General features: G+C 42.7%; 1 protein-coding gene across 1 annotated transcript; it reads right to left on the bottom strand.

Annotated features, from left to right (window-relative positions):
- Positions 1 to 41,067: 41,067 nt before the first annotated feature.
- On the bottom strand, positions 41,068 to 133,020 carry LOC132820608 (NXPE family member 3-like). The gene is made up of 8 exons (XM_060832812.1): positions 132,840 to 133,020; positions 123,354 to 123,775; positions 74,516 to 75,303; positions 65,902 to 65,975; positions 65,061 to 65,087; positions 49,212 to 49,421; positions 41,941 to 42,479; positions 41,068 to 41,220 (listed from the first exon to the last, which is right to left on the bottom strand). Exons 1-8 carry the CDS (start codon positions 133,018 to 133,020, stop codon positions 41,068 to 41,070), a joined length of 2,394 nt encoding a protein of 797 aa, XP_060688795.1.
- Between the last annotated feature and the right edge of the window lie 10,860 nt (positions 133,021 to 143,880).

The raw sequence follows: 143,880 nt of genomic DNA, 5'->3' as shown, positions 1-143,880 counted from the left end.
AACTGCCAGTCTGCTTTTGGGCAAATGGTGAGGGAATCTACACAATGGAAATATATACTTGACCTCACTGTCACCATTCTGCCCGCTGCCAATGCCCCTGCCCATGTGAGTACTTGGAGGAGAGACCAGGACACAGTCCTTGTGGAGATGAAATCCCATCTTCCCATTTAGGATACTCTCCATGGTGTTGTGTGGCACTACCACATGCTAAATGGATAGATGCTGATCAGACCTAGCAACTCAAGACTGACTATTCATGAGCAGCTGTGAATGCGAGGTAACAGCAAAATTGGACTCAATCACAGTTTGCACCCATACATCTGTCATATTCCTCCACTTCATCATTACCATCATGCTGGAGGATCAATCTTGGGTTCAATGAAGACCAAAAAGGACATGCCAGGAGCAGCAAAAGCATCTTGAAAAATGAGGTGTAATGAAGCAAGAACACAGGAGTACTTGCATGTCAGCCAGCACAAACAGAAAGTGATAGACAAAGACCAGTGCTTCCACAATCAACAGATCTGATCGTAGCTCAGCAATCTGCTGAAAGCCTGTTCTGAATGGTGGTGGACAAATAAACAACTCACCTGATGAGCAAGCTCCTAAATAATCACAATCCTCAATGATGGAGTAATCCAGTCCATCAGTGTAGCAGGTAAGGTTGAAATATTGACAAAGATTTTAACCCAGAAATGCTGAGTGGATCTACGTTGGCCTCCTCTGGAAGTGCCTAGCATCACAGATACCAGTTTTCAGCCAATGTGATTCACTTTATGTGATATCAAGAACCAGCTGAAGGCACTGGATACTACAAAGATGATGGGACTGGACAACATTCTGGCATTGTACTAAAGCCTTGTGCTCCAGTAATTGTCACAGCCCTAGTAAAGCTGTTCCAGTACAGTGGCAACGCTGGCTTCGAGTATATTCCTGTACATATAAAACAGGACAAATCTAAGCTGGAAAATTACTGCTACATCAGTCTACCCTTGATTATCAGTAATGTGAAGGAAAGTGTTATCAACTGTTCTAACAAGCAGCACTTGCTTTATACTAACCTATTGACTGACACTCTGGAGGGAAACCTCTCTGCAGGTTGGAGTCATACCAAGGATAAAAGATAACATTGAAGGGCAATTATCTCAGCTCTAGGACATCTCTTCAGGAGATCCTCTGGGCAGTTTCCTCGGCACAGCCATCTTCAGCTCTTTCAACAATGTCCTTCCCTCCAACATGAGGTCAAAAATGGGTAATGTTCACTGATAATTGCACAGTGTTCATTCACAACTCCTCAGATACTGAAGCTATCCATACCCATGCACAGTAAGACAATATCCAGGCTAAGTCTGACAAATAGCAAATAGCATTCACACTATGTAAGTGCCAGGCAATGGCCATCCCCAATGAGAGACAATCTGACAATTCAATCGCATTGCCATTGCTGAATGTTCTAGTCTCAGTAACTTGGGGTTACTACTTACCAGGAACTGAAGTGACCAGTACTTTGGCTATAGGTGCAAGCCAGAAGCTAGGAATTCTGCAGAAGGAACTTTCCTCCTGACTTCCTAAAGTTAGTCGACCATCTACAATGCATGAGTCAAGAGTGTGATTGAATAGTCTTCACATGCCCTGATAAACGTAGCTCCACCAACACTCAAAAAGCTTGACACCATCCAAGACAAAGCAACTGCTTGATTGGTACCACATCCAGAAATATACATTTCCCCCAGTACCATGCTCAGTTTTTTTTGTTTCTTTTGTCTTTCTTTCCCTAACCTATATGCTTCCTCCTGTGTCTCTACGAGCTTCATCATGAAGGATGGCTTTTTGAATGATGTTTTATCCCTGCTGTTGAACCCCTGACTATTGCTCACTTGCTGACACCCTGAGCTTTCTTAACACAGTCATGCTCTTAAATTGCTAAATCTCTTTCCTTCAAAACATTTTTTTCCATTTGAATCTATGCAGCTGCTCACCATGTTGTATTCTGATCTGGGTTGTTCATTGTCACCAATCCTCCTTTATCAAAGCTGAGTCTAAGGCCTGACTAGTTATTATTGATGGAGGATAAACAAATGGTGAGACTGAACAGAAGAAACATTTGACTTCTATAACAAGATACTTTATTGCATGATAGCAAAAAGATAATTTCCATTAAGTTCATACACATACTTACTAAGGACTACCCAGAACTGCTCAAATCACATTCATTTCCCGAGGGAACACATGCAGATTTCAATGGCCACAATCCAAAGACTGTGACATCATCAGATTGGTTGGAGGTCAATGCAATATCAACATTCCCCAACACTGACACTCCCGTACCACTGATGCTGTTGGACCCAACACTCACCCTCTTCATTGCCACCCCCTGGGGCTTGGCATCCCCTCTCTTTTCGTGGGACCTGACACAATCCACCACAATATTCAATCCCTGACATCAAGTTCTGTTTGTCCACAAGCTTGTACCGCTCCCTCAATCCAGGACCTGGGAAAACCCTGCAAACAGATCCAAATGCACCCTTTTATTACTGGATCCCCCTCCTCCCTGGAAGCTCATAATCAATCATACCCCACACCCACAGGACTGATAACCACTCGTCCAGACCCAATATCCATCAGCCACCCAACATTACACATTCCATGAATTACCAGAGAACCTATCTCCTTTCTATTCTGGTATCCCACCCATCTGGCACCCTATTTGCCATGCACCATTGAACTCTACCCACCTGTCACCTTGACATCCTATTCTCCTTGCACCTGCCCCTCACATGTGCCTGACATAGTTACAAGAGCTGCAGAAATCATGTAGACCTATTCCTTAATGCAAAAGAACATTAGGAGCTGAGCGACAAACTGGGTGTGATTGCTATTGCTCAGCAAATGGCAATCCTTCCTGATGCCCTGCCTGATGAAAGGCTTATGTATGAAACATTAATACTCCTGCACCTCGGATGCTGCCTGACCGGCTGTGCTTTTCGACTCTGATCTCCAGCATCTACAATCCACACTTTCTCCTAGTTGATTTTAATGTCACTGGGAAGCCTCTTCCAAGGATGCCTTACCTTGAAGAAGTTATCCTCCTCTTTCCCAAGGATCTTAATGAGTCCCTCTCTCACTGAATCCCCCCAGGTCATCTCCTCTGCCATTCCTGATGAAAGGCTTATGTCCAAAACGTCAATTCACCTGCTCCTTAGATGCTGCCTGACCTGCTGTGCTTTTCCAGTACTACACTCTCGCTTCCTCAGTAAATCCATATCATTGTGGGCAGCAACACCATATGGACAGCATGGGATCAAAGAGATGACTCAATAGCACAACCCTCTCAAGGGGATTTAGAGATGATCAAAAAATATTAGACTTGCCAGCAATGCTCAAATCCCATGAACATATCAAGTAAAGGTGTGGATCAGTCCTATGAACTCTGCCAAACTACACGAAGGTAAACTTGCACATTGAATCAGTATTTAGGAAAGCAAATGCAATGATGGCATTTATTTTGAGAGGACTTGAATCTAAAAACCGGGATGTACTTTTGTGATAATGCTGCTCCTTTAACAAGGTTATCTTGTCCTTGGTTTCATTTCAAGGGCTTGCAAAGATATAGGTTCCAAAAGGTCTTGGGTTGATCTCATTGAAAAAGCTTTAAAGTTAAAAAAAAACTTTTGCAATGAAAAGGAAGTGGCCAGTTCTCCCAGCTCAGCTTTTCTCTGGTTTGGTTTGGTCTGGTTTTCGCAGTCTGACTGTTCAGGGCTGCTAGTCAGTAGTGAAGCTGCTGGGCCCAAAAAAGCAGCTGGACCCAAAGAAGCAGGTCCATGCTGATCCTCCCTCTTTCTGACATCTCTCTTGCAAGAACCTGTGTTAGATGTTTCCTCTTTTTGCAAAGGGGTATTTATAGGGATTGTTACAAGTATTTGGAACAGCATCATTAAGTTGGGATAATCTGTTGGATTTCAGATAGGTTAAGTTATTCTCTATTCTGTTCTCTTTTGTTTGTGTTTTATTTGGTAATCTTGCAAATAAATTCTGTTTTGTTTAAAACTAAGTGGTTGGCCCAGCTACATCATTTCTGGAATATCCACATTCCACCTGCTTAAAGCAACGAGCAAAGTTAGGGTCCAGGCTACTTTCTTGAAATGTTTTGAGGGGGTCTGGCCTGGTCCATACAGATTGGGGACTCTTTGCGGAGTTGTTCTTTGTTCCAAATTGGGATTAAGGTTGTTGGATTCAAAAGCTGCAAGTGATAGGTGTTAATGTCTGTTGTTCTGGGTGTTGATTTTTTTTTGGTTTAAACAGTGCTTGGGATAGCAATGGCTCTTTCAGTCACCAGCAGTTTTCTGGGGATGAAAGAAGTGACTATGGAGGTGTTGCAAAAGGAGATGAAGGACAAGCTGCTGGAATTAGCAGACAACTGGAGTTGGAGCTGTCTCCTTCCGTGAGGAGAGGACAGATAATTACAGCAACAGCTCAGCATTTACGTTTGCTGAAAACACCATCAGAATCTTTAGAGATGGATAAAGTTCAACTGAAAATGAAGCAGCTTGGATTAGAAGCAACAGACAAAGACAGGGAAAGAGAAATGAAAGGGTTTGAATTACGTTTAAAAGCAGAGGAAAGAGAGAGAGAGAGAAAAGGAAAAAGAGAGGGAATTTGAACTTCAGAAATTGGCATTTAGACAGGAAAATCAGCTTAAAAGGATGGAGAGGAAGGCTGAAGGTAAGCTTAGTGAGGAAGAGAGTGAGGATGAACAAACCCATGGTATCCAAAGGCCTGGTGGGGATCTGTTTCAATAGATTCAAGCATTGCCTAAATTTGATGAGAAGAATGTGGAAGCCTGATACATCTCATTTGAAAACGTGGCTAAACAAATGCAGTGGCCAGTGACCATGTGGGTTTTGTTGATCCAAACATAACTTGTAGGTGGAGCTAGTGAGATATTCATATCACTATCAAAGGAGGTATCTAGGGCATATGGGGAGGTGAAGAAAGCCATCTTAGTGCATATGAGCTTGTGCCAGAAACCTTAGGCCTCTTTTATATCTTTCGCCTCTCACCCTAAACCTATGCCCTCGAGTTCTGGACTCCCCGACACCAGGAAAAAGACTTTGTCTATTTATCCTATCCATGCCCCTCATAATTTTGTAAACCTCTATAAGGTCACCCCTCAGCCTCCGACACTCCAGGGAAAACAGCCCCAGCCTGTTCAGCCTCTCCCTGGCAACATCCTTGTAATTCTTTTCTGAACCCTTTCAAGTTTCACAACATCTTTCCGATAGGAAGGAGACCAGAATTCCAACAGTGACCTAATCAATGCCCTGTACAGGCGCAACATGACCTCCCAACTCCTGTACTCAATACTCTGACCAATAAAGGAAAGCATACCAAACAGTTTCTTTACTATCCTATCTACCTGCGACTGCACTTTCAAGGAGCTATGAACTTGCATGCCAAGGTCTCTTTGTTCAGCAACACTCCCTAGAACCTTACCATTAAGTGGATAAGTCCTGCTAAGATTTGCTTCCCCAAAATGCAGCACCTTGCATTTATCTGAATTAAACTCCATCTGCCACTTCTCAGCCCATTGGCCCATCTGATCCAGATCGTGTTGTAATCTGAGGTAACCCTTTTCACTGTCCACTGCACCTCCAATTTTGGTGTCATCTGCAAACCTACTAACTGTACCTCTTATGCTCGCATCCAAATCATTTATGTAAATGACAAAAAGTAGAGGGCCCAGCACCGATCCTTGTGGCACTCCACTGGTCAAAGGCCTCCAGTCCGAAAAACAACCCTCCAACACCACCTTCTACCTTTGAGCCAGTTCTGTATCCAAATGGCTAGTTCTCCCTGTATTCCATGAGATCTAACCTTGCTAATCTGTCTCCCATGGGGAACCTTGATGACCGCCTTACTGAAATCCATATAGATCACATCTACCTCTCTGCCCTCATCAATCTTCTTTGTTACTTCTTTAAAAAACTCAATCAAGTTTATGAGACATGATTTCCCACGCACAGAGCCATGTTGACTATCCCTAATCAATCCTTGCCTTTCCCGATACATGTACATCCTGTTCCTCAGGATTCCCTCCAACAACTTGCCCACCACAATCTGCTAAGTCAATGGGAGGAATGAATCTGGTTGGTGGCAAGGAGCAGTGGAAGGGATGAGAGAGGGTCTGAGAAGAGAGTTGGAAGAAGGGAAGGGAGGTCATTTGAAATTGGAGAATTCAATGTTGAGTCCAGTCCAAACACCTTGCACTGCACGAGCAATAAAGATTAAGCAAGACATGGCATATTATATCTATTACTTTTATTATTGAATCTAAGCAATATGAACTATTTCTTGAGTGGCTTTCAGTTAATTATTTTTTTAATCCAGAACTACAGAATGGACATGTTGCATCATCTTGTGTAACCTCAGTACATGTGACAGATGAAGCTGGATTCAGCATTCTCATGACATAAATATTTAATTTGAGAATAGTAGGAACAGATTCTAAATGTTTAGTAAAATCCATAACTGAAATTGCAGTCTTTAGGTCAAATCTTAAAGGAGGCTAAAATGCATGGGCTCTGATGTAAACTGTGGCCGAATCATGAAAAGTCCAGCGAGGTCGACCTCAACATCAGCAGCAGCTGCTGCATTCTTTCAATCATCTGTCAGGTGTCAAAACAGGTTTCTCTCACAGTAATGAGAGGTTGTCTATTAAAGGGGAATATTGCTTTTTAATGACCTTATTAACTGCAGATTACACCCTGTTAATGTGCAGGTTTATATCTCATCACATGACACAAGCAAAATTGATGAGGCAAATCTTCAGCATGAAGTTCGGAGGAGGCAGCTGGTAACTTCAGCTTGATGTTTGCTCCATATTGGACACCAGGCACTACCAACTCAAGGCAATACTCCATGGGCAACAGCACCTGTGCCCCATGGCACAGACATTGGCATCCAACATGCACCAACCTCCAAGAACCCTCAAGGCACATCTTTGATCCATTTACCCTATGTTTCTTCGATCCAGTGCTGCACCTCAGAGGAATACAGTGACTATGATTGAAGTGTTGCAAAACAGGAAGCTGTTTGCTCAGAAATAAGCACCGAGCTCATGGAGCAAACCATGCTCCATCTCTGGTTTGTTTGCTTGCTCTTTTAGTGACCATTCAACCTACCTGGACGTACACATCATCTCTGAATTGCATTGTCTTGCCGTGTTTTATTTTCCGTGGGGGAGTCCATTGGGATTAGTCTCCATGCTGTCCCAGATCCATGGGACTTGGGGTACTTGTGCATGAAACACAGAAAGCTAACACACAGGTGCAGCAAATAATCAGGAAGGCTAATGAAATGTTGGTTCTTATTTCAAGGGGATTGGAGTAGAAGAGTAGGGAAGTCTTACCACAACTGTACAAGGTGCTTGTGAGACCACATCAGCTGCACTGTGGGCAGTTTTAATCCCCTTGTTTAAGCAAAGATATTATTTCATTGGAGGCAATTCAGAGAAAGTTCCCTAGGATGATCCCTGGTGTGGAGAGATTGTCTTAAGAGCAAAAGCTAAATAGGTCAGAACTCTACTCACTGGAGTTTAGAAGAATGAAAAGTGATCTCATTGAAGCATAAAGGATTTTTAAGAGGCTTGACAATGTAAACACAGACAGAATGTTTCCTGTCATGGGAGAGTCTAGGAACAGAGGGCATAGTTTCAGAATAAAGGGTGCTAAATTAAGGCTGAGATGGGGTGAAATTCTTTCTCTGGGAGAATTGTGAATCTTTGGAACCCTTTGCCACAGGGTTGTGGGGGCAGAGACCCTGTATATTTTAAGGCTGAGTTAGATAGATTCTTGATCATCAAGGGAATCAAGGTTTATAGGGAGAGGGCAAGAAAGTGGATGGGAGGAATGTTAGATCAGCCAAGATCCAAATGGCAGAATAGGCCTGAGGGCCCAAATGGCCTACTCATAGAGTCATAGAGATGTACAGCACGGAAATAGATCCTTCGATACAACCCATCCATGTCGACCAGATATCCCAACCCAACCTCGTCCCACCTGCCAGCACCCGGCCCATATCCCTCCAAACCTTTCTTATCATATAACCATCCAGATGCCTTTTAAATGTTGCACGTACCATCCTTTGCATGAAAAGGATGCCCCTTAGGTCTTTTTTATATCTTTCCCCTCTCGTCCTAAACCTATGCCCTGTAGTTCTGGACTCCCCGGCCCCACGGAAAAGACTTTGTCTATTTATCCTATTCATGCGCCTCATGATTTTATAAACCTTTTATAAGGTCACCCCTCAGCCTCCGACACTCCAGGGAAAACAGCCCCAGCATGTTCAGCCTCTCCCTATAGCTCAAATCCTCCAACTCTGGCAACATCCCTGTAAATCTTTTCTGAACCATTTCAAGTTTCACAACATCTTTCCGATAGGAAGGAGACTAGAATTGCGTGCAATATTCCAACAGTGGCCTAACCAATGTCCTGTACGGCCACAACATGATCTCCCAAATCCTGTACTCAATACTCTGACCAATAAAGGAAAGCATACCAAACTATCCTATCTCCCTGCGACTCTCCTTTCAAGGAGCTATGAATCTGCACTCCAAGATCTCCTTGTTCAGCAACACTTCCTAGGACCTTACCATTACGTGTATAAGTCCTGCTAAGATTTGCTTTCCCAAAATGCTTCACATTTATCTAAATTAAACTCTATGTGCCACTTTTCAGCCCATTGGCCCATCTGATCAAGACCCCGTTGTAATCTGAGGTAACCTTCTTCGCTGTCCACTACACCTCCAATTTTGGTGTCATCAGCAAACTTACTAACTATTCCTCTTACACTCACATCCAAATCATTTATATAAATGATGAAAAGTAGTGGACCCAGCATCAATCCTGTGGCACACCACTCGTCACAGGCCACAGGCCTCCAGTCTGAAAAACAACCCTCCACCACCACCCTCTGTCTTCTACCTTTGAGCCAGTTCTATATCCAAATGGCGAGTTCTCCTCGTATTCCATGAGATCTAACATTTCTCATCAGTCTCCCATGGATAACCTTGTCAAATGCCTTACTGAAGTCCATATAGATCACATCTACCGCTCTGCCCTTATCAATCCTCTTTGTTACTTCTTCCAAGGATTCACTTGATCTATCCTGTTTATATCTAACTTTTGCTTCCTTCTTTTTCTTAACTAAACCCTCAATTTCTTTAGTCATCCAACATTCCCTATACCTACCAGCCTTCCCTTTCACCCTGACAGGAATATACTTTCTCTGGATTCTCGTTATCTCATTTCTGAAAGCTTCCCATTTTCCAGCCGTCCCTTTACCTGAGAACATCTATGTCCAATCAGCGTAATACTGTCAAAATTGGCCTTCCTCCAATTTAGAACTTCAACTTTTAGATCTGGTCTATCCTTTTCCATCACTATTTTAAAACAAATAGAATTATGTTTGCTGGCCCCAAAGTGGTCCCCCACTGACACCTCAGTCACCTACCCTGCCTTATTTCCCAAGAGTAGGTCAAGTTTTGCACCTTCTCTGGTAGGTAGAGTCACATACTGCATCAGAAAATTGTCCAGTACACACTAAACAAATTCCTCTCCATCTAAACCTTTAACATTATGGCAGTCCCAGTCTATGTTTGGAAAGTTAAAATCCCCTACTATAACCATCCTATTATTCTTACAGTTAACTGAGATCTCCTTACAAATTTGTTTCTCAATTTCCCTCTGACAACTGGGGGGTCTATAATACAATCCCAATAAGGTGATCATCCATTTCTTAATTCCAACCAAATTACTTCCCTGGATGTAGGTTCGGGAATATCCTAATTTTATTCAAAGATTGGTGTCATGTTTATTAATCAGCAAACATCAACCCTCTATGCCTAGCAGTACAATTCCAGTATCAAATGCTGTGAAAATGCTCCACAACATGAGAAACATTGTGATATAGTGGTGAAACTTGTCAACATGAACACAAAAAGGGTGTAGATCTTAATGCAGTTGGATTACATCATCCCTGCCTGGATTATCGGAATGTTCATCTTCAGTGAGAGTGTTAAACTGAAGGTCGTGGATAGGCAGCCCACTTACTCTTCATCTCATTTTACTTCCTATTGAAGACAGCACTTGGATACAAGTGATGATGTTTCTATAGAAGTACTTCATTAGCTGTACAGCACTTTGAATCATGGAATCCCAACAGTGTAGAAACAGGACCTTCAGCCCAACAAGTCCACACTGACCGTCCAAAGAGTATCCCACCCAAACCCATTCCCTATTACTCTACATTTACCCCCTGACTAATGCACTTAACCTACACATCCTTGAACACTATGGGCAATTTATCATCACCAATTCACCTAACCTACACAGCTTTGGCATTTAGTGGTTATGAAAACGGCTATATTAGTATATGGAGTGTATGTTCCCAATGCAATAACGGCCAGTAATCTGTCTGTGACGTCTAATCTCATCCAGGCTGTAATGTCAGCATAACATTAAATTTTAACTGGTTTAAGATTTGGATCTAGAAAACACGGCAACTATTATAATAAGTTTGTAATTTTCTCAGCAGGAGAGTCCCTGGCTTCAGTTAAAAGAAAGCTAATGAATGGCTGGTCAGCTCCAGCTCTTATATTACAATCCCCCGAAGTTGGAATGAAAGTTTAGCTGTTCCAAGCCTGATGACATAGAATGAAATGTCGTAGTTCATGGTCCTTAATGAACCTTGCACATAAGGTAATCAATTGGAAAACATGGGTGATTTATTGGTGGTGGTTAAATAATGGAAAAACAAATACCATGAGTAATGTGGTGATGGAAAAATAGTTCACTTGTGTGAAAGAGTACTTCTGGATATTAAAATAAATTAAAACATTGGGATGTTTATGTGGTGCAAAGGTAGTGTCCCTGCCTCTGAGCCAGGCAGCGCATTTTCAAATTTCACTTCTTGCAGAGATGTGTAGCAACATACTTGAACAGGGAAATATATGAAATGCTGTAGTTCAGACTGTCTGAGTACTAATGGGATTCTTTTTTAAATCTCATTTTCATACCAGAAATTGAAATATATAAAACGTACCAAAATAATCAAGACTTCACCATCTGACATAATGTAAAATAGCATGGACATTAATAAATGCATCATGTTAAACATTTTGGATCGGGATTAGTCAGACCTGACTGTACTGAGATCATAGATTTATGCTGTTTAAATCCTACTTACTGTAAATAAGCAAAGACTTAAAAGCTATACTTAAGGATATACATGGGAAACTAATTACACTTTATTTCAAAAAAGTTACAAATTCTTACCTATTTACAGCAAGAGATTACGCCAACATTCTCCTAATTCATGTTTACTCAAATATATCAAACCTCCAACATAGTAGCCAGTTATAGGGTTAAGTAGAAACCCCGAAATAAAGGAGGAGGTCAGAGTGCAGAACGTGGGAGAGCTTATTAAAATCTCCAGCACAGACACTAATAGAACAGAATGTATGGAAAGGGTTAACAATCAAACTTCAAGCACACTGGATAAATGAATGACAATGAGAAGAGGAATGGTTAATACAAGACTGAAGGTGTTATATCTGAATGCACGCAGTGTAAGGAGTAAGGTGAATGAGCTTATGGCACAGGTCGAAATTGGCAGGTATGACGTGGTGGGCATCACAGAGAGGTTGCTGCACATGGATCAGGATTGGGAGCTGAATACTCACAGATATACATCTTATTGGAAAGACAGGCAGGTGGGCGGAGAGGGTGGGGTTGCCTTATTAGTAAGCAATGAAATTCAATCAATAGTAAGAAATGAAGCAAGGTCCGATGGTGTGGAATCTGTGCAAGTAGAATTGAGGAACTGCAAAGGTAAAAAAAACATAGTTGGGGTTATGTACAGGCCTCCAAACAGTAGTCAGGAGCTGGGGTGCAAGGTACACAAGGAAATAGAGAAGATGTGTAGAAGAGGCAAAGTTACAGTGATCATGGGGGATTTCAATATGCAAGTGGATTAGGAACATCAGGTTGGTAGTGGATTGCAAGAAAAGGAATTTGTGGAATGTCTACAAGATGGCTTTTTGGAGCGGCTTGTGATGGAGCCCAGTAGGAAACAGGCAATACTGAGTTAGTGTTGTGCAATGAGGCAGACTTGATAAGGGAGCTTAAGGTGAAGGAACCCTTAGGAGGCAATGATTGTAATATGATTGAATTTATGCTGTAATTTGAGAGGGAGATGATAGAATCAGAGGTAACGGTATTACAGCTGAATAAAGACAGCTTCAGAGGCATGAGGGAGGAGTTGGGTAGAAGTGATTAGGAGAGGAGCCCAACAGGAGAGACAGTGGAACAGCTATGGCAGGAGTTTATGGGAGCAATTCAGGAGACACAGCAGTGATTCATCCCGAGGGAAAAGAGGCACCGTACAGGGAGGATGAGACAACTATAGCAGATGAGGGAGTCAGGGACAGCATTAAAGCAAAAGGGAAAGCATATAATGTGGTGAAGGTCAGTGGGAAACTAGAGTATTGGGAAGCTTACAAAGACCAACAGAGGGCAACAAACAAAATAAGGTGGAAGGAGATTAAATATGAGGGTAAGCTAGCCAGTAATATAAAGAGTTTCTTTAGATATATAGAGGGCAAAAGAGAGGCAAAAGTGGACATTGAACCCCTGGAAAATGATGCTGGAGAGATAGTAGTGGGGCACAAGGAAATGGCTGAGGAATTGAATAATTACTTTGCGTCAGTCTTCACAATGGGCGACATGAGTAATATCCCAAAAATTCAAGACAGTGAGAGGGCCAAGCTGAGTATGGTGTCCATTGTTGAGGAGAAAGTGCTAGAAAAACTGAATGGCCTGAAGGTGGATAAATCACCTGGACCAGATGGACTACACCCCAGAGTTCAGAAGGAGATAGCTGAAGAGATAGTAGAGGCATTAGTGGTGATCTTTCAGGAATCACTAGAATCAGGAAGGGTCCCAGAGGACTGGAAAATCACTCACGTGACACCCCTGTTTAAAAGGGGAGTAAGGCAAAAGATGGAAAATTACAGACCGATTAGCCTAACCTCAGTCATGGGTAAGATCCTGGAATCCATTGTGAAGAATGAGTGTATGGTAAAACGGAGCAATGTCAGCATGGTTTCATCAAAGGGAAGTTATGCCTGACAAATCTGCTCAAATTCTTTGAGGGAATAGCAAGGTTAGACCAAGGACAGCCAATGGAAGTTATCGACCTAGATTTCAAGAAGGCCTTTGACAAGGTGCTACTGAGTAAAGTAAGGGCCTATGGTGTCAGAGGCAAGGTGCTAGCATGGATAGAAGCTTGGCTGTCTGACAGAAAGCGGAGAGTAGGGATAAATGGGTCCTTCTCAGGATGGCAGCTGGTAACAAGTGGTGTTCTGCAAGGCTCAGTTTTGGGACCACAACTTTTCACTTTATACATTGATGAAGGAACTGTGGGCATACTGGCTAAGTTTGCAGGTGATACAAAGATAGGCAGAAGGACAGATAGCATTGAGGAGAGGGAGAGGCTGCAGAAGGATTTGGACAGGTTAGGAAAGTGGGCAAAGAAATGGCAGATGGAGTACAATTTGGGGAAGTGTGAGATCATGCACTTTGGTAGGACAAATAGAGGCATGGACTATTTTCTAAATGGGGAGAAATTCAGAAGTCTGAAGTGTAAAGAGACTTGGAAGTTTTTGCCCTGGATTCCTTCAAGGTAAATTTGCAGGTTGAGTCATTCATTAAGAAGACAAATGCAATGATAGCATTTATTTTGAGAGGACTTGAATATAAAGGCAGAGATGTACTTCTGAGGCTCTATAAGGCTCTGGTCAGCCCACATTTAGAGTATTGTACACAGTTTTGGGCCCCATATCTCAGTAAGGAAGTACTGGCCCTGGAGCATATCCAGAGGGGATTCACAAGAACTGTCCCAGGAATGAAAAGCTTAACATAAGAGGAATGTTTGAGTTTTTGCACAATGGAGTTTAGAAGGATGAAGGGGGATCTAAGTGAAACATACCGAATGCTGAAAGGCCTGGACAGAGTAGATGTTGGGAAGATGTTTGTATTGATAGGAGAGATGAGGACCTGAGGGTATAGCCTTAGAATAACAGGAGGATCTTTGAGAATAGAGATAAGGAGAAACTTCTTCAGCCAGAGAGTGATGAATCTCTGAAATTCACTGCCACAGAAGGCTGTGGAGGCCAAGCCATTGAGTGTATTTAAGACTGGGATAGATAGTTTCTTTATTGTCAAGGAGATCAAAGTTTACAAGGAGAAAGCAGGAGAATGGGGATGAGAAACTTATCAGCCATAATTGAATGGTGAAGCAGACTCAATTAGCTGAATGGCCTAATTTCTGCTCTTATGTCTTATGTTCTTAAATCTAAATTATCTTGCTTGGTTGAGAGGAGGGCTCCACCATTATGTACCATGATGCTCTGGGTCGTATGGACTACTTATATTGACACCATTGTAAAAATAAATACATCATAGGTTAGTCATTGTAATAATGTCACAACAGGAGATCACCCAAAAGTACTTTCAGCTAGAGTCAATAGATGTGAAGTTGGAAAAGCACAGCAGATCAAACAACATCTGAGGAGTGGGAAAGTCAACGTTTCGGGTCGAAATCCTTCATCAGGATTGGCAAAGGGTTTCCACCTGAATCTTTGACTTTCTTGCTCCTCAGATACTGTCTCACCTGCTGTGCTCTTCCAGCTTCACATCTCTTGGCTCTGGCTTCCAGCATCTGCAGTCCTTAATGTCTCCAGTACTTTCAGGTATCCCATTCTTCAAACCTACAGAAACAATTTAAATTATATTGCCAACATTTTCAGTGAGCATCCAGGTAGATGCAATGTGAGTACATGCTTAGAGAGTGGGTGAACAGCCCTGAACTGCTCTTTGGTCCATTCAATAAAGTGATACTTGTCCCTGCACACAAAGTCTCCTTGTCACAGCATTGCCATTAAAGTACAAAGTGCAGCATTAAGGAGTAGAAATGTACTGTAAGTAGATGAGAAAAGTGCTTTATTGAAGTGATGAGCCCGGGACAAATCAGATATCAATGTCCATGGACATGAGCTGCCTGTGAGTGTTGTCCATACACCAGGCAATGAGATGTCAGTAATATAAAATATTGGAACAGTAACAGGTCATTCAGCCCTTCGAGTAAGTATATCATTCACATGACCATGGCTCATCATCTAATTTATGCCCTCTACCTGCTTTCTCCACATATAGTGTCATTAAGTCAAAGATATACAGCACAAAAACAGACCATTTGGTCCAACTTATCCATGCCAAACAGAGATGTTAACCCAATCTTGTCCCATTTGCCAGAACTTGGCCCATATCCCTCTAAACCCTTCCTATTCATATACACATCTGGATGTCTTTAAATGCTATAATTGTACCAGCCTCCGCCACTTTCTCTGGCAGCCCATTCCATATATGCACCACCCTCTGTGTGAAAAAGTGGCCCCTTAGGTCTCTTTTATGTCTTTCCCCTCTCACTCTAAACCAATGCCGTCTAGTTTTGGACTCCCAACCCCAGGGAAAAGACCTTGTCTATTTACCCTATCTATGTCCCTCATGATTTTATAAACCTCTATTAGGTCACTCCTCAACCTCTGATGCTCCGGGGAAAATAGCCCCAGCCTATTCATCCTCTCCCTATAGCTCAAATCCTCCAATCCCAGCAACATCCTTGCAAATCTCTTCTGAACCCTTTCAAGTTTCACAACATCCGTACGATGGGAACGAGACCAGAATTGCACGCAATATTTTATAAGTGGCCCAACCAACATCCTGTACAGCCATAACATGACCTCCTAACTCCAGTACTCAATGCTCTGACCAATAAAGGAAAGCATACCAAGCGCCTTCTTCACTGTCCTATCTACTTGCGACTCTACTTTCAAGGAGCTATGAACTTGCACTCCAAGGTCTCTTTGTTCAGCAACCCAGGACCTTACCATTAAGTGTATAAGTCCTGCTCTGACTTGCTTTTCCGAAATGCAGCACCTCACATGTATCTAAATTAAACTCCATCTGCCACTCCTCAACCCATTGGCCCATCTGATCAAGATCCTGATGTACTCTGATGTAACCTTCGCTGTCCACTACACCTCGAATTTAGGTGTCATCTGCAAACTTACGAACCATACCTCTTAAACTCACATCCAAATCATGTTTTGTGCATTCATTTATAATATTGTTAAGTTGTTACTCCCCTCATCCTTCCAATCAATCCCTATTTCACTTGACCATACTATGGAAGACCCAGTCACTATTGGGGAAGTTGAATCTACCCACAACAATAACTCTGTTGTTTTTTCATCCTTCCATGACCTGTGTATATATCTGTTTTTCTATCTCCTACTGACCTATATTATAATCCCATCATAGCATTTGCATCATTCTTATTGCTGAATTATACCCATGTTGCCTCACTAGATGAGCCCTCCAAGATGTCCTGTCAGTGTCACCTGTGACATCCTACTTAATCAGTAATTCAACTCCTCTACCTCTTTTACATCCCTCTTTATCACTCTTGAACATCTAAGGTCTCGAATATTAAGCTGTAAAAAATGAGGTCTGCAGATGCTGGAGATCACGGCTGAAAATGTGTTGCTGGTCAAAGCACAGCAGGCCAGGCAGCATCTCAGGAATAGGGAATTCGACGTTTGATGAAGGGCTTATGCTCGAAATGTCGAATTCCCTATTCCTGAGATGCTGCCTGGCCTGCTATGCTTTGACCAGCAACACATTTTCAGCTCGAATATTAAGCTGCCTACACTGCCCTTCTTCCAACCAAGTTTCTGTAATGGCTACAATGTCACTGTTTTGTGTTCTAAACCAGGCTGTAAGCTTATCTCCCTGACCTTTTTCTCCTTGTACAGTATTATAATAAATACACTTCAGACTTCCAGTCCATTTTTGTTCATTTAAGTGCCCTGTCTGTTCTTCTTATTGGACGTACCTGACTCAAGCTCTACCTTCCCCCCAGTCACTTCACATGCTGACCTACCATTCTGCCCCGACCACATGTAGATAAACTGTCCCAAGCGGCACTCCCAAACCTCCCCACAAGGACATTGCTGACCCTCCAATTTAGGTGCAGCCAACCTTCTTGTGCAGGTCCATCCTCCCTGGAAGGGATCCCATTGATCCAAATATCTGTAGTCTTCCTGCACCAGCTCCATAGCCACAGCTATATTATCTTAATTTTTCTGGCTTCACTAGCACATGGCACAGGAAATAATCCTGAGATTACACCCCTAGAGGTCCTGCTTTTCAACTTCCTGCCTAGCTCCCAAATTCCCTTTACAGGTCTTCATCACTCTTCCTGTTTGTGCCATTAATCCCAAAATGGACCATGTTCTCTGGCTGCTCACCCTTCCCTTTCAGAATGCTTTGTGCCTGCTCAGCCACTCCTACCGTCCTCGAGTCTTGTTCATGGCCACAGAAACACCTATCTGTGTCCCTGACTGTAGAGTCCCCTATTACTAACATTTGCCTATACTTCGACCCATCCTGCGGTACAACAGAGCCAATTGGGCTGTCATTGATCTGGCTGCTACTGCTCCTTTCCCCAGCCAGGCCATCCACCCCCTCAGCAGTATCCAAACTGAAGGTATAGGGGGTGCCAGGGCATTGTGCTGGGAAGTGATACCCTGGGGCCGAGATGATTACCAAAAGCCCCAATGATCTTCTGTTGTAGTAGATTTAATATCAATTCCTTTAGGATCTATTGGTATTATACTAAGTCAAGTGCTACTTTGGTGTCAAAGGCAATGATGACCCCTCACCTTTGGAATTCAGCATTCTTATCCACATTTGACACAATGTTGTGATGTTCCAGGCAGCATCCTTCTTGTTACTGGAGATGGTACTAAAACCTGTATTTAGAGACAAAAAAAACTGCAGATGCTGGAATCCAATAGACAATAGGTGCAGGAGTAGGCCATTCTGCCCTTCAAGCCTGCACCACCATTCATTATGATCATGGCTGATCATCCTCAATAAGTATCTTGTTCCTGCCTTATCTCCATAACACTTGATTCCACTATCCTTGAGAGCTCTATTCAACTCTTTCTTAAACGAATCCAGAGACAGGGCCTCCACTGCCCTCTGGGGCAGAGCTTTCCACACAGCCACCACTCTCTGGGTGAAGAGGTTTCTCCTCATCTCTGTCCTAAATGGCCTACACTTTATTTTTAAGCTATGTCCTCTGGTTCGGCACTCACCCATCAGCGGAAATATGTTTCCTACCTCCACAGTGTCTAATCCTTTAATAATCTTATATGTCTCAATCAGATCCCCTCTCAGTCTTCTAAACTCAAGGGTGTGCAAGCCCAGTCGCTCCAATCTTTCATAATAAGCTAGTCCCACCATTCCAGGAATTGACCTCGTGAACCTATGCTGCACTCCCTCAATAGCCAGAATGCCTTTCCTCAAATTTGGAGACCAGAACTGCACACAATATTCCAGGTGCGGTCTCACCAGGGCCCTGTACAGCTGCAGAAGAACCTCTTAGCTTCTATACTCAATCCCTCTTGTTATGAAGGCCAGCATGCTAATAGCTTTCTTCACTCCCTGCTGTACCTGCATGCTTGCCTTCATTGACTGGTGTACAAGAACACCCAGATCTCTTTGTATTGCCCCTTTACATAACTTGACTCCATTTAGGTAGTAATCTGCCTTCCTGTTCTTGACACCAAAGTGGATAACCATACACTTATCCACATTAAACTGCATCTGCCATGCATCTGTCCACTCACCTAACCTGTCCAGGTCATCCTGTAATCTCCTAACATCCTCCTCACATTTCACCCTGCCACCCAGCTTTGTATCATCAGCAAATTTGCTAATGTTACTATTAGTACCATCTTCTATATCATTAATGTATATTGTAAAAAGCTGCGATCCCAGCACTGATCGCTGCGGTACCCCACTGGTCACCGCCTGCCATTCCGAAAGGGAGCCGTTTATCACTACTCTTTGTTTCCTATCAGCCAACCAGTTTTCAATCCAAGTCAGTACTTTGCCCCCAATACCATGCGCCCTAATTTTGCTCCCTAACCTCCTATGTGGGACTTTATCAAAGGCTTTCTGAAAGTCCAGGTACACTACATCCACTGGATCTCCCTTTTCCATCTTTAGAGTTACATTCTCAAAAAAATTCCAGAAGATTAGTCAAGCATGATTTCCCCTTCATAAATCCATGCTGACTCTGATCTATCCTGTTACTGCTATCCAGATATGTTGTAATTTCATCCTTTATAATTGACTCCAGCATCTTTCCCACCACTGAGGTCAGACTAACTGGTGTATAATTTCCTGCTTTCTCTCTTGCTCCTTTCTTAAAAAGTGGTACAACATTAGCCACCCTCCAATCCGCAGGAACTGATCCTGAATCTATTGAACTCTAGAAAATAATCACAAACGCATCCACAATTTCTAGAGACACCTCCTTCAGTACCCTGGGATGTAGACCATCAGGCCCCGGGGACTTATCAACCTTCAGACCTAACAGTCTCTCCAACACCAATTCCTGGCAAATATAAAGTCCCTTCAGTTCAGGTCCTTCAGCCACTGTTACCTCTGGGAGATTGTGTCTTCCCCAGTGAACACAGATCTGAAGTACCAAATCAACTCTTCTGCCATTTCTTTGTTCCCTGTAATATATTCCCCTGTTTCTGTCTTAAAGGGCCCAGATTTAGTCTTAACCATTTTTTTTGCCTTTCACATACCTAAAAAAGCTTTTACTATCCTCCTTTATATTTTTGGCCAGTTTATCTTCGTACCTCATTTTTTCTCTGCGTATTTCCTTTTTAGTAATCCTCTGTTGTTCTTTAAAAGCTTCCCAGTCCTCTGTTTTCCCAATCTTCGTTGCTATGTTATACTTTTTCTCTTTTTGACTTTATATGTTTCTTAACTTCCCTCATCAGCCACGGCCACCCCTGCCTCCTCATAGGATCGTTCTTCCTGTCTTCTGCATTATACCCAGAAATATCTGCCATTGTTCCTCCACTGTCATCCCTGCTAAGGTATTGCACCATTGAACTTTGGTCAAACTTCACATCCAAACTATTTAAGGTGGTAATGGATAACTTGGGAATAAAGCAATTCAAAGCGACAATGCACCATCCGGAATCGCAGGGAGTTCGAGAAAGATGGCATCAAACATTAAAGACAATGTTGAAGGCTTATGGTCAGGATAATCCAGATGATTGGGATAAAGGGATTCCATTTGTACTTTTTGTGTTCAGAGATGCACTGAATGAATCAATCAAACTCAGTCCATTTGAATTAATTTTTGGGCATGAAGTAAGAGGACCGTTAAAATTGATTAAGGACTAATTAATAAGTCAGAATTCAGAGACCTCCCATTTGGACTATGTGTCAAATTTTAGACAATGATTAAATACAGCTGGAGAGTCGACTGGACAGCATTTAAAAGTAGCATGGCATACAATGAAACAGGAAACGGATAAGAAATCACAAATTCGCAATTTTGTAATTGGGGATAAGGTACTGGTGTTACTTCCAGTAACAGGTGAATCTTTAAAAGTAAGGTTTTAGTGGACCTTATCAAATTGAGAAGAAATTGATTGTAGTGAACTACTTGATAAGGACTCCAGACAGGAAGAAATCTCACAAAGTGTGCCATGTGAATACGCTCAAAGGGTATTTTGATAGGGAAGGAAAGCAAGAGGAGAAGGTATTAATGATTACAGTACAGAAGGAAGAACCAAGTCCAGAATATTCTGAATTGGACATTCCTCAACTCAAAATGGACAATGAGAAGTTGTCAAAAACTGGGATAAATATTTGAGTTACCTTCCACAAGAAAATCAAAATGACCTGAAAGACTTGCTACTATCACATGGGGGGAATATGTGGAGATAAACTGGGAAGTATGAACCTAATTGTGCATTATGTAGAGATAGGAGATGCTGTTCCAATTAACAAACACACTTACAGGCATAACCCTCTAAAGTTGGCACAGGTTCAGAAGGAAATAGAGTACATGCTCCAAGATGGCATAATCAAAGTGAGTTACAGTGACTGGAGCTCACGCATAGCCATAGTGTCAAAGCCAAATGGTACCCAAATGTTATGTGTGGACTATCACAAAGTCAACACCATTACAAAGACTGATGCATATCCAATTCCGTGGTTGGAGAACTGTGTTGAAAAAGTGGGACACGCAACTTACATTTCTCAGTTGGTCTTGCTCAAAGGTTACTGTTCAGTACCTTTGTCAGAGAAAGCAAAGGCAATTTCAGCTTTCATAACAACAAATGGACTGTATCAGTTCAAAGTCATGCCATTTGGTATGAAAAATGCTTCATCCACATTTCAGAGACTGACTAATTACGTCATTGCTGGATTACCTAATTGTGTGGTGTATATTGATGACCTGGTGATTTTTAGGCACTCATGGAAGGAATATTTACATCATTTATCAGACTTGCTCAATCAACTTTTGAAGACAGGCTTGGTGGTAAGCCTAACTAAAAGTGAATTTGCCAAAGCCGAAGTCACCTTCCTTGGCCATGTTATTGGACATGGACAAATGACCCGTGGGATGTGCAAATGAAAGTAATTGGGGAATTTCCCACACCATCGATAAAAGACGCAGAACTACAGTTCTTAGGATTGAATGGATTTTACCGAAGATTTGTGCCAAACTTTAGCAGTGTGGCTGCTCCACTCACCGAATTGTTAAAAAAGAGCAAGGAGTTTCAGTGGACAACAGACTGTCAAAAGGCATTTGACAGTCTAAAAACTGTGTTAACCACTGCCCCAGTATTAGCCACATCAGATTACACAAAGCCTTTTCAAGGTGGCTATCGATGCCAGGGATGTGGGTGTCGGTGCGGTGCTCCTGCAAGAAGATGATGGAGGGATAGAAAGACCCATTGGGTATTTTTCTAGGAAGTTGAACATTCATCAACAGAAATATTCAATGGTGGACAAACTTTAAGCTTGGCATTGGCATTACAGCATTTCAATGTTTATATTACCAGCAATGCATCTGAGACAATTGTATATACTGATCACAACCCATTGACATTGGTGGAAAAGTTTAAGGACAAAAATGCCAGACTGTATAGATGGAGCTTGTTGTTGCAGCCATTTAATTTGACAATTGTGAATGTGGCAGGTCGTGAAGCGTGATTATCGATGCGTTATCGAGACTCGAATGAGATTTGCCTTTGGTGATGGGTGTACCACGGCCTGAATTTGCATGCTGTTGTACATGTTTCCATATTTCTCATTAGTATAGTGTATATGTATATTTAGACAACTAACCAGGGTTTGAAGAATTAAAAATGAAGCCACCTTTTGGTATTGATCATTCATTTTTTGTCAAGGGGAAGGTGTCATAAAGCTAGTCCCTTTTCTCCTAAAAGCTATTGCTTGGCTCAAGGATACTCTGTCCCTGATATTTCTTAGAAGGGTAATAAACCAGGCCAGTCTCTGATCAGTCTGGTTTGGTACAGAGATGAAAAGGATTTTGAGAGGCCTTTTGTTTACATGTAAACAGCTGAGACTTCAGGTCAAAGTGATCATGTTTTAGAAGTGACTTGTATAGTGCAGTGGTCAGCTCTCTATCTGAGCAGAAAATGTGTTGCTGGTCAAAGCACAGCAGGCCAGGCAGCATCTCAGGAATAGAGAATTCGACGTTTCGAGCATAAGCCCTTCATCAGGAATGAGAGAGAGTAGCCAAGCAGGCTAAGATAAAAGGTAGAGACTCACTGAAATCCTTGTAGAGGGAGGAAGAGAGCTCTTTCAAGGAAGGCATCCTTGTAAGAGGATTCGCAGTAGGTTAAAATCTTCGAGTAAAAAATGAGGTCTGCAGATGCTGGAGATCACAGCTGCAAATGTGTTGCTGGTCAAAGCACAGCAGGCCAGGCAGCATCTCAGGAATAGAGAATTCGACGTTTCGAGCATAAGCCCTTCATCAGGAATGAGAGAGAGTACCTTTTATCTTAGCCTGCTTGGCTACTCTCTCTCATTCCTGATGAAGGGCTTATGCTCGAAACGTCGAATTCTCTATTCCTGAGATGCTGCCTGGCCTGCTGTGCTTTGACCAGCAACACATTTTCAGCTGTGATCTCCAGCATCTGCAGACCTCATTTTTTACTCGAAGATTTTAACCTACTGCGAATCCTCTTACAAGGATGCCTTCCTTGAAGAAGCTCTCTTCCTCCCTCTACAAGGATTTCAGTGAGTCTCTACCTTTTATCTTAGCCTGCTTGGCTACTCTCTCTCATTCCTGATGAAGGGCTTATGCTCGAAACGTCGAATTCTCTATTCCTGAGATGCTGCCTGGCCTGCTGTGCTTTGACCAGCAACACATTTTCAGCTGTGATCTCCAGCATCTGCAGACCTCATTTTCTACTCGAAGATTTTAACCTACTGCAAATCCTCTTACAAGGATGCCTTCCTTGAAGAAGCTCTCTTCCTCCCTCTCTATCTGAGCAGTTTGGTTCAGTCCTGAAGTGGTTGGGAGTTCAACTGTGAGCAGTGTGGAAACTCTCTCTCTCTCTTTCTGACCTTCAACTTCAACTTTTAAGCATGTGTTCCATGTATACTGGTTTTTAAAGGGTGTTTGCTTATTGGGACTGTTGTGTATATTCGGAACAGCATAATTAAGTCTCGTTTGGATAGACTGAGTTCTATAGGGCTGAAAATGTGTTGCTGGTTAAAGCACAGCAGGTTAAGCAGCATCCAAGGAACAGGAAATTTGACGTTTCGGGCCAGAGCCTGAAAAATCTGCAGACCTCACTTTTTACTCGAAAAATCTGCAGACCTCACTTTTTACTCAAAAACATTTTCAGCTCTGATCTCCAGCATCTGCAGACCTCACTTTTTACTCTGAGTTCTATAGGGGTTCTTTACTCTGTTCTTTGTGTTTCATTGTGTAATTTTGTGAACAAATTGTTGTCTGTTTTAAAATCTACTCGTCAACTTACCTATCTTACTCTGGGTAATTTTCATTGTACACTTGCCAAAACAAATTGCGAAGTTATGGTCTGGCTGCCTACTTAAGAATGTTTTGAGAGGTCTGGCTTAGTCCATCACACTACTAACACCTAGAGCGCTGAAGAAAGCCAAGGTACAGCAGCTTCTGTGTAGAAAAACACAGTTAACATTTTGAGTCTCGGATGACTCTACTTCTGAAGAAAGAAATTATGTTGTTTTGGAACTGCAGTGTGATACTTGCAGAAATTTGGATTTTTTTTGTTCAATATGACCTCCCAGTAAAGGTAGAAATTTCCTCTGTGCGATTAGTAACTGATTAACTTAGTTGACTCTGAATAAACTCTGATTTAATGTCCCCAAATTAACAATGAAGGTCTCCCAGATGCACTTAACCTCTGTGAATCCGTAGTTAGCTTGTAATTTCTATTCACTCCCTCAGAATTGAATTGAATTCAAAGTTTGTGAGAAGATTTGTAGCTCGGGTGCTCGTTGTTGTGGTTCTGTTCGCCGAGCTGGGAGTTTTTGTTGCAAACGTTTCGTCCCCTTTCTAGGTGACATCTTCAGTGCTTGGGAGCCTCCTGTGAAGTGCTTCTGAGCTGACTCCTCCGGCATTTATACTGGTTTGAATCTGCCGCTTCCGGTTGTCAGATGCTGTCCGCTGCAGTGGCCGGTATATAGGGTCTAGGTCGATGTGTCTGTTGATAGAATTTGTGGATGAGTGCCATGCCTCTAGGAATTCCCTGGCTGTTCTCTGTTTGGTCTGCCCTATAATAGAGGTGTTGTCCCAATCGAATTCGTGTTGTTTGTTATCTGAGTGTATGGCAACTAGGGATAGCTGGTCGTGTCATTTCGTGGCTAGATGGTGTTCATGGATGCGGGTTGTTAGCTGTCTTCCTGTTTGTCCTATGTAGTGTTTTGTGCAGTCCTTGCATGGGATTTTGTACACTACGTTGGTTTTGCTCATGCTGGATATCCGGTCCTTTGTCCTGGTGAGTTGTTATCTGAGAGTGGCTGTTGGTTTGTGCGCTGTTATGAGTCCTAGTGGTCGCAGCAGTCTGGCTGCCAGTTCAGAAACGCTCCTGATGTATGGGAGTGTGGCCAGTCCTTTGGGTTGTGGCATGTCCTCATTTCGTTGTCTTTCCCTAAGGCATCTGTTGATGAAATTGCGCGGGTATCGTTTTTGGTGAATACCTTGTATAGGTGTTCTTCTTCCTCTTTTTGTAGTTCAGGTGTGCTGCAGTGTGTTGTGGCCCTTTTGAATAATGTCCTGATGCAACTTTGTTTGTGTGTGTTAGAGTGGTTGCTTTCATAGTTCAGAACTTGGTCTGTGTGTGTGACTTTTCTGTATACCTTTGTGGTGAATTCTCCGTTTGGTGTTCTTTGTACCATCACGTCTAGGAATGGGAGCTGGTTGTCCTTTTCTTCCTCTCTCGTGAATCGGATTCCTGTGAGTGTGGCATTGATGATCCGGTGTGTGTTCTCTATTTCTGTGTTCTGAGTGCTGATATTTTCCCTAGTACCCATGTTGTGTGTGTGTGTGTGTGTGTATGTAGGTGTGAGACACAGTGAACGACAACAGGTGTACAAATCTTGATTCAATTTCCACCACCAGGAAGAAAGAAAATACCCAAGTGACCAGTGACAAAGCAGTGCCCTTCTCAAAGGAAAACGTTGCATGATCAAACGGTGAAGGGGAGGGCAGGGATTAAATCAAAATAGAGTTGGAGGGGGAAATAATGCACTTCCCTCTCTGCGGTGCCCACCTTTCCCTGAAAATCTCTAGGGTGTTGGTGGACACCACGTGCTCCTTCTCCAGGGACACCTGGGCTCTGACACAACCACAGCAGAGGGGCAGGCAGTTGGCCATAACGACCCCCTCCACAGACTGCTGCCTGGACCTGTTTATGGTCAGTTTGGCCAGGCCCAGGAGCAGACTCACGAGGAGGTCCTCTGACCACCCACCCACACCAGGTACCCAAAGATAAGGAGCGCGGGACTGAAGTGCAACCAAAAACAGAGGAGAAGGTTTTTAAGGAAATCAGAAAGGGAGTGCAAATGCCCATGCCCAATATATACATGTTCCATGGACTCCACAGCCCTGCAGAACAAGCAGTTGGACTTGAAGTCCGTGAACCACTACAATCTGTAGTTGCAGGGGACAGCTGCTTGTTGCACCCTCCACCCCACATCCCCAAGAGAAAGGGGGAGGACCCCTGCATAGAAAGCACTCCATTGGGGATCTCCACTGCCCGGTGACAAATGGGGCTGACTGTTTTATTCGGTAATTTTATAATCAGGGGAATCTATTGGGATTTCTGATTTTTTTTAAAGCAGGATGTTTGACACTCCTTTGTTTTTCTTTTCCTCCATGTTGTGTGTGTGTGTGTGTGTGTGTGTGTGCGCGCGCGTGTGTGTGTGTGCAGGTGTGAGACACAGTGAAAGATACAAGGTGCACAAATCTTTATTCAATTTCCACCACCAGGAAGAATAGAAAACACCCAAGTGGCCAGTGATAAGCAGTGCCCTTCACATCAAAGGGCAATGCTGTGTGATCAAACAGTGAAGGGGAGGGCAACAATTAAATCAAAATAAAATTGGCTGGTGAAATAATGCACTCCACTCCCGACGGCGCCAACCTTTCTCTGAACAACTCCAGGGTGTTGGTGGAGACCGCGTGCTCCTTCTCCAAGGACACCCGGGCCCTAACATAACCGCGGAAGATGGGCAGGCAGTCGGCCCTAACGACCCCTTCCAAGGCCCACCGCCTGGACCTATTTATGGCCAGTTTGGCCAGGCCCAGGAGCAGATCCACGAGGAGGTCTTCAGACCTGCCTTCCCTCCTTTGTACCGGGTACCCGAAGATCAGGAGCGTGGGGCTGAAGTGCAACCAAAAGCAGAGGAGGAGGTTTCTAAGAAAATCAAAAAGGGAGTGCAAATGCCCATACCCAATATACATGTGGTCCATCGACTCCACAGCGTCACAGAACAAGCAGTTGGGCTGGGAGTCCATGAACCACCGCAATCTGCGGTTGCAGGGGACCGCTGTGTGCAGCACCTTCCACCCCAGATCCCTGAGAGAAAAGGGGAGGACCCCTGTGTAGAGAGCATTGGGGATCTCCACCGCTCTGTGACAAATGGGGCTGTCAGTTTTATTCAGTAATTTTATAATCAGGGGAACCTACTGGGATTTTTGATAAGGTTAAGATGCATGGCAGAGGCATGTGACTTTAGTTTAATTCTTAATAAGATGCTGAGACCCCGTTTGGTATGTGGGATTAATGATGTAAGCCTGCGAAAGTGCTCCAGCTGAAGCCCAACGGGACTTCAAACAGGCACTACAACTGGCTTTATCATTGGAAAATGTGGCAAATGGAGCAGAAAAGTTTCAGGATAAGCCAATGGAAGTGGACACCCTCATCAGGCTGACTGAGCTTTGGGGACACCACTTGTGTGAAGGCAATTGCATCGCCTCACTCAGACCATGTTCTGAACAGAAGTATTCTAGGTTAGCTCAAAGCAAAACTCCAAAACAAGGCCAAGCTTCAGCTGAATGGTCAACATTTTCTTCAAGATCTGGGATGGAAAGCCATTGTAGACAGCTAAAGAGTCCTACTACTCCTAAATGGAGTCAGATTACTCATGGGCCAGTATCCAGGAGAATGCACACCATGGAAAACCCACCTACATCTAGCTTGAACAGCTAAATTGCTTCGCATCATCCAAATCATAATCAATCAAGATAAATGGTTAAACGGTGACCCTGTTCTAATGGAATTTGATACTGCCATGACTATATCAGTGATTGCTGAACCAGTCTTTAACAAAATGCGCTGTAGACTCCAACTCTGAAATTTACATAAGACGTTGGCTAGACTGAGACCCAATACTGGGGAACCTTTACACATTAAGGTACAACTTAGGGTCTGGTCTGCCTATGAGAAGCAGCTGGTTCAGTTACCACTGATTTTAGTAAAAGGCTCAGGCTCAAGCCTGATGGGGTGAAATTGGTTGACAAACATTCTCTTTGATTGGCTTAATGTTTTTCAATTAGAAAATGGCTGCCTGAAAGAAGTCCTACTTAAATACCCAGAAATTTTTCAGGAAGGTCGAGGAACTTTCAAAGGAGACAAGGTCACCTTGCATGATGACCGGGAAGCAATTCCCAATTCTGTAAGGCCCACCCAATGCCATTTACGGTAAATGCTAAAGTAGAAGCAGAAATCAGGAGGCTGGAAAGTGAAAGAGTGATCAAACTAGTCCGGTTTGCAAATGGGCAGCACAATCATACCGATTGTGAGGCCAGATGGATTGGTTCATCTTTGTGGGGATTTTAAACAAATGGTCAACTGCTTTTTACAGCTTGATAAATACCCAATCCCTTGTGTAGAGGACTTATGCACAAAGCTGGTGGGGGGGACGAAGCTGGACATGAGCCATGTGTACTTGCTATTGCGGTTAGATGAGGAATCCCAAAAGTATGCACCTATTAATAACCAGAAAGGTTTGTACCAATATATGAGACTGCCAAATGGAGTATCATCAGTTGATGCTATTTTTCAGCAGACGATTGAGAACATTTTACAAGGTCTACCCATGGTTGCCATTTATCTGAATAATGTAGTAATAACAGGAATGACCAATGAAGAGCACTTAGAGAACTTGGACATAGTGCTTAAACATTTCTCATAGACAGTGTATACCTTATAAGGGAAAAATGTGTGTTCTTGGGACCCCAAGTGGCCTACTTGGGCTACAGAGTCAACAATACTTGTGTAAGATAAAGTGAGAGAGATCAAAGATTCCCCAGCTCCCACGTCTGTACTGGAACCTAGATCTTTCCTTGAATTGGTGAATTATGATGGAAAGTTCGTACGTAACCTGGCCTCCATCCTGGTACCCTTATATCAGCTACTGAAAAAGAGTCAGACTTGGAAACGGTGTTGTAACCAAGACATAGCCTTCAGAGAAGTGAAGAAGCAGCTACCATAATTTAAGCTCATTGTGATCCAAAGCACAATCTGGTGTTGACATGCGATGCCTCCTTGTATGGTATCTGGGTAATATTGGCTCATAGATGACCCAATGCAGAGGCATGTCCAATTTCATGTGCTTCCCAGACTTTGACTGATGCAGAAGGAAGGTTTAACAGTTATCTTAGTAGTGACAAAGTTCTACCGATGCCTTTATGGATATAAATTTGTAATTGTAACAGATCACAAACCTCTGCTAGGGGCTATTCAAATGGGACAAGGCTGTGCAGCCCATTGCTTCAGTTCAAATTCAGCAGTGGGTTTTCATCGTAAGTGCGTATAATTCCCAGTTAGAACATCATCTGGGAAACCAAGTAAATACGTTGAGTTGCCTCCTGATGGTGCCGCTGTTGGAAGTGTCCATTGTGATTTTAAACTTTCTAGACACCCTTCAAGTCACCATTAACAATATCAGAATGTGGGCACAAAAAGATCCTGTCCTGACAAAACTAAAACAGTTGGTAGTGATGGAGGAAACAAAAGGCCATTACACCAGAATTGAAATCTTTCTGGACTCGGCGAGAGCAGATCACCATAGAGGATGGCATTTTATTACAGGGAACAATAGTTATTATTCTGAGCAAGGGTCACCTCCAGATACTGGTTGAACTGCACTAGAAACATTCGGGAGTGTCCATAATGAAGATATTGGTGTGAAGCTATGCCTGGTGGCCATGACTGGATGAAGACATAGCCATGTTGCCGGGGCAGTGCCCAGAGTACGAACAAGAACAAAAAGTACCACCAGCAGCTCTCCCACATTTGTGGGAATGGCCGGGTAAACCGGATTTGGTTACTTGTCGACCATACGGCCCTTTCATGGGGTCACTTGATGCCCCTACTGCTTGTTCTGGCTGGAGCCCACTCCTGTCCAGTACCTCACCACTTACTGATTCCAGATCTATTGAACCTCTCAGTTGTGGTAAGTCCTAGTTTCTGAGCTGGTGGCTCTGGTGTCCAGATCAAATGATGGTGGCTCCACATCCCTTGTGTGGTTTATTGTCTCTCTTTTTTTATTTACCTATGGGACATGGGCGGCACTGTGAAGCCCAACATTTATTGCCATCTCGATTTGCCCTTGAGATGGTGGTGGTGAGCTGCCTTCTTGAACTGCTGCAATCCACGTGCTGTAAGTAGACCCACAATAATGCTAGGGAGCAATTTCCAGGACTTTGACAAAATAACTCTGAAGGAACAATGATATATTTCCAAATCAGGAAGGTGAATGCTTTGGACGGGGTCTTGTCATGTGTAGTGTTGCCATGTATCTGCTGTCCTTGTCTTTCTAAATGGGTGTGGTTGTGAATTTGGGAAGGGCTGCCTAAGGATCTTTAAATTAATTTTATCTTTCAGTGAATTTCCACAGTGTGTCATATAGACAGTGCACACTGGTACTACTGAGCATCTCTGGTGGAGGGAATGAAAATTTTTGAATGTGGTGCCAAACAAGTGGGCTGCTGTGCCTTGAATGGTGCTGTTTCTTGAGTGTTGTTGGAGCTACACATATTTAGGCAGATGGGAAGTATTCTACCGCATGCTGGACTTGTACGTTGTAGATGGGTGAAAAGGCTTTGGGGGTTCAGGAGGTAAGTTACTTGCTGCAGGTATTTGACCTGCTCAGGGTTAGATGTCAATAGCAGGGGATTCTAATGGTAGTGCTATCTGAATGTCAAGGCATGGTTAGATTGTCACTTCTTAGAGTTACCTTGCACTTGTATGTTACAAATGTTATTTGCCGCTTAAGAAAACTGAAAAAAAAAACTGCAGAACTGAGGAAAGGTCACTGGACCCAAAACATTAACTCTGATTTCTCTTCACAGATGCTGCCAGATATGCTGAGCTTTTCCAGCAACTTTTGTTTGTGCTTGTTATTTTCCACTTGTCAGCCCAAGCCTGGATATTGACCAGCTTGTGTTGCACTTAAACATGGACTGTTTCAGTATCCAAGTGATGATCTATAAGTCACTCGGTTCCATGGTTGGTCAGTTAGCACAACTGTAAACAACTCTTCGTCCAACATCCAAACAATCGTTTATTGTATGTGACAGTGCTGGGTTAGCAGATTCTGATTCGCCCAGAAGTATGAAAACTTCTTGGCAATCAAAAGAATCCAACAACCTTACAGAGTTTGCATAAGGTTTATATACATTATTCATCATCAGACATGGAGTATGATCACCTAATTAGAACCAATCAATAATTATAATTACTTCATGGGTAGTAGCTTGAACCAATGATATTGATTAAGGTGTAATGGCTTATGTCACCTTTTCACACCTTGCAAAATGTGGTTTAGTGTTCCCTCTACATAGACTCGCAGCTTGCAAAGTGAGGTTAGTTATTTATGTAGCTTTAGAGACTAGTTGTAGATGGTCACGTAGCGCAGGGAACCAAGTTGTCACGTAGGAGCTGGGAACCATCTTGTATCTAACTGCAATTTAGAATTAACTTTATTTCTGTTTTTAATTGGAATTACATCAGTTAGCGGTTTCTTGTTTTTGTCTGATTCAGAGCAATCTAACTTAGTAATGAAGAAGCTCTTTTGTGCACTTTGCAGAAGCCATTTTGAGCAGCTCCTTTATCCATTTTGTCCTACCTCCCAGAGACCCATATTCTCACAAGGATGAGAAAGGTGCTGAGCATTGTGCAATCATCAGTGAATGTCCCTACTTCTGATCTTATGTTAGACGGACGATCACTGATGAAGCAGCTGAAGATTTTTGGGCCTAGGACACTACCCTGAAGAACTTTTGCAGAGATGTCCTGAAGCTGTGATGACTGACCTCCAACAACCATGACCATCTTTCTGTATGCCAGGGATGACTTCAATCATGAGAGTTTGCCCTCGATACTGTTTGCTTCCAGTTTTGCTAGGGCTCCTTGATGCCTCGCTTTGTCGAATGTAGCCTTCATGTTAAGGGCTGCCACTCCCACCTCACCTCCAGAATTCAGCTGTTTAATCCATGCTCGAATCAAGGCTGTAATGAAGTTAGGAGCTGAATGGTCATGGTGAAACCTAGACCAGGCTTCAGTGAACAAGTTCTTGCTGAGTGAAGCGCTGCTTGATAACACTGCTGGTGATACCTTTTATCATTTTATAGATGATTGTGTGTAGACTGATTTGTCCATGTTTTTGTGCAAAGGACACACTGTAGTCTACAAACTCTTCATTTTGGGTGTGTGAGGCTGCAGCTCCTCCTTCAGGATTGTAAGAATTTTCTTCTCAAATTTAACCTGTACTTCAGCCCATGGTCTGGTTGTGTGGTCACCTGACATGGAGAGGGAAGAGCAATTTGGAGAACTTCCTGTTGGGTCTGCTCTGAGCTCTGCCCAAGGTAGTCATTAACAGATTCAGGCAGCAGGCCATGGTGCAGGGCATTCCATGAGGCTGCCAATCTCTATTCCATGGTTATGTCCATGTCCAGCTGGTTTTGAAGGTGGAGCACACAATGCCCAATGTCCCATTTGAGGCCTTCCACAATGCTGAGTATCACATGGGCTGGAGTGAAGAATCAGTCTGCAAAACCAAACTTTCATTTAAATTAGTAAGTTTCAGATTTTGTTGAATGGAGTTCAATGGGATTGTAATTTGGATTAAATTGGTCCATTAGATTTAATTTATAACCTGGGGATGCTAGTGTTGGACTGGGGTAGACAAAGTCAGAAGTCACATGATACCTGATGAAGCAGCAGCACCTCCGAAAGCTTGTGACTTCACAGAAACCTGTTGGACTATAACTTGGTAGCGTGTGACTTCTAGTTTAATTTAATTAATTGATTTTAGTTTAAAATTTGCAAATTTGATTTGCAATTTGACCTTCATTACATGTTTACCTTTAAGAGAAAGCCCCTGTTAAATTGATTTAATATATTGAGTACAGGAGTTGGGAGGTCATGTTGCAGCTGTACAGGACATTGATTAGGTCACTGTTGGAATATTGCGTGCAATTCTGGTCTCCTTCCTATCGGAAAGGTGTGAAACTTGAAAGGGCTCAGAAAAGATTTACAAGGATGTTGCCAGGGCTGGAGGATCTGAGGTACAGGGAGACGCTGAACAGGCTGGGGCTGTTTTCCCTGGAGCGTCGGAGGCTGAGGGGTGACCTTATAAATATTTATGAGGGGCATGGATAGGATAAATTGACAAAGTCTTTTCCCCGGGGTCAGGGAGTCCAGAACTAGAGGGCATAGGTTTAGAGTGAGAGGGGAAAGATATAAAAGAGACCTAAGGGACAACTTTTTCATGCAGAGGGTGGTACGTGTATGGAATGAGCTGCCAGAGGATGTGGTAGAGGCTGGTACAATTGCAACATTTAAGAGGCATTTGGATGGGTATATGAGTAGGAAGGGTTTGGAGGGATATGGGCCGGGTGCTTGCAGGTGGGACTAGATTGGGTTGGGATATCTGGACAGGTTGGACTGAAGGGTCTGTTTCCATGCTGTACATCTCTATGACTCTAGTTGATTTATTTCCTTTGTTGTTTCATTGTTTCAATTGGTTTCTATGTAAAGTGTCACAACCACATGCACTGGAGTGTGTAATTTATGTCCCCATTCCCTCCCCCACAACAAGGTCAAAATTTAGTTTAAATTAGTAACTTCCATTGGGAGTTTAAGTCTTTCATTATTGTGCTCCTTTCAGGACTGTCTATTGTCCAAATGATTGAATCTATTTTAATTTGGCTCAATTTGTTTCATCGATGGCATATTATATTATAAAGAAGTTGTATGTGATGCTGCAATCTGAAAATAATTGATTATCAAGAAAACAACTTCCACGGAAGATTACCATTTGGAACCTACCTTTGTAACGCCAGTTACAGTTCAACCTGTATACACAGAAGGTGGCTTCACCTCCTGTGCAATGCCAGTGTGGATAGACAGGGTATTCTACATTTGGATTATACCATATCTGAAGGTATTCAGAGAATTTTCTGAGTAACACGTTGAGCAGCCAAATAGAGAAAAGATTATTTTGCAGCAAGATTTAGTTTCCTAGTAACTTCATAGGAGAGATATTAAATATGTATTTTATATTTTCCTTCACAATAGATAACACAAAGAATTTATTGGAATTGTGGATAATCAGATGTTTAATACATCTGCGAAACACGAAAGGTTAATACGAGTAAAAATGAAGTACTGGAGAGAAATCAACCAGATATAAAGCTGACAAATTCCTTAGGACAGATAGGACTATACCTGAGAATTTCAAAGGAAATAGCTGCATAATGAGTGGATGCACTGGTTTTGATTTTTCAGATTTTATGAAGGTTTCCAGGGATTTGAATGAAGCCAAAATATCCTGATTTTCGAGAGTTGATGCAGTGACCCAACAAGAAATGATAATCCAGTTAACCTGTGATTCGAAAAGCAGAAAGCCCTGGAATCAATTATACGTTAACAGGGTATTTGAAAACTCATAGAGTGAGACCAAATCTGGCCATCCCTGCTCTGCTCGAGCCCCGATCCCATTGGCCGTTCCCGTTCCACGATTTGTTCTTGTAAACATAGTATTGAGATGATGGATCCAATTCAGTTTTACATCATTAATTTCCAGAAAGTTGATATTGGGAGAATCTGATTCTGATGCCATTGAATGACACAGAGATGGTTATATTTTCTCTTGTTGGAAATGACCATTGCCTGACATTCGTGTGGTGCAAGTAATAAGTGCCATTTATTAACAACAGGTCAGGTGGCTTGGTTATCATGGTGGGAGTTAAGAGTTCACCACAGTAAAGTATAAAATACTCTCACCTTCTGAGTGTGGATGGACTTTTTGTTTCTGAGATATTGGGCAAAAATGTCATGTCAATGAGACAGACAAAGAGCGCAATTGGCAGAAACAGAGTACAGCCGTCCTGTGAGCTACCAAGCAGCAATGTGGGAAGATTGCCGTGTTGAAGTATTCTGATAAATCCAGTTGATTCATCCTGGATGGCCAGTTGGTGGAAGAATGTTTGGAGTTGGTCTCACTACTTGCATTCGGTTTGCGGCTTCTTGAAAAATGAAGTGCTGGATTTTAAAACCCACTTTAACTTTAAACATAGCACTCAGGATCTGACTAAGTGTGTGACCATTCTAAGTATAAGTACATTTAGACTAAATTCACTAATTTATTAATTTATCAAATGAAATGTAACGAATGACAATGACCCAGGCAATGGACTCAGCTGCATCCATACTGAAATACTGATCCTCAGTTGGTGGATTGCTATCTCTTCTTCATCCATCTTCCCGTGCACTCAACACTTGAAAAGAAATTCTTAATCCTTTCCAAGCCATAGCACAGTGTGATCAGAGATGCCTCTGAACTCTGAGTTCTCCAGGAATGGCATGATCAAATCTTTATGTGGCTACTGTATATGAAATTGTAGTCAGTCATGAATGGCTGGGTAGTGCACACTCAATTTCTGATTAGATGTGTTAAAAGTAATAGTTGTCCACTGACCATTGACCTCCCATTCTGGAATTCACTTCTGTTCATAGACTTCAGAGGGAACGTAGCCTGAGATGAGTACACTAGAATTTAGAGTCATAGAGATGTACAGCATGGAAACAGACCCTTCAGTTCAACTTGTGCATGCTGACCAGATACCCAACCCAATTTAGTCCCACCTGCAAGCATCTAGCCCATATCCCTCCAAACCCTTTCTATTCATATACCCATTCAGATGCCTTTTAAATGTTGCAATTGTACCAGCCTCCACTACTTCTTCTGGCAGCTTTTCCATATAGCACTCTCTGATTGAAAAGATTGCTCTTAGGTCTCTTTTATATCTTGCCCCTCTCACCCTAAACCTATGCCCTCTAGTTCTGGACTTCTCCACGCTAGGGAAAAGACTTTGGTCCATTTATCCTATCCATGCCCCTCATGATTTTATAAACCTCTATAAGATCACCTCTCAGCCTCCGATGATCCAGGAAAGCCCAAGCCTATTCAGCCTCTCCCGATAGCTCAAATCCTCCAACCCTGGCAACATTCTTGTAAATCTTTTCTGAACCCTTTCAAGTTTCACAACATCTTTCCGATAGGAAGGAGACCAGAATTGTACGTAATATTCCAACAGTGACCTAATAAATGTCCTGTACAGCCGCAACATGACCTCCCAACTCCTGTACTCAATACTTTGACCAATAAAGGAAAGCATACGAAACACCTTCTTCACTATCCTATCTACTTGTAACTCCACTTTCAAGGAGCTATGAACTTGCACTCCAAGATCTTTTTGTTCGGCAACACTCCCTAGGACCTTACCATTAAGTGTATAAGTCCTACTAACATTTGCTTTCCCAAAATGCAGCACCTCACATTTACCTAAATTAAACTCCATCTGTCACTTCTCAGCCCATTGGCCCATCTGGTCAAGATCCCATTGTAATCTGAGTAACTTTCTTCGCTGTCCACTCCACCTCAAATTTTGGTGCCATCAGCAAACTTACTAACTATACCTCTTATGCTCACATCAAAATCATTTATGTAAATGATGAAAAGTAGAGAACCCAGCACCAATCCTTGTGACACTCCACTGGACACAGGCCTCCAGTCTGAAAAACAACCTTCCACACCACCACCACCATCTTCTACCTTTGACCCAGTTCTGTATCCAAATGGCTAGTTCTCCCTGTATTCCATGAGATCTAACCTTGCTCACAGTCTCCCATGGGGAACCCTGTTGAACGCCTTACTGAAGTCCATATAGATCACATCTACTGCTCTGTACTCATTTCATACTTGTCTTTGCATTCATTAAAGTATTAACACAGTTATGTGATTGCTGTAACAATGTTCGAAAAAGACAAGCTTTGTGTAAGCCATTTGACAGTTAACAAACATCAATTTGAAGGTCATGGAGAGGAATAAGAAAATGGACTTAAAAAGATATAAATTGTTGAAGTATTGGATCAGAAGTTGAGGAAGAAATGTGAAATCCAACCAGCACTTGGGTTGAGGTAGCTAGAATTATGCAATAAAGCAAATGGAACTTGAATCAGTAAGGCTAATAGTCAAAAAAAACACAACAAAAAAATGTGTAAATGTGGACTTTTTTTTAAGGAGTCAAAGGAAGAAGCAGAACAGAGAATGCTGGAGAATCTCAGCAGGTTCAGGCTACATTATTGAGACAGAAACAGAGTTAATGTTTCAAATCTGGTATGTCTCTTCTTTAGAACATGTTAATCTGGTAAACATTTGTCGCAGTGTTTTTTTTTGATGCAGGGGAAGCAAAAGGCTGCCCATCAGTCCGAATGAATTTGACAGCTTTAATTCATTTTTCATTGAGTTTCTTTTTTGAGATTGAGCCATCTTCCAGGCATACAAGCTGAACTTTAACTACTATACATAGGCAAGTTCAAATGCTAAACTCCTGTATAAAAATATAGTTTATTAAAGCTAACATTGAACAAAACAGTAACTTTATTCCAACAAACAGCAACAGTATAATGTGATAAATAATGGATCTTTTGTACAAATGAAAATACACTTAATGCAAGCAATACTCCCTTAATAAGTGCATCCTATACCCAATAATGAATTATAAAAGGAGGTGGGAATTATTTTCTTGATAATCAATTATTTTCAGATTGCAGCATTATAAGTAACCAAATGATGTTACAGCAGAATCTCTTCATAATATTATGGAAAATCCATGTAACAAATTCAGCTAAATTAAAGCAGATTAGATCATATAGGGAATGACCACAAGACCAAATGACAGAGGAGTGGAAGTAAGGCCATTCAGTCCATCGAGTCCACTCCGTCATTCAATCATGGCTGATGGGCATTTCAAAGCCACTTATCTCACTCTCCCCGTATCCCTTAGTTCCTTGTGAGATTAAGAATTTACCAATCTCTGCCTTCAAGACATTTAATATCCCGGCCTCCACTGCGCTCTGTGGCAATGAATTCCACAGGCCCACCACTCTCTGACAGAAGAAATGTCTCCTTTTTCCATTTTAAATTGATCCTCTCTAATTCTCAGGCTGTGCCCATAGGTCCTGGTATCCCTGCCTGGCGGAAGCAAATTACCAGCGTCCATCCTTTCTAAGCCATGCATTATCTTGTAAGTTTCTGTTAGATCTCACTATTATCTTATAAACTCTAATGTGTAGAATCCCAGGATCCTCAGCCATTCATCGTATGTTTGGCCTACCATTCCAAGGATCATCCATGTGAATCTTCACTGGACATGGTCCAGTGCCAGTATATCCTTCCTGAGGTGTGGGGCATGAATGGACAGTTGTTAAAGGAGGTCTCTAATGGAAGACTTAAACCCCCAAGAGAACTTACTAATTTAAATGCAAGTTTGGTCTTGCGGACTGATTCTCCACGCCAGCCCCTTTGATACTCAGCAGTTCTAGAAGGCAGCAAATGTAACAGTGGGCATTGTGTGCTCCATCTTCAAAACCAGCTGGACATGGACATAACCATGGACGCAAGTCACATGGAATGCCCTTAACCATGGCCTGCTACCTGAATCTGTTCATGACTACCTTTGGTAGAGCTGACAGCAGCCTCACCAGGAAGTTCTCCGAGTTGCTCTTCCCTCTCCATGTCAGGTGACCACAGAACTGGAGCATGGGGCTGAAGTGCAGGTTCAATTTGAGGAGAAACTGCCTGTGACCCTGAACGAGGAGCTGCAGCCTCACACACCCAAAATGAAGAGTTTGTGGACTCCTTAAGGTTGGGGAACTGTCCCTTGGAAAGTGCTGAAATTACTGAATGAGAGAGTGCCCTTCCGCCATGTATTCGACCAGTCAAATCAATATATTTCAGGTTGTTCTCCTCTAACACTGTGGTTATGCCCCAACAAAATCTCACTTAATATAAATAATGGGGCCGACTCAAAGTAGGGTTGGGGTAGATCAGCAAAAAACACTCACAATTGCTCAAAAATCACCCAAAGGTTTAACACGATATATAGCACAGCCTGAAAAGTTATCGAAACAGAAGTAAATAGAACACAGTACTTTGAAAAAATATTGTTAATGCAGGGAAAGAAGGTCACCATGGTATGTAAGGTAGACTCCCTCATTAAGCGAGCTGGATCACATTCTCTCCTTATGTTTAAAACTCTTCATAATATTTAGCTTCTCTTCCAGTGTTACAGACTTTGTGTTCATCACTGGCAATTTTACCACCAGGACACTTCTTGCAAACATCCTTGTCACTCTGCCCCTCCATTTTGCAAAATAAAAGGGATAATCTAGAAGTAGTGTACCTTTCACAGGAAGCTGCTCAATGTATCTCTCATAGAAAGTAGCAGCTGACATCAGTGCATACGCAAAACATGAAGATCAGTGCTGACCCCAGTGTGTGTGCAGAACGGAGCGCACGAAATGATCACCACTGGAATGATACTCGTTCTCAAAACTCCCATTCCATAATTCCTCAGCGATGTTATAAGTAAACCACACATCTCTGAGAACTACCTGTATTAAAATTCCTAAATTGAACAGTGCAGATATTAAAAAGACAATCGGTATCTGCATTTAAATTCATATTTATTTTAGATAGTTATAAAAGTCAGTTCGGTAAAGGTTTATAGGAGTGTGTTTTTCCAGTGTAGGGTAGGCAATGGGCTACATCCACATTCGACTGATTTGTGGACACAGCCCAGCATCTGGCTGGCTACACACACACACACACACACACTCACATACACACACACACACACACACACACACAACATGGAGCTTCACAGCAAGTAAGACCAGCAACTGTTACAGTTACCTCCAGCTCTGAAAGGCAATCCATCTCTCTCAGACGAAGCTGGAATTACATACAGGAGGAAGCTGCTGAATACCAGTGTGGTCACTGTAAATGAGGAAATCGAGAACTAGAGCCCAGAAAGGACTCTGGGCTAGAAGCCTCACTCATAGAGGTGGGCAGTGGATGGAAACCATGTTTCTGGAAGATCAGGCGTCCTCATGGAATACTTTTGAAGTGAGTAGGAGCAGGTATCCAGGAGGGTGAATACCACAAAGACCTGGCCACAATATTACAATAAGTTCAATGACCTCACACCGGGGGCTAATGTCAGTGCCTTTGCCCATCTTTGCCTGAATAAATAACTCACTCCTCATACTGAACAACGTATGACAATATCATCACTCATCCATGGCATTTGCGAGCACTTTAGACTCACAAAGAATATTTCCACGTTTCAACACATCCTCAGATACCTTCCAGAGATCCTAACTTCACACCTGCCTCTCCCTGTCTCCACATACCTCCAGCAGTGGCAGGCATAACACTTAAACACTCAAGAACCAACACCATTCAGGTCAAAGTAACCCATTTACTTGGCGCCACATTCAAAAATATTCATCCCACCACCACCAACACTGAATAGCAGCAGTGGTATTGTCCTCAAGATGCACTATGGAAATTCAATGAGAAATAAAAGTCATCTGAAGATCTTTAGACAGTATCTTCCAAGACCACAATCATTTAGAAGGACATGGGCAGAAAATTCATGACAACTCCAGTACCTGCAAGTTCCTCTCTAAACCACTGACATGGAAATATATTATTCTTTCAGTGTTGTTTTGTCAAAGTCCTGGGAATTGCTCCCTAACCTCATTGTGAGTCTACTTCCGGTACATGGACTACAGTAGCTCAAGAAGACAGCTCACTACCACCTTCTCAAGGGCAACTTGAGATGGCAATAAATGCTGGGCCAGTCAATGATGCCCATGCCTCACAGGTAAAAAAAACGTGAGGCAGGAAACCACACGAGGGATGTGGAGGCACCGTCACCTGATCTGACACTGCTACCAGCTCAGACATTGGGACTGACCATAACCGAAAGGTTCAACAGAATTGGGATCAGTACAAGGTAAGTTGCTGAGCAGGACTGGTGGACTTGAAACAGACTAGGGGAGGTCGCTTCAAGTGAACTAGCTCACTGCTTGGGAAGGTCACAGACGAGTTCTGTTGCTGAGAACTCTTACACTGAGAGGGCAGCATACAGAGAACATTGGTGAGATGCTCACTGAGACACTTAGTGTACTGGCCTCTTGGCATTGCCATGGTTTCTGGAGGATGCAGAGGACATTGTGCAGACGTCAGAGTCCATCTGTTCCACTGTGAACGTGGAGGCAAACTCCATGACAGAACTCACGGTCCCAGCTATACTTGAGAACTTCTTTGCAGCCTTCTCAGTACAACAGCTCAGGTGACATTAACCCACATGTAGAGAAGGGTAAACATTGTGCCGAGGAACCACCCTCTGGTTCCCCATGGAAGCAGAAAGATGGATGGAGCAGTGAGTCTGCATTCACCAACCTGCTGTACATAATCGCACCCCAACTGCACATTAATTGTACAGTAACATGTGTGAGTGAGAAAGCAGTGTGCATGTCTGTGTGGGTGGGATTAAGCATGTGTGTTTGTATTTGTTTGTTGACATGTATGCAAGTTGGTGTGAGTGTGTGCAAATCAGAAAGTATGTGTATATGGAAGATGTGTGTGTGAGAGTATCAGTGTGTGTCTGCGCACATATATGGAAGGTATTGTGTGTGCGTGTGAGAGAGAGAGAGAGTGTATGCACGTATGAGAGGAAGTGTGTGTGTTTGCTTAAGAAATTGTGTGTGCATGTGTGAAAGAGAGTCTGTGCAGGTGAGGTGCTATGTGTGTGGGAGATTGTGTGAGCAGGGGTATGGGGAGGTGCTGAATGATTGATCAGTTTGTGTGACATGCATAGATATTCAGTGGGCATGTTCAGACCAGCTTTATTAGACAAGTGTCAGATTGTGATATCCTGTCGCAATTGTGATATAGACACCCTAGAAATATGAAGTCATACTTGAGATTTTGAATCGTATGACAAAAAAAAAACCTGGTTATAAGTGATTCCATACAAATTTTATTTTACAGAAGGGCACACATGTGAAAGAAACACATCTATTTCATTCTTTATAATAATTCTCCCGGGATGTATATAGTGAGGAAGGTAATGTGCTATTGTCATCTCCCAGGCATCAACAAATACCATGTTGATGCCTGTGAACATCTTCCTCATCACTGAATCAAACTGATAAGCGTACCAGTCACTGGCAGAGCTAATGATGTGTGGGGGCTGTTCCCGGACATTGGCTGTCTTTATGACAACCAGTGTATCCGGGCTCCTGTCGAGTAACTGTAGAATTGATCTCCTGATATTCTGTATTCTCCGAATATAGACTTCAACAGGAAAAGGGGTGAAATGGGCTGCTAAAGTAATGGCTATGACTGTGTTTCCTCCTCCTCTAATTTCATCCAGTACATTTGAAACATAACGCAGGTGTCTTGAAAAGGTGTTGAATTGGATGGGAAGACCATGAGGGCGAAATTTTACCACAATGTTGTTCTCCACATTCACTGCAAGATGAGGACCAATCTTGATAGGATTACCAAGATCCAATGTTTTCAGACCTAAAACACAAAAAGCAGAATTACTTGACAGTCTAAGCCACAATCAGCTGCAGACAGCAGATCTCAAAATTTTCCAGACTGCTATTCTAATGAATGGGTTACAGACATGAAGTGTGCACTGGTATCATGCAGCAAACACAGGGGAGCTGAGAAATGAGTCTATACCTCCTGTAGTTCTTTTAGAAGGTGATCAAACAGGTGGATGAGGGCAAAGCCATTGATGTGGTGTATATGGGTTTCAGTACAGCATTTAATAAGGTTCTGCACAGTAAGCTTTTGCAGAACTTTAGGCATGGGATTGAGCAGTTTGGATCAGAAACTGGCTAGCTGAAAGAAGACAGGGTGGTGGTGGTTGGGAATTATTCATCCTGGAGTTCAGTTATTAGTGGTGTACTGCAAGGATCTGTTTTGGGTCCACTGCTGTTAGTCATTTTTATAAATGACCTGGATGAGGGTGTTGGAGGATGGGTTAATAAATTTGAAGATGAAACTAAAGTCTGTGATGTTGTTGCAATGTGGAAGGATTTTGCAGGTTACAGAGGGACAAAGATAAGCTGCAGAGCTGGGCTGAGAGGTGGCAAGTGGTGTTTAATGTGGAAAAGTGTGAGATGATTAACTTTGGAAGGAGTAACAGGAATAAAGAGTACTGGGCTAATGGTAAGATTCTTGGTAGTGTGGATGAGTAAAGAGATATCGGTATACATGTACATAGATCACTGAAAGTTGCCACCTAGGTTGATAGGGTTGTTAAGAAGACATACGGTGTAATAGCTTTTCTTGGTGGAACGATTGAGTTTTAGAGCCACGAGGTCATGTCGCAGCTGTACAAAACTCTGGTGAGACCACATTTGGAGTATGTGTGCAGTTCTGGTCGCCGCATTATAGAAAATATGTGGAAGCATTAGAAAGGGTGCAAGGATGTTGCTGGTATGGAGGGACAGTCTTATGAGGAAAGGTTGAGGGACTTGAGGCTGTTTTTGTTAGAGAGAAGGTTGAGAGGTGACTTAATTGAGACATATAAGATGATCAGAGCATTAGATACTCATATTTTGCTCATACAAGAGGAATAAGAGAATGGTCAGGGAGAAGGTAGTACCGATCAGGGACAACATAGGGAACTTGTGCGTGGAGTCTGAGTAGATAGGGGAAGCCCTAAATGAGTTTTTTGCTTCAGTTTTCACTAAGGAAAGGGACCTTGTTGTGAATGAGAACTTTGAGGAACTGGGATACAGGCTTGAACGGATCAAGATTGATGAAGTTGATGTGCTGGAAATTTTGGCAAACATTAAGATTGATAAGTCCCCAGGGCCAGACCAGATTTATTCTATGCTGCCATGGGAAGCGAGAAAGGAGGTTGCTAAGCCATGGCAAAGATCTTTGCTTCCCCACTCTTCATGGGTGCCATACTGGAAGATTGCAAGGAGGTGGATGTTGTTATTCTTTTCAAGAAGGGTGATAGGGAAATCCCTGGCAATTACAGATTAGTCAGTCTTATGTCTATGGTCAGCAAAGTTTTGGAAAGGATTCTGAGGGGTAGGATTTATGACTATTTGGAAAAACATAGCATGATTAAAGACAGTGAGCATGGCTTTGTGAGGGTCAGGTCATGCCTTACAAATCTTATTGAGTTCTTTGAGAAGGTGATAAGACAGGTCGAAGGAGGTCGAGCAGTGGGTGTGGTGTATATGGACTTCAGCAAGGCATTTGATAAGGTTCCCCATGATAGACATATTCATAAAGTCAGGAGGTATGGAATACAGGGAGATTTGGCTATCTGGATTCAGAATTGGCTGGCCGACAGAAGGCAGAGAGTGGTTCTAGATGGAATGTATTCTGTCTGGAGGTCAGTGGTGAGTGATGTCCCACAGGGCTCTGTTCTTGGGCCTCGGCTCTTTGTAGTTTTTATAAATGAATTGGATGAGGAGGTCAAGGGGTGGGTTAGTAAATTTGCAGATGACACAAAGGTTGGAGGTGTTGTTGATAGTATCAAGGGCTATTGCAGGCTGCAGTGCAACATAGATAGAATGCAGAGCAGGGCTGAGAAATGGCAAATGGACATCAACGTGGATAAATGTGAAGTGATGCATTTTGGAGGGTCAAGCTCGAATGCTGAATGTAGGATTAAAGACAGGATTCTTGGCAGCATGGAGGAGCATAGGGATCTTGGTGTTCAAGTACATAGATCCCTCAAAGTTGCTACCAAGTGGATAAGATTATTAAGAAATTGGTATTAAGAATATGGTATTTTGGCTTTCATTAACAGAGGATCAAGTTTAAGAGCCACAAGGTTTTGCTACAGCTCTACAAGTCCCTGGTGAGACCACACTTGAAATATTGTGTCCTGTTCTGGTCACCCTACTACAGGACAGATATAGAGGTTTTGGAGAGGGCACAAATTATGTTTACCTGGATGCTGCCTGGACTGGAGCTTTACGAAGAGAGGTTGATAAGCTCGAACTTTTCCCTCTGGAGAGAAGGATGAAGAGAGGTGACCTGATTGAGGTATCCAAGGTAAAGAGAGGCATGGATAGAGTCAATAGCCAGAGACCTTTTCCCAGGGCAGGATTGACTGGCACAAGGGATCATAGTTTTAAGATATTAGGAAAAAGGTATAGAGGGGAGGTCAGAGGAAGGTTCTTTACACAGAGAGTTGTGAATCCATGGAATGTGTTGCCAGCGGTGGTGGTGGAAGCAGAGTCATTAGGGATATTTAAGTGACTGCTGGATATGCTCATAGACAGCATTGAATTGAGGGGTGTGTAGGTGAAGATATTTTACATTAGGATTAATCCTCAGCACAACATTTGTGGGCCAAAAAGCCTTTTCTGAGCTGTACTTTTCCAGATAGGGTGGGCAGTAAAAGCCTTTTCTTCAGATGGTGATGGTTAGCACGAGGAGACATAGCTTCAAAATTGAGGGATGATGGATATAGGACAGATGTCACAGGCAGGTTCTTTACTTAGAGAGTCATAAGGGTGTGGAATGCCCTGCCTGCAACAGTAGTAGATTTGCCAACTTTAAGGGCATCTAAAATGTTCATATGGGTGATAATGGAATAGTGTAGGTTAGATAGGTTTCAAATTCCAGGTGTGGTCTCACCAGGACACTGTATAGCTGCAGAAGAACCTCTTTGCTTCTATACTCAATCCCTCTTGTTATGAAGGCCAGCATGCTATTAGGTTTCTTCACTACCTGCTGTACCTGCATGCTTGCCTCCATTGACTGGTGTACAAGAACACCCAGATCTCTTTGTATTGTCCCTTTACATAACTTGACTCCATTTAGGTAGTAATCTGCCTTCATTTTCTTGCTACTAAAGTGGATATCCATACATTTATCCACATTAAACTGCATCTGCCATGCATCTGTCCACTCACCTAACCTGTCCAGATCACCCTATAATCTAACATCCTCCTCACATTTCACCCTGCCACCAGCTTTGTATCATCAGCAAATTTGCTAATGTTACTATTAATACCATCTTCTATATCATTACTATATATTGTAAAAAGCTGTGGTCCCAGCACTGATCCCTGTGGTACCTCACTGGTCACCGCCTGCCATTCTGAAATTGAGCCGTTTATCACTACTCTTTGTTTCCTGTCAGCCAACCAATTCTCAATCCAAGTCAGTCCTTTGTCCCCAATACCACATGCCCTAATTTTGCTCACTAACCTCCTATGTGGGATCAAAAGCTTTCTGGAAGTCCAGGTACTGGATCTCCCTTGTCCATCTTCAGAGTTACATCCTCAAAAAATTCCAGAAGATTAGTCAAGCATGATTTCCCCTTCATAAATCCATGTTGACTCTGACCTATCCTGTTACTGCTATCCAGATGTGTCGTAATTTCATCCTTTATAATTGACTCCGGCATCTTTCCCACCATTGAGGTCAGACTAACTGGCCTGTCATTTCCTGCTTTCTCTCTCGCTCCTTTCTTAAAAAGTGGTACAACATTAGCCACCCTCCAATCCACAGGAACTGATCCTGAATCTATCGAACTCTGGAAAATAATCACAAATGCATCCACAATTTCTAGAGCCACGTCTATCAGTACCCTGGGATGTATACCATCAGGCCTCGGGGACTTATCAATCTTTAGACCTAACAGTCTCTCCAACACCAATTCCTGGCAAATGTAAATTCCCTTTAGTTCGGGTCCTTCAGCCATTGTTACCTCTGGAAGATTGCTTGCGTCTTCCCCAGTGAACACAGCTCTGTAGTACCAATTCAACTCTTCTGCCATTTCTTTGTTCCCTGTAATATATTCCCCTGTTTCTGTCTTAAAGGGCCCAATTTTAGACTTAATCATTTTTTTGCCTTTCACATACCTATAAAAGCTCCTTTATATTTTTGGCCAGTTTATCTTCGTACCTCATTTTTTCTTTGCGTATTTCCTTCTTAGTAATCCTCTGTTGTTCTTTAAAAGCTTCCCAGTCCTCTGTTTTCCCACTCATCTTTGCTATGTTATACATTTTCTCTTTCTCTAATCCAAATTAGACAAGCAGGAGGCTGGAAGAACACAAGAAACTAGGCACCCTGAGTGCTGTGTTCTTCCAGCCTCCTGTCTGTATTATATTTAATAACTTATATGTCGGTACATCTTTACAAGACAAGATAATGATATCATCACTGCATTATAGAAGTGACTTGAAGGTATAAAGATTTTATACCCCATCTTACCCCAAGTGTCATTTGAAACATTGCAACTGGGTAGCATGCTTCAGTAGCCTTCAATCAAATAGCTTACTGTTGGTTCAGGCATTTACGTGGTTCAAAAAGCAATTTGTGTGTGTAATTACTAGCTGTAATAATATTGGATTCTTCAATATCATAATATTCACACTCAGTTTCTTACATTATCAAGCGTTACTATAAATCAGATGCAATTTTACTTTCAGCAACGTATGCTATCATGGTTAGCAATGGTGGCCATCTGTGAAAAAGACCCCAATGGTTTTTGTGGTTATTTCAGAAACTGATTGGAGACTAACTAGACGACAGTTCTTATTGGAGGGGGCTTGAAGCATGAAATGGTACAAGCAGAATGTTCTTCCATTGCAAACAAATGGATTAAGAATATTCCAAACCATCAGGTGTGGGTGGGTGTAATAATTGCATCTAACAGCCAACTAAAATGTTTGCTGAATCTTTCAATACGATTTCCCCTGTGCTTAATTTCTTATAATACAAGCAATAACAAGTATTGTCACACCAGATAAAGAAACTCTGCTGGAGGAAAACCTCATATCCTGGGTCACCATTTGTAAATGAAGAGATTAAGATCTCAGTGGTAAATATTTGGAAATTTAATTGAAGATCAACTAGAAAGCAGCCTTGAACATAAAGGATCCAGACAACATGTCAGCACCATCAGCCTCTTGAACTTCCAACAGCCTTACAGAACTCCTTAAAGACACTGACCAACCAGAAGATAGAATTAATTTCTTTCTGAATAAAACTTTTCAAGCTTGAAGTCCTGTCTTTGCGTTTGTGAAAAAAACCCAAATGCCTCCAGTTCTCACATTCAAAAAGGAAGCCAATGCTCCTGACTGAATTGATACAAAGCTTTCAAAAATCAATACTGCTCATAAAACACTTCACTACAGTAAGAATGTTTATTTCTGTCCAGATCAATTTCTTTCTTCAAATTAGCATGAATTGAAAAAGAAAGCCAGTGACATCATCACTCCTTATTTGGTACAAATGCTAGAGAGTCATAAACCTGTAAGTACAAACTTACGATGTTAAACTGAGAGCTGAAATTCCTGAAACAACGCTCCTAATGGAGACATGGTCAGTTGTGTGGCACCAGCAACAAAAACGAAGGGAAACAGGGGTGGAAAAGTAAACAGAGAAAATAAAAAAATGTAACAAGGAATAGCCTTACACTGAACAGCATTCAACTTCAATAAAATAAAAATGAAAAACAAACACAGAGATGTGAAAAGCAAACACCTAACATTTGCCTGAGGATCCAATGGTACCTTATACTGAATTATGAAGATATAACAACATATTCAGTTCTAATTTACAGATTGAGTGATAGATAATCCTAAGAGAAGTCTGAAAATCTTGCTTGGTAACAAACAGCTTTTCAGAATTAACTGATCCAATATTATAAATGATCCAATGTTCTTGAAAACCAGCACAAGGTAAGAACTAACGTTAGGATCAATGGATTCTAACTCAAATTAAAGAGAGAAGAGTCTTTGTTATAGAAGAGCAACAGAGGCAATCCAGGAAATTATGGGCCAGCTGGGCTTTACATCTGTTGCCTAGCAATTATTGAAGAAGATTCTTAATGAGAGGATTTACTCACATTTGGAAAGGAATGGACTCATTAGGAATAGTCGGTACGGCTTAGTGAGGGGAATGGCTGGTTGCACAAATTCTCCCTGTGTCTGTGTGGGTATTGAGTACTTTGAGGAAGTGATGACGATATTTGATGATGGTAGGTCTTGTCCAGAAGATTAAGTTACATGGGATCTGCAGTGAGTCAGCATGGTCATGGAAGAGAAAGTCCAATTGACAAATTCCAAGTGTCATATATGCCTCTGATATATTATCGCTGTTACAGACAAGATGATAGTGAGATAGACAGGCTGACAGAGAGAGAGAGAGAGAGAGATAGGCTAACAGGTGGACAGTTGCACATAAGGTGGGGCATACAGATTTTCAAATTTGTACGAAACTAGAGAAACAAACAGACAGATACAATAATCACCTAACCTGGAATGGATTGAGTTAAATATTCAAACCACTGACGCATAGTGGAATCTCCAAACAGATAAACTTTTTTTCCACGAAGACAGTCTGTCATTTTTGCAGGAGTGTCAAAGTGATAAATATTGCAGGTCGTTGACATCCACTGGTCCTTATAATAAAAACCAGATGGTGATACAACGGGCTGTCCCCGGACACATTTTCCAAGACCCGGAGCTGAAAATAAAGGGAAAAAGACAGGAAAATCATGATACACTACACCTTCAAATAAAAATTTATTTTCATTCAGGTAATCACAGATTCCATGATAACGGTGATCCCAGGAGGACCATCAGCTGTTGCTACCGGAAGTACAAAAGCAGAGAGAATACTACTCTGAGTAATATTCTGAACAAGGCTGTGTCAGTGGGCGAATACACCACTTGTTGTCACTGAGCTGTCATGGGAAAGATGCCCCACTGTTAATCCTTGTTCTCCAGTGGTATAGCTTGGTTCAGCTGGCTGGTGGTGGGGCCATCAGTGTTTTCCGTATTCTTGAAGCATGAAAGCATATTTGCACAGGAAAAGAACACCACTGGATTCCAAAGATTTAGCAAAGTACTTTACTGCAATTACAGGCTATTTATTTTGCAGTTTTAACCTGTTCCTAAGCTACAGACAGACAGTTGGCAGTAACTTTGCTGGTGACCTGCTGATGTCCGACATTCCTGTTCTCCAAGTATAGCTTACTTGAAGGGATTTTCATGATCAGCACTGACCGAATGGATGGTAGGGATCATTGGACTCTTAGGAGAAATGTGTTTTGAGATGTATGGCAATCTTTTGTAAGTTCTTTCCAGCTAGACTAAAACATTAAAAGCATCCACATGATGCATGACCTGAAACTTAGCTTTTCCAGTTAAATGTCAATTTCATCAAGTCCCTTGAAGGATTACTCTCCATGAGGCCTAGCAAATTTTCATGTGTTATTGTCCAATCTCAGTTCATTTTGTTGTGGGGTTTTGCTGTGGGCTGACTTTTGTTCCCTTCAGGATTCCTGATGAAGGGCATTTTCCTGCACCTCAGATGCTGCCTGATTTCCTGTGCTTTTCCAGTACCACTCTAATTTAGACTCTGATTTCCAGCAACTACAGTCCTCACTTTTGCCCTTTGTTCAGGATTTGCCTTGCATGAGGCTCTGTGATTGCCTGCACTCACGTGGCATTCCCCAAGCTCAGTCAGACAGTTGAGGGTGTCCACTTCCATTAGCATGCCCAAAGCTCCCATGCTCCACTTTCGAATGACAAAGTCCATTGGAGTGCATGTTAGAAGTCCAGTTGGGCTTCAGCTCATAGGCATTTTTGCATGGTTACATCATTAATCCCATATTCAAAATGGACTTTCAGCATCTCATTCATTGTTAGCCTGAAATCACACACCTCTGCTAGTCGTCTTTACCTTAAATATATTTTTATTGAAAAAATAGATTTTTAAAAAATATTACAAATACAAAACAATACAATTCAAAACAGTACAAAAAAACCCAACCCATCCTCATGAACAAATGTATAAACATATGCAGAAAAATATAGAATAAAAAAAATCAAACTAGCTATTTAACTAAATATACAATACCAAACTAATAAATAGTAATAACTCAGCTCAGCCAAACAAGACACTCATATGTTTATAGTTCCTCCTCCCTGGATAATGGACTCGTAAAACACAAATATGATGGCTATGTAAAAGCCCTTGTTAGTGTGGCAGATAAATCTGTGTCCAGATATTCCAAGAAGGCCTGCTATGTCTTATAACAATTCTCAGTTTTGTGGTGTACCATACTTGTGAGAAAATCCAAGGGAGTATGCTCCATAACAATCTTCTAAAAACCCAGCAGGCTGGGGTTTTTCGGATACCCAACCCAGCAAGATATTCTTTCTTGCACAGAAAGTGAGGATATTGAAAAGCGTTTTTCTTATGCGCATCTGCAGGGAACACACTGGCCAGGCCCAGAGAAGAGAAATCGGGTCCTTCTCCACCCTTACACCCAAAATCCTCTCCATTGCACCTGCTCTCCAATATGTTTGGAGCCTACCACGAGACCAGAGACAATGGGTAAGAGTGCCCACACTGACCTTTCACTTGGGACATGTTGAAGATACCCCTGGTTTGAATTTTGACAAATGATCCGGAGCCAAGTGGACTCTGGAGAATCTTCAGCTGTAAGGTATGGGTCCTATTACAAATTGATATCTTTCTTGCATTTTCCCAAATATCTTCCCATGCCTCTGAGGAAACGTCAACACCTAGCTCTCTCTCCCACACCCGCAGAGTCAACTGAATTCATCCGAGGCGGCATCCCCCAATTGATGATATGAAGTACTGACAGAAAGTATATTCTTAGTAGTGAGCACACCCCTCTTTGTGTTGAATTTGTCGGGATCAGTCAAAAGTGTAGCCTTTTTCTGAATAAAATCGCAAACTTGAATAAAACGAAACAGGTCCCTATTAGATAGTACAGAAATACGAGCTGATTGATCAAAGGATATCATTACATCTCAAACAAATAAATCACCCATGCAAGACACACCCTTAGCTGCTCAATGCTTCAAGCCTGAATCTATCATCCCCGTTTGAAAACTCGGCATACCCACTAAAAGTGCAGAACATTTTTTTAACCATTATTGCCTTCCCTCTACCGAATTGCACTCCATGTTTTAACAGTATTGATGACTATTGGATTATGGCTATACTCCCTAACTGTCCTCATTTTATTCAAAAACAGAAAACTGGTCAGGGGGCACAATGCCTGGGAGGCTTCAATATCTAACCAGAGGATCCCCACAAGCCCAATAATTCACATAGGATAAAAGCGAGCTTAGTTGATAGCTTTTAATGTCTGGAAGGTCCACGCCCGCCCAATCTGAGGCAATTGCAGTTTAGCTAATTTAATGAGGGGCCACTTATGAAGCCAAATAAAAGGAACTGAACCAGCCATTCAGTCTCCTGAAGATTTGCTGACATGTAAATCAGGGGAAGCAACCATAAAGGATATAGCAAATGGGGGAGAATATTCACCTTAAGTGCTATCCAACCCAAACATGAGGAGAGCAGAAGTGCCTCCCATCTTTGAAGATCTTGTTTAATTTTGTCAAATAATTGAACAAAATTGGCTTTGAACAGCCGATCCAGAATTGGAGTAATGAATATGCCCAAATACACAAAACCCCCGTGACCACCTAAATGGGAATCAATGCTCGCCTGCAAGAGCTAGCTCCTTCGTAAGACCACTCATAGGCATAGCCTTCGATTTGCAAAATTAATCTTGTACCCCGAAAAAGCACCAAACGCGTGAATACATTGTGTCAGGCGAGGCATTGAAACTGCTGGATTTGACAAAAAAGGACATCATCCACATACAATGAAATCTTATGTAATTTTGACCTCATTTCTGGAGCTGATATATTGGGTTCCCCACGAATGGCCTCCACCAATGATTCAATCACCAACGTAAAAAGCAATGGTGAAAGGGGACAGCCCTGCTGGCTGCCCTTCAAAATATTAAAATTGCTTGATCGTACCCCTTTGGTAATGACCGCCGCAAGAGGGCCACTGTGGAGAACTTTTACCCATCTTGTAAAGACTTATAAAAACCAAACCGTTCCAGAGTATAGAAAAGGTACCGCCACTCAACTCGGTCAAATGCCTTCGCTGCATTTAGAGAAATCACCAGTCCCTGTATTGACTGTTTTTGACATGCTAGAATGACATTAAGCAACCTCCTAACATTATTGGTTAATGATCCTCATTAACAATCGAAGGTAACACAGTCTCCAGCCTTAACATGAGAGCCTTAGAGAGAATTTTAAAGTTCACATTTAAGAGTGAAATGGGCCTGTATGAAGCACAGTACTCCAGCTCTTTCCCTTATTTTAAGAATAAATGAAATATTGGACTCACTCATCCAGACCAGGCGCTTTTCCACTTTGAGCTGCCTCACAGCTTCCTGCACTTCTTGCTCTGATAAAGGGGAATTGAGAAAGGGCTTTTGTTCGGAGGTCATGCCTGGGAGCTCCAGATCCTTAAAAAAGATTCCATTTTGGCCAAACCCTCCTCACAACCCTCAGATTGGTGTAACTCAGAGTAAAATCTCTGGAACGCCACATTAATCTTTTACAGTCACATGTTAGTTTCCCAGACCCTTCCCTAATCGCCGTAATGGCTTGTGGGGCACTCCTTTTCCTAGCAAGACATGCTAAGTATGTGTCTGTTCTGTCACCATGCTCATATAACCTTTGCTTTTCAAAAGCAAGCTCCTTCTTTGCCATCTGTGTGAGCACAGAATTCAATGTAGACTGCAGTGCCATAATCGTCTGTAGTTTGACCAACGAGCGTCTGTCAAAGTAAGCCTTTTCAGCTGCCTTCAATTGTGCTTCAAGGAGATGTTGTTGCTCACCCTCATGCTGCTTTCTACTGGTGGAATAGGAAATAACTAATCCCCTGGTGGAGGCTTTAGCAGTTTCCCAAAAGACAGATGGACTACCACCAGGCCTGAGCTAATGTCTAGAAATGCCTGAAACTCCCTCGAGAAATACTTCACGAACGTATTTTCCTCAAGGATAAAGGGATGCATTCACCGGTGCCTAGAACCCACTGTAACATCCTTAACCTTAACCATAAGGTACATTGGAGCCTGATCAGCAATGGTAATATTACCAATCGTACAAGATGCCACCAAGTCCAGGGTTGCCACAGGGGCCAGAAAAACAATCAATCCTGGCATCTGTGCGGATTGGAGAAAAATGTAAAATCCCTGTCCGTAGGGTGGAGTTGTCTTCAACCTTAACTCCACACACACATCCACTAATTGTTTAGCTTGCAGAGGGTCTCGAGGGACCTTAAGGCAACCTGTCTACTGTGGGATCTATGACACAGTTAAAATCTCCTCCTATAATGATGTGCTGGGACTCTAGACTTATTAATTTAGAAAAAGCTTCTACCAAACATTTAAGGGGATGAGCTGGGGGACAATAAAAATATAAAACACTGTACTCATCCCCATTTGTCAAAGCTTTAAAAATTACAAACCTCCTATGTGTGTCTTTAACACACTCTAAATAACTTAAATGGGAGATTCTTCCCAACCAATATAGCCACTTGCCTACTTCTGCTGCTAAATGATGAAAAATAAACTCGGTCAAAACCATTCTGCTGTAATTTAAAATGCTCCCTTTCATTAAAGTGTATCTCCTGTAACAAAGCAATATCCACCTTCACCTTTCTAAGACTCAAGAGTATCTTCTTCCTCTAAATTTGTAAGTGACTTCCCTTGATATTCCAGCTCCATCATTTAGTCAAGAAATTAACCATAACCTTCTGCAGTAACATTTAATTTCCAGACAGGAGGAACCCGGACCACAAATTGCTGAGCCTTAGTGTCACATGATCTGCTGAAGATAAAAACTACAAAAACTAAAACCACTACATTTAATAAACCTACAAAACTGTTAAAATTTAAAAACAACAAAAACCAAAAGACAATCCAACATATAAAGTGCCAATGGCGCTGAATAGGGGAACTCACCCCCTGCCTGGAATGGGCAACTACTCATCTGAAACTGCCCATAATTAGGCATCTAACCATCCCACCCACCTTCACTTCTCCCAGTTAGAGCTGCACCATGAGTACAAGCAGAAAAGCAAACACTTCATAGAATACCAATATGAATAAAATAAAAAGCTTTTAAAGAAAGAAAAGGGTTAAATACCCCACCCATCCTTTGGCGTACCTTAACTTAGAAATTGAAAATACACATCTCCACCGCCGCCAAACATAGTTTAAACAAAATAATCAATAGAAAATATAAGAGAAAAAGAAAGCTTCAATCAGGCTTCCAGTTTCTTTTACAAAATGACAAAGACATACCCAAACAGCGCTACTATTTATGCATATTAAAAATTGTTCAGATTAGGTTAATTTGTCCACAAAGTCTCTTGTCTTCTCTGACGTATCAAAGATGAGTGGATCCATCTAAGGTATCCCCAAGCACCGTCGGATACCTCAGAGGACCGAACACCAAGCTCCCTCAGTCTTCTCTTGACACTGTCATAAGATTTTCTTTTCTGGATTACCGCCACTGAGAAGTCCTGGAAGAACATAGTATTAAATACCTTGTAAATTACGGCCTTCGGATCCTTTCTCTGGATTCTGGGAACTTCCACGACTCTCTCCTTATCCCATGATGGAACTGCAACAGGAGAGGATGAGGATGTTGACCCAGGCCCAATCTCCGCGCCGTGACTCAGTCAGCCCTCTTGATCTTCAATCCTCTCATGCCAGTCTCCAAGTTAAGAAATTTCGACAGCTAGCCCTCAATAAATTCCGCAGACCACTCTCCTTCCTTACCCTCAGGCAGATCGATGATCCAAATGTTTGTTCTCCTACCCCTGCTCTCCAGACCATCCAGTGGCCACACAAATTATGGATCTGTGTCTCCAGGGCTTAGAGAACTGGTATCCGATTCCACCACTGTGACCCTGTGCTCAACCTCATCCGTCTGCTTTTCCAGGTCTCCCAGCTGCTGCTCATGCTTCTGCAGCATAAAAGAGACTGGAGCTAGCTTCTCTTCTATCTGTTTCCCCAACATCTCACGAGATTTCATGAGCTGGTTCACTAGGGCCTGGAAAATAACCGAGTCTGAGGATCCAGCCTCGGATGCACCCCCTCCCTTTTCCAGCATCTCTAAATGGCTGGAAATGCAGGTAATTTAACTTTTAAAAGTTTCTTGGGAATCCACCATCTTTCTGGAGTCCCAGGATATCGCGATCGTCCAGGTTGGGGGAGCTCTGCAATGCGTATCTCTGAAATGCGATCTTCCTAGATCGCTGCTATCTTGGTTCCCCTCCTGCTAATCATCTTAACCTTGTCAGAACTCCAAATATGGATTCCCTCATTCTCGAACTGCTAAATAAAATCTGTAGCATCTCAGAATTGGTGGTGGTTTGGGTCATAATATTCATTAAATAAATCTGTCAATTCTTGAAAGGTTTTAGTATTTGGTGCCTCGGGGAAAATTAAGCTCCAAATAAACAAAAACACAGAGAGTGCACAAGCAGTCAGAAGGATTACTTGTTGATTTTCATCTGCCCAAATGTTACTTTCCCAGAAAAAATATTGCATTCTTTCCACATACGGGGTCCGGTCTTCAACATCGGGATTGAATGAGTCAAACTTCCCAAATAAAGGCACAATGCCAGAAATGATTATCCCAAATCACGACGACTGTTGTGAGCAAATTTCCTTCAGGCACATACTGTGTTCCCTTGTCACCACTGAAATACCTGCATGGAAGCCAGGAACATGTCATCAAGCCATTCTTTATTTACATGTTTATTGTATCGCTGTTGTGACCAGCCAGCTCGTAGCCATTCCCTAGAATGAGGAGACTCCCTGAACTTCCTGTTTATCTCTGTCAGCCAAAGCTCCCTCATTGGGGTTGTTAACCAGAGCCAATGAAAATTCGCATAGTCAAGGAAATCCACCTGGCTAATCACTACAATGTGCAACTCCAATCTACTACGCTGGAAAACTGACCCTCTGTCCAGCGGAAAATCTATTCAATTGTGTGTCTGTCTTCTCACTTCTGTAACTGGCAGACAATGAAGCCAGCTATTCTGTTCCTTCATCCTCTACCATGGAGCAATGTTGTATTTGTGAAACTGCTGCATCACATGTAAACCAGGGGTAAATCTTGGTTGAAAAGGAATTCAGGCAACAAGGCACCATTTCTCCAGGTGGGAAGACATTAGCACTGCATCATCCATCTAAGTGGCCAAAAAAGTGTTGGTCTTGCAAAAAATCTTTCATTGATTTTTTTGAAACTTGCCTAATCCCCTGGATTTTCACCACTCTTTTCCACCTTGTCTTCTTTTCATTCAATTTGATGCTATCCTCAGCTTTCTTGATCTTGGGATAAAAGGGAATTTTTCAGGATAGGAATTTGTAACTACTGGGAATCAGTGCTGGGGCCATAAATATTTCCAGTCTACCTTATTGATTTTGATGAGGGAAGTGAATGCAGTTAGTTTTGCAAATGACAAACATAGGAAGGCAACTGGTGAAAATAACATCAAAGTGTTTGCAGAGAGATATAGATAAGTTAAGTGAGTAGACACAAATAGAATGTAAAAAACATGTGGCTTTACATTTTGGCAGGAAACAGAAGTGGAGTATTATTTAACTGCAGGGATTTGGGGGTCTTCATGCACAAATCGTAAAAAGCTAGCTTATAATTTCAGCAGGTGATAGGAAAGGCAGATGGAAAGTTGGCTGTTATACCAAAAGGCAATGATGTATAAAAGTTAAAGTATTAAAAAGGGCTTGCACCAACTATTCCATTAGACCACATCTGGGATTGTGTAAACAGTTTTAATTTCCTTTTCTAAGCTAAGGTATAGTGGGCATTGTAGGCAGAGGTGGCTCATGAGGTTAGTCCAGGGTCTGGGGAAGAACTTGAGATGGTTTGACCTATACTCATTGGGGTTGAGAAGAGTAAGAGATGACATTATTGAAACATACTTTGTAGATTTAGATTCTTTGGAGGTTTCACCAAAACAGATGCAGATGTTTACCCTGTGGAAGTAGCCAGAACTAGAGGACATATTCTCAGAGTTAGGGTCTGCACACTTAAGACAGAGGTGATAACAGAATGAATCTGTCAAATTATTTCCCACAGAAGGTGTCATTAATTATTGTAAAGGCTGTGACAAAGAGAATTTTAATCGATCAGGGAATCAAGGGTTATTACGGCAAGGCAGGAAGGTAGAGGCGAGAATGATCAGATCAGTCATGATCTCATTGAATAGCAGAGCAGACTCAATGGGCAGACTGGCCTACATCTGACAGTCTTATAGCAGGTTTAAACTTCTGAACTTTTTAAGAGCTTTTCACAGCTGGTGTAAAACTTACTGAAGTGTATAACTGTGATAAATCCATTGGTGTGTCATGCCAATAGCTGCAGCAATGCTGATCACCCTCTCCCTCACTCGACAGTGCTCAGCACCCCTTCCCAAACCAGAGATGACGTAACTGCTCTAGCCCCTCTGAACATGATAGTGTTACAAAGGGACATGGAAATACAAGTAGGCCATTCAACCCCTTGAACTCTTTCTACTCTTCAATGAGATGATGGCTGATCCATGGCCTAATATGACACACCTGACTTTGACACATATCCCTTAATACTTCTGCATAACGAAATTTTATCTCAGATTTAAAATTAACTTCTGATCCTGCATTGAACGATGTTTATGGAATAGAGTTCCTAACATCTACATTTGTGTGTAGAAGTGCTTCCATACATCTCTCCTGAATGGTCGGCCCTAATTCCCACACCATGTCCTCAGGTGTAGAATCCCCAGCCAGTGTAAATTGGTTGGCTTCATGAATCCTGTTGTTTCTTCTCAATATCTTGAAGACTTCAAATCAGACCACCACTTAATCTTCTAAATTCGAGAGCAAAATGGCTAATTGTTGTACTTTTTTCTCATAACTTATGTCCAGGTATCATAAGCACATCAGAAACAGGAGTAAGCCAGCTAGCTCAATGAGCCTGCTCTGCCATTCAACAAGATCATGGTTGATTTTTTTTCCATAGACTTAGCTTCACTTACCCATCCACTCACCATAACCCCTAATCCCTTTACTGGTCAAAAATCTGTCTTTGCCTTAAAAACAGTCAATGAGGTAGCCTCGACTGCTTTACTGGGCAGGGAATTCCATGGATTCACAACTCTTTGGGTGAAGAGGTCCCTCCTCAACTCAGACCCAAATCTGCTCCCCCTTATTTTGAAGCTATGCCCCCTCATTCTTGTTTCACCCACAGTGGAAACAACCTCCCTGCTTCGATCTTATCTATTCCTGTCATAATTTTAGGTTTCTTTCAGATGCCCCTCATTCTAAACTCCAACGAGTACAGTCTCAGTTGACTTAATCTCTCCTCATAAACCAACCCTCTCAACTCCAGAATCACCCACTGAACCTACTGTGTACCCACTCAAGTGCTAGTACATCCTTCAAGTAAGGAGACCAAAGCTATACACAGTACTCCAGGTGTGATCTCACCAGCACCCTTTACAGCTGCAGCATAACCTCCTTATTTTTAAACTCCATCCCTCGAGCAATGAAGGACAATATTCCATTTGCCTCTTCCCTGCTGCAACCTGCAAACCTACTTTTTGTGATTCATGCACAAGGACACCCAGGTCCCTCTGCACAGCAGCCTGCTGCAATTCTTCACCATTTAAATAACAGTCCATTTTGTTGTTATTCCAACCAAAATGGATGACCTCACATTTACCAGCATAGTACTTCATTCTGCAGACCCTGTCCACTCACTTAACTCATCTGTATCCCTTCGCATACTTTCAGCATCCTCCGAACACTTTGCTCTACCACTCATTTGAGGTGAACTTTGATACACTTGGCCCCTATTCCATATCATCAATGTAAATTGTAAACAACTGCGATTCCAACACTGGTCCCTGAAGCACACCGTGAGCCATTGATTTCCAACTGGAAATGCACCCATTTATCCCCACTCTTTGCTTGGTTAGTTAACAAATTCTCTATCCATGCTAATATATTTTTATATTACTCTTGTACACCTACATTAAGCTGACACAGGTTGATGAGAAAAGGTGAGTTATGAAGGAAGAGGCGAGATCAATCAATTACGTTTAAAATAAAGAATCAAGATGGAAAGCTGGGAGGGGTCTGGGTATTAATTCATAGGCCCCTTATTGATGGCTTCCTGCTTGGTTTTGGGGACTGTTATAGTGTCATAGAGACGTAAAAATGGAAACAGAACCTTTGACCCAACCCATCCATGCTGACCAGATATTCTGAGTTAAATCTATTCCAACTGGCCAGCATTTAGTCCATATCCCTCTAAGCCATTCCTAGTCATGTCCACATCCAAATGCTTTTTAAAGGTAGTAATTGAACCAGCCTCCACCACCTCCTCTGGCAGCTCATGCACCACATTCTGCATGAAAAACTTGCCCCTTAGTTCCAATTTAAACCTTTCCCCTCTCACTATAAAACTAGTCCCTCTGATTTTGGACTCCCCTACCCTGGGGAAAAGATCTTGGCTCTTCACCCAATCAATGCCCCTCATGATTTTATAAACTTCTGTCGGGCCACCCCTTGGTGTCTGATACTCCAGGGAAAATAGCCCCAGCCTATTCAGCCTCTCCCTTTGACTCAAACCATCCAACCCTCATAACATCCTTGTAATTCTTTCTGAACCCTTTTGACGTTTCACAACATCCGATAGCAGGGAGATCAGAATTGAACGCAGCATTCCAAAAGTGGCTTAAACAATGTCTTGTACAGCTGCAATATGACCTCCGAACTCCAATACTCAATGCACTGGCCAACAAAGGCAAGCATACCAAATGCCTTCTTCACTAACCTATCTACTGGTAACTCCACTTACACAAATTCATCAATCTATGCTGAAAGGTCACTTTGTTTAGCAACAATCTCCAGAAGTTTACCATGGGCAGCACAGTGGCTCAGTGGGAAGCACTGCTGCCTCACAACACCAGGGACCCAAGTTTGATTCCAGCATCAGGCAATGGTCTGTGTGGAGTTTGCCCGTTCTCCCAGTGTCTGAATGGGTTACCTCCAGGAACTCTGGTTTCCTCCCACACTTCAAAGATATGCAGGTTAGGTGAACTGGCCATGCTAAATTACCCATAGTGTTCAGGGATGAGTGGGTTTGCTGCATTTGTCAGGGATAAATATAGGGGAATGAGTCTGGATGGGTTACCCTTTGGAGGGTCAGTGTGGGCTTGTTGGACCAAGTGGCCTGTTTCCACACTGTAGAGATTCTATAAAATGTATAAGTCTTGCCCTGATTTGCTCTACCAAAATGCAGCACTTCAAGATTAAATTGTATCTGTCATTCCTCAGCCCATTTACCCATCTGACCAAGGTCCTGTTGTACTCTGAGATAACCCTCCTGGTTGTCCACTACACCACCAATTTTGGTGTCATCTGCAAATCTACCAACTATACCTCCTATATTCATATCCAAATCATTTATGTAAAATGTCAAGAAGCAGTAGATCCAGTTATCAATCCTTGTGGCACACCACTGATCACAGTCCAAAAGGAAACCCTCCACTATCACCCTCGATCTCCTTGTCATCATGTTCTGACTTTAAGAACTTATTTTATCCTAGTTCTTTTTGTGGAGAGGTTGGAAGACAGAGGCACCTAGCAGTTTACCAGAGCCACTAGAATAAACAACGTGGTAAGCCTTGTGTTTTCGTTTTAAAAATAGGCTGAATGGGTGTGGCCAACCCACACAGATCAGGATTTCCAGATTGTTACGTTTAGGTTTAAGCTGAAGCTATTGGGATCTCAAAGCATTTGGGAGATTCAGTGAATATCTCCTGCCTGCTACTCTCTCTGAATTTTCTCTTGATGTTTTTTTCCTCCTGGATGGGAGAACTGTAAGTGAGAATCTGTATTTAAATTTTACTCTTGTTTTACCAAGGGGTGTGTTTATGGGGTGTTACAATTCTGGAAAAAGTTAATTAGTAATGGTTACTGCATCTATTATTCTATTAGGTTTTCCAATAGAGTTAAGTTATTCCAAGTTCCTCTTTCTTTGGTTGTATTTTAAATACAGGGTTTAAGTAAAATGTGTTTTGCTTAACATTGAGTAGTTTGATCAGTTGCATTGCATTCAGGAAAGGCACTTTACATCTGCCTTTGACAATAAGAAAAACATTACGGTCCAGGCTACCTTCATAAAATATTCGGAGGGAGACCTGGTCTGGCCCATAACACTCCTACATTTGAGCCAATTTTGTATCGAAATGTCTAGCTCTCTCTGTATTCCACGTGATCTACCTTTGCTAGATTACCATGCAGAACCTTGTCAAATACCTTACTGAAGTCCAAATAGATAATGTCCATCACTCTGGCTTCATCATTCTGCTTTGTCACTGCTTCAAAAAAACTCAATCAAGTTCGTGATTTCCCACACACAAAGTCATATTGACTATCCCAAATCTGTCTTTGCCTTTCCAAATCCATGTAAATCCTGTTAGTCTGAATCCCCTCCAACAGCTTACCCACCACTGGCATCAGGCTCACCAGTCTACAGTTCTCGAGCTTTTCCTTACCACCTTTCTTAAATAATTGTATTAGCCAACCTCTAGTCCTCTGGCACCTCACCTGTGGCTATTGATGACACAAATATCTCAGCAAGATGCTGAGCAATCAGCTCCCCAGTTTCCCATAAAGTTCTGGGGTACCCCTGATCAGCTGCCGGGGATTAATCCACCTTTATGCATTTTAAGATGTTCAGCAACTCCTCCTCTTTAATGTAGACCCTCTTCAAGATATCACTGTTTATTTCCCCAAGTTGTCCAGCTTTCATTTCCTTCACACACAGTAAACACTGATGTGAAATAGTTGTTTAGTATCTCACTCATCTCTTGCGTTTCCACACATAGATAGCTTAGCTGATCTTTAAGGAGCCCTATTCTCTTCCTAGATACTCTTTTGTCCTTAAGTATTTGTCAAATTTCTTTGTCTTCTCCTTCACCTTACTTGTCAAAGCTATCTCATGTCCCCTTTTTGCCCTCCTGATTTCCCGAGAGTATACTTCCACTGCCTGATACTGTTCTCAAGATAAACAAACTGAAATGTCTGACTGTACACGAACAGTGAAAAACATTTCATAGAACCATGCAAAATGAGAAACCATTAAAAACCATGGTAGGAATCCCCCCTCCTGACTGAGATTGCCCGAACTTTCAGACATGTCCTCCTGCTTACTGCAGATGCAGTGTGTTTGGCACGATCACTGCTGCCATGTGGTGTCGGTGGTAGAAAGATGTGGCACAAGATGCACATGCCCCTGAGTGAGGACTGTTACACAGTATGACCAACCAGTCTGATTATGGGTCTGCACAAATTGACACTACAAGGCATTGGCAGAGCAAGATAAAGCATGCATGCTGTGGGCATGCTGATAGGCAGGTGAATGCATGCTGACAGAGTGAGAGAGCAGCCGTGATGGGCAGCCTGATCCATGTTGATGACTGGGTGCCTCTCCCTGACCAATATCTGGGTGCAGATGTATATTCTTAGTTGCTTGTGTACCCACCTCGGCAGGTTGCTAGTGCATCAATAAGATGCCAGGAAGGTGGTAATGGCTCCCTGAATGTCAGGTACCAATGTCCATGTAAAAAGTGAAGTCTGCAGATGCTGGAGATCAGAGCTGAAAATGTGTTGCTGGTTAAAGCGCAGCAGGCCAGGTAGCATCCAAGGAACAGGAAATTTGACATTTCGGGCACATTCCTGCTGAAGGGCTTGTGCCCGAAACGTCAAATTTCCTGTTCCTTGGATGCTGCCTGACCTGCTGCACTTTAACCAGCAACACATTTTTACCAATGTCCATGGAAGGGTACATGCCCTGCTCTGCAGTTTGACCATGCAGAAGGTTCAGATTGTTCAGCGGAGCCAGAGAGCTGAATGCAGAAGGAACTCAGTGAGGGTTCCATGTTGAGTTTCCCACAGCTAGTTTGTTGAGCACACTTGGTCAGATCACAACTAGAATATTAATAAGGAATGTTGGGCTGTCAACAATGATATTAACAGGTGTTAACCATCAATTTGCTACTGTCCGGTAAGAATCTCCCCACGATACTTGTGAAAAAAGTGAGAACAGGGCAAGTTGGTCTCAACATGAAGATGCACCTCACCAGATTTTTCCTGATTCTTCTACCTATCTCAAGGAACAACACCTCATTTGTTAATTCTACAATTTCAAAGCATGTCCTCCATAGAGTCACACAGCATAGAAACAGACCCTTTGGTCCAACTCATCCATGCTGACCAGACATCCCAATTTGATCTGGTCTCATTTACTAGCATTTGGCACATATTCCTCTAAAGCCTTCCTAATCATGTATAAATCCAGATGCCTTTTACATTTTGACAAATTTTGAAATTGTACCAGCCTCCAACAAATCCTCTGGCAGCTCATTCCACATCAGATTCCTGGAAAATGGAAGGAAGATTTTGTTCTCTGATGTTATAATTGGTGTGATCTAACTTAAATCCCTGGAATCAACTTTAAATAAAGTTTCTTAATCCTTTGGAACACAATGTAGGTTAACTCAGGGCAGTCATTTGACACTTCTGACAATTTATCTCTGGTATCAACTCATATTCACTCAGGATAACATTTTTGGTCATGTCATTGTTCAGACAATAGGAAGTAAACCTCATAGGCTTTTAAGATGTCTAGTAACTCCTCCTCTGTAATCTAGTTTTCAGCTACAGTATATTTTAAATTTTAATTTTAATTATTGTTTCAGTTTAATTGCCCAAGACCTTGAGACAGAATGTATGGCTTTGAGAATTTTAAAAACAAAATTATAGTTAATGCTTAATATTGAAGAAGTAGAACCTAATTTTGCAACAGCGTTTAAATTGGAATTGATTATTGTCTGTGTGTGTGTGCGTGTGTGTGTGTGTGTGTGTGTTCAAAATTGTACAAGTTCTTCGGTCACCATATTCGAATATTTCTTCAGTGCAGCAGTTCCAATTAATTTTGTTGAATTTGAGGTTCTGTGAATGTTCTAAAATATTTCAGGTAATTAAACTTAATCTTTATCATACTAAAATTTAAAGTGGCTATTTTGCAGCATTTCTGATTCTTCCACAACTGATTGACTCCTTTTTAACAGCACCAAAAAAAAATCAGCTTAAAGACAATCATTTTAATATAATTTTCTGCTCTCCTTAACTTTGAGGTTCTAAACTCAAACTATGTTGTCAATACAAACAGGTTTTTAAAGAAGTAAAAGGTTTTACTCTGCAATTTATTCCAATGATGTTCATGCCAAAAAAAGCCTTCCTGCTGATGCGAAGGACCCAGGAAGGGGACCATACCTGCCATTACCGGCACCACGGGAAGGGCACTACAGGATGGCACCAAAAATAAAAGGGGAAGGAGGTGGAGAATGAGGAAGAAAAGCAAGAAAAGAAAACAAAAAAAGAACAAAAAGTAAAAAGAAGAGAGCGAGAAAAGAAAGGCAGATGGAAATGGAGGAGCCCTGGGCTCCAGACCCAGACACAAACTATACTCTGCCACCACCATCTCACTTTTTGTCTGAAGATCATGTTCTTCTTCTTTTTGGATGGCTTTAGATTCAATTTCCTGATGATTTAATCACATTTGAAGACAGGACTCTGTACCCCCAAACACCAGCTTGCATGGGACAGCACAAATTCTGCAACCAGTCTCTCTTGCAATGTTAGTCTGTAGTGCTTGCCAGTACTAAGTGACGAAGGGTTAGCCATACTAAGCTTTTGGCTAAACGGCCTGAATTTGAATAAGAAGAGCTGGTTTGTTACACATAATAACATTAGTTTCAGGCTCCACAGCTAACTGGTGAACTCTATTGCACAATGTAAAAGATTGTTATTTCTGAAAGGATACAGCTGTGACATGATTGTAGAGGGTTGAGCTAGTGATTTGCAATTGTCTTGCTGCTCCCCGAGAGACGAGCTATCCCAAAGGTTCAGAGTTAACCTTTTCAGTTCAACTACCTCATATGACAATTCATACTTCCTCTGATATACCAAATCTACAATTCCACATTTATAAATGTACAATTAACTTACTTGGTCGAGGTGAAGGCTCTACCATTATGTATCCCGTGCCACTGGGTAATATGGGCTGCTTGAGGTTGATATGACTGTAAATGCAAATATATGATAAATGAAGTTATTGTATTAACGTAACAAGTGAATGTAGACAGGAGGTAGCCCAAGAATATGTTTTACTCTGTTATTTCTCAAACCAATAGTAACAGTTTGAATTTTACAGTTACCACTGACTCCACTAAATTCTATAAATGAGTTGCCAGCCTCTTGTCCCTAACCAACATTCCCAGTGTAAACAGCAGTCATCACCCAGAACCAGCTTCATTTCATTCACAAACCTGACACCAAGTTCCTGAGCAACTGCTTTACTCTGAACATCACGGCAAGAGATTCGCAGGAGAACAGAGGAGGTGCTTCAGTGATATTATCGAAGCATGATGTGAAGAGATTCTCACTGATCCCAGCTCACTACCACTCAGAATGGAGAATAGGCTTTCAGGGAAGCAATGAGTGATTGGACAAACTTCGATCAGAGAATGTTGAAGCCAAAGACAAGGCAGTGGATGGAGCACACAGCACCCTTTTAGTAACTCAACGATTCAATCCTTCAAACACCAAGATCATAGAGTTTTCAGATCATACATCAGATTTGTCAGCCATCTAACACTGTACTGAGGATTCACCCAAGAGAGGGTGTGAGATAAATTCAGTCTCAGTTTCTGATGTCACCTCTCCAGTAAGATGAGATAAACACTTAACAATCACAGTTCAATCTGAATCAGCATGAATAAATAAATAATTGACTGATACTATTCCACATCTCTCAGTTTATCAGAGTCAGTAACTAGTCAACAACTCGTTTCAAGCCTTACGTAGCAAAAGGTCCCAAGGTCCTTTATCAAACTATCACCAGATGATATTTGGCACCAAACCAAACCACCTGAAGACATGAGGAGAAGTGAACATACATTAAGTTACATAGGCAGGCATTAGGCAGTATCATAAACAAGGAGGGTAAGACAGCAAAGTAGATGGGAAAGAATTTGAGAGCTTCTGGTCTGACAGCTGAAGACAGGCCCCAGGCACAGGAGGGAGATGTAAAAGGCCAGATATGGAAAAGGTGTGCTTTTGGAGGATAACAGGACTGGAGAAAGTTACAGAGGTGAGATAGGGAAGGATTTGTACACAAGGGTGTTAGCGTGAATATTTGACAGTTCTGGTCAGGATCTTTTTTATTCGTTCCTGACTTTTGGACACTGCTGAATAGGACACCAATTATTTCCCTTTCCTACTTGCCCTCAAGAGGGTGCTAGTGAGCTGTCTGCTTGCACTGCACAGGTCCATTTGGTGAAGGGACACACATGATGCTATAATGAAGGGAGTTTCAGGTATTTGACCCAGTGACTTTAAGGGAACAACATTTTAGCTCCAAGTCATGATTATACGTGTGAAAGTTGGGGAGGAATGTGCAGCTGATGGTTTTACCATGTGTTTGCTCCCTTTTTACTACCACAGGATAGAGATTGTGGGTTTGGAAGGGGTGTCAAAAAGTGTTAGTAATTTACTGCAGTGCATCATGGCCAGTGGTGGAGAGAGGGAATGTTGAAGGGGCTGCATAAGGTGGCAAGCAAGCATGGTGCTTTGTGGTAGGTGGAGGTTCCTGAGTGTTTCTGGAGTTAGATGGAGAGTGTGGAGTGTTCATGACTCATGATTCATGCCTTGTCGATGATGAAAAGGTTTTAGGGAGTCAGGAGATGAGGTGCATCTGAAGCATTGTAGGAACAGTATTTATTTGGTTAGTGCGGTACAATTGCTGGTCAATGGTAATGTCCAAAATGTTGAAAGTGAAGGCAATATTTGTGTCTTTGAATGTCAAGGACAAGTAATATAACTGTCTCTTGACTGTTTTGGACACTGCTAACGTGATTGTTACGAATGTTACTTGCCACTATCAACCCAAGCTTGTGATATGATTCAGTTTATAGTGAGACCTCAATGTCCGTCACCAACAGTGACTTGGCAGTAGCACTGACGACCTCACTGGTCACGTCCTGAAGAATATTATTGAGAGACTGCTTCTGGCAAATGTTGAAAGAATTGATAAAGTGGAAGTACATACTGGACCTCATTCTCACCAATCTGCTGGCTGCCGATGCCCCTGTCCATGTGAGTACTTGGAGGAGAGACAAGGACACAGTTCTTGTGGAGATAAAATCCCACCTTCAGATTTAGGAGACTCTCCATGGTGTTGTGTGGCACTACCATATGCTAAATGGATAGATGTTGATCAGACCTGGCAACTCAAGATTGGCTATTCATGAGCATCTGTGAGTGCGAGGTAGCAACAGAATTGGACTCAATCACAGTCAGCACCCATATGTCTGTCATATTCCTCCACTCCACCATTACAATCATTAGACTAATCCTGGTTCAATAAAGACTGAAGAGGGCGTGCCAGGAGCAGCAAAAGCATCTCGAAAAATGAGGTGCAATGAAATAAAAACACAGGAGTACTTGTATGTCAGCCAGCATAAACAGAAAGTGATAGACAAAGACCAGTCTTCCATAATCAACAGATCTGATCTTAGATCAACACGTCACCTATATCTTGTTCTGACTGGTGGTGGACAAATAAACAACTCACTCGATGAGCAAGCTCCTAAATAATCACCATCCTCAATGATGGAGTAATCCAGTCCATCAGTGTAGCAGGTAAGGTTGAAATATTGACAAAGATCTTAACCCAGAAATGCTGAGTGGATCCACCTTGGCCTCCTCTGGAAGTGCCCAGCATCACAGATACCAGTTTTCAGCCAATGTGATTCACTCCATGTGATATCAAGAACCAGCTGAAGGCACTGGATACTACAAAGACTATGGCAATAGTACTAAAGCCTTGCGTTCCAGTACTTGTCATCCCTAGTAAAGCTGTTCCAGTGCAGCAACAATGCTGGCATCTAGGTAATAATGTGGAAAATTGTCCGGGTATTCCTGTACATACAAAACAGGACAAATCCAAGCTGGAAAATTACTGCTACATCAGTCTGCACTTGATCATCAGTAATGTGAAGGAAGGTGTTGTCAACTGTCCTATCAAGCAGCACTTACTTCATAGTAACCTACTGACTGACACTCAGGAGGGAAACCTCTCTGCAGGTTGGAGTCATACCGAGGATAAAAGATAATATTGAAGGTCAATCATCTTAGCTCCAGGACATCTCTTCAGGAGTTCCTCTGGGCAGCTTCCTCAGCACAGCCACCATCAGCTCTTTCAACAATGTCCTTCCCTCCATCATGAGGTCCAAAGTGAGGAATGTTCACTGATAATTGCACAATGTTCATTCACAACTCCTCAGATACTGAAGTCACCTGTATCCATATGCAGTTAAACCTGAACAATATCTAGGCCTGGGCTGTCAAATGGCAAGTAACATTCACACCATGCAAGTGCCAGGCAATGATCATGTCCAATAGAGAGATCTGACAATTCAGTCGTATTGCCATTGCTGAATGCTCTAGTACCAGGATCTTGGGGTTACCATTTACCAGGAACTATACTGACCAGTACTCTGGCTCAGATCAGAAGCTAGGATACCTGCAGCAAATAACTCACCTCCTGACTCCCTCAAGCCTGTCCATCATCTACAAGGCACGAGTCTGGAGTGTGCTGGAATATTCTCACTTGTCTGCATGAGTACAGCATCAACAACACTCAAGAGGCTTGACACCATCCAAGCCAAAGCAACTGCTTGATTGGTACCAAATATACAAATGGATGTAGGTTTGCTCGCTGAGCTGGAAGGTTCATTTCCAGACGTTTCGTCACCCTACTAGATGACTAATAGAAGGGAAGGTAAGGTGGTAGCTCCCACATTCTGCCAGAAGACTCTGTGCACACTTAGGCAGGGACAGGTTGTACAGCTCATATCGAACTGCTGATGGTAAAAAGGAATGTGAAGAGACATAACTACATTTTGCTCGAGGTACACTGCATGTCATTTACATAAATGATTTGGACGCGAACATAAGAGGTACAGTTAGTAAGTTTGCAGATGACACCAAAATTGGAGGTGTAGTCGACAGCGGAGAGGGTTACCTCAGATTACAACAGGATCTTGACCAGATGGGCCAAAGGGCTGAGAAGTGGCACATGGAGTTTAATTCAGATAAATGCGAGGAGCTGCATTTTGGGAAAGCAAATCTTAGCATGACTTATACATTTAATGGTAAGGTCCTCGGGAGTGTTGCTGAACAAACAGACCTTGGAGTGCGGGTTCGTAGCTCCTTGAAAGTGGAGTCGCAGGTAGATAGATAGTGAAGAAGGCGTTTGGTATGCTTTCATTTATTGGTCAGAGTATTGAGTACAGGAGTTGGGAGATCATGTTGTGGCTGTAAAGGAAGAACATAGGTTAGGCCACTTGTGGAATATTGCGTGAATTCTGGTCTCCTTCCTATCAGAAAGATGTTGTGAAACTTGAAAGAGTTCAGAAAAGATTGACAAGGATGTTGTTAGGGTTGGAGGATTTGAGCTACAGGGAGAGGCTGAACAGGCTGGGGCTGTTTTCCCTGGAGTGTCGGAAGCTGAGGGGTGACCTTATAGAGGTTTACAAAATTATGAGGGGCATGGATAGGGTAACTAGGCAAAGTCTTTTCCCTGGGGTCAAGGAGTGCCGAACTCGAGGGCATAGGTTTAGGGTGAGAGGGGAAAGATATAAAAAGAGACCTACGGGGCAACTTTTTCACACAGAGGATGGTATGCATATGGAATGAGCTGCCAGAGGAAGTGGTGGAGGCTGGTACAATTGCAACATTTAAGAGGCATTTGGATGGGTACATGAATAGGAAGGGTTTGGAGGCATATGGGTCGGGTGCTGGCTGGTGGGATTAGATTGGGTTGGGATATCTGGTCTGCCCCGAAGGATCTGTTTCCATGCTACACATCTCTATGACTCTATGACTCTATGTGCACAGACAGAACCACAACAGAGAATTAAAAGTTGGACAGGCACAATACCAACAGATTGTCATGACTGGGAGTGTGAGTGACACCCAGGACAAACAGAAATGCCAGCCCCTGGATTAAAGATCCTGGTGAACACAATTTTAAGAGGCAACAGGAGTGCACTTACAACTGAAAATGAAACTGGGTAAATGGAGACATCCTACTTAGCTAATGGTATGTAGAGGTTAACAGTGTAGTAATCCAGTCTGCTCATCTGGTACTCAGCCCCGCCCCTGTTTGCAGAATTTAAAGGGCCTACATCTGTGATCACAAACAAGCAGCAGGAACAGGATCCTCGATTCCAGGACAGCTACTGGAATGGGTTAAGGTTGCATGTAAATATATGTGGCTTCATCTTCCGCCTCAAGACCCTTCAACCCCAGGGCATCAATGTGGACTTCACCAGTTTCCTCATTTCTCCTCCTCCCACCTTACCCCAGTTCCATCCTTCCAGCTCAGCACCGTCCTCATGACCTGTCCCACCTGTCAAGCTTCCTTCCCACCTAACCCCTCCACCCTCCTCTCTGACCTATCACCTTTACCCCACCTCCATCCACCTGATACACTCTCAGCTACCTTCTCCCCAGCCCCACAACCCTCCCATTTATCTCTCCACTCCGGAGACTCCCAGCCTCATTCCTGATGAAGGGCTTGTGCCCGAAACATCGAATTTCCTGCTCCTTGGATGCTGCCTGACCTGCTGCGCTTTAACCAGGATTCTGTCAAGGAAGGCAAATCCAATGATGGCATTTATTTCAAGAAGACTTGAATATAAAAGCAGGGATGTACTTTTGAGGCTCTATGAGGCTCTGGTCAGCCCACATTTGAAGTATTATGTGCAGTTTTGGGCCCCATATCTCAGGAAGGATGTACTGGCCCTGGAACATGTTCAGAGGGGGTTCACGAGAACTGTCCCAGGAATGAACAGCTTAACATCTGAAGAATGTTTGAGGACTCTCGGTCTATGCTCGATGGGGTTTAGAAGGATGAGGGGGGAATCTAATTGAAAGTTACAGAAAACTGAATGGCCTGGACAGAGTGGATGCTGGGAAGATGTTTCCATTGGTAGGAGAGACTAGGACCAGAAGGCACAGCCTTAGAGTAAAGATAGATATGTTCTTGATTGTAACGGGTATCAAAGGTTACGTTGAGAAAGTGGGAGAATGGGGTTGAGAAACATATCAGCCATGATTGAATGGCGGAGCAGACTCAATGGGCTGAATGGTCTACTTTCTGCTATAATGTCTTATGGTTTTATGGTTTTACAAGTTACAGTTTGAAAATTTTACACAAAACACCAAATTCTAATTTCATGCATCTCAATTTGGAATTGCTTTACTCAACTTTGCAACATCTCCCACCACAGAGCAATCACTTGCCAACAGCCTCCAATAGGATCAACAATAAGAGGAGAGATTACAGTGGTGCTGGAAAAGCACAGCAGGTCAGGCAGCATCCGAGGAGCAGAAAAAATGACGTTTCAGGCAAAAGCCCTTCATCAAGAATGAGGCTGGGAGTCTCCGGAGTGGAGAGATAAATGGGAGGGTGGTGGGGCTGGGGAGAAGGTAGCTGGGCTTGTGCTCGAAACGTCAAATTTTCTGCTCCTTGGATGCTGCCTGACCTGCTGCGCTTTAACCAGCAACACATTTTCAGCTCTGATCTCCAGCATCTGCAGACCTCACTTTTTACTTGACAGAATCCTGGACTAGAACTCCCAAGTCTCTTTACACTTCAGACTTCTGAATTTTCTCCCCATTTAGAAAATAGTCCATGCCTTGAATCTTCTTACATGACCCCACACTTTCCCACGTTGTATCTCATCTGCCACCTTTTTTGATCACTCTCCTAACCTGCCCAAATGCTTCTGCAGCCTCCCCGCCTCCTCAATGCTATCTATCCTATTGCACAATGCCTTTAAAAGATGGCGCTTTTTTCCGGTGTGTAGATATAAAAATCAATGTCTGTGAACAGCAGCTCTAAAGTTGGCAAATGCACTGATAGAACCTGATCAGAAACATTTGTGTTGAGAGGTAGTGCAGTTAGGGAGCAGTCTTTTATCAAGAAAATAGCTTTTGAATTTAGCCAACGAGTTTAAACCAGGCCCTTGGCCACTAAAACCTTTTAACACTCCGGAACGAGCTGAAGGGTATTGAGGTAGAATTGTTCAAGACAGGGGATAGGGACTGGTGGCCGACCACTGGTGGGAGGTACCTAGTAAGTACTGATAGGAGTAGAGCACAGGGTAGTACCAGCTTAACCATCAGATATCACAACAGCTTCCTTTTGTTACACTGACTTAACAGTTTAGGAATAGGGTAGCTCGCCAGGATGATTTTGCTCAGAAAGAATGGATCTGAGAAAGCTAAGAGTAGGAATTAGTAACTGTACTCAGACATACAATGTCACCCTCCTATTGTCATCGATTTGGCAACGGCCCCTGGCTGTCCTTTGGAAATCACACAAGTAAGGGATCATTCCAGCAACGCTGGCATCCCGAGTTGATCATCAGGTTTACTCCTTACAATGGTACTGATACTGTGCGTGGACACAGAGCGTGTTATCAACAGCAGAGACCCCTGGGAATGTCCATTGTCCAGCGATTAGTGATATTTATTGCTATTTTGTGCTTGTGTAATCTTGTCTTTTGTGTCCTGAAATGCATTATCACTACATTAATGAAAAAAAATGACTGCGGGAGAGCCATGGACACAGAAGATGGCCCTACCATGCACCATCATGTCAACCAACTACTAGTGGAGTGACAAAAGGCAATGACCAGCCCACTGAACACCAACATATAGAAGTATAGCAATTAACTTTGGAATGCAAATGAATAGGATGCATAGAAAGATTCCAAGGTTGAGAAATAATAGTCCCTGTTAAACACCATGGGATCATGGGAAGCAGAGGCTAGACAAAAATGCCCAATATTAATTAGTGTTTTCCCAGATAGTATGTATGGAGTAGGAGGGAAGAGCTGTCACCATGTTGTATGTGATCATTATATGACAGAAATATATCATAATACTGCTTTTTACTCTGCAAATTAGTGTGTGTCATCGATCTATCTTCTGATCTAAGCCAAAGATTAAGCGAATAACTAAGTTCGCTGTCGAGGCTAGATTCAGGAAAAATACTTTGACCCTCACCCTGCTTTAATTGGTTTCTGCATTAATAAATGTTCACTTGCCTAAGTTCTGCCTGCTTCTTGAGTTTTCCTTCACTGTCGGGGGAAAACGATCTTATAGTTGGTCAATAAATATTAGACTTGCCAGCAATGCCCAAAAGTCATGACATACATAAAAGAGATGCCCAAACTGAAACATGGATCCATCCAATGACCTCTGCCAACACTATACTTTAGAAAATCTTGGGTTTGACTGAAGATAGTTTCTGATAACTTGTCATTCAATTTTCAATTGTTGACAATGAGCATTCACGTAACATTTCTTAATTTGATGACAGCTCCAAATCATTGCATCTCAAAGAATATTAGTACTGTATCCCAAAGTGAAGGTTATAATTGACTTTCCAATGTTGAGAAGTCTGGTTCTGTGCTTCTCTATTAGAATGAGTCAGAAAGAAAACTGAGAAAACAAAATAGAAAGAAAAATACTTCACGCGACGTACCTTTGGAAATAAAGCTTCTCTTCTCCAATGAAGAGATGTGTTAGAAATCCTGCTACAGTCGAGCTAATACGAGCAGAGCAGGGAAGTTTCTTTGGTTTGTAACAGAACCAGGGTTCCCCAGTCCTGGGATCAGTAAAGTTACAGAGTGGCTCAGTCTGAGGCAAATAAAGATTACATTGAGTAGTCTCTATAATGTTCCCATTCTTGAAGATACTTTGAAAATATGCTCTCGTTAGTCGTTCCTCACGTAGTCTTTTAAGTGTTTGGATCCCTTCACTGGGATGAGCCAGTAAAACAGAAACTTCAACTTTCCCCGGCCAAAATAAAGTAAAATTGATATAGTAAAATCCATTTTCATTGTCTATAACAGTTCCTGCTGAACCAGCTTTTAAAGCTGGGGTGTGGATCCGAGCTTGGAGATAGTCACCCCCATATCGCTTTGGGTGACCTTCAAAATCTCTCATCTGCAGCATCACTTGTAACTGGTCTCCCACATGGAAACTCTTTGCAGAATTTAAAATTACAAAACGAACATGTGCTGGGTCACTGCTTTTCCGAAATGCCACCGAAGAGTTGGGTGATTTAGGCCATTCGATCATTTTCATAAGGAATGCTCCCTCTGACCTTTCTTCAGGGGTGAAGCTGTGATTCTGGTAGCCATTATGCAACAGTTTGTCTGTCCAATGGAGATTCCTTGTCTCTGCTTTCTGCCTCATGGTGTGATTAAACTTTGGAATTGGATATCTCCTCCATATGGACTCAGATTCAACAATTGCAGTTTTATCATACTGTGAAAAAAGCAAATCATTTTCATGAATAACAAGGAATTCTCCAGAATTGCAACATCTAAATTAAATCATTATATATTTCAATGTGACAGTGAGCATTCATTCAGTAATGTACTGCAGCTCAGCTCAGGAGAGGAAACAGGTTATCAGACAGTCTAACTCTTGACCTCCAGCCAGTGCACTGATCTTCTGAAAAGGATCAGGCCAGTAAAGTTCCCAGTTTAATTCCCAGCCTGTGCAGAGTTGATTTCAACACTGCTGAGATAGTGAGGGGAAAGTACACAATCAGTTTGTGTTCCCAATTCTCACACTGTCCAATGATGCCTGCTGGAAGAGTATAAGTTGAGGCATAGCATGAGGAACAGACCTGGGCATCAGTTTGAGATCCTGCCTCAGGTCAGGTGACATGTAAGTGAAGGTACGAGATCAGTCTGTACAACTGTATCTCAGTGGGATTGGTTCTCATAACTTCCGTCATAATCTCAAAACATTTCATAAATCCAGCTCTCAGTTGTTGACCACCCTGAACAATGTGTGAAGAGATTCTGTCTGTCATGTTCAATAAACACCAAGAACTTTTCCACCAGTGAATACTACCAGCTTGCTCATGTCAGAAACAAAAGACAGACTGGTTAGACAAAAGACAGACAAAGGTAGACTGTTAATTTCTGAACTCCGGTTGGTTGGTATAAAATTAGTTATTTGATACAATGCCCACCTGCTGCATTGTTTACATTGGAATAAAGATATTAAAATGCAACTAAGTGGACATTGGATGATCATTTGGATAGGAATAATGTTCGAGTATGGGGAAAACTGGGAGATTGGCACGAGGTAATGATGCTCATTTGAAGAACAAATGAAGACACAATGGGCTAAATGGCCTCCATCTGTGCTGTTACCATCCTGTGATACAATTCCAAGAAGACACATGAGTGCACCCAAATACCTGGCATGCCCCTGTGTTGTTAATGGAGAAGATGTTTATATAGAATCATAGAATCCCTACAGCATGGAAACAGGCCATTAGGCCCAACAAGTCCACACCGACCCCACGAACAGTAACTCACCTAGACCCATTCCCCCACTCAATTACTACATTTACCCCTAACTAATGCACCTAACCTACACACCCATGGACAGTATGGGCACTTTAGCATGGCCAATTCACCTAACCTGCACATCTTTGGATTGAGGGAGGAAACTGGAGCACCCAGAGGAAACCCACACAGACATGGGGAGAAAGTGCAAACTCCATACAGACAGTCACCCGAGGCTGAAATCGAACTGGGGTCCCTGGCGCTGTGAGGCAGCAGTGCTAAACACTGATCCACTGTGCCACCTTTAAGGTTTATTTCTAAGTTTATAACAGGCAGCATAAATTAATTCATTTGTTAGTTTTGTTTTGACTTCAGAGCTGATAGCACAGAGTTCGGTTGAATAGAGAACAATTTATCTCCCAACAGCACAATCTTGTTTAGTTCAGTTCAGGGAATAGGTCACTGTAGCAGTAATGATTTTCTAGCCCATGTCATCTCTCAGTCAGGAGAATTGACGGCTTATTCCCTGTCATTATTAGACTTATGAATGGACTATCTAACTTCAGATAATGCTGATGGTGTTAAGGTTGATCTAGCCTAGCACATGGTATAACTGTCCAAGTTATTTTTTCACTCTATGATCTGTCTGCACTTGTTTACCACGATCTGCCTGTACTGCCCGTAAACAAAGCTTTTCACTGTAGTTAGGTACACGTGACAATAAATACATAATCAAATCAAACTTGGAATAAAAATCTTCCATATTGTTCAAAATGAAAAGGTTTAGTCTATCATACTTGTGGAAGTTTCATGCAATCAGATTCAGAAAGGAACTGTATACTTTTATCTAAAATTCTTTAAAAGAAAATGGAAGAGCCATTTGAGTAGAAACTGAAAGAGTTGAGATGAGTATAATTTTGATGGACTTGAGTTTCTGAAACAGGTGGTGTTGGGAAAAATATTGAGACATTGTTTTGATGTTTGTGTTAAGAGCTTTCTAATTTGTTTTTTGTTCACAGGTCGGCGCGACATCGAGGGCTAAAGGGCCTGTACTGCGCTGTAATGTTCTATGTTCTATATTGCTTGGCTTGTTATAATTTTCCCTGTTTATGTTCTATTGTTAAAGAATATGTGCAGCTTTGTGAAATATTTTGCAGTGATGAACCACCACACTAAGTAACTAAAACTAATTCACATGCCAGGTTTCATTCTGGGATCTGACTTGTCCATTATTATCATCAGCTGGCATCATAACAAGGAACAATGTGGCCAAAATGGGGAGAAATCTTTGCCATAATTGAACAAAGTGGTTACAAAGAGCCAATTTGGTCTGAATGGTCCAAAAGAGAAGTTGCCAAAACACAGACAACTTATGGAAAGGCCAAACAGCATCTAGCAAAGCAACAAATCAGAGGTATTTTAGAGTTTACTGTGTCAAAGACAAAATATGAAATGTTGCCACGTATCAGCATAAATGGATGCTGTTGGAAGTTCATCTTAAATTTAAGCAAAATTGTTAAAAATAGTTCATTAAGCAAGTTTGTTAAAGAAAGGCAATAAATATGAATGGATAAAATAATGTCAGAGGGTCTTAGAAAGCTTGAAAGCTTTATTAACTACCACACTGAATTCCATGGTGTCAACTTATGGGGAGAAACTGAAACTACAGAAGTTTGGTGTAAACCAGAACCTGCTGGAAATACACAGCAGGTCTCAGAGACTCTGTGCAGAGAGAAACAAAGTTAATGCTTCACTTGGAACGTGAGGCTTATTCAGGAACTTGATCTTGTACTTATCTATTTTACACCAGATATGCAAACAGCTCTCGATCTTTTCAATTCTACATCCAACTTTATCTCTCCTTGAGAATAGTAAACTCATATCAAACTATGCCCGGTTAGTTTCACTTCCCTTACACATTGAAGCCAAATCAAATCAAGGCAGGACTTATACACTTAATGGTAAGGTCCTGGGGAGTGTTGCTGAACATTGGGACCTTGACATGCTGGTTCTCAGGTCCTTGCAGGTCGACTTGCAGGTAGATAGAATAGTGAAGAAGGTGTTTGGTACACTTGTCTTTTTTGGTCAGTGCATTGAGAATAAGAGTTGGGAGGTTACGTTGTGGTAGTACAGGACGGTGGTAAGGGCACTTTTGGAATATTGCATGCAATTCTTGCCTCTCTGATACAGGAAGGATGTTGTGAAAATTGAAAGGGTTCAGAAAATGCTTACAAGGATGTTGTCAGGGATGGAGGATTTGAGTTATAGGGAGAGGCTGAACAGGCTGGTGCTGTTTTCCCTGGAGGGTTGGAGGTTAAGGGGTGACCTTATAGAGGTTTATGAAATCATGAGGGGCATAGATAGGGTAAATTCACAAGGTCTTTTCCCTGGGGTGGGGTGGTCCAAAACTAGAGGGCACATGTATAAAATGAAATGGGAAAGATTTAAAAGGGACCTTTTCATGCAGAGGTGGTGTGTGTATGGAGTGAGTTGCCAGAGAAAGTGGTGGAGACTCGGACAATAAGAAAATGTAAAAGACATCTGGATAGATATATGAGTTGGAAGGGTTGAGAGGTATATTAGCCAAATACTGGCAAGTAGGACTAGATTTATTCCAATATCTGGTTGGCATGGACGAGTTGGACTGTCGGGTCTGTTTCCATTCTGTACGTTTCTATGACTATAATTTGCTCAGCAGTTCCCATACATTTGCTGGTATGTACTTCTCTCAAAAAGTTACAATCAGTGAGGAGAAAAATTACACAGCTCTAAAACGGGATGGTAATGACTGTTTGAAAACAAAGACCACCACAAGCTAAAGGAAGTTTGAGTGTACAGAGTAGTTGATGCCATCAGACCCCTATGTTACAGGGAGATCCAGCCTACCTGTCAGTGTTACATGAAAACTGCAAGAGAAATTCTCCGGTAGCATCGTTCAGATTCAACATGTGATGATTAAACAAGTGCTCATGTACTTCTCAATTTCAGCTCCATCAGTGTTCAGTCTGAACTTCTGCAAACTGTGATGGACTGGGCTCTTTGCCTGGAAGCTTAAAAACTATCTCACTCTCCAGGCCTTATTTTCTAAACTCCTACGTGACCAATGATCCAGGGGAGGACACAGAAAATGCGTCCAAGTTTCCCTGAAGCCTGTTTGAAATGTGGAATCATTGTCTTTAATGGACTGGAAGGAGCTTGCATTGATTATTCAAAACTGCAATGACAAGTTCATCAAGCTACAACTTAAGTCAAAATGTCACAACAGTGAGGCAGTATGGCAGCAGAGAAGAAAAGCAAAGAGAGGAAATCCTGCACTCCGGATCCCAATACCTCATTAGAGATCCTGTTCCATGTGACCATAGATCTGTGGTCAAGAATCAGGATCCAAAACAGAAGCTTGCATCCCTGAGTACAGGACATCCTTAAATCTCAAAACAGCCAATGACAATGACCTGAGATACAGGTATGGGGATTAGGGAAACAATGGGAGGGGTAGAGAGTAGAAGACAAAATGTCCTCATCAGATCAATGTCAGGCACCGCCCACAAGTGGTAACTGAGAGAAAGGCCTGAGGCCTGGAACACCGTCACTGTGCAGTGAGAAAATATATTCCCACAGGACTCAAACTGGGAGAACCTCAGCCCTTGATTCAAGAGGCAGCATGTGAAATAATTAAGATAGTATTTAGCAATTGAAATGCCTGGGCCTGAGAGACAAACTATTCCATTTTTAAATAATATCACCTTGAACCTTAGTGAACATGTTGTCACATGGAAGCAGTTCAGAGGAGGTTCAGTAGATGGATCCCAGACATGAGAGGTTTGTCGTATGAAGAGAGATTGAACAGTTTAGGCCTGTACTCTCTGGAACTTAGAAGCTTGAGGGGTGATCAAATTGAGGTACTCAAGATGATAAAAGGTGCAGATAAAATAGACGTGGAGTGGATGCTTCCTCTTATAGAGCGTTCGAGGACGAGAGGTCATAGTCTTGGATAACAGGCAGCAAACTTAAAACAGAGCTGAGGAGAAAGCACTTCTCCCAAAGTGATGTGAATGTATGGAATTCACCCGAAAGTGTGGTGGATACTGAGACAGTGAATAAACATAAGGAGGAGTTCGACAGATTTTTAATTGGTAATGGGTTGAAGGGATATGGAGTGAAGGCAGGGAAATGGGGGTGAGGAGCATATCAGCCATGATCGAATAGTGGGGCAGAGTGATTGGGCCAGATGGTCTAATTCTGTTCCTATCTGAGCTTTTCAACCTACGATTAGTTTTCTCTAAATATATTGATGATATCAGTCTACATACCATTACGCCATACAAATTCAGCACCAGGAGCAGTAGAGCCATCAATACCAGCAATGTGAAGTGGGAGGGACGTATGGAGAAGGGAAGAAGAGATTTTTTTGGACTTTGTTCATCCATATTGAAAGGTCACAATGCACTCGCTTGTTGTAAATCTGCAACAAAAATTAAATTTCAAATCAATTACTGACAAAATTTGATATTCTTCATTGAAGAATCCTGACGGAGTTTAATTTCACAAAATTGCCCCAGAAAGGAAAGCCATGCTGGAGAACTGGAGACTGTGAAATGAGGCACCAAAATGGAGCCAGGGACAAGAGAGATAATAACAGATGAGCCACCATTATTTTAGCTCTCACTAAAAATCAAACCATAATCACAGTGATACGCAAACTTTTAGGGCTAGTAAACATTGATTATAGGGAAGTAAATGGAGAGAAAAGACAATGTGATTGGAGCAAAGATCAAAAGGAAGAATGAGGAGGGAATGAGGTGCAGGGTGGCAGAGACATTGGAGAACTGTGGGTCTTACCAGTGAGTGTGTGAGGAGGGCTCATTCTGGCTGACTATTGGGTAGCTCAAGATCCGACCAACTGAAGATCATCAGACATTTCCATTGGATATGGTCGTTGCCTGGCAAATGCTTGTCATGAATGTTATTGGCTAATTTTCAGTCCAGTAAAAAATGAGGTCTGCAGATGCTGAAGATCACAGCTGAAAATGTGTTGCTGGTCAAAGCACAGCAGGCCAGGCAGCATCTCAGGAATAGAGAATTCGACGTTTCGAGCATAAGCCCTTCATCAGGAATCCTGATGAAGGGCTTATGCTCGAAACGTCGAATTCTCTATTCCTGAGATGCTGCCTGGCCTGCTGTGCTTTGACCAGCAACACATTTTTAGCTAATTTTCAGTCCAAGCCTGGATATTGCCCAGTTCTCATTGAATGTTGACATGGACTGTTTCAATGCTGAGGAGTCATGAATGGTGCAATCTTGACTTACATTCCCACTTCTGACCTTGGGTGGTGAGATAGCCATTGATATTGGTCAGTCCTAACACACTACTCTGGTTACGCCTGCAGTGAAGTTCTTGGACTGAGATGATTGACTTCTGCCAAACAGAACAGTTTCTCAAGGTAAAGATTATGCCACCTTTTTATTCAGGTGTTACCTCTTGTGATGTTTTTTGAAGACAGTCCAGGGCTTTCTTATTTTTCAGAGAGAGAGAAAAATCCTCCTTGTCATTGACCTAAAGGAGCAACCCCTAGTTATAAAACATTGCCCCATATCTCTGGAGTGATCTTCAAATATCTTTTCCATATCCCTTTCTCAAGACCATTCTGGATATTATTTACTAAAGTCAACCATCATTTGTTTAAGGTCCAGCAGAAACTAGCTTGGTATGTCCAACATATCCTCATGAGATACTCCGCTCATTCCAGGTACCAAATGAGTAAATGTTCTCTGAACCACCTCAAACACACCATGACCTAATATTGGAGTCCAAAAGTTCATGCAGTAACCAAAATGTTGCCTCACAAATGCCTTGTACACCTGAAACAAACCCTTATTTTTACGTTTAATCCTCACAATAAAGGAGAAGATCCCATTAGGTAGGATTATCTTGATTAGGCGCTATCGCTGTGAACTAATTAATTGTGACCCAAAGGCATTTCTATCCCTCTACAACTCAGAATTCTGCAGTCAGTCTCAGTTTCAATACTATTCTGCCATTCAAGTTTCCTGTCAACTGAACTATTTCATATTTTCCCACATTATTCTCCACCTGCCAGTTTAGGTGCCATTTTAAAAATTCAGCTTTCACACCTTTGCTCCATTTGTTGACGTCTTGATGTAATATATAAAACTTTGAAGGTCCAGCAGAGAGCCCTGAGGGACTCTACTCATCATATCCTACCAATCAGCCAAAGACCCATTTGTGCACACTCTCTGTTAGCCGCAAACTCACCAGTCAATCTTTTATCTTCCCTGAAGCTGGGAGTTTTTATTTCTTTTCTTTATAACCATTAAACATTCCAAAATCTGGACCTCCAGTCTTTGCAGCTCCAATTAGGCCCTGCACATGTGACCATTAAAACCACATGAAGTGTCTCACTACTCACATTGTACGGGATGTCTGCTCTACATAGCTGAGCTGTCCTGCCTGTCCTGACCACGTTTAGACTCTTTAAACTGGTGATAAGAAAAATGGAAGTAAAATTACTCACCATTTAATGTCTCTGACTGCCTGTTTCACTGCTCCTTCCTTTTTTTCTCTTCTCAGTACCATTGAATGTCTTGGAATCTGTTTCTTTCCTTACCCTCTCAATGTCGTTATGCACTTTTGGTCTCTTATTGAAGAAATATTTAAATGCATTTTGATGTTCAGAGGTGTTGTCTTCCAAGGATACGTTTGACACTCTGAGTGAGCTTGTTTCCTCTCGGGTTTGGGTGAGTGAGGGATGGTTTAGTGGAGATTTATAACATCTTGAATGGGATTGAAAAGATTCATGTGGAACAAATGTTTTTTCTTGTGGGTCAGTCTGGAACAAGGGAGCCCTGTCTGTAGGTACCATTGACTGCCTGTCTAGGAATTTTTCTCTTGCTTGATCATCTCAATGTCTCTTCTGCAATTATTGTATCTTATGTAAGAAAAGGTGTAAATGCATTCTCATGCTCAGAGGAGGTTGACAGGAAGGGTCACTAGACCCAAAATGTTAACTCTGATTTCTTTATGCAGGTATTGCCAGATCTGCTGAGCTTTTCTAGCAATTTCTCCTTTTGTTTGCTAGCTTATTACAAACAGGTCTTGTTTCCTCTGGGGTTTGGGTGAGTGAGGGATGAATTGATGGAGCTTTATAACATCCTGAGCTTGAAAGGTGAATGGGGAAAGGATATTTTTTCTTGTGGGTCAATCACAGGAGCACTATATTAAAATTAGGTCCCTTTTTAGGACAGAGATGAGAACATTTTTCTCTCAGAGTATTGGGTTTTTGGAATTTAAAGTTGTAACAATAAGAGCAGCATGAATGGGTGGAGTCAGGCTCCCACAAATCCAAGGTTTTAGTTTAGCTTTCAGTGAGGTGTTGGGGATTGGAGGATAGCCTTAGAAGCTGTCTCTCCCTTTCCCTTTTACAGCTAAAAGCTTGGGTTCTCTCTCAGCTGCCAGAATCGCATTTGAGACAGTCTATTTTACTGACTTTGTCTTTGTCAATGATGTGATTACAGGATCTACTTTATGGGAACCATTGGTGTTCAGTAATTAAATTATTCTGCTTTGTTTTCCAATTGAGCTCATTCTTTTGTTTGTATTTTAACAATCAAGTAAGAATAACATGCGTACTGCTTACAGCTCTGTGTTTAACCAATTAAATTACACTTGCCTTGAAAGAAGATAACAGTTCGGATCCTGACTATCTTCTTGGGGATATATTTGTTGAGGGTTTAGTCTGGTCCATAATAACACAAACAGATCAGCTATGATCTTATTGAATGGTGAAGCAGGCACACGCAGCCAAATGGCCTTCTCCTGCTATTATTTAGTATGTTTGCATTTTCATATATTTTCATTAAATCAGCGAGTAAACAATCAATTTCATCCCAGGTATTCCTGTCTCTTCCTTCAGCAGTGGCCGTTCTACACTGTCTCCTCTCCAAGCCTTGTTAGAGTGTTTCCATGAACACTGTTGCCTGTTTACACAGATACTCACAGGGATCCTGCTGACACTAATCTCTCAGCTGCACAAGGATCATTCCAAGCAAAGTTGAAACCTGCCTTCTACTTCTGGTGTGGAAGGATTATTTAACCCTTCGAGTTTAAAAATCTAAATTTCCCGAATATAGCAAAAACAACAATGGGGCAGCACGGTGGCTCAGTGGACAGCGCTGCTGTCTCTCAGCACTAGGGACCTGGGTTTGATTCCAGCCTCAGGTGACCGTCTGTTGATGTTTTCATATTGTGTGTGTGTGTGTGTGTGTGTGTGTGTGTGTGTGTGTGTGTGTGTGTGTGTGTGTGTGTGTGTGTGTGAAGGGGGGGCGGTGGGGGTTCCTCCAGGTGCCCTGGTTTCCTCCCACAATCCAAAGATGTGCAGATTAGGTGAACTGGCCACGCTAAATTGCCTGTCGTGTTCGGTGCATTAGTCAGGGGGTGGGTTACTCTTCAGAGGGTTGTATGGACTTGTTGGGCCAAAGGGCCTGTTTCCATACTATAGGGAATCTAATCAGCAAGCAGCCAGTAAACATACTATGCAGGGAAAAGGACAGGTTGAAGTCCAAGTTAGATCATATCAATATTCGTTTTCAGAGATTTGAAATCTGCATAAATTGGCTATCATGGAGTCTCATCAGCAAACCATGCAAACAGACAGGGACTTTTTCAGACAACAAGCAGATGACTGAACTGTGAAGCTTTTCGAGGTACGGAGTGTCTTAATATAGCTTAAGGTCACACCAGAATAATAGCACAAACAGATTAAAGTTAAACAAGAATTGGAGCTGTCTATCTCAAAGAAACTGCTGATGTAAACGTACAACTTATACTATTAATCCTTGGAAACCAAAAAAGATCAGCCTTTTCAAAAATCCTGTTGCATGATTTCATCTGATTGGCATAAAAGAAGAGCATTGACAGAGCAAAAACATTTACTTTCATGGAATATTCAGAGCTCCAAAACTAAAGTGAGCAGTGATTTTCAGGTTGAAAAAGGAACTTCAGAGCGAGAGTGAAAAACAGACAGGGGAAGAATTTCATGCAGAATTGAGCTCTTGTTAATTTTGGAATAATCTGCAAAATGAGGATCCCTGTTTTGGAAAACATCTGAGAAATACAGTGGGAAGGTAAAAAGGTTCTTATAGAGTCCAAAAGTCAATTTCCCTGAGAGCAATGATGAACTTTTATTTTCAGATGGAGTTCTGTAGCTATTCTTCAGAGAAGCTGTGATCCCATTTCATCTCCATGCTCACCTTCCCAGTTAAGGAGCAGATACATCCTCTGCATCCTCCAAAACAGCAAAGAATAAAACAAAAGCATAAACCTCCACTCAGTCTTCAGCAGTTGATTCGTTAAAAATCATATGGGGTCTCAAACTACTGAAGCAGCTGTACAAAATGGTTGAGTATGTTTCACTTACCAAACATAATTAAGGCAAGAAGCTGACCCGAAATAGTTCAGTCAGGTATCAAATGTTATTCATTCATGAGCTGTGGACATCACTGACTGGCCAGTATATATTAACAATCCCGAGTTATCCTTGAGAAAATGGTAGTGAGCTGCCTTCTCAAACAGCTCCAGTGCACATGTTGTAGGCAGTTCCACAATGCCCAAAGACTGTCCTGATGGGGAATGGACAGGTTAAGGAATTGCATATCCATGGTAAAGAGGAGATGGCTGGAGCCCGCTAAATGGAAATTCTGAAGCTGGTACAAAGCATCAGAAGAATCGCGGATGTAAGTGGGCACAGACTGGACAAGGGACAAAAAAGATTGAGTCGAGGTAGGAAGAGATGAGTTCTGTGGGGCAGGAACAGGCTGAAACAATGGATCTGCCTGGGCGGTCCTGTTTGTGTGTTTTGGGAAGGATGTAGAAGTGAGCTGTGCAGACTTGGGAGCCAATCAGCTTGGAGGCAGTGAGGAGGAGAGCATCAGATGAAATGAGGTTGGTGACCATAGTTGATACAATGGCCTGCTGTTCCATGGTGGGGTCAGAGTCCAGGGAGAGATAGGAGGAGGGATCAGAGAGCTGGCACTCAGTTTCTGCAATGTAGAGGTTGTCTGCCAGACAATACCAGCACCACCTTATTGGCAGGCTTCATTACAAAGTCAGGAGGTAATTACAAAGAAAACAGGTGTTGCGGGTAGCACATGAATTACCTGTAAGCAGTCATTTGTAAGGAAGGACAACTCAAGCCAAGGTATAATAAATGTTTTTACTGTCCTGGATTGCATAAGGATGTTCAAAGTTTGTGCGAATGTGATTGAATTTTGCAGGGTATGTCATATATGCTAGTGAACCGAAAAACCTCAGGCACTGATAATACCAATCTCCGCATTTGTGGCACCGTATACAAGGGGGTGAATTGATTGCATAGGATAAAAATGGTAAAACCAAGGACTGCAGATGTTGGAAACCAGAGTCTAGATCAGAGTGGTAATGGAAAAGCACAGCAGGTCAGGCAGCATCCGAGGGGCAGGAAAATTGATGTTTCGGGCAAAAGCCCTACATCAGGAATAGAGGCAGGATACCTACCTAAAACAAAAAGTGGGAATCAGTATTTGTTGACAATGATTGATGTGTCCACTCCACTTTCAGAAGCCATTCCATTATGCAGCATTCCAGCTCAAAGGCTTTAGAGGAAATTACCTATGGTGATACAATCAGATCAAAGATCAAACTTTACATCAAACTTATTCAAGAAAGTTATGGATAGCTAGAAATAAAACAACTCAAATCCATTGCATGCCATCCAGAATCGCAGGGAGCATGAGAATGGTGGCATCAGACTTTAAAAACTATGTTGAGGGCTTATAGCTGAGATGATCCAGAAGATTGGGATAAAGGAATTCCAATTGCACTTTTCACAATTACAGGTGTACTAATAAATCTACCTCATTCAGTGAATTTGAATGAGATTTTACGCATGATGTGAGAGGACCACTGAAATTAATTAAGGAGAAATTGTTGAGACAGAGATCAGGGACCACATATTTGGACTGTGTGTCAAATTTTAAAGGAGAGATTAAATAGAGTGGGGAATTTGGCTAGACAGCATTTAGAAATAACACAGCATGTGATGAAACAGGAAGAGGGCAAGAAATCAAAAATCCGCAATTTTGTTCACAGATAAGAAGTGTTAGTGTTACTTCCAGGGGTAGGTGAACCTTTAAGAACAAGATTTACTGGGCCTTATCAAATCAAAAGGAAATTGATTGAGGTGATAAGAATGTCAGATAGAAAGAAACCTCACAGAGTGTGCCTTGTGAAAATGCTCAAAAGGTACTTTGATAGGGAAGGTAAGTAAAAGGATAATGTGTTACTGGTTACAACACAGAGTGAAGAATCTTCAGATGATTCCGAATTGGTCCTTCCTCAAATTAGATTAGACAGTGGGAAAGTTGTCAAAAAATAGGAAAAAATATTGGGTTACCATCCAGAGGAAAATCAAAATGATCTGATATGATTATCACAGTCATGTGGGGAGATTTATGGGAATACTCTGTGAAGTACTTAACCAATTATAGATGACGCTGTTCCAATTAAGCAACGTCCTTACTGACTTAATCCTCTAAGGTTGACACTTGTTCAAAAAGAGATTGAACGTATGCTCAAAGAAAGCATACTTGAAGTGAATTCCAGTGAATAGAGCTCACTTGTAGTAATGGTACCATTACTATGAAGAGTAAACAGGCAGGAGACTGGAAAAACACAGCAAGCCAGGCAGCATCAGGAGGTGTGGAAGTCAAGAGTTCAGGTGTAACCTTTCTTCAGGACTGGGGTGGATGTGGGGGTGCTGCAAATACAGGGGGTGATGGGGGTAGGGTATTAAAGTGGGCATAGTTGAAGACAGAGGGTATGACCTGGTTAGTCAATGGGATGAATGAATCTGGGTGGTGGCAGGGAACAGTGGCAGTGAGGAGGAGGGGTTCAGAAAGGAGTCAGGGATGGGGAGGGAGATTCTTTGAAATTGGAGAACTCAATGTTAAGTCCTCTATGCTGTAGAGTGCCCAGGTGGAAGATAAGGTGTGGTTCCTCCAATAGGCACAACGGTTTATTTTGAAAATGAAGGAGGCCAAGGATGGTCATGTCGGAAAGGGAGTGGTTGGGGGAATTGAAATGGGCAGTGACCAGGAGGTCCGGTTGGCTCCTGTGGCCTCGACTGCAATATTCAGTGAGCTGTTCCCTCAGTTTCTGTTTGGTCTCCCCGATGCACATCGGGAGAACCTGATGCAGTAAACTAGGTTGGAAGAGAAGCAGGTGAACCTCTGATTCACCTGGAAGGACTGTTTGGTGCCCTGGATGGAGGGGAGGTAGGTGGTGTACTGGTAGGTTTGGCATTTTTCTCCTTGCAGGGGAAGGCACTTGGAGCTTCAGTGGTGGGGGTGGCGTGAATCAAGGATGTTCAGAAGGAACGGTCCTTGTGGAAGGCTGAGAGGGCTGGGGAGGAGAAGATGTTCTTGGGGGTGGGCTCTATTTGGAGTTGGCAGAAATGTTTGAGGATGATGTGTTGGATGTGGAGATTGTTGGGGTTGTCAGTGAGGATAAGGGATCTCTGTCCTTATTCTGCCGAGGCGGGTGCTTATAGCAGTGGAACTGGGAATAGAGGTGTGCAGCAGAGGGCTGTCTGGATGATGGAGGGAGGAAAAGTGCATTGCTCAAAATAGGTGGACATCTGGGATAGTTGCGAGTGGAATGTCTCCTCGTCCGAGTGGATGGAGCGGAGGTGGAGGAATTGTGAGAATGGGATGGAGTTCATGCAGGATACTGGGTGGGAGGAGGTGTAGTCCAGTCCCCATTTCACCATCCTGCTCCTGTCTATCCCTTTATTTGCAGCTCCCCACATGCTCACCCCCAGTCCCGAAGAAGGGTTACACCTGAAACGTTGTCTTTCTATGCCTCCTGATACTGCCTGTTTTGCTATGTTCTTCCACCTTCCTACCTGTTTACACTGGGTTCCTGCATCTGCAGTTTTATTTTGTTTTATGACTTATGAAGAGTGTGGTAGGACAATCCCTGCCATTTAGTGGTTTTTATCGGTAGTTCATACAAAATTTTCGTGGTCTGGTTGATCCACTTATTGAAGAAATGCAGAAAATTTCAGTGGAAGGAGAACTGTCAGAAGGCATTTGACAGCCTGAAAGCTGTGTTAACCACTGCCCACACCTATTTACATAATACCATTCAAGGTGGCTATTGATGTGATAATGTGGGTGTCAGTACTGAACTCATGCAAGATGTTGATGAGGAGAAGAAAAAAGACCTATTGGTATTTTTCCAGAAAATTGAATGATCATCAATGAAAATATCGCCCAATCTTGATCTTGGTGTTAGCGTTACAACATTTCAACATTGATTTTGCCAGTAAAGTCTCTGAGATATTTGTACATCCTAATCAAAACTCATTAAAGTTTTTGGAGAAATTTAAAATTCCAGACTATTTTGATGGTGCTTTATTATTGCAAGTAGTGTACTAATAGTGTAAGATTAAAGGTTTTTAAAAATGATGCCATCTTTGTATATTGATTTTTTTTAAAATGGGTGAGGTGTGATGATGCTGTGGCTTTGAGGGGTTATTTTGTTTTGGTTATTTTGAAGAGAGATTGTAAGGCAGAAGAAATGAGCAGCCTACCAAAACCACAAGAGTAAGCAGCTTGTAAGGCCTTGAGGTGCTTTTCAATGTTGCAACAATAGAAGCAGCCTGGATGGGTGTGACCAGCTCTCTCAGACCAGGATTTATTAATTTTAGTTTTTTAGCTTGAAGCAGTTGCTGTTGTGGATCTCAAAGAAATGGAAGCAGTTTTTCCCTCTCTCAATTACAGTCAAAAGCTGGGGGTTCTCTTCCTAAGCTGCTCAATTGCATGTAAGACATAATCTGTTTTTCTAAACTTGTTTTTTAGCCAAAGGATGTGTTTATGGGATATTAGTATATTGGATCAGAAATAGGTATTGTAACTGTTATTTTTTTAAATTTTCCAATAGACTTAAATTATTCTAAATTCCTGTTTCTTTAATTGCATTTTAAGTATAGCGTTTAAATAAATTGTGTTTTGCTTAATTTTGAGAGTTTGACCAGTCACATTGCTTCTGGAACATGATACCTTATATTTGCCTTTAAAATATGAAAAGGCAACCTTCTTAAAATATTTTAGGGGGTGTTCTGGTCTTGTCCATAATACTGTTCACAGACCTGTCCAAATGTCTTGTGAATGTTGCAATTGTGCCTGCCTCTACCACATTTTCTGCCACCTCATCCCATTCCCACACCTCCTTCTCTGTGAAAAAGTTGCCCCTCAGATTCCCTTTAAAACTTTTCCCCTTTCACCTTCAATGTATACCCTTCAGGTTTGAATTCCCGAACCCTGAACAAAATACCTTGCATATTCACCTTATCAATGCCCCTCATGATTTTATCAACCTGTCTACAGTCATCCCTCAGCCCCTGATGTCCTAACCTATCCAGCCTGTTTTTATAACTCAATCCCTCCAGTCACTGTAACATGGTAGTAAATTTATTCAGCACCCTTTCCAGTTTAATAGCATCCTTCCTATAGCAGGGTGACCAGAAATTGTATGCAGTATTCCAAAACTAGTCTCGCTAACGTCTTCAACAGCCACAACATGATGTTCACAACTTCTACACTTAATGCTCTGACTAATGAAGGCAAACACTGTCACTTCACTACCCTGTCTACCTGTGACTCCAACTTCAAGGCCCTAGGTCCCTATGTTTAATAATATTCCCCAGTGCTCTCCATTAGCTGGGCAAACCCTGCCCTGGTTTGCTTTACCAAAGTACAACATCTCGCATTGATCAAAATTGAACATCATCTGCCACTTCTCGGCCCAAGAGATCTGACCAAGAGATCACTTTGAGAGATAACCTTCTTCACTGCCTATTATCAGTTTGGTATCATCTGCAAACTTACAAACTATACCTCCTATAGTTTCATGTCCTTGAAATGTCGTAACTGTACCTGCATCAAACTTAATTGAATTTGTAAGACACAGTCTCTCACAACCAATGCCAAACTGACTATTCCTAATCAGACTTTGCCTTTCCGAATGCAGGTAAACCCTGTCTCTCAGAATCCCCCCACCACCTAATGCCAACATCCAGGTGACTTGGTCTGTCGTGCCCTGGCTTTTTCTTGCAGCCTTTCTTAAACAATGGAACAACATTAGCCACCTCCAAACCTCTGACATTTCACCCATGGCTGTTGGTGAAATTAATCTCTTTACAAGGGGCCTTGCAATCTCTTCCCTAGATTCCCATAATGTTATGGAGATACCTGATTAGGTCTTGGGGATTTATCGATCTTTATGCATTTTAAGACCTCAAGCACCCTTTCAAGACATCACTATTCATTTCATCCAATTTCCCTTGCTTCCATGTCTTTCTCCACATTAAATAGAGATGTGCAATATTTGTTTAGTATCTCATCCATCTCCTGTGGTTCCACACACAGACAGCCTTGTTGATCTTGAATGGACCCTATTCCCTACTTAGCAACTCTTTTGCCATTAATGTACATGGAAAATTTATTAGGATTTTCCTTAACTTTATGTGACAAAGCTATCACATGCCCCCTTTTAGCCTTCCTGATTTCCCTCTTTTGTACACTCCTACTTCCCCTATACTCCTATAGGGATTCACTTCATCCCAGTGTCTAGACCTGACATTTGAATCTTTCTTTATCTTGACTAGAGCCTCAATATCTCTAGTTGTCCAGTGTTCCCTTCACCTTCCAGCCTTCCCCTTCACATTAACAGGAATACACTGTCTCTGAACTCCCACTCTCTCATTTTTGAAAGCCTCCCAGATGCCAGATGTCCCTTTAACTGCAAATAGCCTCCTCCAATCAACTTTTGAACATTGGTGTCTGATACCATCAAAGTTGGTCTTGCTCTAATTTAGAACTGCAACTTTCAGATCAGACCTACCCTGTTAGGGAATCATGAAACAAATGAACAAATTCTTCCAAGGATTACGATGGTCTCCCCTGCTTTGGTTGGCATCCAATTGTTACAGATTTTACATCTAACATTCCTGATTTATGGCACCGGGACATGGTGGTGATGATTCAGAAATCAGGAACGATTAGGTCAGAGACCTTGATTGAAGGACCGAATGGTACAGATGGTTTAACCCTTTACCTTTACAAACCTGAGCTGGATACCGGGCAACTACTGGTGTGTTATGGAGCATAAAGGACAAGGATGACACCACAGTATTGGCTACCTTAGGCGAAGGGGCCAAAAGTGAGTACTATTAGGGAAATTTAGATTTTAATACTCTAAAGGTTAGGTGTTACTTGCTTACTCTACGTAGAAGGAGATTTCAACTTTGTATAGATTCATGTTCAAGCAGCTTACAGACTTGTGTCAGGAGGATGCCTGTAGACACTTACATAAACAGGGGTCAACATTAATGAAAATATTTGAAGATGGTCTTGAGAGGAGACAGTACAGGACAGACACTTTCAAGGGAAGAGACAGCAATATCTACGGTGAGATTGATTGTTCAGTCCCTGACTGGTTGAAGGAGACCCTAGAACATTAACCTCTGGCACAGAGGGATATTAGTTTTATTATCATGTCTGGAGAAAGAGTTGAATGTGAATAAGAGGATGCAAATACCATAGAATGCTCAACATTTCAGTAAGCTTTAGAGTTTTATGTTGGTCTAATAACTGAGGCAGATCTCTCTTTGCGTCGCTCAAATAAAAATCATAAAATCTTATACTCTGCCTCCAGAAATAGATTACTGGAAAACCAAGACAACAGTTATGTTTGAAGTTTCACTCTAGCTGTCTCAAGTTCATGCAGCTGTTCCCTTTGTGTTATTTTAAATATATTGCTGACAGTCGGCTTCTTTCAAATTTGCAAATAAAGAGGTTTCAAGGATATTTGAGGGAGGTATGATAATGGAAGATTTTAAATGGTGTGGATTTCAACTTAAGGAGGTGGAAATGTTAACAATTTAAACAAACAGCAGTGTAACAAGGGAAGATGGGTGATTGGTAGAAATAAGGGTTAAGTTAGAACATAGAATATTACAGCGCAGTACAGGCCCTTGGGCCCTCAATGTTGCGAGGCCCTGTCATACTAATCTGAAGCCCATCCCACCTACACTATTCCATGTACATCCATTTGCCTGTCCAATGACGACTTAAATGCACTTAAACTTGGCGAATCTACTCCCATTACAGGCAAAACATTCCATACCCTCACTACTCTCTGAGTAAAGAAACTACCTCTGACATCTGTCTTATACCTATCTCCCCTCACTTTAAAGTTGTGTCCCCTCGTGTTTGCTGTCCCCATTCTTGGAAAAAGGCTCTCCCTATCCACCCTATCTAACCCTCTGATTATCTTGTATGTTTCTATTAAGTCACCTCTCAACCTTCTTCTCTCTAACGAGAACAGCCTCAAGGCCCTCAGCCTTTCCTCGTAAGACATTCCTTCCATACCAGGCAACATCCTAGTAAATCTCCTCTGCACCCTTTCCAAAGCTTCCACATCCTTCTTATAATGCAGTGACCAGAACTGTACACAATACTCCAAGTGTGGCCATACCAGAGCTTTGTACAGCTGCAGCATAACCTCCTGGTTCTGGAACTCAATCCCTCTATTAATAAAGACCAAAACACTGTATGCTTTCTTAAAACCCTGTCAATCTGGGTGGCAACTTTCAGAGATCTGTGTACATGGACACCAAGCTCTCTCTGCTCATCTGCACTTCCAAGAACCTTACCATTAGCCCAGTACTTTGCATTCTGATTAATCCAGCCAAAGTGTATCACCTCACACTTGCCCACATTAAACTCCACTTGCCACCTCTCAGCCCAGCTCTGCATCCTATCTATGTCTCTCTGCAACCTACTACATCCTTCGTCACAATCCACAACTCCACCGACCTTAGTGTCATTCGCAAATTTACTAACCCACCCTTCTAAGCCCTCATCCAGGTCATTTATAAAAATGACAAACAGCACTGGACCCAACACCGACCCTTGAGGTAAGCCGCTAGTAACTGGACACCAAGATGAACATGTTCCATCAACTACAACCCTCTGTTTTTTTTCAGCAAACCAATTACTGATCCAAACTGCTATGTCTCTCACAATCCCATTCCTTCGCATTTTGTATAATAGACTACTGTGGGGAACCTTATCAAACGCCTTGCTGAAATCCATATACCCCACATCAACTGGTTTACTCTCATCTATCTGTTTGGTCACTTTGTCAAAAAACTCAATAAGATTCATTAGGCACGACCTACCCTTCACAAATCCATGCTGACTGTCCTTGATCAGATTATTCTTTTCTAGATGATTATAAATCCTATCTCTTATAACCTTTTCCAACACTTTACCAACAACTGAAGTGAGACTCACTGGTCTGTAATTACCAGGGTTGTCTCTCCTACCCTTTTTGAACAAGTGAACCACATTTGCTATACTTCAGTCCTCAGGCACTATTCCTGAAGCCAACGATGATTTGAAGATCAATGCCAAATGCTCGGCAATCTCTTCCCTTGCTTCCCAGAGGATCCTAGGATAGATCCCGTCTGGCCCAGGGGACGTGTCTATTTTCACATTCTGCAGTATTTCTAATACTTCTTCCTTGTGAACCTCAATCTCTACTAGTCTAGATGCAAGTATCTCTGTATCTTCCTCACCAACATTTTCATTTTTTATAGTGAACACTATTGAAAAATATTAATTTAGTACTTCCCCTATCTCCTCTGACTCCACACACAACTTCCCACTATTATTCTTGATTGGTTCTAATTTAACTCTCGTCATTCTTTTATTCCTGACATACCTATGGAAAGCTTTAGGGGTAACCCTGATCCTATCCACCAACAACTTCTCATGTCTCCTCCTGGCTCTTCTGAGCTCTCTTTTTAGGTCTTTCCTGACTTCCTTGTAACCCTCAAGCGCCCTAACTGAGTTTTCACATTTTGTCCTAACATGCGCCTTCTTCTTCTTCTTGACCAGAGATTCCACTTCCTTAGTAAACCATGGCTCATGCGTTCTATATCTTCCTCCCTGCCTGACAGGTACATACTTATCTAGGACACACAGGAGCTTTTCCTTGAATAAGCTCCACATTTTTAATCCCCTGCAGTTTCCTTCCCCATTCTACGCTTCCTAAATCTTTTCTAATTGCATTGTAATTTCCTTTCCCCCCGCTCGGTGGAGTACACTCATCCCTTTCCATCACTAAAGTAAACCTGACAGAATTGTGATCGCTGTCTCCAAAGTGCTCACCTACTTCCAAATCTAACACCTGGCCTGGCTCATTACCAAGTACTAAATCTAAAGTGGTTTCGCCCCTTGTTGGCCTGACTACATACAGTGTCAGGAAGCCCTCCTGCACACACTGGACAAAAACTGACCCATCTATAGTACTCGTACTGTAGTGATCCCAGTCAATATTTGGATAGTTGAAGTCCCCATGACAACTACCCTGCCTCTCTCACTCCTATTGAGAATCATCTTTGCTATCATTTAGTTTTCATGGACAATCTTGCTTTTGATAATAAAGGTCCCGTTTATAGAATCTAAGCAAACAGCAGGAATCAGATCCTGAATCCACGGAAATTATTGTCTGTGTTAAACAGCTTTGCCCTAGATAAACTTAATCATTTGAGCATTTAATATGCTCTGCAGCATTTGAAAAGGTTAGCAACATCAATATAAACAGAACAAAAAAAAAACTTACTCAGCAATAAACCAAAGTCCTTCGTTTCTGTGATATAATTAGTGATTATAACACAGCCACACCCAAAAAATGTTCCTGTGTCAGTGTTAGGAATGAAACACTGGGCAGAACCTTACCAGGGCCTGAATATTATGGGCTCTGCTGGGAAATCTGGGAGAATCATGTCAAATGCCCAGTGAGGCCTTCCTTGACATCAGGAGCAACAAATGGCATTTTTCAATGGCGTTCCAGGAGTCAAGTTAGGATACTTGCCACCAGCAGTGAGTTTCCTATTTAAAGAAAATTATTGCCTGGAGTCAGACTCAGTAACAGCATATCTCACCACATTGCTGTCTTCCATCATCTTGTAAACCACACGGAAATGAAAATGGCTGTGACATCACTAGGAGTGGGCAAGGTGAGTGCTGCTAACTGCAAGGGGCAGTCTGGAACTTCAGGCAACATGGGACCCATCAAAGGACAACACCAATAAACACACACACCTGTACATTGAAGGTGAAACAGAGATTTGCAAATGTGAGTGTGTATTTACAATGCAGGGTCACCAACGTGCCCTCAGAGGATCTTCTTCTTTCTCTCCACCCTTCCCACCATGTCTCGGTGCAGTCCCTGGGTCAGTCAGCAGTTGGAGTGGAGGGAGCCTGCCATTCAATGAAATCCATTGGCCTTGGAGCTTTGAGGTAGGAGTGTTTGTGTCCAGAGGGACCAGACATGCTGAGGGTGTCCTCACCAGGGGCAATAACTCCCTTCTAGGATTGACCCGGCTGTCTGACACTGGCAGGCAGGGTGGGAGTGGAAGGCCTGTCACCTCTGGAGTGTCGGGGGGGGGGGGGTGTGGATCTCTGTGGGGACCTGTCTATGGTTCCTCCTCTGGCCAGGTGCCTACTGGCACTGCCCTGTCTCTTTGTGAGGAAGGGGCACCTGGAATAACCTCTGGGTACCTTATACCTCCATCACCTTGCTGGGATATTGGGAGGCAATGACTGGGGCGATGGTTTTTAGCTCTGTCTCCATATCCAGCAGGCTGTGACAGGGCTGGATTAGGGTCTCCATGTCATCCACCAACCTGTCCATGGAGACAGCTAGAAAATCACATGCTCGAGGAAGCAATGTCTCCATGACGGTACTATATTCCTGCAGCAACAGGGATTTGGGGGTGGGGGTGGGGGGAGGGCATTGATGCCCCACCAACCTGCCTGCTGCCTCTAGTTATGCAATTGCATGGCACAATGTGCTCCCCGCCTGCCTGGGACTGAGTGGGGGCCTGCTCCTCAGCATCCTCCAAGTGCCACAAACCTGGGGCATTCCTTCCTTGGCTGAGATGTGACAGTAAAAGTGACCAGCAGCTGGTGCTCACATCTCTAATCTCAATCAAAGACATTCCCCTACCCAGCGCCACCCACCCCCACCCTTAACCCGCGGTGTCAGTGTCTGAGCAGGAGGCAGGCAGGATGCAGCCTTGCCTGTGCTGCTTCTGGGGTATCCGCGCTCTCTTTTTCAGAGGTAGTGAACCATCATTGTCAGGAAGGCTAACCCACCTGCAACTTCCTGCTGACTTAATGGCCAAATTTCAACCTGCTGTCAAAAAGCTGATCATTGACTTCCTGCCCAGGTACGTTACCTCACCCATCTTTCAGCATCAGGTTGCCCTCTTATTCCTCTCTTGTCTTGCAGGTCTTATACATTTTAATACATAGTTAAACTGGACATCCTGAACAAGCTGAGACCTGCAAAGGAATCCCCGTAGATGCCAGGTTCCTCATATGTCCACCTGCTGTCAGGCTTGGTGAATTATTGTAAATACCATATGTAACTGTACACAACCAATACACACACAGTCAGAAGGATGGAGATAACTAGAATTAACTTTGTGAAGATTAAGTATGTGTTAACAATTAAATAACTTAAACTTGTAAGAACAGAAAAACTCAAAAGACATGACATTCTATCCACTTCCTATGTTCCAGATAACTCAGAATAACTAAAGATCTGTGGTATGAAATAGAAACATTGAAAATGCAAATGCTCAGACATACGCCTAAAATTTCATACACAACCCAAAGAGCAAAAGAGCTGTGATGTGTGATGTGGTTTTCTAATATTATCCCAGGTAATGTTTACTACAGAGTCACAGTTGTATTGAATCACACATCTAGAAGTTTATCAGTAACCAACTGGTAGCTTAATATGATATTTCAGGTTTAAATACATAATCTGGTTTATAAGCTCACTCAGATTCTTGTTACTTGATGTACGTATTTGACTGGCTTACTAAATGACTGACTAGCAGGTTGACCACCAACTGTATGTACAGAGAGTAAGGTGGAGACTTTTCTACTGAAGCACCATGCGGTGTGATGTCACCTAGCTGTCTGAAGGACATCAGGTCTTTCTCAGATAACACAACAAACTCCAAGGAGTTGTACACTGATACCAAAATGTCAATGTTTCCGCTGTTTGATCAAAGCTGCAGGCCAACAGAAATCTCTTCCTGAGGACAAACTGGAGAAAAGCAGAAAGTGGGGTTGCCCTGGGTGTAGGTGGGTGACGGATGTCACAGAGCAATTACACATGAGCTACTGGGGATGTGTGAAGGTGACACAATGTGGAGGAACTGGACATGCAATGACACCAAGTCTTCCGGTAAGGGAGTCTGCAAGTAGGGGCTGTGGCTCATGGAATCAAACACATTTTCCACAGAAACTGTCCCGTTCTCCTTGCAGAATAATTGCAAGAATCCCAACAAATGTCTTGATATTGGCAAGAGAATACTAGAATTCTATAATCTATTGCTTCAGGTGAATGTAATTGCGTGCTCACAGAGTTCAATCTTTGTATGGTGTGACCTACCAGGAAGTTGAGATTTCTTTTGAACAATCAGGTACTTTGTTTCATGTCTCATCTTAAAATGTCAACAATGAGTGTGTGGAATACTCAAAGGTTAATGTTTAATGATCAGTTTAAAGATTGCCTTCTATCACAAAAGTTGTATTGAACATTGTTACCACATGGGATAAACCCCTCTGCTAATTTTAAACCCGACACACAGAGAAGCTCACCTCTCGCTGTCATCTGTTCAATTTTGAGAGACAAAGAACTAACCCAGAGGTCACTATTTAATGCAAAAATTAACACTTTTATTCTTTAAGTCCAACAGAGAATATTAAAACCAACAACTGTTTACAACTCCTTTCTCTTAAATCTATCTTTACCTGTCCCTCTCCAATACTGGTCCAATAAATTCCCTCTTACATTCGCAGCAAAACCAAATTCAAACCTGGTATAGTCTACGGATGACAAACTTTCTCTGTAGGTTCTTCTAGGTCAATTTTGGTGTTCTGCTGTACAAATGACTTATAGACAACTACCTTTCCAAGTGCTATTTGGCTGGCAGTCTGTTTGTTAGCGCTTGAAGCTGTTCTCTCCCTAACTGTTCAAAATGCCTGGTTTTATACCCCATATCATGGGATCATTTCATTGGTTTGATGTCATCAAAACACTAAATTCAAATTCGATTGAACTTTGGTATCTGGGGCATAATTTAAACTGATTGCCATTGAAAAAAACGAATTCAAATTCAGCCAATGCAAATCCACCTACTTGTTTCCAAAGTGTTCCATGTTCACATTGTTCAGCACCCTATGCTTTTAGTCAGTCCTTGTGAGCTTCCTCCCTCTCTTAAAAGGTACAGTACACCTGCACCTTCACAACAAAGGTGAAGGTGTACTGTATAATATTCGAATGAACCAATGCTTCCATCACTGGTTGTTTTTCTGGAGATCAAACTGACGTGTTTTGCTGAATGGAACTTTTTTGAATGAAATTGTGTTCTTCATCAATTTTTCTTCATTGAAGCAATATCCATACACACCCTGTCAATCTTATATTAAATTCAGGATCCTGTATGCTTCAACTAAGTCAACCCTCACTCCTCTGAACTCAAATGGAAACAACTGCAGCCTGTTAAAGCTATTCCCATAAAACAATCCAGGTAACAACCTCCTTTGAATCACTTCCAATGCACGGGGTCAATAAGAGAAAGCAGGTAAGTGCATGGCTCAAAGATTGGTGTGGGAGAAATGAGTATGGATTCATGGGACACTGGGGAAGAAGGCACCTGTTCTGATGGGAAGGTGTTCATCTGAACTGTGCTGGGACCAGAGTCCTAACGAATTGTGTAACTCAGACTATAGACTGGATTTTAAATTAAATGGTGTAGACGTAGGGGTGGAGCGCTGGTGGATTCAGTTAGAGGGAAAAAAAATAGAAAACCCGAATTAAAGGAGGAAGTAAGGCTGCAGGACTCAGGAAAGGTTAGATTAAAATCTCCAGAACAGACCCAAATGCTATGATCTGCCTGCACAGCTAGCAAAACAAATCTTTTCACTGTACTTACATACACGTTGCAGCAATAAATCATATCAAATCAAGATATTCAATTCCTCTTGTAAAGAGGATAGCATTTTGTGATTTTGTGCTGTACCACCATCATAAGCTTTAATGACTCATTCCTGATGAAGCGCTTATGCCCAAAACATCAATTCTCCTGCTCCTTGGATGCTGCCTGACCTGCTGTGCTTTTCCAGCACCACACTCTCGACTCTGATCTCCAGCATCTGCAATCCTCACTTTCTCCCTCCTGACTCATGTACCAGAACATGTGAATTACTCTGCAACTCAAAAATCTCCAGTTGTTCTCCATTTAATGAAATATTCTTATTTTTAAAATTCTTACCATAAAGGAAAACAACTTCCCATTTTCCCACATAATATTTCACATGTCAGATGTCTGCCTGTTCATTCAACCCATTCCCATTTGCAACTTCCCTATGCCTTCTTCACAACATACCTTCCTACCTATCATGGTGTTGTCTGAGAATTTTAGTGCCATGATTTTGCTCCTCTCCTCTGAGTCATTGATGTAAATTTTAAAAAGTTAAGATCCAGCCTCGACCCGTGCAGGGCATCCCTCATCACATCCTGCCCATTGGACAATGATTCATTTATGCATTCTCTCTGTTTTCTGTCAGCCAGCCAGTCTTCTAACCATGCTATATACTCAGAGCTTCTATTTTGCAGAATAAACTTTATTTTGGTACTGGATCAAATACCTTCTGGAAATTCAAGAACTGCGTGACTACTCACCTCACTTTATCCACAGTGTAATTCCCTCCTTCAAATAATTCCAATAAATAGTTTAAACATGAATACTCTTTCACAACTCTATTGTTATTCTTCCCATTTACTTGAATTTTTCTAAGTGCACAGTCATAACTTCCTTAATGATGAATTCTAACAACATTCCCATGACAGACGTCGTGAACTGGTGGACACTTTCCTATCTTCTGCTTGACCCCTTTCTTGAATAGAAGGAATATATTTGTGATTTTACAATGTTTCTATGTCAAGATTGGATGAGCAAATGCGAAGTAGGAGAAAGTGAGGATGAGAGATGTTGGAGATCAAAGGCCAGAGTGTGGTGCTGGAAAAGCACGGCAGGCCAGGCAGCATCCAAGGAGCAGGAGAATCGATGTTTTAGGGAAGAGCCCTTCATCAGGAATGAGGCTTGGGGGCTGGGGTGGCTGAGAGATAAATGGGAGGGGGCTGAGTCTGGGGGGAAGGTAGTTGAGAATGCGTTAGGTAGATGAAGGTGGGGGAGAAGGTGATACGTCAGAGAGGAGGGTGGAGCAGATAGATGGGAAGTACAATGGACAGGTTAAGAAGGCAGTGTCAAAGTTGGAGGCTTGGGACTGGCATAAGCTGGGGGGAGGGAAAATGAGGAATATGGTGAAAACCACATTAATCCTGTGGTTGGAGTGTCCCAAGACGAAGATGAAGCGCTTTTCCTCACGGTGTCGGGTGGTTAGGGTTTGGCGATGAACGAGGCCTAGGCCCTGCATGTCCTTGGTGGAGTGGGAGGTGGTGCTGGTTGGTGCAAGTGTCCCAGAGATGTTCTCTGAAAGAATCCGCAAGTTAGCATCCTGTCTCCCTGATGTAGAGGAGACCACATCGAGTGCAATGGATACACTGGATGATATTTGTGGAAGTGCAGGTAAGTTTCTGTCAGATGTGGAAGAATCCTTTGGGGCCTTGGACAGAGGTGAGGGGGAAGGTGTTGGCACAGGTTTTGCACTTACTGTGGTGACATAGGAAGGTGCCGGGGGTGGGGTGTGGGATGGTGGTGGGTGTGGTTCTGACAAGGAAGTCGTGGAGGGAATGGTCTCTCTAACCATAGAACATCACATATGGCCTCCTTCTTCAAAGACCGCAATTTGCCTTCACTACATGGTTGACGATGCCCTCCAGTGCATCTCCTCCACTTCCTGCACCTCCGCCCTTGAACCTCACCCCCTCCAATGCATCCTCTCATGCCGTCCCAACCAGTACCCTTCCAATGACACCCTAGCTGAATGGGTCCTCACCCTCAACATCTTCTCCTTCCAATCCTCCCACTACCTCCAAGCCAAAGGGGTAGCCATGGGCACCGGCATGGGCACCAGCTATACCTGTCTCTTTGTCAGGTATGTGGAACAATCCATTTTCCATCATACCTACCTTTTCCTCTGCTACATCAATGACTGTATTGGTGCTACCTCATGTACTGAGGATGAGGTTGAACAGATCGTCTACTTCACTTACACCTTTCACCCCAAAATCAAATTCACACAGACCATTTTGGACACCTCCCTCCCCTCCTGGGCTTTTCCATCTCCATCTCCGGTGACTGACTAACCACGGACATCTACTACAAACCCATTCACTCCCAGAGCTACCTGGACTACACCTTTTCCCACTCTGCCTCCTATAAAAATGCTATCATTTCCAATTGCTCCACCTCCCCCGCATCTGTTCCTGTGATGACAAATTCCACCATAGAACAATTTCTCCACCCATGCAGTCAACGATGCCCTCCAACGCATCTCATCCCCTTCCCGCACCTCCACCCATGAACCCCACCCCTCCCAATGCAACAAGGACTGAACCCCTGGTCCTCACCTTACAACCTCTGTGCACATCGCAACATCCTCCGTCACTTCCGCCACCTACAAACAGACCCCACCACTATGGATATATTTCCCTCCCCACCACTATCAGCCTTTTGGAGAGACCATTCCCTCTGCGACTCCTTTGTCAGATCCACACCTCCCAACAGTCCATACCACACCCCCCACCAGTCCACACCGCACCCCCGGCATCTTTCTCTGCCACTACAAGAAGTGGAAAACCGCGCCACACCTCTTCCCTCAATTCTGGCCAAGGCACCAAAGGATCCTTCCACACCCAACAGAAATTTACCTGCACTTCCACACACGTCATCTATTTTATCCGTTGCACCTGATGTGGTTTCCTCTGCATGGGGGAGACAGGACGCCAACTTGCGGTCGTTTCATGGATCTCTGGGACACCTGCACCAATCAACCTCAACGGGCTGAACACTTCAACTCCTCTTCCCACTCCACATGCAGGTCCTGGGTCTTCTCCATTGCCAAACCCTAATCAACTGATGCCTGGAAGAGGAACACCTCATCTTCTACCTTGTGACCCTGCAACCACACAGGATTAATGTGGATTTTACCAGTTTTCTCATTTCCCCTCCCCCACCTTATGCCAGTCCCAAGCCTCCAACTCGGCACCTACCTTTTGACCTGTCCATTGTCCTTCCCATCTATCTACTCTATCCTCCTTTCCAACCTATCACCTTCTTCCTCATCTTCATCTACCTATCGCATTCTCAGCTACCTCCTCCCCACACTAACCTCTTCCTATTTATCTGTGAGTCCCCCAGTCCACAAGCCTCATTCCTAATGAAGGCTAATGCCCGAAACATTGATTCTCCTGTTCCTTGGATGCTGCCTTACCTGCTGTGATTTTCCAGTTCCACACTCTAAGCAAAAATGAAGCATTGTAATTGCTTTTGAATATTAATATGATCTGATGACCCAGTGTGTCATTAATATCTAGAGGTATGAGTTGTTGAGGTATCAGTGGAGTCTGTCTTGGTCACAGTTGCTATTTGTTGTGGACTGTGTGGTCATTAGTCATAATGTATTATCCATGTTTACCAGATGTCACCTCTAGATATTAGAATTAGTCTGTACATGGATTGTAGATTGCTTGGCACACTCTCCCCATTCCTGAAGAAGGGCTCATGCCCGAAATGTCGACTCTCCTGCTCCTTGAATGCTGCCTGACCTGCTGCGCTTTTCCAGCATCACATCTTCAGCTCTTGCAGATTGAAGACTAATTCCAAGTTTTCTAGCAATGTAGTGTTGGTTCAAACCATGCTATCTTGTGCCTTTATTCCCTTTGGGTCCAATCTTCAGTCTTTCTACTTTAAAAGGAAAGCTTTCTGGTTCTTAACCAAATCATAACATACTTTTCTCATTGCATTCAGGCTCATAATGTAAGTTGGACACTGATCTAGAATCGGGTTGACACGTTTTATTGCAGTTTGCCAAGTGAGCTTTCCAGCATTTTCTGTTTTTATCGGACCTTGATGAATGCATTCCTGTGTTCATTCTCTCATCCCCACATATTAATAATTCATATCCTCTTCAGTAACCTCTGGATATCACTGACATGTTAGAGGTTGCAAATCTAGTTCCATTCTAAACTCCACTGAAATCTGTGAGATTCATCCATTTAATTTGCTTAAAACATTGTGAATTTTCTGATTTTATAATTACCTAAATTACATTTACCTCAGATGACACGAATGATGAACAGGGTATTGTCATTGTTGATGGGATTGTCACTGATTCCGAAGAAGAACAGTGAGTGGATAAAGAAAGCAAAGTACATTCACGTGAAGTCCTTTCTCCTGGAATCATTATTTAAAATATAATGAAGTACAAGTATATGTCTTTGTAGACTCTATCTTGATAAAAGATGAACTTTAAAGTGGTACCAACTGCAGAGTGTCCATATTAAAGGAAAGAAATGCAATCATTTCAAATACCACTGTAGAATATTTAGATTTGGGATTGCTTGTCTTCAAGCCATGAGTGATATGAAATGCGTCCCATAATTACCAAGTTTGATCTGACACACCCTTTGTGAATGAACACAGGTATGACTGAAATGCATTGAGTAAGATCCAATAAAAACAGAAAATGTTGGGAATACTCAGAAGGTCTGGAAGCATCTGTGTTGTGAGGAGAATTAACAGACAGGATTGACTTGGAAATTTTAAGTCAGGTTGTATTCCTGGTAATACTTTCCTAAATTCAGAATGGTTTAGCTGACAGTATAAACTTTGAGCTGTTGTCATTGTGTGCAGTAACCAAACTTGCCCTTTTAATCTGCCCATTGCTGAAAGACAGATTCTTCCACATCCTCTATATTGACTATACTTGTGGAGGGGGTGGGTATGGAGGCTATCATTCCACAATTGGATCTGATCCAAGAAAGAGAGGAGAAAGGTTGACCACGGAAATGAGCAAACTCCCAGCTCTTCAATGCTGTATGAGAGCTCGAGCTGAGGAGGTGGAAAGGAGGGGAATTGTCCATCATCCACAGCAGTACAGCAGGATAACAAGGCATGTATAGACAAGGGTAATGGAAACAGTCAGCCACAGAGTGATCAAATAAAAAAAAGAGCAAAATGAGGAATTTAGCCTCAAAAAGCTGGATGCAATACCATAAGTTTAATATCCACATAGAACGACTGAGGTTGGTGACTGCTTTCTCAAGTGCCATATCCCTCTAATAACACCACGACTCTTCCCCTCCCTCCCCCCCCACCCTGTCATTCCTCAATTCTGATTGTCACCATTATATACCCAGCAGTAATCATGATCAATCTTGACTCACATCTGTATTAATTGCTTTAGTACAGGCTGTGAGACACACCCATACGGCCTGCATAGGTCACTGGTTATTCAAACCCATCTCCACTTCACACAAACAGGTTGCACCTCTCTCACACCCTCCTTTCATGTGACGGGATGAGTGAAACACTGCAAAGTGCATCCATGCAATAAACATTCCACAGGCAATATGTTCATTCCACAAGGTTACAATGACCTCTCCAGCTGTTTGGAGTTGTTTTATGTTTGGAGTGACATAGCGATCCTAACTGTGCCCAGAGTGAACAAATGTTTGATTTATCCTTCCTGTGTGGGAACCCATCCCAGTAACAAGGGCCAGGTTCCTATACTGTTGTGTGCGGTGATCAGTGTCTTGATTGTACCAGGAAATGACAGATTGTGGCAATTCCTTGTCCCATTGCTCCATGATAGATTTCAGATGTTAAATTCCTCAGAGTGAGTTACTGTCAAGAACAAAGTACAGCACAGGAAGAGGCCCTTCAGCCCACCAAGTCTGTGCTGGCACATGATGCCTTTCTCAGCTAAATACCTTTGTCTCTTTATAGTATGAATCCCTGTATTCTCTGCCTATGTATATATTTGTCAATAGATCTCTGAAACATTGCTATTTCATCTTTCACCACCATCTCCTGTAGCAGCTCATTCCAACTAGCTCACTGTCCAGGTCCTATTTTCTAAACTCATGCATGACCAATGTACCAGGGGAACTGACACAGAAAATGCTTCCAAGACTCCCTGAAGCCTGCTTGAAATGTGGAATCATTGTCTTTAATAGACTGGCAGGAGCTTGGACAAATTACTCAAAATTGTTCGCATTCACTTATCTTCACCTTGGTTGAAATGTCACAACAGTAAAGCAGATTGGCAGCAGAGAAGGAAAGAAAAGGAAGAAAATCCTGCACTCTGGATCCCAATATCTCAATAGACATCCTGTCCCATGTGACCATACATCTGTGGTCAAGAATCAGCCTTATTGGTCATATGAAGACTGTTCTGAAGTTGAAAACATGTACTGTACCTTTAAGAGAGAGAGTAAATGCTTTTCTGCATTAAGAACTTACAAGCTCCTGTGTATATAACTAGATGGGAATCCCAGAGTGTACTGGAAAATTGAAAATATGCAACATTTGCATGTGAAATGGACACCTGAGTTGATTGTTGTTTTGACAACTCAAATTTAACCAATCAGTTTAAATTATGCCCCCCCCCAAGATACCGAAACTCAATCGCATTTGAATTCATTGTTTTGCCAACATTGAACCAATGTGATGATCCGGTGTTCAGAGTATAAAAATGCAGGCATTTTGGACATTGGAGAGAGAGAGTAACTGCCATTGAGAGAGACACAAGAAATTAGGAAACACTCTCCATCCAAGGTATCTTTTCAGATGGAATATACTCATAATAAAAGGAAAGAAAATGACCCAGGGAATTCAGCAGCCGGAAGAGTGAAGTGACAGAAGATAACGGTGACAGTGTGGTTTTGACAGTAAGTTGGTGTACTTTTAATAAGCGTCTTATTGGAACAGCATATTGTTGGAGGGTTAGAGGCACATTATAAGCTGTTACTAGAAAGGGGGGGGGCTTAGAGTTGTGAATAGTTGTTGATTAATGTTCATTTTTAGAGTTTTAGAGTGACACTACCACTATTTAAAGAAAATAACATCAATTTATTTTTTGAGTTCTCTGTCACTCATATTTTAACGGATTATGAGACAAGATGGAGCTTTTCTGAATGTTTGGTGTCATTGTCACATACTCAGAAAAAGTATCAGAATATATTCCTGAATGTTATTTTTTTAAAGATAGAATCCCAGGACGAAAATGGAGACCATGGCAGGTTAGTGCAGAGAAGAAAAGGGCAGAAGTGTACCACACTGAGTTGCCAATAGCATGCAGACAGGAAGTGTTGCAGATAGCACATGAATTACCAGTAGGAGGTCACCGAGGTATACGGAAGTCTCAAGCTAAGGTACAAATGCACTTTTATTGGCCTGAACTGCAAGAGGATGTGGTTAAATTTTGCTGTACATGACACGTATGTCAATTGGTAGGTAGGCCACAGGCAGTAGTAAAACCAGCACCTTCATTGCAAATCAGGGCAAAACATACAGACTTAAGACCATAAGACCATAAGACATAGGAGTGGAAGTAAGACCATTCGGCCCATCGAGTCCACTCTGCCATTCAATCATGGCTGATGGGCATTTCAACTCCACTTACCCGCATTCTCCCCATAGCCCTTAATTCGTCGAGACAACAAGAATCTATCAATCTCTGCCTTGAAGATATTTAGCGTCCCGGCCTCCACTGCACTCTGCGGCAATGAATTCCACAGGCCCACCACTCTCTGGCTGAAGAAATGTTTCCGCATTTCTGTTCTGAATTGACCCCCTCTAATTTTAAGGCTGTGTCCACGGTCCTAGTCTCCTCGTCTAACGGAAAAAAATTCCTAGCGTCCACCCTTTCCAAGCCATGGAAAGACCTGGAGGGAGGCAGAATGCAGCCTTGCCTGTGCTGCCCATGAGGCATCTGTGTTCTCTTTTTCAGAGGTAGTGAACCATCATTGTCAGGAAGGCTAACCCACCTGCAACTTCCTGCTGACTTAATGGCCAAATTTCAACCTGCTGTCAAAAAACTGATCATTAACTTCCTGCCCAGGTACGTTCCCTCACCCATCTTTCAGCATCTGTTTGCCATTTTACTCCTTACGTGTCTTACAGGTCTTTATACATTTTAATACACAGTTAAACTGGACATTCTGAACAATGTGAGACCTGCAAAGGAATCCCTGTAGATGCCAGGCTCCTCATATGTCCACCTGCTATCAGGCTGAGTGAATTATTGTAAATACCATATGTAACTGGACACAATCAATACACACCACAGTCAGAAGAATGGAGATAACCAGACTTAACTTTGTCGAGATTAAGAATGTGTTAACAATTGAAAAATGTAAACTTGGAAGAATGGAAAAGACACAACATTCTGTCCACTTCCCTTCATGTCTCAAAAAACTCACAATTAGTGAAGATCTGTGATGTAAAATAGAAACATTTGAAATGCAAATAGACCCATAGAGTCAGAGAGGTCTACAGCATGGAAACAGGCCCTTTGGCCCAACTGGCTCAGACAGCCCAATTTTCACAACTTAAACTAATCTCACTTGTGTGTATTCAGTCCATATCCTTCCACACCTGTCCCATTCACATACCTGTCGAAATGTTTCTTAAATAACAAAATTGTACTCCCTTCCACCACTACATCTGGCAGCTCATTCCAGACACTCACCACACTCTGTGTGAAAAAATCGCCCCTCTGGAATTTTTTGTATCGCTCTCCTCTCACCTTAAATCTATGCCCTCTAATGTTAGATTCCCCTACCATGGGGAGATGTTGTCTGCTATCTACCTTATCTATGCCTCCCATGATTTTGTATACTTTGATAAGGTTACCCATCAGTCTCCTCTGATCCAGTGAAAAAGGTCCCATCATATCCAATCCCTTCTTATAACTCAAACCTTCTAGTCCAGGTAGCACCTTTTCCACACTCTTTCTTGTTTAATAATATCCTTTCTATCGTAGTGCAACCAGAACTGCATGTGGTACTCCAAGTGTGGCCTCACCAAGGTTTTAGGTAAAAACAATGACTGCAGATGCTGGAAACCAGATTCTGGATCAGTGGTGCTGGAAGAGCACAGCAGTTCAGGCAGCAACCGAGGAGCAGTAAAATTGACGTTTCGGGCAAAAGCCCTAATGAAGGGCTTTTGTCCGAAACATCGATTTTACTGCTCACCAAGGTTTTGTTCATCTGCCTAACTGTGACTCAATTTTCAAGGAGCTATGAATCTGTTTAGCTACATCTCTTTGTTCTATAACACTCCTCATGGCCTTACTATTGACTGTGTTAGTCCTGTCCATGATTGACGTACCAAAATACAGCACCTTGCATTTTTTATAATTAAGCCCCAAAAACCCCTAAATTAATATTCCTCAGCCCACTGGCCCAGTTGATCAAGATCTCGCTGCATTCCCAGACAATCTTCTTCACTGTCCATTGTCCACAAATCCTGATGTCATCCACAAACTTCCAAGCCTTGCCTCCTAAATACTCATCAAATCATTTATATCTCTGTCGAGTAAAAGTGGAACCAGCACCAATCCCAGTGGCACACCACTAGTCACAGGACTCCAGTCTGTAAAACAACCCTCTACCACCATCATGTCAATTTTATATCCAATTAGCTAGCTCTCCCTTGATACTGTGTGTTTTAACCTTACTCAATAACCTATTGTGTTGTGCCTTTTCAAAGACCTTGCTACTGGCACTGCCCTCATTTACTTTATTGGTCATCCCTTCAAAAAGGTCAGTCAAATTCATGAGACATGATTTCCCATGCACAAAGCCATGCTGACTAACCCAAATGAGTCCTTGACTCTCCAAATACCTGTAGACTCTGTCTTTCAGAATCCTGTTAAACAATTTACTCAGCATTGACATCATGCTCACTGGTCTGTTGCTCCCAGCCATTTCGCTGCAGCCTTTTTGAAATAATGGCACAACATTAGCCAACATCCAATATTCGGACTGTCGATGATACAAATATCTCCTCTAGGCGCCCTGCAATTTCCTCCCTAGCCTTCCACAAAGTCCTGGGAGACATTTCATCAGGTCCCAGGGATTTATCTACCTTAATGCATTTTAAGACTTGCAGCACATCCTCTTCTGTAATGTGGATACTCTTCTATACATCACTATTTATTTCCCTAAGTTCCCCGCATCAATATCTTTCTCAAAGGTCAATACTGACAAGAAATATTCATTTAGGATCTCACCCATCCCTCAACACTCCACACATAGATGACCTTGGTGATCTTTAAGAATGAGCTTTTCAGACTTGCTAAGAATGCAGATTGCGTGAACTATTGCAGAATTCTGCTTTTATGTCTCATCAGTCATAAGACCTGTCGTCTGATCTGCCCACTGTCTTCACTCCTTGCAGTTAAGCTGGAAGATTTCCCAAAGTTTACACCAATCTTCATTTCCTAATCTAAATTACCTTCAAAAGTGCTCAACACTTGGAAATTTAAGGAACATTGTCATTCCCAAATGTGAGACCGAGAGCCTTTTGTAAGAGGGCCTTTTCCCACCCTGGTTACTCTTCATGTACTTACAGAATCCCTTTGGATTCTCCTTTACCTGACCTGCCAAAGCCACTTCGTGTACCCTTTAAGCCACAATGATTTCTCTCTTAAATTTACTCTGGAACACTCAATACTCCTCAAGGAATTCATTTGATACCAGCTGTCTTTCCCTTGTCATATGCTTTCTTTTTCTTCAAGACCAGGGCCTCAATATCTCTAATCATTCAGGGTTCACTACTCCTGCCAGACTTACCCTTCACTCTAACAGGAACTTGCTGGCCCTGAACCCTCATTAACTCACTTTTGAAAACCTCCCATTTACCAGATGTCCCTTTGTCTGCAAATAGAGTCCCCCAATCAACTTTTGAAAGTTCCCATCTAAGACCATCAAAATTGGCCTTACCCTAATTTAAAACTTGAATTTATAGACCAAGGCATATCCTTTTGCATAGCTATTTTAAAACAAATGAAATTATCGGCATTGGTCCCAAAGTATTCCCCTACTAACACTTCCATAACTTGCCCTGCCTTATTAGTAACTACCGATGCACACAGGACAGCACAGTGGTTCAGTGGTTAGCATTGCTGCCTTATAGTGCCAGGGTCCTGTAATTCATTCCAGCCTCAGGTGATATCAGTGAAGAGTTTGCACGTTCTCCCTGTGTCTGTGCGAATTTCTCCCCACAGTTCAAAAATGTGCAGATTAGGTGGATTGGCCGTGCTAAATTGCCCACAGTTTTCAGGGTTGCGCAGGCAGGTGGATTAGTCATGTGAAATGCAAGGTTACAGGGGTGGGTCTGCATGGGGTGTCCTTCGGAGGGTCGGTCTGCACCCAATGGGCTGAATGGCCTGCTTCCACACTGTCGGTGTTCTATGATTTTATTCTATTTCTATGACAGTTCAGCCCTACACGTACAGTCTGGTTTTGAAGCTTAGTTAGATTACATTTACCTTCACAAATAATTGACAAGTTTACTTACTCAGAGTCGTAGAATCATAAAGATGTACAGCACGAAATCAGACCCTTCAGTCCAACTCGGCCACGACAACCAGATACCCTAACCTAACCTAGTCCCATTTGACAGCACTTGGCCCATAGCCCTCTCAACCCTTCCTATTCGGGAACCCATCCAGATATCTTTTAAACACTATAATTGTACTGGCTTCCACCACTTCCTCTGGCAGCTCATTCCATACATTCACCACCCTCTTCATGAAAACATTGCTCCTTAAATGTTTCCCCTCACCCTCAGCCTATCCCCTCTAGTTCTGGACTCCCTCACCCCAGGGAAAATACCTTGTTTACTTACTCCATCCATACCCCTCATGGTTTTTCAATCTCCATAAGGTCACCGCTCAGCCTCTGATGCTCCAGGGAAAACAGCCCCAGCCTATTCAGCCTCTCCCTACAGCTCAAATCCTCCAATCCTGGCAGCATCCCTGTAAATCTCTACTGAACCCTTTCATGTTTCACAACACCCTTTCGATAGGAGGGAGACAAGAATTGCGCATAATGTTCCAAAAGTAGCCGAACCAATGTTCTGTACAGCCCAAGACGTGACCTCCAATTCAATGATCTGACCAATAAAGGAAAGCATACCAAACGCCTTCTGCACTATCCTATCTACCTGTGGCTCCAGCTTCAAGGAACTATGAACCTGCACTTCAAGGTCTCTTTATTCAGCAGTATTCCCCAGGGCATTATTATTAGTTTTATAAGTCCTGCTCTGATTTGCCTTTCCAAAATGTTGCACCTCATATTTATCTAAATTAAACTCTATATGCCATTCCTCAGCTTATTAGCCCATCTGATCAAGATTCTATTGTACTCTGAGGTAGCCTTCTTTGCTGTCCACTTCACCTTCATATTTGTTTTCATCTGCAAATTTACTAACAATACCTCCTAAGCTCACATCCAAATAATTTATATAAAAGACGAAGAGCAGTGGACCCAGCACCAATCCTTGTGGACACGACTGGTCACAGGCCTCCACCACCACCCTCTGTCTTCTACCTTTGAGCCAGTTCTGTATCCAAATGGCTAGCTTCCCTGTACTCCATGAGATCTAACTTTGCTAACCAGTCTCCCATGAGGAATCTTGTTGAACACTTTACTGAAATCCATACAGATCATGTCCACTGCTCTGTCCTCATCAATCCTCTTTGCTATTTCATCAAAAAACTCAATCAAGTTGTGAGACATGATTTCCCATGCACAAAGTCATGCTACTCAGTCCTTGCCTTTCCAAATACATGTAAATCCTGTCCCACCACTGATGTCAGGCTCACTGGTCTATAGTTCTCTAGATATTCTTATCACCTTTCTTAAAGAGTGGTACCACTTTAGCCAACCTCCTAATCTTCTGGCACCTCACCTGTGGCTCTCTATTATACAAATATTTCAGCAATTGGCCCAGCAATCACTTCCCTTGCTTCCCACAGAATTCTTGGGTACACCTGATCATGTCCTGAGGATGTACCCACTCTTATGCATTTTAAAGAACAAAGAACAAAGAAAATTTACAGCCCAGGAACAGACCCTTCTGCCCTGCAAGCCTGAGCCAATCCAGGTCCACTGTCTAAACTTGTCGCCCAATTCCTAAGCATCTGTATCCCTCAGCTCCCCACCTACTCATGCATCTGCGTAGACATTTCTTAGATGAATCTACCGTGCCTGCCTCTACTACCTCTGCTGGCAACGCGTTCCAGACACCCACCACCCTTTGTGTAAAGTACTTGCTGCATGTATCCCCCTTAAACTTTTCACCTCTCACCTTGAAAGCGTAACGTCTCATTATTGAGTCCTTCACCCTAGGAAAAAGCTTATCTCCATCTCCTGAATGAGGAGCTGCAGCTTCACACACCCAAAAAGTGAACAGTTTGAGGACTCCTCAAGGTTGTTGAACTGTCCCTTGGAAAGTGCTGAAATTACTGAATGAGAAAGTGTCCTTCCACCATGTATTCGACCATTCAAATCAATATATTTCAAGTTGTTCTCCTCTAACGCCGTAGTTATGTCCCAACAAAATCTCACTTCATAAAAATAATGGGGCCAACTCAAAGTAGGGTTAGGGGTAGACCAGCAAAAAACAAACACTCACAATTGCTCAAAAATCACCTAAAAGTCTAACACAATGTATAGCACAGCCTGAAAAGTCATATTTAACAAAACAAAAGTAAATATAACATAGTACTTTGAAAAAATATTGTTAATGCAGGGAAAAAGAGTCATCATCAAACGTAAGGTAGACTCCCTCGTTCAGCGAGCTATATCACATTCTCTGCTTATGTTCAAAACTCTTCATAATATCTGGCTTCTCTTCCAGTGTTACAGCCTTTGTATTCACCACCCACAATTTTATCAGCAGGACGCTTCTTGCAAACATCCTTGTCACTCTGCCCCTCCATTTTACAAAAAAATGATAATCTAGGAGTAGTGTACCTTTCACAGGAAGCTGCTCAATGTATCTCTCACAGAAAGCTGCTCTGTCAGCAGCTGACATCAGTGCATATGCAAAACATGAAGATTGGCGCTGACACTGTTGCGTGTGTGTGAAATGATCACCACTGGAATGATACTGTTGCGATCAGAGGTAAGCATACTCAAAACTCCCATTCTTAATTCCTCAGCAAAGTTATAAGTAAATCATGCATTCTCCAAGAACTACCTGTATTAATTTCCCTGAATTGAACGTGCAAATACTTAAAAGACAATTGGTATCTGCATTTAAATTCATATTTAGAACATAGAACATAGAACATAGAAGGATACAGCGCAGTACAGGCCCTTCGGCCCTCGATGTTGCGCCGACCGAGTCCTACCTAACCTATACTAGCCCAATAACTTCCAAATGCCTATCCAATGCCCGCTTAAATGAACATAAAGAAGGAGAGTTCACCACTGATACGGGCAGGGCATTCCATGAACTCACAACCCGCTGTGTGAAGAATCTACCCCTAACATCTGTCCTATACCTACCACCCCTTAATTTAAAGCTATGTCCCCTAGTAACACCTGACTCCATTAGCGGTAAAAGGTTCTTAGTATCTACCCTATCTAAACCCCTAATCATCTTATACACTTCTATCAGATCTCCCCTAAACCTTCTCTTCTCCAATGAGAACAGCCCCAAGTGTCTCAGCCTTTCCTCATAAGATTTTCCTACCATTCCAGGCAACATCCTGGTAAACCTCCTCTGCACTCGTTCTAAAGCTTCCACATCCTTCCTATAGTATGGCGACCAAAACTGCACACAATACTCCAGATGAGGCCTCACCAGAGTCTTATACTATTTATTCTAGAAAGTTACAAAAGTCAATTGGACAAAGATTTATAGGACTGTTTTTCCAGTACAGGGGAGGCAATGGGCTGCATCCACATTCAAATGATTTCTGGACACAGCACAGCTTCTGACTGGCTGTATATACACACACACACACGCACACACACACACACACACACACACTGGAGCTTCACAGCAAGTAAGACCAGCAACTGTTACAGTTACCTCCAGCTCTGAAAGGCAATCACTCTCTCTCAGAGGAAGCTGGAATTACATACAGGAGGATGCTGCTGAATACCAGTTTGGTCACTGCAAATGAGGAAATCGAGAACTAGAGCCCAGAAAGGGCTCTGGACTAGAGGCCTTACTCATGGAGGTGGGCAGTGGATGGAGACCATGTTTTCTGAAGATCAGGAGTCCTCATGGAATACTTCTGAAGTGAGTAGGAGCAGGTATCCAGGAGGGTGAATACCACAAATACCTTGCTACAATATTACAATAAGTTCAATGATCTCACATTGGGGGCTAATGCCAGTGCCTTTGCACATCTTTGCCTGAATAAACAACTCACTCCTCATACTGATCAATGTACAACAAGACCATCACTCACCCACGGCATATGCCAGCACTTTAGACTCACAAAGATTATTTCCATGTTTCAACACATCCTCAGATACCTTCCAGAGATCCTAACTTCACACCTGCCTCTCCCTGTCTCCACATACCTCCAGCAGTGGCAGGCATAACACTTAAACACTCAAGAACCAACACCATTCAGGTCAAAGTAACCCACTTACTTGGCACCACATCCAAAAATATTCATCCCACCACCACCAACACTGAATGGTAGCAGTATATACTGTCTACTAGATGCACTATGGAAATTCATTGGAAGATAAAACTCATCTGAAGATCTTTAGAAAGCATCTTCCAAACCCACAATCATTTAGAAGGGCACGGGCAGAAAATTTGTTGCAACTCCTGTACCAGCAAGTTCCTTTCTAAACCACTGACTTGGAAACCTATTGCTGTTCTTTCAGTGTTTTTTTTTGTCAAAATCATGGAAATTGTGAGTCCACTTCCAGTACATGGACTACAGTAGTTCAAGAAGGCAGCTCACTGCCACCTTCTCAAGGGCAACTTGAGATGGCAATAGATGCTGGGTCAACCAATGATGCCCATGTCTCACAGGTAAATAAAAAGAGAGGCAGGAAACCACAGGAGGGATGTGGAGGTACTGTCACTTGATCTGACACTGCTACCAGCTCAGGCATTGGGACTGACCATAACCGAGAGGTTCAACAGAATTGGGATCAGTACAAGGTAAGTCGCTGAGCAGAAATGGACTCAAAACAGACCAAGTGGAGGGGGCATAAAGTGAGCTAGCTCTCTGCTCCAGAAGTTCACAGACGAGTTCTGTTGGAGAGAACTCTTACAGGAACATTGGGAGGGCAGCGTAGAGAGAGCCTTGGTGAGCATGCTCACTGAGAGACTTGGTGTACTTGCCTCCTGGCACTGTAAAGACTTCTGGAGGATGCAGAGGACATCGTGCAGATCTCAGAGTCCTTCTGTTCCACTGTGAATGTGGAGGCGAACTCCATGCCAGAACTCACGATCCCAGCTGTAAAGGAGAGTTTCTTTGCAGCCTTCTCAGTATAACATCTCAGGTGACATTAACCCATCTGTAGAGAGGGGTAAACATCTTTCTCAGGAACCACCCTCTGTTTCCCTGTGGAAGCAGAAAGATGGAAGGGGCAGTGAGGCGGCCTCAGAATGAAGTCCCCATGTGCAGTGCGCCTTCACCAAACTGCTGTACATAATCGCACCCCAACTACACATTAATTGTACAGTAGCCCGTGTGTAAGAGAAAGCAGTGTGCATGTCTGCACGGGTGGGATTGAGCATGTGTGTGTTTGTTTGTTGACATGTATGCAAGTTGGTGTGAGTGCATGCAAATCAGAAAGTGTGTGAGTGTTTTTGGAAGATGATGTGGGTGTGAGAGGATCAATGTGTGTCTGCGTACATATATGAAGGTGATGTGTGAGTGAGTGAGAGTGTGTGTGTATATGCACGTGCAAGAAGTATGCGTATGTCGGTGAAATTAGCCCAATAAATTAGAGATCACAAAGTGCGGTTGTCCAGCCTTTCTCTGGTCTGAGCCGCTGGGGCAGGGCTGGCCAGGTCTGAGTTGGGCTAAATTTGAAATATCAGCTTCACTTACCCTGTTGAGAGAGAAGGAAAAGGGGCTGCCGACTAACGCCAAACTGTCGGAGAAACTAGCCCATTAAATTAGAGATCACAAAGCACAGTTTGAAGTGAAACTGACAAACAGCTTATTAGTACGGTGATATCGCAGGAGAGAAATTGACTAAGCTGAAACAACACAGACAGCCTATCCAGCTGGCAGAGAATACTCTTCCTCAAACTGAGGATGAAGCCAGGTTTTATAGGAATCTTGTACAATAAGGTAATTAAAGTGGGGAAAGATACACTGTATTTGGAAATGGAGTAATCTAGTTACAGTGATAATAATTGAAAAACAGTTATCAGATGAATGTCCTGATTCTCGATACAATGCAGCACCCTGACAGTATCAATGGGATCATGAGACTCCAGTCCTCTTTGCAGGGAGGTGAGAATGTCTCTTTTGAAACAGTAAGGTGCTTCCATTGCTCCTGTTCTGGGAGCGATGTCCTTGGTGGTGCCTCTCCATCTGACCTGTTCTTTGTGTGGTTTTGGTATTGTTGTGTTATGAGTCTGCCCACGGGACTTTGGGACAGCTGTGTTGACCTGGTATTGTTAGTGTGTTTTAGGAAGTGTATTCCCTTGTTTGCGAGTGCTTTCTGGTTTCACTTGTCAGTCTGTTTGGTCTTTGCTAAAGCATTCTGGGTGTTTTTGGTTTAGTTTGGTCAAGTTTGCTTTCCTATATTCTGTGTGGACAGGCAGGTGGCAGATCTTTTCCCACAATTCCCTCTTTTATGCTTCAGGGAGGGATGAAAAGGGTCAATGTAGCCAGAGCCAGGGGGATTGTCCTGTGGGGATGCTTGGTTTCAGACAGATAGCTCTCAGTGTCTGTGTCTGGCTCAGTCGAGGTTATCACAGGGGCAGGGTCGTTCTCCCAATGGATCTGTGCCTGCTATATGGTGAGGGAGTCTGAGGGTAGCAATATTGCACACAGGCGTGAACTGCACAGTTGGATGGAAATGGCCAGCACCACAAGCCCGGCAATGAAAGCAATGAAGGCTATCAGTCCCTGTAGTGGAGCTGCCCAGTCCCACAGGTCCCAGTGGGAGCTCTACTCATGCAGGACAGAAGCTGCCTGCCAGATATGTTGGGCCAGATCTGTGATGTTTTCGCTGGGGTCAGGAATGTAAGTGCAGCAATCAGCACCGATGAAGGCGTGTGTGCCCTCTTTCACAGCGAGCAGGTAGTCCAGGGCCATCCTGTTCTGTAGAGCAATCTGCATTCAGCTGGGCGAGTGCTTCAGCTGTGGAGTTTGCCACCTCCTCTAGTGTGGCAGTGAGTTTGTGGGCTTCTATCTGTAACTGCAGGGTTGCACTGGGGGGGTGCCATGAGGTAGAGAGCTGCTGTGATAGCAGCGAGGGCTCGTTTGCTGCGGGTCATGGGCTTTGAGAAGGGAGGGGTCTGGGACTGATAAATGAATGGTACTGCGCACCTGACATAGCAGCTTCTAGTCCAGGACAATGGTAGGCTTTGTGGCCACAGATAAAATAAGTGCCATTGTAGGTCCGGAGATGGCGGGTCTGGGTTCCTGTCCAAACAGTGAGGAAGGTGGTATTCTGGGTGGTCCCATAGGTTTAAATTGTTGCCTTCTGCAGTGGATCGTCGCGCTGTGGGAGATAGGAGCAGGGAGTCAGTGCACCAACCGCAGCCAGCATCCCAGCCAGATGGCTGAGTGTGTTTCAAACAGTTGTTCCCATATTTGTTCATGGCTGATGATATTGCTAGTGTGGTAACCTCAGGGCATCTGTCTGGGTCTAGCCACCACTCTGCCATGTTAGAGATGCTTAAGGGGATTGAGACTAAGGGAATGCCCCCATGAGAGTGGACAGGGACTTAGTGCAGACTCAGCAGCAGGTCTGATTGAATCTCTGAACATAGCCACGGGCCATCCTCAGGAAGGTGTTGGCCCGCAAGTCACTGCAGATTATTAAATGTCTCACCCTTGTCCCACATGCACACCTACACACATATGTTTGTGGGTAAATTTGTACCTGCAGAGAAATATTGTATTTTGCTTAAAAACTGTATGACTCCATGTAAGACTCTGTTAACTCATTCTTTTAGATTAGAATCAGTCTAAACATTATGGCACAGACAACAGAACACAGGGGCTAACACCTTCAGCATCTTGTCTGGGCTGACATCAATTGTTACAGTTAACCTGAGAATGTAACTTTTGAAAACAGTTTTGTGATTTACATATGAAAGAAGTGAAACTAACATGGTTATTCTAACAGATGAGAGACTTAACATTTTTCAATGTATAATTTCAGTTACATCACACTCTAAACTTTTGCTATAAATTCTGCGCCTTACAATTGTGTATTCCACAATCACCTGATGACGGAGCAGTGCTCCGAAAGCTAGTACTTCCAATTAAACCCGTTGGACTATAACCTGGTGTTATGTGATTTTTAACTTTGTACACCCCAGTCCAACACCGGCATCTCCAAATTATAGGTAGAAGGGCTGAGTTTAGGTTGGGCCCCCCAGGCCAGGAGCAGAGACCCCAGTCGCTGTTTTAATTCATCTTTGGTGTCCGTCTTTGGTGTCACTTCACTGGCTGCTTTCGTGAGATTGCCTCCCTGAGGGTCTTGTCAATGGCGAGGTGGTCTGGGATCCAGTGCCTGCAATAATTCACCATCCCCATGAAAGCCTGCAGCTGAGTTCTTGTGGCTGGAGGGGAGAGCTGAGTGATGGCTGCGACTCTCTCTCTAGGTAGTACCCTGAGGCCATTGGAGAGTTTGTATCCCAAGTACTTCACTGTGTACTAGCAGAGTTACATTTGCTCCACGGAGACTCTATGTCCGTCCGCTGCAAGACAGCAGAATAATGCGACAGTGTCCTGCATGCATGATCTGGTGGAGGTGGAGGTCAGTAACAAATCATCCGCATATTGCAGAAGGGTACTGTTGCATGGCAGGTGTAAAGTAGAGAGGATACGGTGTACTGTAGCACCATAGACTGTGGGGCTCTCCATGTAATCCTGGGGAAATCTGATCCATGTGTACCGGCAGCCGCCGTACATAAAAGCAAAAAGGTACTGGCTTTCAGGGGACAGTTTGATGGAGAAAAAGGCTGAACAGAGTTCGATTACAGAAAAGCAGGTGGCGGAGGGAGGGATAGTGGTGAGGATGGTGTTAGTGTACGGAACAACTGGGGAGCAGGGAATCACAATTGCGTTTACAGCCTTCAGATCCTGGGCAAAACGCCACTTCTCTGGCCTCCCCTAGTTCTGGGATGGATAGGATGGGCATATTACAGGGACTGGTTGCTGGAACTAGGGCACCCTGTGTTAGGAGGGAGTCAATCACCGGCTTGATGCCTTCTGCTACTGTAGGTGACAGTGGGTATTGCTGTATAGGATGCAGGATAGCTCCCTGTTTCACTGTGACAGTGTGTGGTGGGCAGGATCTCACTGGCCTGCGTGGTTGGGGTGCTGCACCCACAGTGATGCTGGAAGGCCAGCAAGCAACAGGGGATTTTTGTAGGAGGGGGCAGTGCCTGGGGTTTGCATGGTGAAAGTGGCCTGGAGTATTGCAGGAGTACCAAACTCATCCTGCCCAAGTTGGGCAATCTCCACTAGAGGAGCGGGGGTCTGACCGAGGGGTGCGAAGTGAAGGGGGAGGTGCTTCCTCAGGTGCACCATCATGAAGCCTGAACCCTTGGGGAGTCATGGGCTTTTGACAATGAGGGGAATGTGTGGGACTGCCGTCGGGCCGTCGCAGAACAGTGCAGCCTGTACCTTGCCAAGCTGTACCTCTGCTGTCACCCTCAGTGGTCCCACAAAGTACAGGCCAGTTGCTGCTAACGGGGAGGGGAGGGTGAGAGGAGGGTCTGTGAGTGCAGGATGTGGTGATGCTGGGTCCTGAGGACCAGAAGCTGCACAGTGAAACTGACAGACCAAGGCCTGTCACTATCACCCAGCAGAGGAAAGATAAAGTGGGGGATGAAGGGGCCGTTGGTAATAGGGAAAGAAGGGGGTCAAGAAGAGCGTGGGTAGGTGTGTTGGGGCATGGACAGGTGTAGCGGGAGCTTGCCTGGTCAGAGGGTTCAGGGCTGCAGGTGATTGCCACCGGCAACATGGAGTAGTGGGTGACCGGGATCACCAGTGTGAGACGCTCAGGGGAACAGTGAATGCTGGCATTTAGTTTGCATAAGGTCTGTCGGCCCAGGAGGGTGACTGGGAAGGTAGTGGAAATGATGACCACATCAGGGACAGTGGCTGGTCCGATACTAAAGTTCACGGGTTGGGAAGAGTGACTCTGTCATGGGCATTCCTGAAACCTCTACTGTGTGTAGGTCTTGGAACTCGGGGAAAGTTCTGCAGAGGAACTTAAAATTTAGTTGATCAATTTAGGAGCCAAGTTTGTGGATGCTCAGCTTCCAAATTGCCACAGTAGCTGGCTGCCAAATTAGTTAAAATGTTGGTGATTAATTTAGGTGCTTGCTCGACTACCTCCGTAGGCCAAGCCTGTGGTCACTGAAACCAATTTGCCACAGTTGCTACATCCGAAATGTGGCCACCCTCCCCAGTTGTCCAGCCTTTCTCTGGTCTGAGCCGTTGGGGCAGGGCTGGCCAGGTCTGAGTTGGGCTAAATTTGAAATATCAGCTTCACTTACCCTGTTGAGAGAGAAGAAAAAAGGGGCTGCCGACTAACGCCAAACTGTCGGAGAAACTAGCCCATTAAATTAGAGATCACAAAGCGCAGTTTGGAGTGAAACTGACAAACAGCTTATTAGTACGGTGATATCGCAGGAGAGAAATTGACTAAGCTGAAACAACACAGACAGCCTGTCCAGCTGGCAGAGAATACTCTTCCCCAAACTGAGGATGAAGCCAGGTTTTATAGGAATCTTGTACAATAAGGTAATTAAAGTGGGGAAAGATACACTGTATTTGGAAATGGAGTAATCTAGTTACAGTGATAATAATTGAAAAACAGTTATCAGATGAATGTCCTGATTCTCGATACAGTGCAGCATCCTGACAGTATCAATGGGATCAGGAGACTCCAGTCCTCTTTGCAGGGAGGTGAGAATGTCTCTTTTGAAACAGTAAGGTGCTTCCATTGCTCCTGTTCTGGAGCGATGTCCTTGGTGATGCCTCTCCATCTGACCTGTTCTTTGTGTGGCTTTGGTATTACTGTGTTGACCTGGTATTGTTAGTGTGTTTTAGGAAGTATATTCCCTTGTCTGCGAATGCTCTCTGGCTTCACTTGTCAGTCTGTTTGGTCTCTGCTGAGGCATTCTGGGTGTTTCTGGTATAGTTTGGTCAAGTTTGTTTTCCTATGCTCTGTGTGGGCCTATCATGGGTAGGCAGGTGGCAGATCTTTTCCCACAGTGTTTTTGCTTGAGGAATGGTGTGTGCATGTGTGAAAGAGAGTCTCTGTAAATGACATGCTACGTGTGTGAAATATTGTGTGAGCAGGAGTGTGGGGAAGTGCTGAATAATTGAACAGTTTGTATGACGTGCATTCAGTGGGCATGTTCAGACCAGGTTTATTAGACATGTGTCAGATATGGATATCCTGTAGCAGTGGTGATATAGACCCCTAAAAATATGAAGTTATACTTGAGATTTTGAATCATATGAAAAAAAACCCAGGTTATAATTGATCCCATACAAATGTCATTATATTACAGAAGGGCACACATATGAAAGAATCACATCTACTTCATTCTTTATAATAATTCTCCCGGGATGTATATGGTGAAGAAGGTAATGTGCTATTGTCATCTCCCAGGCATCAACAAATACCACGTTGATGCCTGTGAACATCTTCCTCATCACTGAATCAAACTGATAAGCGTACCAGTCACTGGCAGAGTTAATGATGTGTGGGGGCTGTTCCTGGACATTGGCTGTCTTTATTACAATCAGTATATCCGGGCTCCTGTCGAGTAACTGTAGAATTGATCTCCTGATATTCTGTATTCTCCGAATATAGACTTCGACAGGAAAAGGGGTGAAATGGGCCGTTAAGGTAATGGCTATAACTGTGTTTCCTCCTCCTCTAATTTCATCCAGTACATTTGAAGCATAACGCAGGTGTTTTGGAAAGGTGCGGAATTGGATGGGAAGACCATGAGGGTGAAATTCTACCACAATGTTGTTCTCCACGTTCACTGCAAGATGAGGACCAATCTTGATAGGATTACCAAGATCCAATGTTTTCAGACCTAAAACACAAAAAGCAGAATTTCTTGACATTCTAAGCCACAATGTTGCTGATGCTCATGGTTTCTGGAAGTGGAGGGCTCTCAGCTGCAGACAGCAGATCTCAGATTGTGCACACTTTCCAGACTGCTATTCTAATAAATGAGTTGCTGACATAAAGTGTGCACTGGTATCATGCAGCAAACACAGAGGAGCTGAGAAATGAGTCGATACCTCCTCTAGTTCTTTTAGAAGGTGATCAAACAGGTGGATGAGGGCAAAGCCATTGATGTGGTGTATATGGATTTCAGAACAGCGTTTGATAAGGTTCTCCACAGTAAGCTATTGCAGAAAATGAAGGTGTGGGATTGAGGGTGATTTAGCAGTTTGGATCAGAAATTAGCTAGCTGAAAGAAGGCAGGGTGGTGATGGTTGGAAAATGTTCATCCTGGAGTTCAGTTACTAGTGGTGTTCCGCAAGGATCTATTTTAGGGCCACCGTTCTTTGTCATTTTTATAAGTGACCTGGATGAGGGTGTAGAAGGATGAGTTAGTAAATTTGCGGATTAAACTACAGTCAGTGGCGTTACAGAGGGACATAAATATGTTCCAGAGCTGGGCTGAGAGGTGGCAAGTGGCATTTAATGTGGAAAAGTGTGAGGTGATTAACTTTGGAAAGACTAACAGGAATACAGAGTACTGGGCTAATGGTAAGATTCTTGGTAGTTTGGATGAGCCAAGAGATCTCGGTGTGCACGTACATATATCCCTGAAAGTTGCCATCCAGGTTGAGAGGGTTGTTAAGAAGGTGTATGGTGTGTTAGCTTTTCTTGGTGGAGAGATTGAGTTTCAGGGTCATGATGTCATGTTGCAGCTGTACAAAACTCTGGTGAGACCACATTTGGAGTATGTGTACAGTTCTGGTTGCAGCATTATAAGAAAGATGTGAAAGCATTGGAAAGGATGCAGAGGAGATTTACCAGGATGTTGCTGGTATGAAGGGACAATCTTATGCGGAAAGGCTAAGGAACTTGAGGCTGTTTTCATTAGACAGAAGAAGGTTGAGAGGTGACTTAATTGAGTCTTAAAAGATGATCAGAGCATTAGATAGGGTGAACATTAAGAGCCTTTTCCCTCAGATGGTGATGGCTAGCACAAGGAAACATAGCTTTAAATTGAGAGGTGATCAATATAGGACAGATGTCAGAGGTAGGTTCTTCACTCAGTGGGAAGGGTGAAGAATGCCCTGCCTGCAACTGTAGTAGACTCATCAACTTTTAAGGACATTTAAAATGGTCATTTGATAAATATATGGATGATAATGGAATAATGTAGGTTAGATGGGCTTCAAATTGATTTCACAGGTCGGCACAACATCGAGGGTCGAAGGGCTGCAGTGTTTATGTGTTCCATTTTCTATGTATCTTAGTTTGCTTTCAGCAACTGTATGACAATTTACATTTTCTCCCCTTTAAACTCATGAGCCATTCTCCAATGAAGAAACAGACTGCTCACCTGTTCCCAGTGTTCTGCTGACTTTACAGTAACAAGTTAACACAGTGTGAGTTTTTCTCATCTTCCCTATAAAGTAATTCTGATGGGAGTGAACAGCAATTTCAAATTAACTTTGCGGGGTCACGGAGTTTAGAATATCCTGGAGGACATCACTGTTCATTGAATGCCACCCAATAGAACTTATACAGAGTCAACTCAGTAAATTAATACATTACTGATTGCACAGCAGGAATTTCTACCTATTCTGGGCTATCATGTCGAACAAAAAACCCCGACATTTCTGCAAGCATCACTCTGCAGTTCCATCACAACATAATTCTTTTCTTAAGAGTCAGACCAGACTCAAAATGTTAACTCTATTTCTCTGCACAGGTTCTGACATACTTGCTGGCTTTCTCGAACAGTCTGTGTTTGCAGCAAAATGATTAACAAAGACTGGTTCAGATATTGACACATGATCCAGTCAGTGAGAGGACAGTAATCGATGAGGAATGGAGATAATGGCCTGACAGCTGCAGCAACACACACAAATGATAGAAATTAGTAACTTGAGCTCGGAGGGGAAGCAATTCACAAAGTGAGAAAGAGCAGGAATCAAGGTTAAGGTTATATTACTGCTGAAAAATGTGTTGCTGGTTAAAGCACAGCAGGTCAGGCAGCATCCAAGGAACAGGAAATTCGACGTTTCGGGCCAGAGCCCTTCATCAGGAATGAGGAGAGGGTGCCAGGCAGGCTAAGATAAAAGGTAGGGAGGAGGGACTTGGGGGAGGGGCGATGGAGAATGTGATAGGTGGAAGGAGGTCAAGGTGAGGGTGATAGGCCGGAGTGGGGTGGGGGCGGAGAGGTCAGGAAGAAGATTGCAGGTTAGGAGGGCGGTGCTGAGTTCAAGGGAATCGACTGAGACAAGGTGAGGGGAGGGGAAATGAGGAAACTGGAGAAATCTGAGTTCATCCCTTGTGGCTGGAGGGTTCCAGGCGGAAGATGAGGCGCTCTTCCTCCAGCCGTCGTGTTGTTATGTTCTGGCTATGGAGGAGTCCAAGGACCTGCATGTCCTCGGTGGAGTGGGAGGGAGAGTTAAAGTGTTGAGCCACGGGGTGGTGGGGTTGGTTGGTCCGGGCGTCCCAGAGGTGTTCCCTGAAGCGTTCCGCAAGTTGGCGGCCCGTCTCTCCAATATAGAGGAGGCTACATCAGGTGCAGCAAATGCAATAGATGATGTGTGTGGAGGTGCAGGTGAATTTGTGGCAGATATGGAAGGATCCCTTGGGGCCTTGGAGAGAAGTAAAGGAGGAGGTGTGGGCGCAAGTTTTGCATTTCCTGCGGTTGCAGGGGAAGGTGCCGGGAGTGGAGGTTGGGTTGGTGGGGGGTGTGGACCTGATGAGGGAGTCACGAAGGGAGTGGTCTTTTTGGAACGCTGATAGGGGAGGGGAGGGAAATATATCCCTGGTGGTGGGGTCCGTTTGGAGTTGGCGGAAATGACGGCGGATGATACGCTGTATACGGAGGTTGGTGGGGTGGTAGGTGAGAACCAGTGGGGTTCTGTCTTGGTGGCGGTTGGAGGAGCGGGGCTCAAGGGCAGAGGAGCAGGAAGTGGAGGAGATGCGGTGGAGGGCATCGTCGATCACGTCTGGGGGAAATCTGCGGTCCTTGAAGAAGGAGGCCATCTGGGCTGTATGGTATTGGAACTGGTCCTCCTGGGAGCAGATGCGGCGGAGACGAAGTAATTGGGAATATGGGATGGAGTTTTTACAGGGGGCAGGGTGGGAGGAGGTGTAGTCGAGGTAGCTGTGGGAGTCAGTCGGTTTATAGTAGATGTCTGTGTTGAGTCGGTCGCCCGAGATAGAAATGGAAAGGTCTAGGAAGGGGTGGGAGGAGTCTGAGACAGTCCAGGTTAATTTGAGGTCGGGATGGAAGGTGTTGGTAAAGTTGATGAACTGTTCAACCTCCTCGTGGGAGCACGAGGCAGCCTCCTTCCACCTATCACATCCTGACCTCTCCACCCCCACCCCACTCCGGCCTATCACCCTCACCTTGACCTCCTTCCACCTATCACATCTCCCCTCCTCCACCTTGAGTCACCTCCCCAGTAGCTCATGTGTAATTGCTCTGTGACATCTGTCACCCAACGACACCCAGGGCAACCCCACTTTCTGCTTTTCTCCAGTTTGTCCACAGAAAGAGATTTCTGTTGTTCTGGGGTTGATCAAATGGCCGAAGCATTGACATTTTGGTATCAGTAAACAATTCTTTGGAGTTTGTTGTATTATCTGAGAAAGGCATGCAACCTTGAAGACAGCTAGGTGACATCACTGCACGTGAAGCTTGAGTGTAAAATGCCTCCATCTTACGCTTTGTGTATACAGTTGGTAGAGTAATCCAAGATGGAGGATGGGCAAAAATTGTAGCAGTAAGAGCTGCTCCTTTTTGAAGGTATTTTAGGTGTTGGAGGTGATTTCCTCAAATTCGAGGAACAGCAATTATTGTTTTATATGCTGTTGCATTATTTTGGAACTTTGAGGGAATAAAGATCAAAACAATGGCACTTTAAAACAGAGGAAGACAGACAAAGCAGTGACCACATGATCAGAGAAAGAAATCTACAATCCTGTCTGACACAGCAGTGAATCTGCACAACTACTGCCTTTGCTGTTTGAGTTCAAGTATCTCTGGGCATTGGAGTGCATCTAGGAAGAATTAACAAACAGCGTAGCACACAGCTGACCTTGGAGAAACCTGTGTGGGAGAGCTCACAGCATAGGAACAGGTTAGTGCATAGTTTTTAAGTGAAACCTTGCTGTAAATCTATGATTGTGAGTAGAGTGGGTTCTTTCTTGCTTATATTTTTTATCCAGATCTGTCGCTTGAATAAATTTTAAATTTATACACCATAAGTAATAAGATGGCTTGCACCAGTATTTTTTGAGAGCAATAAGACAATACTATCTTCTGCTCTGTAGATTGTGAAGGAGCAAAGATAGCCTTCAGTAGAGTTTTATGCTCTTCATATCAGATGTGGGAGTTTAGGGAGAGTTTCCATGTTATTGATGATTATGTCTGCAGGCAGTGTCCTTGGTTGCAAATCCTATCATATCACATGGATCTGTTGGAGCAGCAGTTAGAGGCAATAAGGAATTTACCGGAGCTGGGGTATGATGGAAGGCAGTTTTAGGAAGGGAGAAAAACTGCAGATTCAGTCAAGTATATGGGTTAACTCCAGGAAAGGTAGGAGAGGGAGATAGAAAATGCAGAAGTCTCATGTGGCTATTCCCATCTCAAACAAGTATGCTGTTTGGAAAATGTAGGGGGTGAAAGACTCTCAGGGGAAGGTAGCATGACCAACCAAGTTTCTGGTACAAAAAATGGCTCTAATGTAATGAGGGGTACATCAGGTTCCAAGTGATCGATTGTGATAGGGAACTCTCTAGTCAGAGGCATAGACAGATGTTTCTGTGACTGGCAGCAAAAAATCAGAATGGTGTATTGCCTCCCTGGAGCCAGGATCAAGGGTGTCTCAGAGAAGGTGCAGAATGTTCTCAAAAGGGAGAGGGACCAGCAGGAGGTCATTGTATACATTGAAACTAATGACATAGGAAGGGCAAAGGATGAGATTTTTAATGGAGAATATAGAAAGTTACGCAGGAATTTAAAAAGGAGGTCCTCCAGGAAAGTAATATCTGGATTAATCTCAGTATTACAAGCTAGTGAGGATAGCAGTTGGAGAATAGAGCTGATGAATGTGTGGCTGAGGAGCTGGCGCAGGGGAGAAGGGTTCACATTTTTGGATCATTGGAATCTCTTTGTGGGTAGAAGTGACTTGTACAAGGATGGATTGCACCTGAATTGGAAGGGGACCATGGGGATTAGCGAAAACTGCTTGGGAGGATTTAAACTAGTAAGGAGGGTAATAGTGAGAAAAGAGATCAAACTGAGACTGGTACAGTTGGGAAAAGGAGCAAATTAAATAGTCACAGCAGGCAGGGACAAAGCAGAGAACAAGGTAGGACTGATGAATTAAACTGCATTTATTTCAATGCAAGAGGTTTAAAAGTGAAGGCAGATGAATTCAGGGCATGGTTAGGAACATGGGACATCCTACTGATTATGGTGATGTTATTCAAGGATGGACAGGACGGGCAGCTTAATGTTTCAGGATACAAATGCCATAGAAAGGATACAAAGGGAGGCAAGAGAAGACATGGAGTGGCATCTTGATAAGGGATAATACCACAGCTGCACTTGGGGAGGATATTCCTGGGAATACTTCCAGGGAAGATATTTGAGTGGAACTGAGAACTAAGAAAGGGATGATCATGTCATGGGCATTGTATTATAGACCTTGCAACAGTCAGCGGGAAATTGAGAAACAAATTTGCAAGGAGACCTTAGTTGTCTCTACCAAAAATAGGGTGGTTAATAATAACTTTCCAAACATAGACGAGGACTGCCATAGTGTTTAGGGTTTAGATGGAGAGGACTTTGTTCAGTGTGTACAAGATAATTTTCTGATTCAGTATGTGGAGAAGGTGCAAAACGTGACCTACTCTTGGGAAATAAGGCAGGGCAGGTGACTGAGGTGTCAGTGTGGGAGCACTTTCGACCCAGCGATCATAATTCTGTTGGTTTTACAATAGTGGTGGAAAAGGATAGACCGGATCAAAAAGTTAAAGATCTAAATAGGAGGAAAGACAGTTAGGCAAAAACGTTCAAAAATTGATTTGAGGTGGAGGTTCAAAGGTAAAGGGACGGCTGAAAAATGGGAAGCCTTCGGAAGTGGGTTAACGAGAAATCAGAGACAGTACATTCCTTTTAAGACGAAAGGCAAAGCTGGTAGGTATAGGGAATGCTAAATGACTAGAGAAATTGAGGTTTTGGTTCAGAAAAAGAAGGAAGCATATCTCAGGTATAGACAGGGTAGATTTAGTGAATCCTGAGAAGAGTATGAAGGCAGTAGGAATATACTTAAGAGGGAAATCAGGAGGGACATGAGATAGCTTTGGCAAATAGGGTTAAGGAGAATGCAAAGGGATTCTACAAATACATTAAGGACAAAAGGATAACTTGGCACCTGCACCAAAAGGCTTCATAATCTTTATACTTACCTTTAGAAACTGGTCGTGGTTGGCAGAGATCAATCATCTCAGTCCAAGAACATCACTGCAGGTGTACCTCAGGGTAGTATGTCATAAGGTAGTAGGCCTGGCCAATATCAGACTTTCTCTCCATCCAAAGTCAGTTAATCATGATTACACTGTTCATGACTCCTCAGCCATTGACATTCAATGAGAACTGGACAATATCCAGACTCAGGCTGAAAATTAGCCAGTAACGTTCATGACACACATTTTCCAGGCAATGACCATATTCAATGGAAGTTTCTCATGGTCTTCATTTGGTCGGATCCTGAGCTACCCACAAAACCCAATAGTCAGCCAGAATGAACCCTCCTCACACTCTCTCACTGATAAGACCCACAGTTCTCCAATGTCTCTGCCACCTGCACCTCATTCCCTCCTCATTCTTCCCTTTGATCTTGGCACCTGTCACATTGTCTTTTCTCTCCATTTACTTCCCTGTAATCTGTGTTTACTGACCCCGAGAGTTTGTGTTTCACTGCAATTCTAGTTTCATTTTTAGTGAGAGCTGAAATAATAGTGGCTCATCTGTAATTATCTTCCTTATCCCTGCCTCCATTTTGGTGCCTCATGTCACATTCTCCAGTTCTCCAGCATGGCTTTCCTTTCTGGGGCATTTTGTGAAATTAAACTCCCTTGGGATTCTTCAATGAGAATATCAAATTTCATCATAAATTGATACAAACTTTTTTTATATTGCAAACTTACAACATGCGATTGCAATGTGAACTTTCAATATGGGTGAACAAAGTAAAAGAAAATCTAATCTTCTCTTCTACAACCATCACTCCCACTTCACATTTCTGGTATTGTTGGCTCTACTGCTCCTGATTCTGAATTTGTATGGCGTAATGGTATGTAGAATGGTATCATCAGTATGTCTTCAGGAAACTGATTATGTTCATCAAGGTTCAAGCTCATAGTATTTAAACATGGGATAGTTTGTCTCTCAGGACCAAGCGTTTCAATTGCCAAATACCATTTTAATTATTTTATATTCTGCCTCTTGAATCTAAGACTGAGGTTTCTCCCAGCTTGACTCCTGTGGGCATATATTTCCTTACTGCAGAGTGAGAGTGTTCCAGACCTCTGGCAATTCCCTCATTGACCACATGCTGAGCAGTGCCATTGATCTGACAAAGATAGTTTGTTTTTCAGTCTCCACTCCTTCAATTGCTTCCCCACTCTTGGCTGCTTTGAGACTCTAGGATGTCCTGTGCTCCAGATTGCACGTTTTTGTTGGGTCTTGTTATGACATATCAGTGATCCCCTCTCTTAGTTACACCAAACAATCAGAAAAGCTCACCTCGTTTCATAATCTGTTAAAATATGAGTGACAGAGAACTCCCCAATTCCACTATTTAAAGAAAATGGCATCGATTTATTTTTTTTAACCTCTAAAAGTGAACATGAAACAACAACTATTCACAACTCTAAGCACATCCCCACCTTTCTCTTAACAGTTATTACCTGCCTCCAACTCTACAACAATATGCTGTTCCAATAAGACTCTGATTAAAATTACACCAACTTAATTTCAAAACTACACAGTCAATGTCATCTTCTGTGACTTCAGTCTCCTGGCTGCTGAATTCCCTAGTTTTTCTTCGTTCTGTTCACTGTGAATACATTTCATATGAAAAGGTAACTTTGAGAGTTTTTCCTTATTTCATGGGTCTCTCTCAATGGCAGTTGCTCTTTCTCCAATTTTCAAATTGCCTGCATTTCTAGACTCCCAACATTGAATTATCTCATTAGTTTGATGTTGGCAAAACAAGGAATTCAAACTCAATTGGGTTTTAGTATCCTGGGGAATAATTTAAACTGATTAGTTAAATTTCAATTGTTGTCAAAACAGCAACCAACTCATATAATTTCATAGCCAAGCATTGCATGTTTTCCATTTTCCAATATACTCTGTGACTGCCATCTAGTCATATACACAGCTGCTTGTAATCTCTCAGCTCAGAACAACATTCACTCTCTCTTAAAGGTACAGTACATACTTTCAACTTCACAACACCAACCACTACAAGAAAAAGGATGGCTTGTTTTTTTTCCTAATTTCTACTCGCACTGCAATGAACTACATAGGTCATTAATCTAAGTTAATATACTCATATTAATTTCTATGCGTGTATATATATATATATATATATATGTATATAACATTGGAATCTGTCCAATCTACATAAACATTAAAATATTGCAAGGCGAGTACCAAACTCACTAATTCTTTTTCGATGGTAGAGTATTTTCTCGAGTGGGTGTTGAATTTCTTTGAAAAGTCGCCAATTGACCATTCAATTTCACATCTTCCTGGAGTAGTACAGGCCCAACTCTTATATCGTGAGCATCAATTGCAACTTTGAAGGATTTCAAAAAAAAATTAATGTTGCTAAAACTGGTGTGGTGATCAATACTGTTTTTACACATTCAAATGCCTCCTGGCATTGTTCCATCCACCAACATTTTGTGTTTTTCAGTGAATCTGTTAATGGTGGCACCATACTGCTGAAGTTTGGATAAACTCCTGGTTGAATCATCACTTAATCCCAAAAATGGAAGCAACTCCTTCTTCGAAGGAAATGGAGATTTCTCGATGGCCTTCGTCTTCACGTTCATTGGGGTCAACTTTCCATGACCAATGTTGTGTCCCAAGAACAAATCTCTGCCTTTGCGAATTCTGTTTTCTTTAAGTTTATTACCAGTTTTGTTTCTTGTAATCATTCAAAGGACTCTGCCAGCTGTCCCATGTGATCTTTCCATGGCTCGCTAAAGATCACTACATCATCCATATAAACAACACAATTGGTTTACCCGGCCACAACTCTGTTCATGAGTCTTTGGAATGTGGCTGGTGTGTTCTTCATTCCAAAGGGCATCACTTTGAATTGATATAGCCCATTTAGGGTTACAAATGCAGAAACTTCTTTCACTTTCTCTGACAAAGGTATCTGCCAATAACCACACAGTAAGTCCAACTTTGTGATGTAACGGCTTGACCAAATTTCTCAAAACAGTTCTCTAATCTTGGGATCAGATAAGAGTCTGATATCTTTATGATGTTAACCTTCCAATAGTCCACACAAAATGGTTGAATCCAACCAGGTTTAGGAACTGACATGATACGCAAACTCCACAACATCTGGATTTGATTCCTCACTCTGTGGGACAGTAACTAATACCTGTTTCTCCAGTTCCCTCTCTCTACTACAGTAAGGTTTCAACATAATCACATGACATTCTCAATAAAGTTTATTTCTATCCAGCAACTTTACCAGATAGTTTCCTTGGCTCAATTTGAAAGGAGCCACTAAACCTGGCTTTGAAGGGATCTCCTACCACTGACAACAATACTAATATGTTATCCCCATGGGTAAATTTCCAAATTTCAGAGTTTTTATCTGCCAATTGCTTCATTCTATATTGTTCCCTCTTCAGGTGCTATTTAAGCAACTCACCTACCCACTTTAATCTCTCCCTCACCTCTGCTACATAATCCAAGTGTGAGATCTCCGACTTCAGTCCTGTCAACTTCTGTTTAATTAATTTCAAAGGCCCTTTTACTTCAGGTCTGACTATTAACTCAAAGGGAGTAAACTAAGTAGATTCATTTGGGGCATCTCTAAGGGCAAACAATACGAATGGGATGCCTTAATCCCAATCATTCAGCTAAACCTGATGGTATGCTCTTAACATGGTCTTCAGGGTCTGATGCCACCTTTCCAAAGTTCCTTCGGATTCAGGATGGTACGTATATGATTTGAAGTGCTGTATATCTAAGCTATCCATGACTTTCTTAAACAGCCTACCAATAAAATTAGACCCTTGTCTGACTGAATCTCTCTGAGTAGCCCATACCATTTGAAGAAAGCGACTAACTCCGCTACAACTTTTTTTGCCTTAATACTCTGTAATAGAATTGCTTCCAGAAATCTGGTAGACACATCCACTATGGTAAGCAAGTACTAGTTTTAGGAAAACGACCTACACAATCACTCATAACCTGTTTGAAAGGTTCTTTGAATGTAGGAATTGGCAATGAAGGTGCTAGTTTTATTATTGCTTGTGGCTAACCTACCATTTGGCACATATGACATTTAACCATATCCATGTGCAGTTCAGTCCAATAGAAGTGCATTTGTACCTTAGCCTGAGACTTCTGTACACCTAGGTTACCTTCTATTGGTAATTCGTGTGGTACCCGCAACACTTCCTGTCCTCGTGTTACTAGCAACTCAGTCTGGTGCACATTCTGCCCATTTTTCCTCTGCACTAACCTGCTGTGGTCTCCATTTTTATCATGGGATTCTATCTTTAAGATAATAGCCCTCAGGAATATATTCTGACTCATTTTCTGAGTATGTGTCAATATATGTATTTGATTGTCTTACCTTTCTGTTGTAAGTCCATTACCCTTTCAGGCTAAACTCTGCTGCATGACCCTCTGCATGTTTAGGTTTTGCCTGCACTATTACGTCAGCTAATTGAACCTCAACTTCTTTGTAATTCTCTTTATTTTTTGCTCTTGCTGTGACTTTTGACAGTGGGATCTTGTTACTAAACATCTGGAAAACTTCCAGGGTATTTTTCTTTTAACTCCTCCGTTCCCAGGTCTTCCTGTGACTTCTCCACAACAAGAGGTGTCACTCCCATCTTGGATCCTGATAAGTAATTCCCAACAACAACTGTTTTCCTGAAACTGACACCCTGTCAATCACTCCCACTGTTACTTCCCCAGGCTAGATTTGGCTCTGCAACCCGATCTTACATCAGGAAATGCTAAATTTCTGCCCATCTACAGAGGACCCTTTGATTATCCGAATAATACCGGCTGGGAGAATTATGTTCAGATAATCGAGTGTTCGGAAAATTGAATGTTCGGGTAATCCAGTTTACCCGAGGATTGGGAACTTGAGATCTAGTTCGGATAATCTGAAGTTTGTATAATCAACATTCGGATAATCATGGTTCCTCTGTATTCCACAAATTATCACTCCCTCAGGTAACAGGTCAGAAAGAGTGCAAATACATCCATCTCTTAGTATTAGAGACTGATTAGATCCTGTATCTCTCTCAAAGCTTTAACTTCTTTCCTTTCTCCCCCTGTTCTTCCTGAGTAAACTTTACCCACAGAGGTGAAGTTTTATAGAGATCGGCCACTAAATCAATACCCAGCCCCTGCCCGGGCTGTGCACTCTCCTGCAGCTCCTCATCATTTCTTTGGGTTTCCTTTACTACTTTCACTAATCCTACTGGCTTAGCCTCTTTTACCACATCTTTTCCCACAGTGCCTTTCTTCAATGACCAGCACTGTGACTTTACTTGTCCCACCTTCTGGCAATGAACTAACCTTTTCCCAGTGCCCTTCTTAAACAATCGGCACTGTAATTTTATGTGTTCCACCCCATTACAGTGGAAACCTAGAACATAGAACAGTGCAGTGCAGGACAGGTCCTTCAGCACTTGATGTTGTGCCGGCCTTTTATTCTACTCTAAGGTCAGATTAACCTACATACCCTTTATTGTAATATTTTCCATGTGTCTCTCCAACAGTCACTTCAATGTCCCTAATGTATCTGACTCTACTACCACTATGTCAGTGCATTCCACACACCTACCACTCTCTGAGTAAAGAACCTACCTTTGACATCTCCCCTAAACCTTCCTCCAATTATCTTAAAATTATGTCCCCTTATGTAAGATACTTCCGCAATTGAAAAAAGTCTCTGGCTATCCACTCTATCTATGCCACTCAACATCTTTGTACATCTCCATCAAGTCACCTCTCATCCTTCTTCGCTCTCATGAGAAAGATCCTAGTTCCCTCAATCTTTCTTCATAAGACATGCCCCCTAGCCCAGGCAGGATCCTGGTAAATTTCCTTTGCATCCTCTCTAAAGCTTCCACATCTTTCGTATAATGAGGAGACCGGAACTCCAAATGTGATCTAACCAGGGATTTAGAGAGCTGTAGCATAACCTCACAGCTCTTAAACTCACTTCCCTGCTAATGAAAGCCAGCACACCATACTCCTTCTTAACAACCATATCAACTTGGGTGGCAACTTCGAAAGATCTATGGACATGGATCCTAAGATCTCTCTGTTTCTTCACACTGCCAAGAATCATGTCTTTAACCCTGAATTATACATTCAAATTTGACCTTCCAAAGTGAATCATTTCACACTTTTTCAGTCTAACTCCACCCGCCACTTATCAGCCCGGTTCTGCATCCTGTCAATGTGCCATTACAACCTACAACAGCCATCCACACTATCCACAACTCCATGAACCATCGTGTCATCGGCAAACTTGCTAACCCATCCTTGCACTTCCTCATCCTGGTCATTCATAAAAGTCACAAACAGCAGATGTCCCAGAACTAATTCCTGCAGAACACCATTGGTCACCGAGCACGAGGCTGAATATTTTCCATTTACCACCACTCCCTGTCTTCTATGGCCCAGTGAATTCTGTATCCAGACAGACAGGTTTCCCTGAATCCCATGCCTCCCTACTTTCTGAATGAGCCTACCATGGGGAACCTTGTTTAAATTCATGTACACCACATCCACCGTTCTACCTTCAATGTATTTTGCCACATCCTCAAAGAATTCAATAAGGTTTGTAAGGCATGCTCCTCACAAAGCCATGCTGATGATCTTTAATCAAACTATGGTTTTCCAAGTAATCATAAATGCTGTCTCTCAGAATCCTCTCCAGTACTTTGCCCACCATTGACTGTAAGATTGACTGATGTGTAATTCCCAAGATTATCCCTATTCCTCTTCTTAAACAAGGGAATACCATTTGCTACCCTCCAATCATCTGGCACTTCTTCAGTGGACAGTGAGGATGGAAAGATCATTGCAAAAGATGCTGAAATCTCTTCCCTCACTTCCTGTAGTAACCTAGAGTATATCCATCTGGCCCAGGGGATTTATCTATCCTGATGTTTCTCAAAATTTTTAGCACATCCTCTTTCTTAACCTGAACATGTTCTAGCTTATCCGTCTGTTTCACACTGTTCGCAGAAATGTCAAGATCCCTCTCAGTCATGAATACTGAAGCAAAGTATTCATTAAGGACCTCTCCTATTTTCTCTGACTCCAGGTGCAAGCTCCGTCCACTATCCCTGATCGACTCTAGCCTCATGCTGATCATCCTCTTGTTCCTCACATAAGTGTAGAATACCTTTGAGTTTTCCTTAATCCTACCCACTAAAGCTTTTTCATACTCCCTTCTAGATCTGCTAGGTTCATCCTTCAGTTCCTTCCTGGCTGCCTTGTAACCCTCCATAGCCCTGTCTTATCCTTGTCTCCTCAACCTTAAGTAAGCTTCCTCCTTTCTCTTGACTAGATGTTCCACATCCCTCGTCACCCAAGGTTGTTTCAACCTACCATCTCGGCCTTGCTCATTGGGACAAATCTGTCCAGCTCTATCAGCAAGTTCTTCCAAAACAAACTCCAACTTAGTGTTGTGCATTTTCCTGAGAACATCCAGTTCCAATTTAGGTGCCCCATGTTCCTGCCTAAGAGGATTGTCATGCCACCTCCCCCAATTAGAATTAGCAAATAGGTTACAATTGGGTATAACCAGCGACAAAAGGAAATCTGAAATTGTACTGTCTGCTCCTATCCCTCTCCACGAGAATAGTAAAGGTCAGGCAATTGTGATCACTATCGCCAAAATGCTCTCCCACCGAAAGATCTGATACCTGGCATGGTTCATTGCCAAGCACCAAATCCAACATGGCCTCCACTCCAGTTCACCCAATTTACACATTGCATCAGGAACCCTTCCTGGACACACCTGACAAAAACTGCTCTATCCAAACTATTTGAACTAAGTAGGTTCTAATCAATATTAAGAACGTTAAAGTCACCCATGACAACAATCCTGTTACTTCTGCACATTTCCAAAGTCTGCCTCCTAATCTGTTCCTCCGTGTCTCTGTTGCTATTGGGAAGTGACTGTTCCTTTCCTGTTTCTGACTTGCACCCTACTGACTCTGTAGACAAACCCTCCTCGATGACCTTCCTTTCTGTAGCTATGATACTATTCCTGATTAGCAATGCCACTCTTCCACCTCTTTTACCTCCCCCCTCCACCCCATTTCTTATGATCATCTTAACCCTGGATTATCCAATAACCATTCCTGCCCTGTAATATGCTAATCTCTGTAATGGCCATAACATTATAGTTCTAAGTACTGATCCAAGCTCTGAATTTGTCACCCTTATTCCTGACATTTCTTGCATTAAGATAGACACATGTCAACACAGCATACTGACTGCACCTTTGCCTTCTCAAGTGCCTATACTTCCTCACAGATTCTCTGCACACTGCACCTGACTGTTCTCTACCTATTCCATCATCTGATCCATAGCTACAGTTCCCAACCTCCTGTCAATCTCATGTAAACCCTCCCAAAGAGCATGAGCAAACCTCCCATCTAGAATATTGGTACCCCTCCAGTTCAGGTGCAACCCATCCTTATTGTGCAGGTCCCACCTTCCCCAGACGATATCCCAATTACCCACACGTCTGATGCCCTCCCTCTTACACTAGGCCTGCAGCCACACATGTTCATCTGTACTCACTCTCTGTTCCTAGCCGAACTAGCTGTTGGCACTGGTAGCAATCCTGAGATTACCACTCTGCTTGCCCTGCCTTTTACCTTCCAACCTAACTCTCTATATTCCCTTTTCAGGTCCTCCTCCCTACATTGGGTACCGATGTGTAGCACAGCTTCAAGTGGCTGTCCCTCCTCCTTAAGAATCCTGAAGACTCAAACTGAGACATCCCTGACCCTGGCACCCAGGAGGCAACATACCATCTGGGAGTCTCACTTACAACCACAGAATCTCCTGTATGCTCCTCTCTGGATTGAATTTCCTATCACTGTCACTCTCCTATTCTCCCCACTTCCCTTCTGAGCCACAGAGCCAGGCTCAGTGCCAGAGACCTGACCACTGCGGCTTTCCCCTGGCAGCTCAATCCCCCCTCTAACAGCATCCAAAATGGTATACTTATTATTGAGGGGAAGGGCCACAGGGGTTCCCTGCAGTCTCTTCCCATTCCCGTTCCCTCTCCTGATGGCCACCCGGTTACGTTTATCCTGTATCTTAGGTGTGACTACCTCCCTTTCGCTCCTCCCTATCACCCCCTCAGCCTCCCAAATGATCTGAAGTTCATCCAGCTTGAGCTCTAGTTCCTTACTGCGGTCAGTGAGGAGCTGGGGTTGGATGCACTTCTTGCAGGTGAAGTCAGCAGAGACACCAGTGGTAACCCTTCCCTTCCACATCCTGCAAGAGTAGCATGCAACTGCCCTAGCCTCCATCCCCTCTGCTCTAAATTACCAAGAGAGATTGAATAAATGAGAAAAAATCAAAAAAGCCTTACCTTACCAAGCCTCCATATACGGGTTGGTTTTTTTTTGGTGAGAGGAGGAGAACAGGTGGGAGACACTACATGTGTACTGTCTTGGGTTTAGCCAAAGTCCAAATATATCAGTCCATGTGCCCAGCAATCCCTGTGTCCCTGTCTGCTCCTGTTGAGCCTTCACTCTGTCTATTCACGGGATAAGTCATTAAGAGCAAATTTACCTTCCCGGCAGCTGCCTGGTCCTCGTTCTCACTGCTCCCACTGCTGCTGCAAATGGAGGTCTTTCTCCTGAGGTCTTTCACCTCTTCTCCACCCTCTTGGGTGTCATGTTTCATCTATGGTAAACTATTCCCTCTGTGCTGTACTCTTTGGTTTGTAGTGAAAGATCTCCCCTTCTCCCAATTTCTACCCATCACAGGATGAAATTCTTGCCAGAAACTAAATTTTGCCTCATGCACTAATGCATATTCACCTGCCATTTCTGCCACTCTTCTCACTTCTCTTCATTCACATGCATTCTTATCATCTCTGGATGTGAGTTTTTAAACTCCTCCAGCAGAATAATCGCTTTTAGAACCTTATCGGTCTTATCTATTTTCAAGACCTGCACATATCAATAAACACACAAATGTAGATCCTATCTGCCTTCCCTTGAAAAAAAAGAACCGGAAATGTCATCACCCAGCTTAAGAAACCAAGACCTATAAATAGAGAGGGGAGACATACCATCAGCGCTTCCCCGGAGACTCTCACTGATCATATTACCAAATATGGTGATGAAACATCTGTAAACAAACCTTGCAGCTCAGCGAGCTAACTTACATACTTATGTGTAATTCTTTTGAATTCAACATAAGTCTGACTTGGTTCTTTCTTTATGTTTCTGAACCACTGTCTAGACACTTCTTGTACCAATTCATAAGCACTCAAAATAGCCTGTTTGATATCTGCATAATCTCTTTACCACTCATCTGACAGCACTGCAAATACCTCAATAGCTATGACTACAGCTTAATCTGAACTAGCATTACCCACAAGTTCTCCGACCACTCCGTCTGCCTAGCCAGTTTGTCAAATGAAATAAAGATGGCTCCGACATCTTTCTCATCAAAACATGGCAATGCTTTAACATATTTCTATAAATCACCACCTTCTCTCTTCATCTCCATTCTGTTAGTTTGACTTTCCTGACTAATTTACAACTTCTGAAGTTCAAATTCTCTGTCCCTTTCTCTTCCTCTTTTTTCTCTCTCTATCTCTCTCTCTCTCTCTTTGCTCATCCAAGAACCTTATCTCCCTTTCTTTTCCCTCTGTCTCTCTCTGTCTTCTCTATCTTTCTCTTTCTTCTCTCATGACTTTTCTTCTCCTTTCTTTATCTTCTCACTCTATTTGCCTCAATTGCAATTTACATTTTTTCTAACTCTCATGCACTTATCTGTTTCTTTGATACACCTAAGAGCTTGCCCAACTTCATTACAATTTCAGCTTTCCTTTAGTCCTTGATTAGACCCAATTCTAACCTATTTGCTAATTCTAAAAGTATGTCCTCCCTTTGTTTTTCTACACTTTTATGGCAAATTTGGGAAGCATCTTCAAACCCCTTGAGCAATCTTAAAAGCATTTTTCTCACAACAAGAAACCAAAGTTAAACAATCTTTATTATCTATCTTTTATCTAAAGATCTAGGACACTAGTTGGCAAGTGTTTAAATCTGCTGGAATATTTTGTACCCTAAATCTGTTCAAATCTGTGTAAATCCCAGACAAGCAATCAAACTGTTACGACACAGTGACCCCCTCTGTGAACAAAACCAAACACCCAGAAAAGCTCACTTCATCTTGTAATCTTTTAAAATACGAGTGGCAGAGAACTCTCCAATTCCACTATTTAACGAAAATAACATCAATTTATTTTTTAAACTCTAAAAGTGAACATGAAACAACAACTATTCACAACTCTAAGCCTCCCCTGTCTTAACTGCTTATTACCTGCCTCCAACTCCCCAACAATATGCTGTTCCAATAAGACGCTTATTAAAATTACACCACCTTAATGTCAAAACCACACTGTCACTGTTCTCTTCTGTCACTTCACTCTCCCAGCTACTGAATTCCCTGGGTCATTTTCTTTCCTTTTATTACAAGTATGTTCCATATGAAAAGATACCTTTGATTGAGAATGTTTCCTCATTTCTTGGATCTCTTTCAATGACAGTTGCTCTCTCTTCATTATGATATCCTATAGAATGCTGAGCTGGACAATTTTTCAGATGTTCGACCTCCTCACTTGTGACTTGAATTATGTATATGGCAGCAAAGGGAAGGGAAATGTTCAGCACGTTCTCCTTCAATATGTCAGGGAAGTGAAACATTTAACTAACCAGCATAACTTGATATGAGTTCAATATTGGCAATGCTCAAGGAGAGATAAAGTTATATGTAGAATTGAAAAGGTCGTGTCTGGATACCTATAGAATTCATAAGTGGAGCCAGTGGATGTGGTTTATTTGGCCTTTCAGAAGGTTTTTGACAGAGATTAGCATGTAAAATGAGAACACATTGGATTAGGGGTAGTGCATTGAGATAGATAGATAGAAACTGGTTGGCAGGCTGGAAACAAAGAGTAGGAATAAATGGGACTTTTTCTGAATAGCAGACAATGGAGTAACTCAGTGCTGGGTTCCAGCTGTTCACAGATGAGGGAAATAAATGCAATATCGCCAAGGTGGCAATGACACAAAGCTGATTAGGAAGGTGAGTTGTGAGGAGGATTAGATATGCTTAACTTTGATTTGGACAAGATGAAGGAATGGGCAAATGTGTGGCAGATGTGGTGTATTGTGGATAAATGTGAAGTTATCCACTTTGGGAGCAAAACTATGAAGGCATGTTGTTATCTGAATGGCCTTAAGTTGAGAGAGGGGGATGTGCAATGAGACCTGGGCATCGTAGGAACATAGGAATTGGGTGTGTCCTCATGTATCAGTTGCTGAGGGTAAGTATGTAGGTGCAGTAGGCTGTAAAATTGCAAATGATATTGGTCTTCATAGCTCAATGATTTGCAGGTATGTCATGCTGCAATTATACAGTACATTGGTGAGACCACACCTGGACTTTTGTGAACAGTCTTAGTCTCCTGAGATGAGGAAGCGATAGAGGAGTGCAGTGAAGTCTGCGCAAGCTGCTTCCTGGGATGGCAGGACTGACATATGAGGGGATTGAATTGTTTAGGATTATATTCACTGGAGTTCAGAACAATGAGGTGGATCTCATGGAAACCTTTAACATTCTAACTGGACTATACAGGGCAGGTGCAGGAAGGATGTCATTGCTGATGGAGTCCAGATCACAGTCCATGGATGTGGGCAAACCATTTAGGATAAAGATGAAATGTTTCTTCACCTGGAGAATGGTTACTAAAATGTTACTAAAACAAAATCATAAAATGCAACATTTAACTTTTTAACTCTCGTTTGTCTTTCAACCTTGTATCGAAGCTTTTTTTGGACTTGTTTTTGAAGATGTGTGGGATGATGTTCAAATAATGACTAAAGTTGGTGAGGAGCAAAAACAGCTTGTTTATTCAGCAATCACAGCACAGGGCAGCAACAGAATCCCAAAATACAGTTCTTACAAGAGCCCCTTTATACACAGTTCTTACAAATGGTAAAATATCATTTTTATAGTGTTATATTTTTAAGCTATTGTACACAAAGCTTTGAAGGTCTTTGGTGCTGGGAGACAGGAGATGGTTTAAAACATGCTAACTGCTGGCTACTAATGAAGGGCTTTTGCCCGAAACATTGATTTTGCTGCTCCTCGGATGCTGCCTGAACTGCTGTGCTCTTCCAGCACCACTAATCCAAAATCTGGTTTCCAGCATCTGCAGTCATTGTTTTTACCTACTTCTGATGGGATGTCCATCCAGTCTACTTGCCTAATTAGGAGATGTTAGCCCTTTTGTCTTTTAAATTAGCAAGTGTCAGTAAAAATATTCGGCCTCTTTGCATGTAAGTTAGAAATCGTAATAAAACAAATTAAACTGATTACTGCAGCTGGGTTGCAAGATTTATTTAGTATTTGCCGATATGAGT

This window comes from Hemiscyllium ocellatum, chromosome 12 (assembly GCF_020745735.1).
Source record: "Hemiscyllium ocellatum isolate sHemOce1 chromosome 12, sHemOce1.pat.X.cur, whole genome shotgun sequence".
NCBI classification, from domain to species: Eukaryota; Metazoa; Chordata; class Chondrichthyes; order Orectolobiformes; family Hemiscylliidae; genus Hemiscyllium; species Hemiscyllium ocellatum.
This window is presented reverse-complemented; position numbering and strand designations above follow the sequence as displayed.

Excerpts from the sequence above, each read along its gene's own strand:
- LOC132820608 (XM_060832812.1), bottom strand. The coding sequence starts at position 133,020 with ATGAACGTGAAGACGAAGGCCATCGAGAAATCTCCATTTCCTTCGAAG. Across the intron at positions 65,976-74,515 it reads GAGAAGCTTTATTTCCAAAG|TCATATCAACCTCAAGCAGC; the intron begins GTACGTCGCGTG and ends TTGCATTTACAG. Across the intron at positions 41,221-41,940 it reads TTTCACATGTGTGCCCTTCT|GCTGCAAAGAAGTTCTCAAG; the intron begins GTAAAATAAAAT and ends TGTACTGAGAAG.